This window comes from Neodiprion pinetum, chromosome 5, assembly GCF_021155775.2.
Source record: "Neodiprion pinetum isolate iyNeoPine1 chromosome 5, iyNeoPine1.2, whole genome shotgun sequence".
Taxonomy (NCBI): domain Eukaryota; kingdom Metazoa; phylum Arthropoda; class Insecta; order Hymenoptera; family Diprionidae; genus Neodiprion; species Neodiprion pinetum.
The window spans coordinates 26,898,050-27,013,498 of NC_060236.1; the positions used below are offsets into that span (position 1 = coordinate 26,898,050).

The window sequence follows — 115,449 nt, forward strand, 5'->3', positions numbered from 1 at the left end:
ACACAGAGGTTCTGTTTTTGTACTTATTATACAATCGTAGACTATTTCTTCGCCCGATTAGATTCATAGAAAATTGTTTGACGATCAGAAATCGAGACACCCGTACATCTTGCCCCGAAAACTTATCAAAAGACGAACGATTTCTTTACACTCGTGTAATCGGATCGTTGAAATCCGAACGAAACGGGATCGATCGAAGGTGCGGCAGAACTTAAAGTGCGTCATCAGCATCTGGTGTTTATTTGCAATAATTTCGGAGATTTCGGTGCGCGGAGGAGAAGCTCGGATGGGAGAGGACCGAAGAGTTTCCCGGAGGGACGAAATGGTTGGAAGTTCTCGGGGTGATATGGCGCGTGTCGGGATGGGCGAAGGGGCCTCATTTGAATCCGAATGGAGACGATTTTGGGTGAAGAGGCTGTCATCGGCGCGGGAGAGGCGCACTACGGAGAAATGGCCCTCTCGTTCGGCACCCGGAGGGGTCATAGTCACTCAGACAACCGACATCGCTTCACTTTTCCCGCCCAAGTGTGATGCGCCCAATATGTCAACGGCAGAAATTTCTATTCGGCGCCCCATTCCTCGTTTCCTTTACCTCACTCTCTCTCCTCTTCTGTTGTCCTTCATATTTCCTTCTCCCCGGTATACCTCTCACTTCCCCTAGTTTCCACCGCCAGAATCACGACGTCATGGAGACAATGACTGAAAAGTACTTCAAAAACGTTAAAACCCTTCGCGCAGTGAACGCGAATGATGACACTGTTCCGATACCAGAAGTCCTGAACACAAGGTTCACCATCTGTCCAACGCAATTTATGGATTGAAGTAATGAACAATATTTACCGAGTGTTCAGACCAGAAATCATCTGATGGTATGGACTCACTATACACGTTGCGACTGTATGCAAACTCTCCGTGTAGTTGCACTCAATCTTCAAAGAAACTTGGACATGGTGTAGCTTTCCAATGAATGTCAATATGATCATGAACTATTAACGTGACGATTCGTGTCTCTCAAAATTCTTCGCATAGTAAAGGTGAATGATGACACTGTTCCAATACCAGAAGTCCTGAACACAAAGTTCACCATCAGTCCAACGCAATTTATGGATTGAAGTAATGAACAATATTTACCGAGTGTTCAAACCAGAAATCATCCGATGGTACGATGTCACTGTACATGTTGTGACTGTACGCAACCTCTCTTTGTAGTTTCACTCAATGTTGAAAGAAACTCTGAGTACGGTGTAGCTTTCCAATTGATGTTAATACGATCCTGAACTGCTAACGTGACTATAACATGATCGTGAAAAGAACTTTCGTTAAATCAAATGGTCTTATACGATTTGTCCCGTAGCTCTGAGCCATCCCTCTATTCTCTGTTTGGAATTGACGCGGTGTTGATACCTATACGTCATTGCGAATTCGGTAGGGTTGAGTTACATCGCGGAGAGCCTCGGGCGGATCGTCAGTGTTTATTCGCGAACGCTGTAGAGTACACCTGAGGAATGCCCAGCAGCATAGCTTCCGGTAGCTTTCTCCTTAAGCAGTATTATCCGAGGATTTTGTGCAGAAGATTGCGAAGGAGGATCAGTTCACCGACTTTGGCACGCTCCATTAAAGTAATGAATACAGGAGCCGGTGTATGACGCCTGGAGCTACTGTGACGCTTCGGGTAAACTGTGTAAGGAGCGAACTGGCGCAAAGACGCGCCAGGAAATTCATCCCCCGCATCTTAGCGTCCTGTGTGAGAGAGAGAGAGAGAGAGGAAGAGACAGAGAAAGCTGTTTGACTTGAAACAAACCGCCCATCCTTGGATCCGCGCTAATACTGACTCCCTGTCTTCTTCCCGCTTTCTAACCTTGTCGCCGAAATCCCGATGGGTTTTATTATTCATCTCCTATAAGTCACGCCTGTTGATCTTCGCTCAAGTAAGAACCCTCAAGTACTCTCAACTCTTCTTTTCGCGGGTATAGCTTCTTGTTATTTCTCTTTTGCGTCTTCAAGGGGATCGGTATTAATTATGACCTAACTTTCTCTAAGGATGGGAAGAATTCAGGCTCAGATATTTTTTCACGTGCAAGAGAAAATCATCTTTTTTAATTATGGTTTAGGATCGGTTGGAATGATTCTGCATCATGCCCCGTTATCAGTTTGTTACCAAAATTCTTAAACTTTTATCTTAACTCTTCGTGAAACAAACGTCCGTAGCATTAACAGAGACTAATGTGAACATCGTAAAAAATGATCCATCGGTCCTTCGGTTATTCCTCTTCTCGGTCACTGTTGAAAAATTTCCTGAACCGATGAGTAATTGAGGGTACGGATCAGACCTAGACGTATTAATTACACACTTCCCACGCACGGTTCTCAGTCGCTGTATGGCAGATATTAATCGATACACGCCGCATTCACATCCATGCATATGTTTTTCATCCATCTTTGATTGTCAGTGCGGGTAATTGTCAAGAGAGTAGAAAAATGAATAGTAGCCGAGAGGTACGAGGGGGAGTCATCAGCGTGACACTTTGACGCGATCAAAGTTCTACTCTACATCTACTGGGTATAGCATGTATGTACACGCACATGTAGTTATGTGTGCCAGCAGATGTCGCACAGTCGCGTGCCTCCACGAGGGCTATCGTTAGTAATTATGTGCTCGACGAGTATAATGGCCTGCTAATAATTGTCCCTCCTCTTCTCCCAAAGAACTTATTGACTTTTCATTTTAAACGCACTACCGCATGTCATTCACGGGTGCATATACCGGCGCATTGTGTCGCGGGGATCGCGCTTTTGATTCGATTGGAAAAAATAAAATTAAAAAATAAAAAAAAAAAAAAAGAAAAAGAAAAAAAACGAAAAAAGAAACGAACCATTATGTACACATCGCAGTGTGTTTCGTATAATTCGCACAATATCTACACAAACCGCATATATAAACCCTCGACTTCTGAGGCCTGTATGTAGGTATTCACCAGCGTTTTGTTGTTGTCAATTGCCAATTAACTTTCATTAAATGCATTTCGTACTGCAGCTATATGTGTATATATGCAACTACGGTGCTCCCGTTAACAGCGTCACTGCACCGTGCCGTCCGGCAATGACCGCTCGTGATAATTTCGAACAACGCTTTTTTAATTTTCATTCATAGTTTTTAAATACACCGCAGTGGGTGGATACGCACCTGGAGATATTAGCCTGTCAACTACCAACAATGGTAGACGTGAAAAATACTCCAATTCATAATCATTGACGAAGGAAAGGAGAGAGAGAGAGAGAGAGAGAGAAAACAAAAAGATTGCAAATTTGACAGTGTAATTACGCGAAATTACAGACATCTGTTTTATAAATCGTTCAAAGATAAAGGACGAAGAGGAAGAAAACAAAGACAGAGGGGGAAAACGTCCGGAGTTGCGAATAAAATGAAGCAGGAGACTGATTTGCGACTGAATCGAGTTTGCGTAAAATTTTTTAACGGAGTTGCTGACGGAGAATTATATAGCGGCGAATTAACGATCGACTGTGTCTGACATGTTTGCTCTGGTGCTTCGAGCCCCTCGAGTCCGCCCATCGGCGGGTCGCTCCCATTCTTTTAGGCACCGTTCCATAGGGTGATAGAAAATTCAACTCCTTCTTTGAGGCCTGCACCAGTCCCTGCTATACAGCGTGTAGCAGCAAACACTCGAGGTATGAAGCCAATTACATCTCCGTCGGATATAAAAGATGAACAAGATAAAAATTGAGGAAGAAAAGATTCGAGTTTTGATTAAACATCCCAGCGCTAATTGACAAACCTCTCTCTCTCTCTCTCTTTAGCTCGCGATTCGGACTTTCCGGAACAAAAGACACGGTTTGGTTCCGATGTTGCGGATGTTACAGACGAGATACTACCTGAGTAAATATAAGTATACGCCGCGCAGACAGGGGTTGCAGAGGGTAAACAGCCCCGGGTTAATGCGAGGCCGGGCGTAATTGATTACAACATCAAACTGACTTGTAGTTATGGATCCATGCGCAAAGTGCCACCCGAGGCGGCTGCCTTATACCCGCATACCTCATCCAACAGGAGGATAGATATTGATTATGGACACCGCGTATAATGTATTACTCGGTATAATACTGCCACTGCATGCATGGATGTGTCGGCTTCGTGTATGTACGGTAGTCAAAGCTTTGCCAGCGGCAATCGTGGTTTTGAGTTTTCGCCAATCGCAGTGAGTCGTCAATTCGAAACGACGGTATCGGAAGACAAGGACCGTAATTGCATCGAGGTGTTGAATCACTCCGCGAGTCTTGTGAAACCATTGTAGCATAACCGAAGCGTGCGAGACTTGTTCCGGATTTGTACTCCTAACTTCCATTCGATACTTACCAATTGCAAAGGTGACCAGTGTGTGCCTGAACACTGTAGTAAATCATTTCAGCAACGGACAAGTCTGGAGGAGATAGTCGTACATGCGAATCGCCTCGTGTGAATTTATCGTCGAGTAGACCGGGTCCAATTTTGATCGTATATATGAGGAAGTTTTATACACTGCAAGGCAGTGGAGATGCAAGTGCTCGACTCCTCGAACGGCATGGCATTGTAGAATCGGAAAATCGTGGAATAGAATGCCAGCGGGCATTGTGCGGCGCAACCTGACCGTGCGATATTGCTAGTTGTCGGGGCTGTTCGTATTGCACCCTCAAATTTCTCCCCAATCCTGCCTCACTTCGCAGCAGTTAAAGCATTCACGGAGGAACGTTGGCTGTTCGGTTTGACAGTGAGTTTTCGAAAAACGATGGTATCATCGAGTCCTGCGAATCATCGACCTTCCCCAACTTCGTCTTTGGCGCTACCTTCTTTTCCTACCAGGAATTCCTCTGTCCGTAGTATATTTTTTTTACTTGGTACGCACATCATACCGCGGGTCGTTCCAGTAGTCGAACCGGGCACAGAATTGTCGATAAATTTTCGAGAGCCACTGGTTTTCGATAGCTTAATGCAGGGGAACGGAATTGAGTGGGTGCAATAGCGAGTGCAGCCTGGAAATGTGAGTAGGTAGGATAGCCGGGAAAAGAATGAGCGTAATAGTGAGATGGTAGAAGTGAAAAATGCGAATAAGTAACCATCCTGAGCTACGAAGTAGGAGGTAGGTACGCGGAGTTTTCTTTACTCGTGAAAATAAAATTAAAACGAATTTAACAAAAGGATCCACGGATCAGAGATTCATTCGAAGAATACTTGGCAAGCGAAACTGGAAAGTTCCGTTGCTATGCTGTAGGGAACGTCGAGGGAATAAGAGTTTTCCATTCCAGTCACAAGATGAGACATAACGTCGGGTAATAAAAGTCGTCGTTGCAGGTTTTTCTTGCTCCCTTAATTTTCGGACGCTGAGTGTGATCCAGTTCCGCATCGATAATGTCACCTATACTTATCGCGATGTAACGAAGGTTCGCGATATATGCAGGTGCAGATCTGGAATGGCGCATCATGCAGTCGCAACGGTAGAAACCAATCAACCGATTTATATCGATCCGGTCAGCGTCCATCCGGTAATCCGTCGATTATAACGCATCGCTTCAGACCACGGCCCCTTCCATCACGCACAAGACGGACCCAGAGCCAGACGCGTTGCCCGATTCGCCTCGTATGTACTTACGCGCCTATGTATAACCTTATGTGTACATGGATCCAATGATGGACGCACAGGGTGTCGTCGAATACCACCGATTTCGGATTATTGATTGCCAATGAACGATGTCGTTGTCATAGACGCTGGAAATAGTATCCAGACGCAATATCGTTCAAGGAATTGTCAACATGAGGGTTCAGCAAATTTCGAATGGTCCGAGTTTACGGAGCAAGGTAAAAATTTTCGACTACTCGTTCAAATCAAGGTAATAGAACACTTCGTACAAATTTTTGGTAATCAACTTGAACTGTTCGGAGTTTGAACATTTGAAAGTGTCATCATTTGGGTCAGATTAGTCTATTTGTAACCAGTTTCAAGTACTCGCCAATTGGTTCAGTCCAAGTTTTGAATACATGAAAATGTGAATCTTTGGAGTTCGGTCCGCTTGAAATCACTTTCAACTATTCGGTGATCAAACCAGTCCAATGTTCCATAATTTGAAAGTGTGACTCTGTGAAATCTTGTTTACTTCAAACTACTCTAAAATATTCGAACATTGAATCACTCGGAACTTTTACCAATGGAAAGTGTGATTCTTCAAAGTTTTATTCTACCTGAAATGACTTCCCACCATTCGATAATTGAATCAGTCCAAGTTTCCACGACTTAGCAATGGTACTTGATTGGACTCCGGGCATGTGAATATTAGCCCGATAAAACGGCAACACCCGTACCACAAACCGTGAATTCGTACATCATCAATTAAAACTCCCGACCCATGTAGCACCGGTCACCGTAACTGACCCCGGAACGCGACGAGCCCTAAAGAGAATTCGATACCGACGCACTGTTTTTAGACATCGTCCGTAAATCCGTGCTTCTTGTAAGCCTTCTCGTCGGCCGGGAGCTATCACACGCAATTAACAATACACCCTGTACATGCACACGTATCTGGTACATACAGTGGCGGGCTGGTTCAGGTCGCAAGGCGACATATGTGTGGCTACACGATGCCTCGACGTGTGTGCACGTATTTACGTCGTTCGGCTGGTGTGGGATGGGTTGGGTGTAACTTGGCCCAGTAATTGCCGCAGCCAGTGGAGCTCCAGATGCTCCCCAATCAGCGAGTATCCGTCCTCTGCGGCCGTGCACCTCGGTGTTCAGACCCGCGTCCGTCCGGAGAGTTCTGTCCGATCGGTGCTGCTGCCTGCATCACGGATGACAGCCCCGTTTAATTGGCACTGAACACAATGGATTATGGGCAGAGATTCGTCGTGAAACTTTGACCACCGAAACCCGTCCGCAGGACCAAATATTTTCCGCCTCCTGATCCCGACCCCTCGATTATCCGTGACGCCGCGTCCGAGGTCTCGATTATTTTTTTTACCGACTTCCGGAAATCCGGAATTGGTTTCAATTTTTTTTTTTTTTTTGTTCGTATTTTGCTCTTTGCGTTTTCTTCATCGGACTTACTGCGCTAACTTACCGTTTTCATGGATTTTGGTACAGGTATCCTCTTGCTAAAATTTTAACATCGTTCACTCCGCGTGCGGAATTCTTGCCTCTCAACGCAACTGCCACGCGATCCCGACTTAATTGTACTTAATCTTCGTCCATCCATCATTCTCGCAATTGTTTCCACGCATCGCTGCATTGCGCTAATGAATACTGACAGAGTTTTCTGAGTTATTTCATCCTTCGATTCAGCTGGTCAGATCAGTTTCAACGCGATCTCTGAATCTGATTCGTATAAGAGCTGGTACAAACATCAATTGCTGAAATGCACGGTAACTCAAAGCCGAATTCCCAATTGGGAATGGAGTGCTTTTGAGATTTGTCGTCGTGAAAAAAATTCCTCACTTTCATTGCGGAAATACGTTTCGGAAACTTTCGGACATCTGTGCGCATGTCCGTGTTATGTTCGAACGTAATTGTTGCCTGACGAGTCAAGGATGAAATTTGATCGAAACATACATTTTTTGGCGAACATGTGCGATGACATTTCTTGGGTTCACTTAACATTTGAATTCCTGATGCTTCTTTATCCGCGGGATCTAATTTCAGCTTGTACCTTAATATCCTGTAACCAATTACTTGACTGATTTATCTTCCTAAACCTTTAAGCACGTTTGATTTTAAGATTGACGTTCTTTTCACCACTGATATTCATTTTCCGGCCAAATGGATAAATTCATAAATTTGATAACTATTTATATTCCATGATGCAGTTGGCCAATTTTTAAGTATCGCTTATTTTTGTTCGAACGCGTCGGGGAATCCGAAGGAAATCGAAGATACCCACTGATTTTTTTTTTCTTCCCATTATTCCGTTTCATTTATTTTCTAACTCCTGACTTACGCGGCAAGTTTTCGCTTCCTTTTTGTCTTATTTCCTCTCCGCGTCGTTTTACCGTGATAATTTCGATTCTTTGATTTTCTTTATAGTCTCGCTGCATTTCTTGTTTCTAAATTTTATTTTATCTTCTTTATCCCTTTCGTTCAATCTTCTTGTACTCTTCATCCACGAGAAACGATTTTTTTTTTCACTCCCCCCCCCCCCCCCCTTCCTTCTCGGTCTCTCTCACTCTTCAGCCTCCGCTATGTTTTGCCTTTTTTTTTTTTTTTTTATCGCGTTGCTTTCAACGGAGGCTACACTCGGGTTTTGCTTATTTTATTATTACGGAACGGGTTTGTCAGCCTCATAGGCCTGCTACGGCAATCCTATATCCTACAAAGAGAGAAAATAAACCAAAAAGAAAAAAAAAAAAAAACATATACGTATTGCATACAAGGTATGCGTGTATACGTACGTGCAATGGAGCCGAGCGAATGGTACGACGAGGGGAGAGGTGCAGGAAGAGAGGTAAAAAGAAAAAAGGAAAGAGAAGAAGAAGAGGAAAAAAAAAAAGAAAAAAAAAAAATCGAGAGACGAGAGAGAGAATACGAGAGGGAAACTTCGGAAGAAAGATATCCTGTCGGCTACTGTTCCAGGCACAAGCCGTGGCACACGCTCCGTAAGCCTCTCTTACTTCACCATACCTGCGTTATACTCGATATTTCTTACGAGACGATATCATCCTGGCATAATATTATAACGTCATGCGTACGTACGTTGGTATTTAATTTTAACTCTTCTCCCTTATTTATTTATTTGTTTTTCGTTTTTTTTTGGTTTTATTTTTTAACGTTTCAACCATATTCGTGGTAAATCTGTGAATTATTTCAAGAGCGTCAAGTATAAAAATTGACGAGTAGAATGAAAGAATATCGCGAGTACCTGCGACCAAGAATTTCAACAAACGGAGAAGGATCGTTTTTTTTTTTTTTCACTGCATAGTTATTTATAGCATAATTTTTTTTTTTTTCTTTCTTTTCTCAAACAACACTTGCAGCATTTTTTAATTCTCGTTTTCTGTTGTTCACTTAATATTGTGGTACTTATTCTATGTTATAGTATACGATAGGATTCGGCAACGGGATTTTTTCAACTCTCTTTTTCTGCCTCTTAAGCAAGCTGCAAATGGATAAAAAAATTTAAGATTTAACAGACGGTTCAAAGAAGAGAAAAAGAAACAATTATTATTTACAGAGGAAAAATAAACGACAGCGAAGGTCGCGGATTTTGGATAAATAATCGTTCGATCAGTGATAAATTGGCCTACCTTGAACGTCTTGGAATGTTTAAAATTATCAACTGACGAGCTTGGCGACAGAAATTAATTACTAGGATTGTCGGTTTATAAAGAATTAGTAAGTCAGTCGAGTGAGTTATGATTCATGAAAACTGGACGAACGATATCACTCTAGTTTGGTATCGTTTATTAAATTCCCTCGTGCCTGGTGTTGAAAAAATTGTTAGTAAAAAATAGATCAATATGATTTAAAAACACGAAACTGTTTTTCATATGCTCTACAAGATATTGCAATTGGTTCATGATAAACGTAATTAATTCGTCGATCGATTCAGCTACAAAATTTGCTTAAAACTCACGATTTATACTCGTATTTTTCTCTTACGAAAAATTTCACTGTCATCCTCAATAAAAATTCGATAAATTTAAAAAACATCACTCATTCGAATCACTTCTCTCCTTTCTTCAACTCCGTATCGTGCAAATTATTCTGCAGCATGACGCGACGTATATATATATACATAAATATACATGTAAATACAAAGATCTTCATCCGCCCAGATGCTGCACGTATACATATATCTACATAATAACACACGCGCACGTACTGTGCATGTAAAAGATTAAAAAGTACGTCGCGGTAAGGTCAGTGCCGCGAAAATGATAAATATAGGTTAGCATATACCGGTAAAATCTCTTGAAACTTGAAAATCAACCGCGCATGCGCCAGTTTTATCGGCCGTTCGCGCAGGCTGGTCATCCGGAGTTTTGAGCCGTCAAACTCTGTTTCCGGCAGCGATGTAGTTGATACGAATATTCCAGGTTAGAATCTCAGATAGTCGAGGTATTGACTCGGAAAGGTTTGGAAAGCATTCGTTATCGGGTCGGAAAGTCGATTCTTCAAATAACGGTCGTGATTCAACGCTCATGCTCTTTGAAAATTCAAACGTAGACATTTTGCGTAGGTTGGCCCGCCTGCATCGCAGAAAAGAATATCGCTGCGCGAAGATATCGCCGACCAATGAGATTAAACTATTTGGCGCACGCGCGGTTGATTTTCAATTTTCAAGAGATTCCCCCGTTATATATTACATGATACACGTATATGGTGCGTGCATCCGTAACTATATTATGTACGTATACGGTTAGTGAACCGTGCAGTGTGACGTGCAGGAGGTTGCGGTTCGACTCTCCTCTGTAGTTACACCACGTGACCTCGCGATAAAATTGCTTCTGCTTCTGCTTCGGCTTCGGCTTCTGGTGATGTTGTTTCTTGCTTCTACTCTCTTTGTCCTCCTCGTCCTCGTCGTTGTCGTAATACACGACGCGTACCCGCAAGAGGATGCCTCGGGGGCAGGGGGGGGGGGGGGGGGGGGTCGAGTGAGGATGAGCAGGGAGGAAAAGGGGGCTTACTACGCCTCGTAGTAGTAGTACTACGCCTCGCACTGTAGCACCTACGCTATCGCCTTTCACCGCGCTGCTGCATCCACTCTACTGCGGTATAAATGCAGCACATGCTCTCCTTTCCCTCTCTCTCTCTCTCTTTCTTTCTCTCTCAATCCCTCGGCCTGCACATAGGTATGCAGCTACGTTATACCGCGAACCGATGCGATCCAGAGTATTGTTACATACGCGGTATAAAGAGGGGATCGAGATTCGTCGAGGTAATAATTATATATATATTTTTTTTTAATATAGTAAGTATATCGTACCAACGTATCGTTTGTTTGTTTATTAGATTCTGAATCGGTACGTTAACCAAATGTACGGGGTTTATTTTTTTGTTGCTTATCGAATTTTTTCAAACCAAGAAATAACAACGAATTTAAAAAATATATGCTCATTGGCAAAAGCAGTCGTCGGTTTAATCGAAATATAATATTCAATGTCTGGGATCGTAATATTTTCTATAATGTATGTAATATGTAATTGTCGAAATCAACAAAACGTAAAATGAAATGAAATTCAGTGCTCGTGATACGATTGCAAGTCAATTTATTTATTGGAAAGTCGATTTAATACTCCGAGAACCTTTAGATATTATACAGGGTGAATTCCTAACTTCTGCATGGTCCGTCGTTGAAATGTAAGTTTGTGGTAAATGTCACATTATAAAATATACAATACTTAATCTAAGAAAAATATTCTATGAAAAACTAAGAGGAGATCTAAAAATTGGCTTATTAGGCGCATATTTTCGAAATCAAAGTATAATAAATGTATCGATGTATTCGTAATCGGCTGTGAATGTTGCATTGCATTCTACTGAAGAAACGACAATTATGATTACGGGACGAGAAAGAAAAAAAAAAAAAAAAAACGACGCGCTACTTTTATCTAGTTATAATTTTGTAAATGACCGGTAATATTTTTTTTTTGTGACCGTCAATTTACTGAATAAAAAAACTATTGTAAAAAAAAATTTGTTATTTTATTTTTTTACCGCGACCACGGACCATGCAGTCCTTAGGAATTCACCTTGTGATTATTGAATATGAAAACCGTTTGTAAACAAAGCGTGCAAGTTGAATTTTTTTTATGCGAAAGTCCAGTTATGCGAGAAAGGTAATTCGCACCAGTCACGCAACGGTTCGCTAATAATTTCCGTAAAAAAGAGAACGATATGATAAGTGAAAAAAAAGAAGAAAATTAACAGTAAAGAAATTCCTCCGATTCCCGAGAGCGAGGATCCAGTTTCATTGTACCCGAAATTAATTTTGTGCTTATCGTTTTTTTCGTCAAGATTACAGATCGGAGGAAGAAAAATGAGCCGACATCGGTCTTGGAAGTATGGAAACAAACGCAAGAGGTAATTTTCATAAATCGCATTTATATATTACGCGTGTAATAATCGTAAAAGAAAAACAGAAATACATTGGAAATTGTGAGGTTGTATCAAGCATGCATAACCATCAATCAATCAGACCGCAGTTCCGTCGGTAAAGAAAACACCCGATACGTATACGATTTGTAACCAGCTCGTTCGTGCGAACAGACTTAGAATAATGATAAAAATATAATTGCACGCTTTGAAATCTCATACGTGATAATGTAACGGTATTACATGCATAGGTATACCTATTATACCCGCGGCACGCGGTGCGACTGAAGGTAAAAATGATAAAATGAATAAAATAATCAAGAAAACGAGGAAGAAGAAGAAGAAAAAAAAAAAAAAAGAAAAAAAAAAATAATCCGGAGAGAAACTGAATAATACATAATAATATAATATGTTACGTTAAAATAAAAGAATCAACTGCATTTTTACACGCTACGCAAAATCCCGTAACGGCTACGCTCCGCAGGAGCTATACGGACCGACTCTGTGTATCATCTGCTGCGGTGTATGCTGTATGTATATATATATATATATATATATACACACATAATGTATATGCCATGTATTGCCTATGTGATACGTAAGTAGGTATATATAATTTACTCAATGTCGTAACACCGAGCGAGGCGAGGCGTTGCAGCACGCAGCCTCTCTTTTCTCCTTCTCTCAGGTTTTTCTTCATCATCATCGCATCATCTTCTTCTTCTTCTTCTTCTTCTTCTTCTTCGTTACTTTTTCTTTCCTTATAGACTTATTTTCACTCTTATTCTTGTTTCTCTTTTACTTTCGGTTCGAGATTGGTTTCTTTTTATATTCTTTAACAGTGATATAATCTCCGTCTTCCTCCTTCTCTCTCTCTCTTTCTCTTTCTCGTTTTTACTCTCGGTTTCTCAGATTGTATACGTATATATTTATGCAACATACATGTGCTGCAGCATTTACAGAACAGCGATGCAGTTCCTTTTTTTTTTAGGGTTTAGACGAGGGTGTTAATTTATGTACATATAAAAAAAAAAAAAAGACACACGCTCGCACAAAACTACGTTTTGATACAACGTAATGATTTCGAAAAAAATCGTTACGCGTCAATATTTTTTTTACACATCAATCGAAGTGATCGCAAAACTTTCGTGAATTTTGAGGCATTATTTCGATTTGATTATAAAATTATCCGAATTTATTATACTGAATTTTAAATTGTATAAAAAAAGTTGTTTCAAATTAATGTCCGGGGTTAAGTTTTCACTCTGTACGATCCAGATAAAAAGGTATGTTTAATTAATCAACTGCCTTAGGGCAGTTGCGTGGATGCGTTATAAATCGGAGAAATCTTAACTTTTCTCAACGTATCATCGAACAGAGAAAAGACGGTGGAACAAAATTGGATAAAGATAAAATGATAAATATGGCGTGAATTAAATAACGAATAACAACAAATCGGAGTGCCATAAGTTTGTTATCGCAGCGTGCCGGATGCATTCTTGGAGTTCCATAAAACCCCGCACGTGTAGAAATTGTTTACAATACGAGCGCACAAACACACACACACACACACACACACACACACACATACACACACATATATACATATATATCTATATATATATATATATATATATATATAATGAATAAGGAATAAAGTGGCACCGAAGGAGAGAGAGAAAGGAAGGAGGAGAACAAATGCGGAGATGATAATGGTAATAGTAATGACAACTGTAGTATAAGGAGAAGTGACAAGCCTCCAGTATCAAAGATGCACACACACTCGATAATAACCGTACAATGTAAAAGGAAAATTAGCGATGTGTCAGTGGCGTCCAACGCTCGATTTCTTCCTTTATCGTATCGTCGACTCTTCGCGCTTTTTATCCTTCCTTTTTCACACCGAGTAATTTTTTTCTTATCAACTCTGGCTCGGTTGCAACGCAATTGCGCGCGTATTATGATGCCGCGATGACGCGGGATTTGTATATATTTTACTCAATGATTGTGTCAAGCGGACTGCGTGTTATCGTTTTTTTTTTTTTTTTTTATTTTTTTTTTATTGTTCGTATCGCTGCGTGTAAAATGACTTTGAAGATTTTTTCGTAATCTCCGAAATCATACTGACATTAGTAATATTAATAACAAAATGAAATTCTGTGTCAGTAATCGTTAGTAGTCGTGAGAAATTATTTGGGATTACAGAAATTGGCGGTAAAGGAGTGTAACGAATTCTTTTTTTCGTGGTATTTGATAGAAATACACTAAAAATTCATATCTGCAATGAAATTAGTCGAAAAAAAATGAATAACAGTGTGAGGCCGTTTTTTTCTTTTCTCATTGATAAACCCCGTGAATCAGAGGCGGTCTTTTCGTCTTAGCATTCCGTGAAATTTTAGCTACGAAATTTTTCGCCATATTGTAAGAAAATTAATTTTCCTGCAGATTGATACACCTAAAAAGTAGAATAATTATTACTTTGTTGCTTTTCTCTAATTCGTCGTCGGTTAAAATCTCGATTCTTCAAAAAGACATCAATTTTATGCGCGACAAGTTCAAGCTCGTATTTATAATGTTTATTCTAACGTCGTTTTGCCGAGTAATTAAAGAATTAGAAAAATAAGCAGGCGCAAAGACGACGATTTCGTTGTAAAAGAAAAATGGGTGAAAAGCCAGGAAAGCCTGGTATCAATTTATATATGTGTTAAAGGGTCAGTGCGACGTGGCGAAGGGCCTTTCTGTTTTATACATCGCGGGTATAATAATGCTGGTATTGTTGAGCTTATCAAGCGGAGCTAATTGGAGGCAAACAGCTGTGTGAGCTTCGCTGTCACTTTGTCCCCATCTTCTTCATTTCGCCTTCCTCTTCCTTCTATCTATCCATCTATCCATCCATCTCTGCCCCTTTTCCTCTCCTCACTTCGCATTGATAATGTAATAGCTGCGCTCATCCATCCATCCATCCAACCATTCGTCCAGACGACAAAAGGTCTGATGGATTAATAAATTTGTCTCAAATCGTGTGGCTAAACTAAATACAAATCAACTCCGACCGCGATATGAATATATTATACGAGTATGACATAATCAGTCATTGAAATTCTTGGTATTCTGACAATGAAAATTATTTCATCGCAGAACATTGACCGTTGCGTGATACTTCTAATCTCTTTTTACATCATTCGCATTTCCTCATTCTGGAATTTTTTTATTTTTTATTTTTCATTTGTTTTTTTTTTTTTTTTCCTATTCCCCTAAGAAGCTTATTTTCCTTTAAACATTTTTATCCCGATGTACGAGATATTCATTTGAACTGGTCACCGAGTTATTCATACGCTTATTATCAGAACGTTTATTTGCTCGTTCTTTATTATTGTCAGATGATTTGTTGTTACCTAATGAAAAAAAGGCTTTGAATAAGATTATTCAACAATGCGTCTATCACTTATCGCCCGGATTTAAATTTTTATCAAAATAAGTAAATAAAACAAAAAGACGTAACCAAGAGACGTTATAAATCCCTAACGCAGTTTATTTTCTCGTTATAATCGAATCGATTCGCTCCTTTTGTTTTGTTTTTTTTTTTTTTTAGTTCCATAGACAAGACGGATAATTAGTCAGTGCATAAAACTTTCGCAACTCCAATATTAATAAATTGTCGTACGATTATGCTGATAAGTAGAAGTGAATAAAAAAAAAACAAAAAAAACAAACCCAAATGCAGAGTCGTTAGTTAATCAGGGGACTCGGTTTCGCAGCCTGATTTCTGTTTCGCCGAAGTGAAACTAGATGGCGGCACGAGTTCCGCTGCCGAGAATAGAGCGGAGAAAAGAGAGACTGGGTGAATTTGCGTGGAGAATTATATATATAATATATATATATAAAGAAAAAAAAAAAAGAAAAACGAGACAAAAGGAGGGGGGAAAGAGAAGACGAAAGAGAAAGAAAATAGGCTCGTATTAACAGAGGTAAAAAATGAAAAAAAATCAAATAAAAAAAAAAAAAAAAAAAAAAATCGAATAAAAATATCATCTCGCGATAGCGATTATAAACTCTGGGTCGTTAACAGTGGGACGATAACGGTAGACGGTTATGACAGTAATTATAAACAGGGCAACGCTAAACGCGTAATGTTCAGCCATACTATATCTTCGCCAATGCGATGTCGTCTGCTCGTCCGAGCTTCACAATTAATTACTCAATTAGTATATTTGCATTTTGCGCTCTGTCTCCATCTCCCTCTTCCTCTCTCTCTCTCTCTCTCTATGGATATATGTGTATATATGTATGTGTGTGTGTGTTTGTAGACGTTTTATCATCGCGGTTATACACTCTTGAGGAATAGGCCGTCGCATGGTTAATAAATTGTGATTAAAATTATCCCGCAACGATGTTCTAACACCGCGATTATTTTCCCTGAAGGCGCGTGGCGTCGTGTAAATATAGCATGTTGCACTAATGTTGCACGTTATACGTACGTATTAATACAGCTGATGTATCAGCAATACGCATAAGTGTTTATCAGTGAAAACGTTATATCCTCAAGTCAAACAAACTCAACAGAATCTTCGACTATCGCATATTTATGTCGTGATTAAACTCATTTCACGAGTTTCGTTCCGTACTGAGAGAAATTTTTATTTCCGGTTACCGCTCAGTCCTTGACCATTTTCATTTTTTACCACGATCGAAAAAATATTGTTCTAGGTAGAAAATGAAAATTAGTTTTCTAGCTGTTGCCGGAAAGTTTGGTATCCGTTACTGTTCTTTCTCGTTACGATCGCTGTTGCTATATTTTCTTGCAACTGTTGCGAAAATTTAATGCTTGTGCAACAATAAATTGACGTTAAAGCCTTGTTTAACTAACAAAGTAGAGTAAACCTCACAAACTGATTTTGCGTCGCAATTACCAAAAAAAGTACCTCGTTTTTCGTAATTCCAACGATATTCAAACAGTTTTTTTAACGATGCCTGTTTTCCTGAATTTTGCCAGTTACTGTAACAAATGAAATTTTTCTCAGTGCGTCGAACGATTTCTAAGATTATGAACTCGTGTGGTGGTGCATCAAATTTGCGGTTATAGGGACCAAAAAAACCTTGGGATATCCACTTTTATGATAATTGAACTGTTTAGATTGTTTTCATCCGCCATATTGAATTAACCTAGAATATCCAACTTGAGAAAGGTCAAACTGGGTTTTCAATGCGAACTTCATTCCGTGTTCTCATATAGTTAACAAATGATCAGACAAACCTGAAAGTCTTACAAGATTTCGAGGAAGAAAAAAAGATTAATGCTTCAATTCGATATTTATATCCTCTTTAATGTCATTTCCAATTCCATTACATAACAAATAAAATCACTCATAGTTTACTTAAAATTGAAAATCAAATCCAGTGAAATTTTCTATACACATTTCCTCCAGTAGAGTCAAAATTGCTTCGTACGATTGAGTTGGAATTGTGCCGGTATGAAAAAAAGTTGAAAGTGTAATCGAGTCAATGTGAAAGTGACGTCAAGTCACTTTATATATATATATATATATATATATATATATATATATGGATTATTCTTCTTTTTTTCTTCATTCCAATCGGACAGTCAATGGTGCAGTAATCGCGATTTCCATTGCAGTCATTGAACGAAGGTGGTCGATGGGGGGGGGGGGGGGGGGGGGCTGGAGGAGTTACTCGCATCATTGAATCAATCCAGCGTTCCTTTTCTCCTTGGACTGCTACGATTGTAAGTTCAGCAGTTAATCTACGTACGTATACGCAATTACGATACGTTACCTACCATTTGTGAAGAATGATTAATTATAGCCGCAGCGTAGTTTTGTCAGACGACGATAAGAGACGACGCATGCATGGCTACATGGCTAGTTATCAGTTATTTTTATTAAGCAAGTCCGCACGTGTAACTCGTGTAATGCAGGCTTGAACAGGCATTGCTTCCATGGCTCTCCTACAGCGTATGTAAACCACGCAGCACACACTCCCGCTCCTTGAACTCTCTTTCCCTCCTCTCCTCATTAGCTCTCCCCGTATAAACCGACTCAACTCAACCCGTTGAACGTGACAATGGTATGTATGGAGCTTGTAAAACGCGTTTGTAGCTCCTCCTGCAATCTCTGCGCAACTAGGTCACGTGATATAGAACAGCCCCCGTATCCTCGAGATTCTCTAAGTTCCTGCTATTGTTGTTATTGTTGCACCACTTTTGGTAACCTAGATACGCAAACTTTTGTTCCATTGTAACGAACTGTATTAAGCGCGACTGTCTTGTACGAAATTTTACAAACGGATCAAATCAGTCGCACTGAGAAAAATTTCATTCGTCAAACAGGTATCGTTAAAAAAAACTGTTTGAATATTGTTGGAATTACGAAAAACGAGGTACGCGTAACCATTTTGCGCTATCGTCGATCCTTTTTTCTTAGAAAATAGTTAAGGAATGAGCGGTAACCGGAACTAAAAATTTCTCTCAGTGCGTGAAGAATTGTTTAAAAGTCGATCGTAAGCAGGAATTGTGCTAAGAAAAAAAACTGTGCGTCAAGAAACTTTTGTCAAAATGACATCATGCTTATCTTTTATTCAACCGGTCGTCTTGCGTTGAATCTAGTGTTGAAATTTTCGTCTTAGACTTGGTGTCGGTGGTTTAAAAAACATTCGAAAAGCGACTTCCACGAAAGTCGTGCTAAAGTGAAAAAATTGTACACCGTCAATCGCGGGTCGATAATGGTTGACAGGTTCGCGTTAAACACGAATCGTGAAAAAATAGTGGAACAGTGATGAAAGAGAAAAGTTCTTGCCGAATAAAAAGTTTCTCTTCATTTTCATGACCTTCCTGTACTTGGAATGTGGAATCGAAGGTCGGGTCAGAAACCCTTGGAACGCGTACCAACGTATCGTCGGTTAATAATGCAACTGGAAAGTGGCCATGTGTAGGGGGAAAAATAAAACTATGTAAAAAACGATAGAGAGGAGGTAAAAAATTGGTTCTCACCGCGTGAAAGGTTATCCATACAGTACAGCGATATTTTCCATAAAAGGGATCTCGATTTTTAACAAACTAACGGCAAGTTACGAGCCACTGCAAAACTTCTTTTAGAGAAATTTTTAGTTCCGGTTACAGCTCAGTCCTTGACTATTTTCATTTTTGTCCAACACTTTACGTTACAATCTTTAGTATATTTTTTTGAGCAGAGGCTTCTGTTCTGTAAACTTGTCTCATCGTCAGTGTAGGATAGGCGCGTACAGAGAGTCGGTGTCCGTCCCGCCCCAAAGTCAACCCCGGTAATATAATGTGGCTAATGTCAAGCCTGGGCAGTTGCGAGGACTTTTACCGTGGCACAGCGGTCGCATGCGATATAAGCTGGTGCATTTATTTATAACCACACAGTTGCGTAGCTGCGGCGCCTGTGCGGTATGACCATAATCAGGAAACCCACGGCACTCGGAATACTTCAACGCGGTGTAATTTTAGTCCACAAAGGAGGTGTACACCTACAATGTGCACGGATTCTGAAGAGAAAACAAACGGCCGTGGTTCGCGGACCTTCGGCAGTGGCTTCGATAATGGCTGGGTTAATACTGCCGGCACGTGACCAGACAAAAGTTAATCATCGGTTACCGCCATCCCCCGAGGACCCTCAAACCCTGTCGCGCAACATCCACCCCATGCGTATTTCACCGTTTCAGGTCAAAATTAATGTAATTATATAATATACCCCGCGTACACACTTTTCACATAAATGGGTCCTGCATGCAGTGCTCGGGTACAGGATGTTTTTACATTCGCTAGCAATTATCGTGCCGTGGTGCTGAACAAGCTGATCTGTGGGTACTTATTTCGACGGGTAGGTACGATATTGCACAGGCACACGAAAAGAGATCCGATTCCGGTCTCGGTGTTGCTCCAACACTCTCTGGTTTTCAGCTATACATGGAGTATTCCACTCTACGTGTGTATCGAAAAATCTTGCGATGTTCGAGGTCGACGAAGGAATGTTTCATTCAGGAATACTCCCAATTTTGACACCGGATTAGGATTTAGCATGTCCAAGAACTTAGAGGCACGGTGATCCGTCTACCGGATAAGCCACTTTTCGTGTGGCTGTGTCAATATTCCGGTACTGTAGCCATGTGTCTGTATCCGTGATCGAATCACGCACCATTCGCAACCCCGACGATCGTAACGCTTCGTCAACAGTGTCCGACAGTACCTACGTTTGTGAAATTATCGTTTCCTCGGTATCGATTATCGATGCTTCTACCGTTTGGTATAGAAACATAAACAAAGTCGACCGTTTCCTGAAGACGAGAAGGTCGCCTCACCCCATCAGTTCGAAATTCAGTCTTGATCAGTCTTGATTTCGAGGCGGTGGTGAACGGACGCCGATAATTTCTAACCCGCGATTTCGAATGAATATAATGGAATCTTGATCGACGGTTGCATTGGTGATGCAGTGTCTCAAGTGTCTGATACAGTGTGCTGTGTATAAGTGTCGATGTTCCGTTGCTCGAGCGTCTTGCAACGTGTTGGTTCTCTCTCGCCTACTACTCTGTTGTTGCCGGTCACTGTTTACCAATAATCATCCGGAGACAATTGGCGATGGGATTTGGAGGGGAGCCTTGATCGTCAGGGCAGGATACTTCAAGGTAACGAGTTCACGCTGATATTAGGTACGTGTGCAACTGGCGATTGGATTACTAACTGTGCAAATCGTGGCAACGAATGCAGTCGAATATACATACCGTATGATCGAACGTTACTGCTGGTAGAATGACAACGTCGAATAAAGTGGAACGATAAGGAGACGGTATCGAAATCGGTGCATTCAAAGCTCTGCGTTGACCTTCCAGTTTTGAATGACGTTAAATCATAGCGATTCAACCTGTCAGTGATTTTGCGAAAAGTTCACACGCTTTTGACTTCTCGTTTCTCTGTTCTCGGAGAAAAAGATAGTTATTGTAATTACCCTGAGAATGAAAAATCGAGTTTTCACTAGATCTCGACGTTTCAAGGCCTAGAGAATCACCTCCGACAACTTTAGGATGGACGCTGTATGTGTGTGATCAATTTTTTTGTCCGACGATATCTCGGTAACGAGTCATCGGATTTCAATGGTTTTGGTCTCAATCGACGCGAATTATCCAAACTTAGAACTGGTTACGTTTTGACTATTTAAATAACAAAATTCCAAAAGAAAAATGACGATATCTTGAGAATGGATGAACAGATTCGAATGAAAATTGGTACCGTATGGTTTACGTAGTAGCTGTTCACGAATCTGAGGTCAGATTTGCAAAATCCAAAACGGTGAATCCAGTATGGTGAAAAGAAGATTCCAAAAATATTCCGAATTTGGTAGAAATTAGTAGGTTGAGGTTTTTTGTATCACCGACAAGGAATCCAAATCAAATTTAAAAAATTGTTATATTTACATGTAATATGGTATCCGAGAGCTGTTGAATCGTGAATCACGATTCTAAATTTTCAGTTCGAAATCCGAATTGGATATTAATATTTGTTTGTTCCGTGAACTTGGAACCTGCGGTGTAAAAACGTGAAGTCCGAGGGCTGGTTGATCCTTGTTTTCGATTGAATACGAAAAAAAAGAAAATAAACAAATAAATAAATAAATAAAATCGGAATTGAACTGTTGATCGCAGCTGGTTACGGGATGATATTTTTTTTTCTCCCTCTGTCTCGGCACCAGGCGATTCAATTAGGCGTTTATAATTCACGGTTAAATAATTAGACCTGAAATTGACTGCGGGATGATAAAGGGTTTACCCTCGGCGCGGATACTGCACGATGCACGCATGCACGCACGCAGCCTTCAACGCACGCACGGACAACCCTCGATGGCTTCGCCTGCCGTAGTTTGTGTGCGTCTCTCTACTCGTTGCGTGCAATTTCGTATATGCGCTTACCTACCGCCTGCCCGCCGCGCACACGGGTTGCACTTCATCAGCTAAGTGCAATCCGGTGAGGAGAGGTGAGGAGAGGAGAGGAGAGGAGAGGAGAGGAGAGGAGAGGAGTTGGCTCTACGCGTATCCGCCTATCCCTCCGCCCATCCCGCGTGACCTGGACCGACTATGCATTCACCCTTACCGATAGACCTACCCCCTTCTTTCTCGCCGCGTTAAAATGGCACGTTTGCTCGCCAAATTGACGGGTAACTTGAGGAAAACAAACGAAACGGGGGGAAAAAAAAAAAGAAAAAACGGGAACAGAACCGCACACCCACTACGCAATAAAACAACACGAGAAAAATTTCACAGCGTGCATATTTGTTTTACGATTTAAAAATTGCCACTATTTTATACAGGTATCGAGATAAAATTTTCGCAGTAACGATTAACTTACTGTCAATTTAAAAGTTGGATATTTTCAGGGTAAATGTTCTTTCCATTCGATCGTTGTATCGTATAATTGAATCGTAGATCTGGGTCATCGGTATGCACCTTTTTTTTTTTTCTAGGCGATTATTCACTTTTTTTTTTTAACAGAATTATGTAAACCGTTAAGTAAAATATTCATGAAATAGGTGATTCGATTTTCTAACACTGCAGAAACAATTCTTTCACCAAGTTTTCGCAGTGAAGAAAAGGTGAATCGGAATAATAATTTGAATGGTAAAAATTTCTAATCTGTTAACAAGTGTCTTCGTTTTTTATTTGAAAAAAAAATTTTCTCCCGACACACTTTTAACATCTTCACTTTTGATCCTGATTGCAAGCCCGCCGCCTTGCGATCACTGCGGCAATTAGGGGAACCTTTATAAGGATACAGAATTGCGAATAGTTTTACGGGTGTTTGCAGGCTGGATTGTCGAGGCGATTCCCATGCAGGGAATTCTACGATGGCGTGTCCGAAGGGGTGAACTTGCGCAGAGGGTATATTATATAGATGCGTGCGCGAAGGGTTAATTTAATACTGGTAGATTGCCCCCGGGTAGCAGGTAGACGGACATGCATGCATGTTCCCATAACCTTTTTATCCTCGTTACGCTGGTTGGAAGGGAAAAAAAGTCGCGGCTACTAATTAGACAGGTAAATTTATTTTTTGTTTGGTTGAAAAAAAAATTTTTTTTAAATTTCCCCTCAAATCGCACAAGTTAATAAACGTTTTTAACGATTATACAAATTTTGTAACAAATATATTTCATTGTGGTGAACGAATGACGATTTATAATTTGTTTGATGTTTCACGTTGCTTGACTAACAAAATTTAATAACAAAAACAAAAAAAGAAAAATAGTGGAGTGTTGGAGACTGAAAAATAAAATCTGTATACATAGATATTTTGAATTCTCGCGGATGGTTCACCTTTGGATTGTCGAGTTATGTTTTTATCGCGCGATTTCTTGACTAGCTGAAATTATTACTATTTTTTTTTTTTTTTTCTAATCGGAGAACAAAAATGATTGCAAAGTGATACAATGTTTCTCAATTTGAGATTTTGGAGTCGGAAACATCGGGATCGCTACTAAAGATTGATATTCCATGTGTCGGAAGAAACGTCGTGTAACAAACACGTTAATAATTGTTTAAGAAGCGCAAATGGCCAAGAGTGTAATCCTGCATCTCAGAAACGATAAACCGAATTCAGTAACAACAGCATAAGTACATAACCGGTGCAGGAAGGGCATAAGCTCGTTAAGGTTTATTAAAAGATCATCAGATCCACTTGTCGTTGGAGCCATTTGTTATATTGACCATGGCGCAGTTAATCATCGTGATTTCTCGCGGGCCAGGTATTACGGCTCATACGTTAAATAATTCAAGAATCGCCGCGCGCCAAAATTCATCGGGCCAAAGCTCTATCGCGTGCGTAAAATAACTTCAATTTGACGTATCAAACCCCCGAACCCTCGCTCTCCGAGCGACACTCGGTTGCTCCAGGCATGTCAAACGATCCTCTACTCGAGGGTGAAAATGCAGGAGCGTGATGCGAACAAGCAAAAAGAACGAAATAAATTAAGGGCCGAAGAATTCCTCGCTAAGTTCTACTAGCCTCGATCCGCGTCGCTTGGATTGTAAAATTACCTGATACCTGGCACACTTGTAATAAGATTTGGACACGGAATATCTGGATTAAGGGTAGCAGGAAATCGGATTGATGTGGAAAATAGAAGAAAAATAGAACCTTCAAATTTGGACAAAACAAAAAAAAAATAAGAAAAAAGAAAAACGACAACTAGCATTTAGCATTTTGTTCTAGGAATCAGTGCAAGTGTTTCAAATTTCGTTTCAGCTTCTTTTACCCTAAAATAAGACTCAAAATAAAAAATTAGGTAGATAAATCGAGAAGAAAGATTGCTCGTTTTATATTTTGGCCAGGAGACAGTGGCCGCTGTTCAGGGAAAAGCGTGTGAAATTTATCGCGTTATGGAAAAAGAAAGATTGAAAATTCTTTCATGCGGAAGAAAAATTTTAAGTACAGTTTTTCTCCGTGTGATCAGTTTCGTGACTATTAAATAGATCGACGGAGTGTTTTCGAATGGCACGGATGGATTCAGAGCTTTATTTGTGTGATAGTAAATTTGGCATTGTTAGTAAGAGTTTTAGTTGGCGAAAAATTAGAAATTGGTCAAGAAAATTCTGTGAAAAGTCAGGGAATTTGTTCGACTATTTTGAGTGGGCAATTTGTAGGCTTTGTTTTCATTTTTTGACAATAAGTGAAAAATGGGCAATTGATTTTGTTAAAAATTGTCTGGAAATTGAAGGGTAATAAAAAAGACTGATTATTTGTTCAATTAAACACAGGTTAAAAATATTTTCATCAGGAAATGACAAGTCGTTGAAAATATTCTTGATAACAAACATGTACTGAAATTTAAATTATTCAAACTCTGAAATAAAACAACTGGCTATTTGTTTAATTAATCACAGGGTACTAAAATTTTCATTCTGAAATGACAAACCTTTGAAAATATTCTTTACAACAAACGCGTACCGAAGTTTAAATTATTCAAACTGGAATTTAAGCACCGTATTAATTATTTATTCCTGAACATGTTTAAAAGCCAATAGTCTTCTACAACGTATACGACACGGTGAAAACGGAGGTCATAATTTGAGTGCATCACCCCGTGCTAAGCGTAGTGAGCCCCTTTCGACACCCGGCAAACTTCACATTCGTACTAATCTGTTCGCTGCTCGTAAACCGTTTAATTTCGTTCAACGATAAACCGCCTGGCACAGACCACTCGAGCTCTGTCTTTATTAGGCACCCACCGTATAACGCGTTGTTTCGTTCCGTGCATACATCAGGCCTCGATACACGTTATTCACACGATGAAGAAATATTGAACGTACCGAGAGATACGTACGTAAATTCATAACTTACACCGGGCGTGGGGGAAAAGCACGGTTTTTAATGGGGGCATAAAACCGGCTCGATTTGCGCAATGAAAATTTGTTTATTTTTCACGCGACGTTATTACTCTTCGAATTTTTCTCTTCTTCACCAATTCGGTCTTTACATTTGAAACAAGCGGCTTTAGACTGGCCGTAGACTGGTTCCAATTTTATAGAGTAAAAAAAGAATATCTGATTCGAATTTCGAACTACATATTCGTACTTTTGATTAACTATTTTAAAGCTCTCGGATAACGTATTACATGAAAATATGACGATTTTTTTTTTTATTTTACACTGTCACAAATTTTGACCTTTGATTCGTTATCGGCGACCCAAAGAACTTCAGACTTCCAATTTTAATCAAAATCGGAATGTTTTTAGATTTTTTTTCCACCATATTGGATCGTCATTTTGGATTCCGTAATCTGACTTCAGATTTGTGATCAGCCATCCAACAAACCGACGATTGCTAATTTTCATAAAAATCTAAATGATTTTAATTTTTTTTTTTAGCTCATTGAATACGCCAAATTTAAATTTTGCAAATCTGACGTCAGATTCGTGATCAGTGACCCCAAAAACCAAACGGTACCAATTTTCGTTCGAGTCTGCTCATCCATTCTCGAGATATCGTCATTTTTATTTTGGAATTTTGTTATTCAAATAATTGAAAAAGAGGTCGACCGACCAAAGTCAAAATCTAATCAGTTCTAAGTTTGGAAAATCCGCGTCGATTGAGACCAAAATCATTGAAATCCGATGACTCTAGACCTTGAAACGTCGAGTTCTAGTGAAAACTCAAGTTCTCATTCTCAGAGTAATTACAATAACTTTCTTTTTCTCTGAAAACAGAGAAACGAAAAGTCAAAAGGAGAAGAATAATTATTCACTCTGCCGTCCAACGCAGAGAGACAATGAATTGATAATTAGGTCCTATTTAGGTGACGTCGTATCGCTGTAGTTTTAAACCTGCAATATTTTCTACAATTATTGTGCAATCAAAATGCGACTAAATTATTTTTGGTCACTCTGTTTAACAATTATCTGCTTCTATCAAAATATCATGCGCAACCCTCTATTTTTCCCCTCGAAGAGTGATTTGTGAATGAAGTAGGCACACCGAGAGAAATTTTTAGTTCCGGTTACCGCTCAGTCCTATTTTCATTTTTTACCACAATGGAAAAATATTGTTCCAGGTAGAAAATGAAAATTAGTTTTCTAGCCGTTACAGGAAAGTCTAGTATCCGTTACTAATCTTTCTCGTTACGATCGGTGTTGCTATATTTTCTTGCAACCGTTGCGATAAATTGACGTTAAAGCCTTGTTTAACTAAAAAAAAGTAGAGTAAACCTCAGAAACCGATTTTGCGTTGCAATTATCAAAAAAGGATCGACGATAGCGCAAAATGTTTACGCGTACCTCGTTTTTCATAATTCCAACAATATTGAAACATTATTTTTTAACGATACCTGTTTCACTCAATTTTTCTAGTTACTATAATAAATGAAATTTTTCTCATCGTAGGTATTGTTACACATATATAACATCGAAAGCGGAATTAAGCGGTGAAATATCCGCAGGTCCGGGGACAATCTAGCTCGGGCGAGGTTTCACGTCACTGATATTTACGCGCTGGTATGCATGCGTATACATACATACATACACAAACACACACACACACACACATATATATATATTCCCAGTTTTAATGGTGATCCCCAGCAGCAATAACTCTGAGCTTAACCATTGCATTCCGTGATCGTCGCGCCCGCCCGAGGGATGTCTGATCACCAATCATCGGTTATGTCTCTTGTATAATTAACCGATGTTCTTCATCCCATTCTCGAGTCAAAATTCACCCCTTCTCCGAACCAAATTGTTGCGTGATCTCGAATAAAGGCCGTGCGTTAGTCGAGCTGAAATTGTACGAAAATGCGATGCCGCTTTTTACTTCTCGCTAGTTGCTTTGGATGATCGGAAAAATAGGTGACTCGAATTTATTCAAGAATTAGGAAAATGAGCTGTATTAGAATTAGCGTGAAATTTTAAAAATTTTTTTTTCAAATTTTCAAATTCCAATTTTTTTTAAACCTTTGAGTCGTGGTGGTAATTATTCTTTTCAGCATATTTTTTTTGCGGTTTTTTTTTTTGCTATTTCTGATAGAATACCAATAAGTCTTCAATAGTCGAGGGTAATTATTGCGATGTAATGTAAGTTGTTATTGTTAGAAAAAAATTAATTGGAAGGAATCATTCATTCCGAGAAAGTTACCCCTTTACGCATAAATTACAAGTGTTTCGGGTCGTTCATTACGAATCTGAAATCTAATCTTGAAAATTCAAGACAGCGGATCCAATATGGTAGGCGAAAATTTCAAATTCGATAAAAAAAATCGCTGTTTAGCGGTTTTCGGGGTCGCTGATTGGATTTGCAATACCGAATTTTCAAAATCTGATTTCATATTCGTAACCAACCACCCCCAAAACCACTGCACCGCTTTTTCACCGGATTAAATTAAACTTGAAATTTTCGCCTGCCATTTTGTGTATCAGGCGTCTTGAATTTTTTGAAATCATATTTCAGATTCGTGATCAGCTACCCCAAAAACCGTAAAACACCATCTTGTTACAAAAGTTGATTCAGCCCAATAACGCGTGACTTAAAGGGTCAAACGAGATTGCACATAAAAATTTTCCACATCTCTGTTAAATGCTTGTAAAGAAATAGTTTTTTTTTACCCCGAGCGAACGAAGGAGATCAGAGGAATCGATGCGACGAATCGTAAATTGAAACGAATTCGCGCATTCTAATTACTGTAAATATCTTAACTTACTTATCGTCGATTGATCCCGGTTGATCTCTCCTCTACATTTCATATTCACAACGTGCTTTACGCCGGTATAACGACTATTGTTACCGAGTGTATTACCTCGCCCTGACCTCCGTCAACGATGGTGGTTATACGTCCCTCCTTGAGCGTGGTTATATACCGAGGGTGTGTTGGCGGGAAGAAGGAGAGACGGCAGGGAGGAAGAGGAGGCACTCTCGCAAATTACAGCACGTTTCAATTATAAACTGACAAATATCCATTGCGGACGGCAATCATTATTCTCAACGTTATTTCGGTGTTATAACCTACCGTGGTATGCAAAACGATACAAGGGTTACGGTTTACTTTTCACAGATTTTCGAAAATCATTGATGACAAATTTTATTTGCATTTTCGTTTCTACGACCAATTAATGATGAGGTTAACACGCGGGGGTAACAACTCTCTGAACTTATGCGTCGGTAGGCTTGCGAATTAATGAAAAATTCACCTGAATTAATGGGAACCAAATGAACTGATGAAAAATAACGAAATCGTCTCAATTACAAAAAAATCACTGAAATAATGAGAATTAACTGAGAATCGACTGTATTATTGGAAATTAACTGAAATAATGAGAAACAACTTATTGTTAGAAATATCTGAATTATGGAGCATTAAGTCGAGTTGATTTGAATTAGTTTACGGAGAAAAAGATATCTGTTTATTGAATTTTACAGAAAATTATTTTATATCAACAGAAAATACAAAGGAATGAATTGCACTTTTTATAAGAATAGAAAAAATTGAAATTCATGAATTGAAACGAATCAAGTTGAACTGCATGAGTTAATTAGAACTAATTCAATTCAAAAAATTATCGTGTCGCTCAAATATCGAGTTATTTCCCTATCGGGTTAAGCTTCGTTAATTAGAATTCGATCACGTATCTCCTCTCAAAATTATGTCTGTTCCTCGATATTGTTTCTTATTTTATTTTGAAAAACTATCAAACCTAGCAATACGCTCTCAGGAACTTTTTTGTAGAGCTCACCGAGACCTTGAAATTTCTTGAACATAACTTTTGCTCTATTTGCAAGAGTTTAATCAGCATAAGCGTGTGTCATTCCCTTCGGACTTGATTTACAATTATCGTTATATCTCCGAAAATATCGATCCGATTGTAACGAAATGTCGCCTAAAATTTGCTCCGACGTTCCGACTAACCGCAGATTAAAATTATGTTCAAAATCGGTTGGGTAGTTCTCGAATACAACATGAACACCTACAAACACACACACACAGACACACACATATACATATCTTAACGCGGAAGTGTAACCCCGTGCTGCAGAGGTCACAAAAGAATTACTGCGCAGCAAAAGAGAACGAGCATAGAAAGAGGGAGAAAAACAGAGAGATTCGAAAAGTTTTATGAGCTTTAATCAGACTCGCGATGCAGCATACAAACGTGTGTATGTATGTGTGTGTATAGCTGTGCGCATGTACAGCATATAGGTACAGAGTCGTTGTGAGGCGGAGTTCATTTGCGCTAATGAAATCACTGTTATCTTCTACAAAGCTATATATTTTGCCCACGCTATGCATTTATATATACACATACACGTGTATTTGCGTTCGTGTTATATCTGCCGGAGGAGCAGTCTCCTCGAGGATGGGCCATTTCTATGCACAGAACATACCTACCGTGCTCTACGGCGTTATTCGTAAACCATGCATGTATGTACGTATATACCTATGCATTTGCAGAGTCCACCTCCAGCAGCGGTTCCCAAATCGGTTTACTTCGATTATTTTTGCCGAGTGATTTTACGGTACGAAAGTGAAATAAAGGAGAGGAAAAATAAATGAACAATAAAGGATATATTCGATATGAGTCGATTGGTCGATATGAGGGGAAAAAATAGTCGTAAATACGTTCGTCGTTGTTTTTCTTGTGCGTGAAAATGTATGATAATCAAACAACTCGTCGGATTATGGATAAGTTTGGCTCTGGTACCTGATGAAAAAAAAAATTGTTTTCGGCAAGGTCTGCTTTTGTAGAAACCAGAATGATGTTTCGGTATTTAAGAAAAATTACCAATTTTCTCTCAACACTTATTGCAAGTAACAATTGAATAAACTTCATTTTAACATTTGAATTTTTGAATAAAGGTGATTCAAATGCGAAACTGAAATTTTTTTTATTGTCATTTACAACAAATGTTTACGAAAGTAAGTAATTTTTCGTAAAATTCGAAATATCCTTCTGGTTTCTAAAAAAGCAAAATTTGACAGCTAGACACTAATAGACTCAAAATTCGTATTGACCGGTGATTATTGATCAACGTAAAAAAGACAAAGGCAAACTTTGTAGGTGATAGATGAAGATTTGGGTTACTATTTTACGTATAGAATCAAAATTTATTTATTTAAATACAAATTCGAAGAGAATTTTTTATTTTTTTTTTCCTGACCTGTGTAATTAGTGCTTGTGAATTATAATCTATGAATTGATTTATTTCAATCTTGACAAAACAAACGTTAGTAATAAAAACAACAACAACAATAACAATAATAATAAAAGAATCTATAGTCTAGTTAGGTTCTAAAATTGAATTGCATCTTTTCATCGATTGATGTGACGCACGTTTTTTCTTTACTTTGTTTGTCATGTAACGCGTCAAAAATTCAATCACTTGCACTTTATTCAGTTTTTTTTTTTTTTTTTTTTTGCAGACACAGGGAAATGAATTTCACCATATTGCGTAAAGATATCGGCCTTATCGTAGGTTGATGACCGCTGATGCGCGATATTGCAGATTCATACGTTACACACACGAACCGCGTGTGGGGACAGAGAGACACAAACGCGCATGGTAGAGATTATACCGCATTGACTTGTATCCCGGGATCTGATTGCGGCGCTGCGCATAAGTTCACTTCCATCATATAGCTATAGCTATAAGGACTTAATAGCCGATGATAAAGCTTTGGCTTTAACGAGATTCACCGCTGGTGTCCCGAATGTAACGTATAGCTACCTATATTTTTACCAGAATTCGTTTGACGGTCGGACATTTTTTTTTTTTTTTTTTTTTTTTCTTCGAATCCTTGTTACCTTAATTTTTTTCTCAATTAAGCGAAAATAAAAAACATTGGACCACAAAAAACAGCGACTTTTGACCAATTCATTTATTTATTACCAGCTTGAAAGCTAACACATATAAAAATACATACAACGTTTACATTTATGTAAATTCACTGGTTAATTAGAAACATTGACAACAACGTAGTTTGTTTGTAAACTTTTGAACGATTATCCATGAATTTATTTTCGTAGATGTAATGACTGTACGATAAATTCCTCAAGGATTGCTTAATTTCACAGTCATTTCTCTCAGCATCTGATTGCACATAGCCGCGTAGGGATTAAGCTCGACAAGTTGAGTTTTAGCAAATTTCGAACCGCCTTTTGCAGCCTCCGAAAAATCCCTCCTGGCTTCGTCCAATTTGCCATTTTTTCTTAACAAAATTCCTCTCTGGCAAAGCGCGCGATTTCCGGCTTTTCCTCGACCGTTGCTCAATTTCAGAGCCAAGTTTAAGTCCTTCATTGCGTCTGCGTAAGACGGATACCAAAATAAGCAAAAAACAAAGTATATTTAGTAGTTGTTAGTCCTACGGTAACAAATGTAAATGCTGACCTTCATCCAGTCCCGCTAATCTGAGACACTGAGCTCTGTCGTTCAGAAGTGTTACTGAGTTTGGAGATTTTTTCAAAGCCACCGCGAAAAGTCTCCGTGCTTCATCGTGGTTTTCTTTTTCCGTTTCGCTAATCGCTTGCCTGTGTATCTCTGCAATTTCCGGTGTCAAAACATCCTCCTCCGAATTTTGAGCTGAAACGTTATTTTGGAATCATTAGATACTTGCTTGAGATTGTGAAATGTCAAGTTTTGCTTGATGCAATCGATCTGAGAAACATTGCGCATGCCTGCTTATCGATATTTATTTTCAACTCACTCTCTTCGTCAATATTTGTTTCCTCAGAAAATACCGCCTCGCCCAGCGGTGTCAGAGGGTTGAAGATGCTGTTGAGGACAGCCTTGTCGTGTTCGCTGAGCTGGTGCATTATTCGTACTGATTGCTGATTCGTGCTGAACGGCGGTGAATCGAGTATCAAGTAATCTTGGGAAATAGTCGAGAACAGGTTTCTCTTCCACTTGTTTACCTTCTCTCAATCAAACCGGGTATGCAAATTTTTTGGTAATATAGGTATAGGTAACCTCGACCAGCGTTCGTAACGCACGAAGTAAGTTCACAGCACACCTCTGAAGAGATCTGATCGTGGGATTAGTTTCACGTTTAAATATCTTTGTCCTCGGTCTAATCGACAATCTTCAAACCCATACTGCCAAAAACAGTGGTGTTAAAACTCTCCAAAATCAACCGGTGTGAACTACTACAGACAAAGTTTTATGGTCAATTCAGATTCCAACATCAGACATTAAATTGTGGTCCACGTAGAAGTCCACACTGACATCTTTGTCATGGTGGACGGATGTGGAACCACAATTCTGAAAAACGTCTGATCCTGAAAAATATTCATCTCTTCATCTTTTGCACTGTATTTGAAACAGGATTGAAAGTGTTTCAGCCCCACCTGCATCGGAAGCACTGGCCAAAATCAACCAGAGTGAACTACCACAGACCAAGTTTTATGGTCAATTCAGATTCGAACATCAGACATTAAATTATGGTCCACACTGAGATCTTTGTCACGCACGGTGCATGGACGTGGAACCACAATTCTGAAAAGCGTCTGGATCCTGAGAAATGTACATCTCTTCGTCTTTGCACTGTATTTGAAATTGTATCGAAAGTGTTTCAGCCTCAATAGCATCGTCAGCAGCATTGCACTGGTCGATGCGGATGGTGGGCATGCCTTATTACCATGCCGTCGGGAATATGAGCTGCAGCTGAGGACCGACGTTCGCCTCGAGGTGGATCAACGTGGCAGTGCAACTCCCGGGCAGAGCAATGCCTTTGGCTTTGATGTCACACGCGTGATGGGGCCGCAGGATAGGTGCCTATATCGTTGTTAATAGGTTAAGCCTTCCCGCACCCGATGCAGGGCATATCGGCTCGCGTATCAAGGCGTACGTCGATCTGTCCGGCATTCTGGAGCTCGGAGGATCCGTCCCGCGAAGCCTCTGTAGGCACCCCGTAATCTATTTCCATCCCTCTCCCTCTCTCTTCGTCTGTCGAATGCACCGCTCCTCTGTCCCATAGCCACATAATATATTCTCGAAATGCAATTACCAGTCGGGATTATGTGCTCGTCGTTCACCTGACAGGTGTCCGTTCGTCCTTTGCTCGACTCTGCAGGTTCTAAGCGTGGGTAATTAAACCGCAACGTTATAGACGCGGACCGCCTGCCTGCGTTGCTCTGCTGATAAACGACCGGCTTATGGTAGTCGGAAACTTTCTTATTTACATGCTTTGTTTTGTTGTATTATATTTTCCTCAGGCTGACGTGGTGAACAGGAACAGATTCGACATCGAGGCCATCTACAGGGATCGGTGAATCATTGCCGAATCACTGGTAGCTGCGTCTACAGTCAAGCAAACCCATGAAGACTTCGCGGAGGATCCTTCTTCCCACACTACGGAGTCTCTAATTTTTTGCACCTCACCGAATCAAGTCGTTGAAAATTTCAACATGCTGATTTCATTGCTCCTACTTTTTTCAGCTCTAAAGGCGAGGATACTTCACTTTCAAGCCTACTCTCGGTGTAATCAGAGAACTAATTCTGTACAACCAACACCACCGTAAGAACTGGACTTATCGTTTTTCAACATTATCAATTCACTGCCGACGCAATTCTGCATTGATGCAACGAAAAAACTGAATTTCCATGAAACATGCTGGTGGTAATTGACTAGACACCTTGAAGTCAAATTCCTTTGCCTAATTTATCGGACATTTATATCCATAACATGACGCGTAGAGACAATCATGTCGTAAGTTCTCCAAATGCAGTTTGTTACACTTCATTGATGTAAATTTTACCGCAATACCTGATAATGAACATTGAACTTGTTTAGTCCTAATTACGCTTTGCTTATTGTGCACCGCACCTTAGACCGTGAGACTGCCTGGGAAAAAGATGGGTTGCGGGTGATTCCTCGAGGGTGAAGTTAAAAAAGAGACGTTCCGACCCGTTCCGTTCGACGGTTTCAACATTTCGATTCGATCGCACCTTGTGTACCTACTAAGTATACCGCAAATAAAAACTCTTTCAGTCAAGTTACCCTAGTGCGGCAGGAATCGAGCGGTTACTGGATGCGGCAAAAAACAATCGGTTCTTCCTCACGATTGGGGGAAAATTACCTAAACATTCGTAAGATCAAAAAGTTCGGAAAGATCGTGACTCGAAGATGCGGTGAGATTTATAGTTTTACTAAAAAGACAAAACTCCATGTGTAATCAAACGGTCCGTAATGTCTCTTACGGGGACCTTGAATGCTGCTTTCTTATCATTAATCCTCGGATTCATTTCTCGCCGTGATTTTCGCAGCCCGCCAATCTGTCTTCCAACGGAACAGTATCGAGGTGGCTTCGATTTTGATGGAATATCGACAAACGCAGCAGATTCCAGTCGCGTATACGGAGAGATATGGGATAGGAGGTGCCTCCGTGATTTGTGGACGTCAATACCGCGGCAGGGTTACGCCTGACGTATCTCACCGATCATAATTACCTCCTGTTCCCAGATATTTCGCCCGGCTTCGGTCCCCGATAACGCCTCGAGAAATCCGTCCTCCCTGCAACGGCTAACCACTGATTTACAACCTCAGCTTACGCCTTGCTGCCTAATAACCAGCGGCATCTATCGTGCGACGCATGCATGCAATGCCATCAATGGGGCAACGCTTGGTTCCGGAAAGTTCAATTTCGAATTAGGGTACCAATTGCAACTACGAAGGACACCGACAAGTTCACACGTTGGATGAAAAATATTGTTACAATTAACCTTAGCCTTTGTATAAGGTCAAGATAAGCCATTGAAAATATCGCGAGGTGACCATACAAATGGTCAAAACTACCATATTTCGGGTAAGTCAAACCATCGATCAAGGTTGAGATCGTCTGTAGAACCATGCATTGACTGCGTTTTTCTTTCTTCAATATCGGTACCTATAACTCGTAATCGCGAAACGCACTTAGTTGGAGCTTCATGTCAACTGGAAGTAGACTGAAAAGAGGAAAAATGATATCGCGGAGGTTCGTTGAACCTGTTCGACGTCTCCCTGCAGCGGTTGGCGGAATCGCAGGTATATTTCCCACAGAGCATAATGCACCTAACGTGAATGTGAGGCGAGGTACGCTTGTGTTTGAAAGTCGGTATAGTTCTGTCGGTCTGTCGCGCATCTCGTGCAATCCATAAAAAACGCTAAAGTATGAGTCACCACGCTGTCCGGTGGCAGCGTCGGTGCAGTGTATACCTGGTCAAGAGGGCGTAGTTGCAGTGGATCATCGTCATGGTACCTGCACGCAGGTGCCTCGGCGGCAGCTCTGACTCTTGGTAGTAAAAAGTCATACCTGATTGAAATCGAGACGTAGAAAAAGCGTAATCGAAGATTGCCGAAGGAAATAAAGATCGAGTCAAGCCATCACCGTCATCATTTACACACTCTTTGATCCGAAACTATTTTTTCACAACACGTACCCTGAACCCTAGATGCTCTCTTCATTGGTCATTCGAACTCCTCTCAGAAATAAAACGTGTCGTTTTCACGTATTCAGTCTCATACCTCTCCTACAGCCGCGCAGCTGTTTTACATAAACGTCCTGCTCGATCCTAGATCAACTCGGATGGAAATGGGCAACGTGGATGCGGGGCTATTAGGTTAAATACGGTTATAATACAGGCAGGGGTTAAAGGGGTATAAACACTAAACAGCCAGTAAATCAGGACTCGGCTTTGGGCCTCAGGCCAAGGGTCAGTTGGGGGACCATTGGGTGTGGCTCATGGATCGGCTTGCACGCGTTCTCCAACGTTCTACTGCACTGCTTGGCGTAACGATGATGCACTGCCACCGCCATGATAGTCGCTGACCTGGAAACTATCCTTACGTTCGGAAGTGACCCTGATTCCCCGACTACTGGCAACAAAGGTTGAATTTCGTTTCTCGTGTTTTTTCTTCTTCCGCAGAGAACCTCTGGAAGAGACGCGCGATTTCCTCATTATTCTTCATTTAGACCGCGAAACCCTCCTGCCGGTGGGATATTTTTCACCCGCTTTATAGGTGGCTTGGTAGTACGTAGCACAGTGGAATTATAAGTTTGAGTTCATTGATTAAGCGGCGTTAGACCTTCTGGATAGTCGGTCGGCCGAGGGTCGGTGGAGCGATCGCGCCGCATTAATCCGCCATTAATTTAATCCCGTTGTGTCCAGCCGAGTGAAAAGTGAGCGAGTGTTGACTTTTAAACAAGATTTGAACGTTTTATAAATGACCGTTGCGTCCTGCACCGAGTATCCTCATCGGACGGAGAGGAGGTCCTCTCATGCATCGCCCCGCGCTTAATACAGGGACATGTATGCATACGGTTTCGCAGCGGCGATTAATGCCATCGTTGCAAGGGTTAAAATCTGGTCGATTTATCAAATCAAGGGTGGAAAAACAAGATAAAAGTCAAACTCGTGGAAAAGTCTCTTCGTTCGCGCCCCTGTACGATCAAAAGCTGACACGGGGTTTCAGCTTTAAGCGCGTGAGAAATGACCGAGAGTCTGCCACCTTTTGCCGGATGGATGAAATTGCTGTTGACCGTTGTTACAGCGTCGTACTCGGTTCGAGGACCCGAGCATCAGAAGCCCTCAAATGTCACCGTGTTAAAAATGACAGGCGTGACTTATCTCTCTATCTTGTGCTCGCTCAAAATATCAACTCCTGGTAGAGGCGTGTCTACAATAACCTCGTCAAGCTTCTTGTAAGAGTCCGCAAAAATAGCGAATGGGAATAATGGACTAGCGCTCATGCCACCGGATAGACCAGATCCTCACTCACCATTTCTTTACACGTACCTACTCCGTCATATCCTTGTCTCCAATGTTGTACCATTCTCGAGCAGTCTATCAATTCGACGCGCCAACAGTCAATTCACATTTTCATGCTGCAAAGTTTCAGTGATCGGATGGGATTAACGTACAACGTTTATAAATGCAGACCCACAAGCAAAGTGAATCTCCTTGAAAGGAAACTTTTGCGAATGTTGTTTGAACCTTGTCAAGGAACAGCCTCACAACGAGGTTTTCCAGTCCTCCGTACACCCCGTCAATTCGTATCTCGTAGATCGGTCCCATGAGTGTATTCATAATGAGTTGGGCGACAGCGGGGTCTACAAGAACATATTCGCAAACATGCAAAATTCAAAGGACTCTCAGCTCGTTCGCGTAGTCGCGTTGCTGCCTGCGTTATATCTGATTTTACGACATAATTGAGCCTTCCTCGACGAAGCCCTTTCAACTCCGCTTTTACACGTCTATCGCATACGTGTATGCAAATACAGATTGAGCATGATAAATTGCTGTTGTTAAGACACCCGGCATTTCGCACGAGTCAGTCACTCAGTCAGTCAGTCAGTCAGTCAGTCAGTCAGTCAGTCATTGAGCGAGCCGACCTCGCGGTGTAAACCTGTTCGGTCTTACCCGTCGTACAAAATGGTACTTTAAACGTAATATCTCCAACGGTTTCGCGCCTCCGGTTCCTCCGCTCATGCATACGAGTCGATCCATTTCTCCCAGACGACTCGGCGGCGTTTCTCGCAGGCAGAAGAGCGTCGCTAAAGTTTTTTCATTTTTTTCTTTACATTTTTATTTTCTTTTCGCTTGACCGTCGGTGCGCACTGCGTAGTTTTCTCTCTTTGGTGCCTGGCATTCGATCGTAAAAAGAAAAAAGTCTCCTCGCTGACTTTGGCTGGCTGCAGTAGCTACCCCGAAGAATATAACAAGGGACCAGTTGAAAAGCCGCGATGCAAATGAGCGTCGAGAGTTGACGATGAGGCGCGACCCCCCACGAATTTGGTAATGAGACGATTTAGTTACGAAATCGGCAGTAAAACTATCCGGCAAAGAATGGGACGTCGACCGAATTACTTCGCCCGGGTTTCTCGCATTCCAAGGGATGGAACGTCGTCGGGACGAGTGAGAACTTTCAAGGACCGTTTCTTCGTCGGCGCGTCTCACAACCCGTCAAACCTTACGTGCAGCCCTTGCGTTATACATTTACATACGGGGAGAATGGCAGGGACTGGATCTGTTAAATGACGCAGAGGGCCTCTTCTACCGCTGCCTCCCAAAACTGACTCGACAATAAGGAGAAGAGGCGTGATGTTGTGAATAGGTTGACAAAGGGCCAGATATATTACGTAACACGATCCAACAAACAGAAGCACACGGTGCCGTTGTAAAAAGACGGTAAATTTATAAGAGAGAGGTTGACGAATGAACCATAGAAACTGAAGAGGGAATGGGAAACTTTGTTCCGAACCGAAGGGACGATCGGTACTCACTTTTTAACTCCAGTCTATACACTTCAAAGTTCTATGAAATCCACAACAATATCTTTACAATGTTTCACGGAATCCATTTAATTTCATACATTTTTTCCAATCGTCAAGTTTCATGAATTCTTACGAAATTCCTAAGAATCGTTAAAAGCCTGTTAAGGTAAGTGTACCAGTTATTGACACGCTTAGACCCAATTGTTGACCCTTTTATTTTTCAAAATTATAAATTGACGCCACAGATTCTGAATTTTTCAATGGCTAAAACCAATTGCTAGAGTGTTGAACACTTCAAATTTATTTTTTGCTAATTTTGGAAGTAAGGATCAAACAGCTACAACTAGAAACGGTCAATAATTAGAACAGGGTAAAAAATTGGTACACTTTTCTAAATCATTCCACATTTCATGAGATTCCGTACGAAGCGATCTGTGACCTGACAAAGTATCATAAATTTTTTTTTAATCTCCAATGCAATCCACCAACTTATACCAAGTTTTACGTAAAGTCTCGTGAGATACTTCGAAGTGTCCGAAGATCGGAATTCTTCAAGTCTCAAAGTCTAGTCCGCGAGATTATATCAACGATATAAAAATTTCGAAGCTGAACAGTGTTCGCAAAACCAGGTCGAAGTAACGTTTTGCAAAGTACGTGGTCCTCCGTTTCTAAATCTACACTTTCAAGAGTTATTTTCGATACACTTGAAACCCTACGATCATAAAAGCTCGGGCTTCGAGAACGTTTTCAGGCCTGCACTCTACGCAAGCGTTGAGGGTTGATTAATCGTCACGTTGGTGGTTGCGAATCGATGCGAAGAATCCGCGTCGCAGGTACATTGAAGGAGTGAGGAGGGGTACGCGCATTATACGGGTAAAAAGAAAGGAATCAAGGGAAGAGTGCGGAAGTTGCATGGGGCGGATTGTGCAAGCTGCAGCGGTAACGCGAGGAGGGAAAGGACGTTGACCTGACCTGGTGAAACACATACGGATCTGTCCTTACGCGCCTGTGAACGTCATTCAAGAATGGAAGGGGGGACGAAGAAAGAGAAGGAAATACAGATAGAGAGAGAGCGAGAGAGGGATGCAATCCTGCGGATGCAGGGACGTTTTTGCACGCTGTGATGCTGCGGGGCTGCACCCACCGCGTTCGCGATTCGCGCGTTCATTGTGCCCCGTATTTACCCACCTTCTACCTACCTACACCTACACCTACGCCTACGCATATACTTATAGGTACAAACCACGGCCAGAGGAGAGCAAAGAACCGACACGCACTGCACGTTCAGGGATGAAGGGGGCGAGGCAATAGCGGAGGGATAAAGTCACTGCGCTTCGAGGGGCGGAGGGATGTGGGGAGGATATAGGGAGATCGAGGAGCTGCTGCAGGCTTCGCGATGCGGAAGACTTAATCCTGCCCTCCAACATCCTCGTGCGTAACTCGTGTTCGGTTCGTGGTAGGCATCAAAAGTGCTCCAGCCATTCTCGCTCACTGCTCAACGGCATAATCTTCTTGGTTCTTCCCGCGCTCACTTTGATGCATACCGATATTTTGTTTCGTATTGGAAATGTGTCGCTTTCTTCAACTGGGATTATTGTTTTTTTTTTTTTTCTTTTTTTTTTTTTCAATGTTTAGGGTTCCGTACCTCAAATGGAAAAAACGGAACCCTTACAGAGGATCGCTTGGTTGTTTGTTCGTCCGTTTGTCGAGATCCTTTTCTCGGGAACGGGTCGAGGTATCAAGTTGAAATTAATGTCGAATACTAAGGTTTACGGTCCCTTCGAGGTGTAAAAAATTGAAGCTTTTAAGTCAACGCGATCAAAAGATACGGACATTTATGTCACGTATTTTTATACTGACAAACTCAGAAATCAAAACCTATAAAGTACTTCCCGTTGATCTAGAACCACGAAATTTGGAGAGAAGCAAGATTTCACGGCGCAAGTAAAGGAAAAAGTTTGAAAATCGTTAATTTGTAGTTACAACACTTAAAAAAAGTTATTAAATTTGTACGGAACCTTCAGAGCGCGACTCCTATTCGCATTTGTTCGTTTTTTTTTTTTTTTTGTTTCCACTCAATGTAATCAAAAATTGTTTATTAACAATAAACTGGGGCCTATAAGGGGTGACTTTTTTCTCAAGACACAGATTGTGAAAAATGATATTTATACGTAAACGCTTTCGCGCGTTCGAAGAATCGCAGATTCGAACTTAGAGTCTACGTCCGACAAAACTGCCAATCAATTGCAAATAAATTCTCGTTTACTCTTAGATATTTCTTCAACTTTTGTCTATTATTATTATTATTATTATTATTATCATTATTGTTTGGTTTTTAAATTCTGTATCCCGCTGACTCGTCGCCGGAGTTTCACTGCAGCAGCGTCGCGACACTGCGCCTGTTGGTGACACAATGAAGGATGTTTTCTCTATTTTACTTCGTTTCACTTTTTCATTTTGGAAAAAAGAAGGAAGAAACCTGCCATTGTTCAACGACGTATGGTGCAGTATTATCAAGGAATATTCAATAATAAGAATAACTAACGTCAGGTGAAGAAAAAACCTTTGCATTATTCTGCACGCGACGCGTGATCGCGTCAAGTATTTTAGATCTTCTTCATTTTTAAAAACTTCGGGTGGTGGCAAGTTTTTAATCGGAAACAATTTTAAATGCCGGGTTATAAAATTGAAATGGTAATCAATACAACGCGTTTCTCATCGTCAGATGAATTTATTCGCGGTTCTGAATAGCAATAAAAAAAATTTTCTTACAATTGTCAAATTATTGAGAAAAACATGTCAACGTCAGCAACGAAAAGTCCGCTTCAAAAGTTTTCAAGGGTATTTACTAAACTGTTGAAATTGTCACGCACAAACTCATTATTCTGAAAAAAATGTCGTAGAATTTTGATTGCTCGAATTCCAAGACGAGGAATAAAAGTTTTGGTCCTTGGGAATGTTGTTGAGTCAAAAAATATGCAGTTTGAACAAAACTTTGAACGAGTTTTCGCTAGAAATTAGTGTAAAACAATGAGAAGACCCGGCATAAAATCGTGGCACGGTTTCCGGAGTCAGTCTGAGGTTTTTTTTTTTTTTGACTTTACTACAATAATTTTTGAGGTTATCCGAGCATCTGGAGGGTGAGTTTCCTTCCGTGAACGTAACTCGGCGGTACAGACAAACATAACGTAACTAGTATACGCGCATCAGGGGCTTGCGGGATCACAACAAGTAACTAAAAAGACATAAAACTTGGTCTCCGGCTCGTAAAACTGTATAACTTTGTTAAGTTCAGGGGTGTTGAATTCAAGGACTGTGTGTACAATAAGGCAACCCTTTAACCGCGAGTTATTATGCGAATTTTACCGACTTTCGCAGTACGGTTGCATTAACTATCGAGTTAAACACGTTCAAAATTCCCGCCTCGCAATGAATGCCGGGAAATTAACCTGACTAGATGCCTCCCCGAAAGGACCACCTGCCATTCACCTCCTCGCCACCGTCATGGCAATAATCGTGAACGTGAAATTTCATGCCTGCTCGATGCAATCCATTATAGATATTGCTCGTAAAGGGACGGCCCTGTCTCATATCTACATAATGCGCTCATCCCGTTGCACACGTGTAATACCCATCAGCCATGTAGCAATTCGCCATTGTTTTGTTTCAAGCTTTCTGCAACCCCCCCCCCCCCCCCCCCCCTCCTTCCCCAACCCTTCTTTTAATCACCTGCCATTTTTCCTCGGTTATATTTGCACGCGGTTTTTCAACCAAACTGCATTTATCGTTATGGAATAGACGTACTAGAAGGAAAAAATGTATAGGCTGTGTAGATAGGAATGTTGGAAACGTTTTAGATCGAGGACGGAGAAGAAAATACAAAATGCGATAATCGATGACGTCGGAGAAAGAAGTTGACGAATTTTATTGTAATTAGTAACAGAATGTTGGGCAATTTTGCGAAACTCATGAAAACGGTGGAATTGGAAATTTGTAATAACAAATAATCTTGCCCATCTTATACGAATACAGTTTTAATTTAGTCTAGAAGAGTTTATTTTAATTAAATCAATCTATAATTTGATTCAAAGAAACATGATTTCCAGCTATCCGAAGAACTGCCAAGTGTTATAAATTCTATTCAACCTTCGATCGACGAGGTAAAAAAATTATTTTCAGACTCAAGTAATTAATATTTTTCGGATATAATTCAAGTCATTTATTAAATCCAGTCGCAATTGCATCGAATTTAAAACTGTCTTGAATCCTATTTTTGACTTGACAAAATTATTACAACTCGTTCGAGTGAATCGAGTGAACGGAATATAACCTCCTCCTATGCATTGTTGTTTCACTTATTTATTTGTTTCTTATCAAGTGCAGGGAGAGCGAATCGTGACGATGGTAACAATAGCGCGTGTCATAATATGAAAATTATCGGTAAGGCAGGTTAATTTTATTTTTTTTTATGGGTTTTCTCTCCTCCCAAGCAAGTGGCACGAAGGTTTGGAATAGCAGACGCGTTTCAAGCGTTACACCCACACATGTACACGTATAAATATACATATATACGTGCATGCATTGCTGCACTACGATGCAGGTAACGCTGCTGCAGCGAGAATAGCCGGAGCAATAGCATCCATGAACAAACATGGGCTCGTGATAATACAAGTACTAAACACTGCAGGTATCGCCCCGGTATTATTGCTTGCCCTCTCGTTGCTGCTGCTGTTGGTGTTGGTGTTGGGAAATTTTACTCCATGTATTCACCTATTCGTGTAACCTTTGCCCGATGATGCCCGTTTACATTTTAGAATTCTTTTTATACCCTTCCTTGCTTATGCTTTTTATTGTTCTTTTGTAGTTTGTTTGTCTGACAGTGTCTGTTAGTCGACGGCAAACTTGCTCCGTTGCAGGTTGTTGCTAAAAACGTTTGCAAAAAACCGAATATTCTATTATAGTATTCGTAGTTTTGCTTACGTTCACTTTTTTTGCAGTTCTTCACTTTGCGTTAGTGGTTTTTCATGGGTATAGTTTGTATTTGAATTTAGGGAACTGAAATTTCTATATTGTAGACTATTGATGTCGGTCTTTGGGTTTCTGGGATCATAGTTAGAAGCATGTCAAAAGACCCAACAATAAATTGTACCGTATTAAGTACCCTATAAAAAAAAAATTACTGTCGTATCAAAAATACTTGTTGTAACTTTGATCAATGTAATACGATTGCTCGAAAAAAGATGCAAGGTTTTAAGTGGGTTACAGAAAAAAAAACTAAACTTTTTGTACATTGAATAACTCCAGACGTAAACGGTACAATATCGTATATGAATTACACAGGTCTGCATAAAAATATATTTTTTTCAGCTACGCGGGATGTTTTTTGGTAATTGTTGTGTTTTCGAGTATGCTGAATCCAACAATGACTTCCATTTCCCTTCGTCGCGCACGGTATTCTTGCAAGATACAAGGTGCTTTCATAAAAAAACTATAACAACTATGAAAAAATCACCATTTTATTTCAATAAACAATATTTCTTATAAAATTAAACAAACGATTTCTTTATGAAATGTATTCAACATTCCGTGTTCCATTCATTTCGCGGGTGGAAATCTTTTCTTCTTTTTTATACACCTCCGAAAACGCTTTCGCTTTCCATTTTCTCTTTCCCTGTTTGTATTTAGTCTTGAGTCTCGCTCTAACACATATTAAATGGAAGTAAGAAATCACTACTGCATAAGATTCTTAGAATAAAGAATAGGATACCAGATTTCATATTAAACGAGAGTTCCACTCCAAACGAAACCAAAAACACGCGTTGAAGAAAAAACCTGACGCGATAGAAGTTATTGAATATTTTTTCCGCTTTCAGTGAGTGACAATTCGTAAGAAACGGTATAAGTAAAAAATCTGTGCAATTTTTTGTTTCCAGCTCTGTGTTTTATTTTCGACAACCCTCAAACGCAAAACACCGTCGCCGATAACTGTCTAAGGTTCCGAAGTTCCAGCCATCAGTTCGGAGCAACAATGGTACAAAAATAAAATTTGAAAAAACAAAAAAAAAAAAAGAAAAAAGAAAAAATGGTGGATAAGTCGCGAAATTCGATCGGTGTTAAATTTGGCAGTATATTTTTTTAGCGAACAGAGATGAAGCGTTACGGAGAGACGGGCTATGTTTGGTCGGCAAACAAAGCCGTCCGTATAACCGTCGATGCGAAACGAGTTGAAAATTTTGTGAAAACCCGTCGAACCGTGGAGGGCAGCGAAATAGGGGGGAAAGGTTTTAAGTGAATTTCGTAGCCAATACCGGCGGCGTAATGCGCGTGCAGTGGGCGTGGGTGGACGTGTCGACGGGGTTTTCACGGGTGCAGGATGCAGGATGCAGGACGCAGCATCCAGGATGCGGGGGGGGGGGGGGGGGGAGGAGTCCTGACAACTCGGCAGGAGCGCGGCACTGCAATATATCCGGGATGTTTTGGCGTTATAACGCTGTTAACACCCACGATTGCTTTCAATCCTCCCGGTTCATCATTCCCTCCCATCGGCATCGTTATACGCCAACGAATATCGCCACATGTGCGAAATTATCGGGACGAAATTACGAACGGCTAGTGAAAAGTTCACTCGTTTATCCCGAACTGAAATTTGCAGAAAACACGCCGCGAAATCGATACCGAATCATCCGATCCCGAAACTTTGCGCATCTCGTTATCCTTCTCAAGGACCAACTCGTTTTCGGCATCCTGATATTCGTAAGTCACGGGTCGTTTGAACCCGGAAAAAACCCGAAATTTCAAAACAAAAGTGTTCCCTGTGGTCGAAATATTGATGATATTATTTCTTCAAATCGGATAACGGTTTAATCTAATTTGAAGTAAATTCTTTACCCGGCAGAAAGTTGACAAGTTTCTCAATGAAAAATTGATCCGCGGTAGTGAGAAACGTCAGAAAACTGGCATCGAGCAGTAGAAAATTATAAATAAAAAAAGAAAAAAAAAACTCGTCGTCTTATTAGAAGCGCTAGATTAATTTCCCATCCAAAAACTTATTAAACTATTTCATTTTTAAAATTTGACGCGTGAAATAGAATAGCTCGTAATCCGATATCAAAAGAAAATTTGCCTCAATACTTAGACCTCAGCGAATACTTTTGCACAAACCAGAAGTGCCAGAACTTTCGGGTTAGCCCGCGTTTAAACGAACCGTGAATCACGAGTTGTTTCATTCTTCCTTGTTATTCGGAAATGTGAATTTTCTTAACTGAGTGCGGAAAATTCAATTTTGCGTCCTCACACGAGTCCGCAAAATATCACATTCCCGCACTGGTACGGAAATGAAATCTAAACATCCAGTTACGTTACAAGAAAAGATATTTCGATTCTTTTTAAAAATTCAATTTTGCTGTTTTAAGCAATTTTGTTGTTTACAGAACATCGGAAATGTGTGAAAATTTATTTTCAAACGAAATAAAAATTTTAAGCCCACCGCAATTTTGAATATTTTCGCGATATTGGTTTAAAGTAATTTTATGTCAAAGAGATATCGTTTTTTGACTTTTAAATCAAACTTGTCTGCAGCTGACTTTAAATAAATACGGTTAAAAAAACGTTTTCTTAATTGAAATCATTTCGGCATCATTTGATAAGACAAATTATTGTTTAGACCAGTCCCGTTCAACATTCTCCAGCTTCCTGAGAAATTTTCCAGGAGAAGAGGAGCGCCGCAAAATTGTTTCAGGCGAATCTTTATGGTGACAAGGATCTCTAGGCGAGTATCCAAAGGTTGTAGAGTTGCGGTTTCGGGCTTTCGAGTCAGAGAATTGAACGGTGACAGTTTATGGGCGGTCTGCACGCTCATTCGCGTATGATGCAATCACTGGGATGATCTCTGAATCAAATCGAGGTTTGTACGCGGAGCTTCGTACACCCTTATACGACCTGCACGTGAACCTTTACCTACACACTGCAGGACATACGGATGTATATAGACGTGAGCAATTTCACAGGGCATGAAACGCTGACTTCATTATTCGGTTGTTAATTCGCCGCGTCGTTTCAAACGAACCGCACACCCGTACATGTCTACGTATGCATACATGCACATGTACATTCGGCGATGCGTTGATTTTGACAGATCAAGATACAGATATCCTCGTGCCAGATCGATCGGCGTTGCACGATTAATTTTTTTTTCGTCCGTCAATTTATTTCAATAAAAGCAAAATTAGAAAAGTTTCTGATCACGTCATTTAACCGGTTCACTTCAAAATGAAAATATTATCCCAAATTGCCTTTACTTGAATAAAGAAACGTTTTTCAGCAGATTTTGAGATGTTTTCCACGTGTTTCAGAAATTTTATCAGAATATTTTTTTTCGTAATTTGCGTTTTTCTAGAAATGTGAGAATAATGCGACGAAATAAATGACGGCAATAGATTTGTCAGGAGATTTGATCGAAGATTAATATTGTACACTATAGTGTACAAAAAAGCGAATGGGTTGACCGGTTTAAAAGGAAACTCTGTATCATACGATTAATTAGAGGAACAACAACAAAAAAAAAATAAATAATTCCACATAAATTTCCTGTCAAAATTGTTATTCACTCTTAGAGTGGCTGAAACTTTTGAATATTCAATCGGTACTTGTTTCATTAAAAATTGATGTATTAAATCGTAAGTAAAGAGGATCAAATTTCCTTCGTCCCAACTTAGGAAGAAGAAAAAAAAACCAGTCTATGACTGAATAGTACAACGCGAAGGTTTATTTATCCCTGTTTAATCTATGTCCGAGTAATCAGTAGAAGTACAACGAAACGTTGTCCCAGCTTCTGAACATCCTGACGACCACAGGGACGCGTGTATGTCCCTTGTTTGATTTTCCGTCCTGTGTCTTCTTCCTCTTGGTGGTGCATATTTTTCCCCCTGTTTCTTTCTTTCTTTCTTTCTCTCTTTTTTTTTTCCCCTTCTACCAAAGAGGGAGACATAATTATGCGCCGGTTTTCCTGTAGGCATAATAACGCGTATATCTATACGTCAAGGATATGACGACGTAGTTTTTTTAATTACTGCACGCCGCACCGCCGTGTGTGATGTATAACATGAATGCTCTCTCTTTCCCTCTACTTTTTTCTCCTCCTCTCGAATTTTCCTCCCACCGCATTTTTTTTCAAACCGTACGCATTGATATTTCGTTTATTCTTTACATGCATAATATTTCTCCGTCTCTTTATCATCCATTTTTTTTTTTTTTTTTTTTTTTTCCATAAATTCTTCTCTGTTGCTCCCCTTTTCCAGGCTTCGCTATCATCTCCCTTCACCTCTTCCTCGTCGTTCCGTTCCTTATTACGCACTCCAAATTCTTTATTCTCTGTACTTTGCCTCTGCAATGCTGTTGCAATGACGTCTATAGGAACGCGAGTCGGTATAGGGCAAATCGCTTTTGCGTCCGGTTTGCCTGGTAATGGAGTACGGTTTATAGAACACTTTCATATTTCCCCTCTTTTCATGCTCTATATTCGATTCAGAATATCACACTTTTCTAGTCCATATGAACAAATCTGTCGAGAAAATTTAAAAGCATTTGTGTACCCCGATTAAAACAAAGAAAATATTGAAGGGGTAAATGAATACACTGTTTAATACCGGATCGAAAATACAAAAATCGCTCTATAGTGGAACCGGTATACAAATTTTCTAACTTGAAGATAGATGTTTTGACAATTTTTTGGGAATTCTTAGACCGTTCAAACAATGTTTCAGTTGACCAAATAAAAAAAAAATTTGTTGCGATTTTGCTTCTTCTGGTTATATATTAATTCTTTCTTGTACAACTTGTATATTTATAAATGATATATTATCAGCTTCCGAGAAGGCCTCCCTCAAAGGGCCGAGTACGTCGGGTAATTGTAAGTTTTTCATTTCGAGACCTAATACACCGAGAACGTACATTAACACGTACCGGATAAGGGCGAAAAAAATCATTGATAAGGTATAATTTTGACTCCTTGGTTGTCGGATAGTGAAAAAATGACGGGGGTTCGTCTTTAAGGGAGGACGTTGCACCCGCGTCAAGGGGCTTGATACCACTGGCATAGATGCGCGGATTTCGATGTGTGCAATCCGTCGCCCCCCCGTCGCAATTCCACCTGGCGCCCCTTCGACAAGCGAGCAACGTGCAAGACGCCTTCCCCATATGCCCGTCGTATGGCCGATGTGCATGGGCATGCCGAGCAGCCCGCGTATAAATATCCCATGGCAGGCGCGGTCGCACCGCAGCACCCAGGGTGCAACAATAGGCTCTTAGCGGTCACCATAGCAACCCCATCATCGATGCCTTGGTAACAGCTCGACGGGATCTTGAAGGAGATCATCTACGGGATAGGCTGCTCGATGACGCTGACCTTTTGGTATCCTGGTATTTGGTAAAGAGACACCTTGAAAAATGGGGAACTGCTGCTGTTAATTAATGGGGGGAGGTACCTACCATAGAACGACAAAGCTTGGTCGAATTTCATGTTTTTATTTTTATTTTTATTAATTTTTTTTTTTTTGGGGGGGGTAAACAATGTATACATATATTCATGGTCATAGGTACTTTTTATTATATTATTATTCTAGGTTTCGAAACAATTTTTGTTGGTTGAAAGTAGCGAAAAGAAAGATGAATATTTTAGATTTTACATAACCTGCGGTGATAATATATATCGCAGCACTTTTTTTCGAGTTGAATCGACAGCAATTGTGGCAAGATACACAAATCCGGTAATAAGAGTTAGAATATTCTTAGGGAGATTGACGTTGATTTGACTACAAAAAAAGTGCTGTCCATATATATTCACCACAACAGATGTAAAACCTAAGTGTTACAGTTTTTTTTCGTGTATATACATGTGGTCACTTGATGAACCAACAATATTGGAAAAATATTAATAATTATTTGGCTAAAGGGGAGGCCGTAGAATAAAAGAGTTGATTTTTTTGGAAAAAAAAATTTCAAACTCTTGACTTAGCCAAAATCATGCTTATTTTGATAATTTTTAGTCAAACTTTAGGTTCATCAGTTGGACGCAAGTATCATAAAATTTTGTGTGCCAAGCTTGATCCGTCAAATGGTATTTGAATAATCCCTGTACACAGACTTACAACTCATTGGAAAAAAAAGTTTCGAGATAATCGCGTCTGAAGTTTCAACAAGGGAAAACCGTATGATTTACAGAAAAAACTGATCGTTTTTTTTGCGTCCTTTATCACATTTTACCGTTAATTTGTCCGTTTTTCAATCATATTTTTCGCTTCAAAATCAGACAATTTGTGGGGACCTGATCGGTGAGCAAAATGTGTCAAAAAAAAATTATAATCGAACGACAAACGCCAGAGTTTGAACATTTCATTAACGTTCTAATTATAAAACCTTTTATCGAATTGACGATACCTCAGCTTATGTTATTCAAATTTGGTCATATTCATTTTTATCAAACAGCAGGTATGTTGAAGATTTTTGAAACGATTTTTTTGTTCTGCATTCTTAACTTTCGATTCGAACCCAAAGTCAAGTTCCGGGTATGATTTTAATAACGGAAAACTGACCGTTCTCCACATTTCGATGGTTTTTACGGTGTGTAAAGGGTTGCAGGGTAACAAAATCGGTTAGATATTTGACCGTAACCTGACTTGGGCCGAAGTACAAACGATTAATCTTCCTATTCACCCCGTGAATACTGCTGCACGCTTGATAAAACACGTCAAGTATATCATAACATTCTTTTTCTATCGACTAATCGAGTATCTGTCTACATACACGTGTACGTATGCGTTAGAAATAATCGTGAAACATATGGTGGGACCGACTAGCTATCGGTACAGAATTGATTGTATGTATAAATATGTATGTGTAGGTTGAAAGAAGCGGTACGTAGGTTCAGGGTTGGAAACGGTTGTAGAGCAAAAACAGTCCCCATAACGAATCGCGATTTGGACACCATTGTAAAGCATTTATCACTTTGTGTTTGACCGCAAATACTCAAGATAGACCTTATATTCATTTTTGTAATATCCTCCACCTGTTCAGGAAACACAGTTTGATCTGAAATTCTCGGTATAATTCTGACCTACGGTAATTTTTTCCTTTCTCGATTTCCGGACTGCACCCGTTGCTTTCATCCGGTTGCGACGAACTCACAGTCAGTGCGATTGCCGCTTCTGGCTTGAAGAAGGAGAAGAGAGAAATAGAGTCGATTGAGAGCTGCTTGAGTAATATTTTTGGTCAAGGAGAAGCAAAATTCCGAATTATTTTATATGAAGAAACAACAAAGTTTCGAATGGTCCGAAACATGACGGCTCAAAGCTTCGAAATGCAAACTTCCGAAAAGTAAAGTTACGATAGAATGAAATTCTGAAAATTGAAGTATACTCAGACAGCGTAGTTTACTCAACGAGTGGGTGTAAAAAATCAGAATGACCAAGATTCCGAAAATAAAAATATCGGAAATCCAAAACAAAGAAAGATAAAAGTGGCGAAATTCACTCGAGTCAATTTCAAACGAGGATCTGTTAAAAAAACAGCAAACATTACAAAAGTTTTCCGCAATACCGGGGCCGCGATAAAAATTTGAAATATTTCTTTCCATTGTACAGTTCTAAACAATTAAACAGCGATTTGTCAAGGTGACGGTGAAATTCTCTGTACGAGAAAAAAATGTTTAATCATAATTTAGCTCTACTGCATAAAACCATGGTGTGAGAGACGCGGATGAAATTGCAGGCTTGCACTTGGCGACACGGAATTCAAGAATCAGAGCAAACCTCGAGGGAGTCGGTGAAATTAAAGGACATTGGAATGGGAGTGAAAAGGCATGTTGCGATAAAGATCCAAACGCGCGGTTCAATTCCCAGCGACAATTTTGCTCGTCGCAGATAATTACTGACCGTGGCGTTTTTGAATTTTCAAAATTACTTGCGGCGGCGAATTATTTATGCGGGCTCGTTCGCTAAACAATAGGGAGAAAGGTGTAAACGCGTGCTGCAGGATATTTCTTGATATGCATCGCGGTTCGCGATGCACTGGGCATTGATTAATGACACGCCTGTTGCAGTTTGGTCACAATGCAATTTCGACCCGCTATGTCCACCCGTGTGTGTGTGTGTGAGAGTGAGAGAGAGAGTGTGAGTGTGTGTGTGTGTGTACGTGGTGGGCCATTCAGCTTCGGTGTTTGTACGAAGTGACAAAGCCCTGACAAGTGTGACACGGTGACATGCAACGCCCGTCCACCGACGACAACCAATTAATCACTGTGTATACACTGCATACCCTCTCCCTGCACGCTGCACGATGTTTTACCGTATAAGGTGCACGTACGTATGTATCCAATGCAGCAGCCAAACACAATGCGAGATGCGTACGCGGATATCGGTATTAATATTCCCCAGTCCTCGCCGATTTGCACTAATATTAAGGGGGTGCCCTGGTCGATTTCGACGTTGATGTATATATACCTCCAACTGTTCAAGTCCACGTATATCAAACGCAAAAAGGGCTCAACAGCCCCATTCTATACACAATTCTGAACAAAAACGATCCGATACTTTTTCATTTGACGAAGAAATAAGGAAATGGCACGGATTCTACGAAATCATGCCATTTCTTTATTTCAGCGTCAAATGAAAATGCATTGGAGTATTTTTGTTCAGAATTGTGTATGAAATGAGGCTGTTGAGCCTTTTTTACGTGGACTCTGATATTTAGAGATATATATGTCAGCATCGAAATCGACCATGGCACCCCATCAATCGTCGGATCTCGGTTTGCACTTATTTATTTTTATGCGACCGAAACAATCATCAGGTGCGACGGAAACTTCAACCAGTCTCGTTTATCATGTTGCAGTTTTGTGTTGTACACGCACAGCGAAATGGACTTATGAATAGTTGATTCAGTCGCGAATCGGATCGTGTCTGATGAGTATGAGGAAGAAAAACGTGTGATCTGGAAATGAGATAAATTCGTTTCTCTTTCGCGAAGAACTACATGGTATATGATATCTCCGTTCTTTATATCCTCTGCGGATAAACTATTGATACCGATTGTTCCCAAGGGTAAAACAGAGAGAATTCCCAAGGGTAAAACAGAGAGCATAAGCTGGGAGGGAATACATCCGGCTTTTTGGTGCAGAGATCACGAGCTTGACTTCACCCTCTTATCAGCTCGTTACTTGTGGCTGCGATTCAGGGTTCGCAATTCGTCCCAAATTCATGACCATCAATATAATATCTGAGAGCGTTGTTCAGATGTCGATATTTTAAGTTATTAAAAACTCGTCGTTTTAACGCGCGCATCACAACATGGCGTTAGGCAGAGAGAGCGTACTTCTCTTTGTATACCTGTAAGGTTAGCCAACTTGTATCTAAGGAATTAACTAGGAACTAAACCTATAGTTAGACGTAAAGATACTAAACTAGAAAAAGAAAAAAAAACTCTCGTCTTTTTCTTCTTCTTCTTCCTGTTTTTGCCCACAGTCCCGCTTGATATATCCTGCGTTGTGCAGAAATGGAATGGGACCGACAAGAAAGGTAAGGAAAGGAAAGGAAAGGAAAGGAAAGAGAAGAGCAGGAAAACATCAGCTTCCACTCAATGATTACCAAAGTATATTTGCATAGGACGCGAGAGCCGCGATAACCTCCCTGCCGTACATATATTGTATTGTATACACACACGCACACGCTCATACACACACACACACGCATACACATACATATACCCAATTTACATTTTATTTTAATCGCGGTAATCGATCCGGCAGTTTCGTCTCTGCACCGCACGGATATGCGGCCCTCGTTCTCCACCTCCACCTTCCCTCCCCCGGCTCTCCTCACCTACCTATCTATGTATGTACCTCGGAATTAAACCTCCAGCGAGAGAGACTACTTTATTTTTATTCAAACTCCTCGCGGGCCTCGATTACGCATTAGCGGATGGGGAAACTACGCTCAACTTTTAACGATTCCGATATTCTAACTGCCAATCGACGACGCCGTTACCTATTCTGCAGAGGGGGATGGAATTCTCACGATCTGTAGACTGCGGGGTGAGTTTAATTTATCAATCTGATTCCATTTACGGGCTCTCCGCTTGTTGTGTCTCATACGGATATCGGACGAATTCATTCCACGCAATTAGAATTTGTTGAGCGTGGCCGATTGAATATGGAAAGTACATTGCGATTTTTCGCGATGCGTTGATTATTCAATCAACTGGTTTCATCAATTCAGACGAATTGTTTTTACGTCTAATCATATTTTCATCTACAAATCGATTGATTTTTTTTCCTTGAAATAATTTAATTTCCTGTCCAAACGTATCTTAGTTCATTTAAATCGGTTGATTTTCTTGTTTATCCAAACAACTTATTCTTAAACTTGTTCTCGTTTTAGTGATAATAAGTTGATAAATCAGTCGATCTTGTTCACTGAAACAATTTATCCTCTTGTTCGATACCGATTTCATTGATAAATCGACTCGGAATTAAACCTCCAGCGAGAGAGTAGATCTGTCACTCGATTTAATCATCTTCTCATCAAAGTAAGCAACAGCATATACAAAAATCGGTTATAATCGGTGATTATCGATTTTTTCATAACACTTTTCGATACAAATAACTAATCGAATCGAATTCTCGCCTCAAATAATGAACACGTTTCGATAAGTAAATCGGTAAATGGATTGAAAAAATAAATCATGTGTGAAATAACGATTTATTCAGATTTGAGATTATTTTCGTTACCGATCAAATAGATCTGTCACTTGATTTAACCATCTTCTCATCAAAGTAATCAACTACAGATACAAAAATCGGTTACAAATCGATTACAGAAGTTTTCTATAAACTACATTCGATGAGAGTTAAAAGTGCGGGGACTGTGAAGATGGACGCTAATCCATAGGTGTGCCAATTACGCAACAACGGTTGTCGAATTAGTTTTAGCCTGTATCTTTCTGCCGTCTATAGCGAGAGATAATTGAGGCACTTTAAGGGCGGCGCCATCAATATTCCAATAATTCACAGGCTTGGGCGACTGCAAGGGGTTGCGTACTCCGTTCCCTCGGGTGTTAGTCCGGTCCTCCAGTTCTCCGGCAATACATCACACTGTCCACAGTACCGTAACTCACCCTGAACGTGGAACGGTCCATACACCAACCGATCCTGGTCAATAAACACACGCACACGCATCTGGATTCGAGTGTTAGTGAGGCAGATATACGACCGGGATCACCGAACGTAGCGTCTAATCTACCCCTAATTTTCCACGAAATGGGGAAAAACCTGCGATTCCGCTTTATTATCCCGTAATATCAATTTCATAACTCGGCTATGTTCGCCTTTCTTCATTATTATATCCGTGATGCTGCGAAATCAGGGGGAAAAAAATGATCGAAAACTTACCCATTTCAGATTTTACTCCAGCGATTTTATTTTCATCCTAGTTTTCGCATTGTTTATACTTGAGGTTATGTTGGTGAATGGGCGAGAATTTTGGAAAAAATTCTTACCGAGGTTTCCGATTCGTTGATTTGTTACCGAGCATACAAATTAGATTTACCGTCAAGTTAGCCAGAACTAAGTTTTACAATTTTTAGTTTTTCAAACCCTATTACCTATAAATTCGTTGCACCAACGGTTGATATTGTTAGAATTTCTTTAATTGGCGTCTTTTTATGATGGGCAGGTTTTGTATGAGGTTAATTGAAACGTTTCAAGTTTATGTAAAATCCTTATTGGTCATATAAAATACGATAATACGGTTTTTTGATTTAAACTTTTGGTGTGAAGGAATGAAATCCTCTCGAAAATAAGAGATTTCTACAAATGACGTATTCGTGCAAACCTTCTTTTTAATTTTCATCACCTTTAGTGATATGAGAAAAGTACTGGTTTCAGTCGAAAATCACGTTTTCTAATTTCAACGAATCTTTACGTTTTCTAACCTCTAGAATCCGAAGAACAGGTTTTTAGAAAAATGTCACGCTGATGAAAAAAATTGAAACTTGCAGGATTTTACAATCGAGTGATGGGCATGAAAAATTGCCATGTCCCGTTTAATTTCAACTTCCATTCCTACCGGAAATAAATCGATTTTCAATCTTTTACCAACAAACGTATACTTTTCCCTTCTCATTACTTCTTCTAAATAAACGATTATATTTTTCCCAGTTTATACATTTATTTAAAAAAACAAAACAAAATAGGGTTGTGTCTAATTTTTCTTTCACAACTGTTTCATCTGACTTTCCAACTCCCATCAATTTCAGACTTCTTTACTCGAACGTTTCCCAGATCACCCGCGGAAGTTTTATCGGACAGACCGACAAGACTCTTGTCCCTTTTCATATGGTGATTAAAAGTATCTTCTCGAAATAACTGTGTTTCCGGCTTGTATATTTTTACGCTCTAAATACAATATCAGATAAATTGTCTTCATACCTTGGAAAATTTGAATTTCTACACGTATACATATATATAATAAAGAAAAAAAACAGAAAAATTGTTACACGTGTTCAGATTTGTATCAAGTGCGTCTACATCGAATCCTCTCACTCTTCGTCTGTTGAAAAAAATAGTGAATGAGGGAAGAAAGCAATAAAAAAAGAAAAAAGAAAAAAAGAAAAAATAGAAAGAGGGAAATAAATAGAGGGAAACAACGGCGTACGGATTTCAATTAAATTGAACGCCTCGATTTTCCCCGACGCCGGGGGGGCGTCGATGCAGAAGCCCGAAGCAATGCCAAGCTCTGCACTAGGTTGGTGCACCCGTCGTCGCTTCGTTGCCTCGAGTAGCAGCCGGACAATCGGGCGCAGCGGGAGTCCGGAACCCTTTCGGTCTGCCCGAGGCCGGGGTTATCGCTATCAATCTAGATCGTATAGTTCCTGGTCGTGTAAGGTATCGAAGTGAAATGATATAACCGCCACTGAAGTGTGGCGCGCTGAGCACGGAGTTGGATGTAACGAACGCGCATGCACGCAGGGAGCAAAAGCGTCACGCCGGCTAATGACCACGTTATAAACTAATGTAAGTAATCCAGAACGCGTATCGAGCCGCGAAGATTTCATTTCAGGATAAAACCCGCATTTCTAGCATCTGGCGTCGCGACGCCCCGCGGCCGCTTCTCATCATAACAGTTAGGACAGCCACTTGCGCCTAGTCAACGGCCACCGTTTGGTCAGAGGTCGCCTCTGGCTCTCTAATCACGTGAAAGGGTGTATCGTAATTAGTACACTCTGGTTCAAAAAATAATAATCGAAAAACTGGGCGATAATAATGTGATAAGAATTAACCCTTCAACGCTGAGGGGGGTTAAAAGTTTTTTGGCAGACGTGATTCTTTATTGAAAAACGAAGAAAATGAGACCCTGTAGGATCCTCGACGATATGATGTACCTGAGAGATGGAATTTACAAGATTGGAGCGTTTTTTTCACCCTCCGTTGCCGGAAGAGGTGAAAAAAAGAAATAAATAACGTCACTGTTCTAGGGTTAAGAAGCATGATACCGATTTGTTTGAAGAATTTCAAACTCTGAATTCAATTGAAGAGGAGCATTAAAAACGGCTTTAGGTGCCATTTTTTCAAACAAAATTCAAACGATGAAGAAAAAACAGTTTTCAACCGTTTTCTTTTTTTTTGGAAATATCTAGTTCCAGATACTTACAGCCTTTTTTAAATCTCTTCTTCAATTAAGTGACAAAAGTTCGGTTATTGGTAAATTTTATTATTCGAGAACCAGGTCATTGTCAGGTTTATTTAATACCAGCATCGGGTGATTGCGATCCGATTTAGATAAGTCAGGGTTAATTTCGATCGTATGTGGATTTTCTACGAAACACCCGCGAACAATATAATTTTAATAAACTCAACAAGGTCTTGAAAAAAATACGTTCATCAATTAAAACTCTACATTCGAAAAGATTTTTTTTCTGTACAAATAATTTTTCGATTAACTGATAATCCGTACAGAAGAATAATTTGTTCCAGAATGAAATGATTAGTATGTATTCATTAATTATAAGTGAAATAAAACGAACAGCGCAGTGTTTATTTGGGAATAGAAAAATGGTACAATCCGTGTTTCATTGCTCTGAAATGATTGATTTTTTATTCGAAATTTTCTGGCTCTGAATTGGGTGAAATCGTTTGGGTTAAATTTATCTTGATTGGCATCTCAGCTTCCGAGTCATGTTATTATATTTTTTGTTCAGCCTGTACGCCCGATAGGTCCTTAAATACTTTTAATGCATTTTGGTTATACCCAGCATTCGTGACGCGCCACGTATCCCCCCGGGTCAAACTGATCTCGAACGATTAATGTCGCATTATAACCCTTAAGCAGTAAAATGATGGCTCACGTGAAACTTGGGGCGTTTCGCTGTGATGCTGTTGCGTGCTCTACAGGGTTTCATTGCTGCTTTATATAACTACGGAGCAAGAAAATGAAAATAAAAATCTACGGTGATAACGATAACAGCGCTATATAGTAGAGGCAGTAAAATACCAAACGAAAACTTTAATAGAGAAATTTTTATTATTGCAACGAATTTATGTCGACCGATTTTTTTCCAGTTGTTCACTCAATATCGACATTTTTGATCGTAATCAATATTAATTGGTGATACGTTGTCGAATCGAGTGTTTTTTCAATGCCGACATGATTAAAAAAAAAAAACAGAAAAACAAAGCTTTCCACTGAATGTGTAGAAAATAATCTTGAAAATCAATTATTCACTATTGTTCAAGGAAATGGAACAAATGTGATGGATTTTTAATAATTCTGAACCAATTTGAAACGAGGCATCGATATCTAAACTTTTTTTAAGATTAAAATATTTCTTATTTTTCTATTTTCAAAGAGATCCACAAAGCTTTCGTCATAAATTTTCGTCCAACCAACCTCATTAATATTCTTTGATTAAAAGATCGAAAATATATGAATAGCACCGAAAAAAAAATTGATGAAAAAGTGATCGAATCGTGCGGGTTAATTGACACGAGAAATTTGTTTCCTCTGTTCGAAGACCGCAGGTGGGTATTTTTACGATTGCAATTAAGTACCTGTAGTATAACCCGAGTAGCATTTAGGCGTATGTGAACGCGTTTACTTGCATGCGTGTATACGTAGCTGGTGGATTTTGTCGCGGCGTAAAATTGATTACCGAATACCGTTGGTGGGACGGGACGACGTGTACGTAAAGGGAGAAAGAGGGAGGGCGAGAAATTCCCCTGAAAACACCTAAATTATCGAACCGCGGGCAGCGGCACTGACCTATCCCGCAATTCCCTCGGTCGATTGCATCGCTCTCGTTCGGCCACGCCGGTGCCCCACTGCTGTAAATTGATACTCGTAATCACGCCTAATTGCTCTGCCTTTTCGTAAGGGAATTGGAAGAAAAAAAAAAAAAAAAAAAAAACAGGCACAAAGCAAAGAAGAGAAGCTCGGGCAGTGATTTTAATTATTCTTGTTCAATTTTTATTTACCTTTTATTGGACAAGTGCAAAATGAGGAATTAGAAATTTTATTGTGATTTGTACAGATTGAAATGCAGAATAATTATTATTTGCAATTATATTTCAGAGAAATTGCTTGAATTTTTAATAGTTCAAATCATTAATAGTATCGTTTGCGTGTATCGTTAAAATTTCACTCTAATTTACGTATTTAAAATATAGTAGCAATCGCGGGTCGTTTTTTTAGGGTATTTAAAAAATCTCTGATGATCAGTCTAAAGACAATAAATTCAAATTAAAATGTTGACTATTGTGCGTCAATATTATCAGATTCACTACGCAGGACATGAAATTAAAGTCGTCTTTTAATATCATTCAAGTGAAAGTGAAGTTATTCTTTTTTCTTTGGTCAAATTCACTGTAGTTGTGCAATGTTTTCGCACTGTTTCGCAATTTCTAGAAGTAATGAAAATGGCATATGAATCAGGTGAATAATAAATGATTTGCTGATGTGCGCTTGAAAAAAAAATACAAAAATATTCATAAATAAAAAAAAAAAAAATAAAAAAAATGAAGAAAAAATATATAAAAAAGCCACACCAATTCGTTCGAATGAATTAAAAGCCGTTCAAATAATTGATATTGACGTCATTTCAATGGTTGTGAGATCAGGTTTGCCTCGAACTCCTCATTATAAACAAAATGTGATAAATAAATTTATAAACAAATATGGATTCTCGTATTACACAGAAAAATTTTACACGCTCAATTAAAGGTCAATTCAATATTTATTTCCTGCCCAATAATTAATGTCCACCATTTACAATATGTATATATATGTACATGCATATGTATAAAGCGTAGTGCAGCGTAGTGCAGTGAGCACAATACTCAAAGGTACTTCATACTACATACACATGTAATAATGCACAAAGAGGCGCATTAGTCACACACCATTTTGCCACCAGGCGTGACGACGTTAGGTGCTCTCACCCTCTCTCTTACTCTCTCCCTGCTTCTGTCTCTTTCTCTCCTCGGCTTTTTTCTGATCGTTAATTCAACGATCCCCTCACCCTTTCGTCCTGTCTGCCCGCAATACCGGCTTCCCACCCCATTATGTCATCCCCGTTCGTCTTCTTTCCTCGCCTCGTGTGACTGCCCCTATTTTCCCGCGTATTTTAAAATACAACATGGCCGACGCTTGTGACGCGCGGTCACGTGGCTCTATACGGGCCCCTTTCCGTTCCCCGACACCCCCCCCCCCCCCCCGCTTTCCGTAACGCACTCCGTGTCCCTGCATTGTTCAAGGCTTTTGTATGATAAGAACAATAATAACGGGCGTCACTACGAAGATGATAATTATTACGACGATAACAATGACACGGATAATTTTTTAATAACAACGCACTACGTGGTTTCAGTGGTAATTATAAAAAGAAAAATGTACCACGCAAACATGTAAGATCACTGCACTTGTTGAAGTTGTGTTTGAATCATTTTTACACATTACTACTGGAACGATCTGATTTACTTGAATTTGGAACATTTCTTGTCTCGGGAAAATCTACTAACTTGAACTTTTAGAGTTACGGAGGTAAAAGTAAACAAAAAAAATTGAGACAAAATTTGAGAAAACTCGTAAAAAAATTCACACGTTTTTCGGAACGATTAAAGTAATTGTCAAATATTCAGTAAGCATAGAAATTGATCTGAACGTCTGGGAGAAAATCGTGCATTGCCTATTCAAATAATAATTATAATAAACACGTGTAAAACGTTAAAATTTAAAGTTCACCGTGAAAATATTTAACCGAAAAAAAATATCGCAGACAATATCAGGATTGAAAAATGGTGATTAATTGTGTTCCGAATAGGAAATCATTCTCAAAGATTTTACTTATTGCTCGTTGTCCGAGTAAGATTCTTTTAAACTGTAATATCGGATAAAATTTTTTATATAAATGAAAGGCCAATTATGTCAGGAATAACTGTTAATATTTTCACGGATTCCATGTTCCGGTTTCCTCTTCCGTTCGGATCAGATAATTAGCAGACGCTTCGCGGGGTCGCGTCTATTATACAAATATATCTATGTAATTCGTTGCCAGTGGTGTTAAGAACGCATATAATGTAACAATTATCGCGCCTACAGCAGGAACAACAACAATAGCAACGGTGATATACAGAGTGATTATAAATCTAAACGAATAGACCGAATAGTCCGCCATCTGTTAGAATGCAACGCGCATACGCTAAAAATCGCGAGGAGTTGTTTGCCAGGGTGACCAACCGTCGTGAACATAATCTAAAAAATTTCGCCACTTGCGCTTAACGCCGCACGGCGTTATGACGGTTGGTCACCCTGACAAACAACTGTTCGCCAATTTTTGCACATGCGCATTACGTTGCAGCAGACGACGGGCCGTTCGGCCGTTAGATACAGTCACTCTGTATAGTAATAATGATAACAACAACGGCAATAATGACGGGAACGGTAATGGCGTCGCATGTTCTGGATGCCCGGGGCGTCTCGGTGACGTCGGGTGACATCAAAGTGACGCTATGTACCGCAGCCTCCGCAACTACATGCGCCAAGGCAGAACTAATGAGATTCACGTTACCAAGGCTCGATGTATACCTACCGATGATGCCGCTGCTGCGCCGCTTCTCCTTGAGGGAAGAAAAGCCGCGGAGATGAATCCAGGGTTAATTTTTATGCCGTCTCCCCCTCTTTTTTTTTTTCGCCTCAATTGCAGATATCTTCCCGTCTCGAGGACCTTTCTTTCTCTCATTTCCCTCACCTTCGTTTCTCTTCCCCTTCAATTTATCATCAAAGTCAAAGCAACCTGTATTTTAAATCTTGCGTTTATCGACACTGCAGGGTTACGATCTTTATATTATACGAATGTTTGAATATTTATTTCTTTTTTTTTACCACATTTTCAAATATTGCACGACTCTTGGATTATTCCTTTTACATTGCAAGCATCCCGAAAACAAAACGAAATGATAATAATGAAAATGTAGTTGCACAAATTTTTTATTTTTTTATTTTTTTTTTTTTTTCACCATGCTTCCTGAGCATTATCACAATTTTAGAACATTTTTCTTCTTCTTTTTTTTCTTTTTTTTTTTTTTTTGTCAACGACCGAATTTCAAAACACGAAAATTACACGACGACGCAAATTTTAATCGTTTAAAAAAAGGAGGTTTTAAACTTTTGACGGACATTGTGTTGAAATATTCACCGCTCGTTCCATACACCTAATGTTGTTATGCACATCTGTATACAATGTACATATGTCATATCTGTCCTTATGCGCGCATTAAATGCCTATTACAATTCGCAATTGTGTAAAGTTGAAAAAAAACTTGCGGGGCGGACGCAAGCGCGCGCATTATTCAAAAGAGCTCTGGGGGTTACGTCGCATCGATAGCTTCGCATTTCCGGTTTCCGGTGTACGAACCCTGCGCAACAAACTCCCGTCCCATAGAATATCACTGTGCGTGTGTATAAGGCTGTGTATATGTGCATGTACGATAGTGTGTCGTATATAGTTTCGTTACCCGAGCTATTATAAAAATCACCCTTCAAGTGCAACGGCATATTTATTGCCAACATCCGTTCAATTAGGGGCTGCTGATACTTCGCGAAGAGCCAACTTTACTCGGCACGTAGGTATAGGTATAATATATTATATACACCGACGCTTTTCCTTTCCGAAGGGGGTTTTACAGTGTACATATACATCTATAACACAGCTGGGAAAAAAAAACTAAGAGACAAGTTTCAAAAAAAAAAAATCGCTACGCGATGTATTATAATTAGTTGTAATATTTAGCAATTGAATTATTCGTGGTTATTTGAGGCAATTGTAGAATTACGATACAAATACTTGTGTATCGGTAAAAGTGACGAAATAATTTTTAGAATTGAAAAAGCGATAAGAGAATTCCTTCGTGTAAAATCCTCTGGCTTGTTGCAATTTGTTTAATTATCGTTAACGCGATATCTTGCATCGTTTGTCAGTTATTACATATACGTAATTATGCGTATGCATATCGGTTCTTCTATAATTGCATCTTCCGACGTTATGTTTTATATTCACAATTACAAACAGACGTTAAATTTATTATCTCACTCATTGATATTCCGTTATTTTAATTCGTAATTTATCTTGCCAGCGAGAGATAAAATTTCATAGTTAAATTATGCGTCTAATTATAGATAATAGTGTGGTCAAAAAGAAGAAAAATGTACACTTAGAAATAGAGCAACGTTTAATCGTTCCAAGAATCGAGCATGCTTGTTTATTCAATTGCAATAATGCGTCTTATCTATTCAAGCATTCGAGGTTGAGTTAGGTTATCGTAATATATTCTATATCACATTTTTTTTTTTTTTTGTTTCATTACTTATTCACCTTCTTCTAACGTATACTCAATCACGTATCGATACAAATACCAAAGTGAGCATGCGCGACGTTTTTATTTAATTTTATTCGGTTTTGTAAAAGTAATTTGCCTACGATGAGCCTTCTCTCGCTGTATCAATTCTTGTACAAACAGTTCAGACAATCGAATATCGAGGTCCCATGGTGTAATGGTTAGCACTCTGGACTTTGAATCCAGCGATCCGAGTTCAAATCTCGGTGGGACCTTAGGAATATTTTTTTTTCTTCTATTTCTCACGCTTCTTATTCTTTTAACCCAACATTATTTTCTATTGTTAATTTTATCGTAAGAAAGAGGATCTGTGTATTGTTAAGAACAAAAAAACAGCATGAAACTAAGTAAATTTCTGATCTGTATAACCATACGCATGCCTTGCGCATATACTTATAGGTGGTATACGATACGAGTGAAACAGGTTTTACGAATAACTTATTTTTCATTCAATATAATAATAACAATAATATAAATTGAAATTAGTATCGCGTCTGCAAGCGTTCGTGATCGAAAAACCAGAGAGAGAGAGAGAAAAGAAAGAAAGAAAGAACATATTTTTATTGTACTAGGACATATGCATCCGCGGGTACAAAGTGAGAGAGTACGTTTTGAGATATCAGACTTACATACTACTTATAATTAATTTTAGCTTCAGAGAGAGAGAGAGAGAGAGAGACAGTGAGCGAGCAGGCAGGTTGTATATATAGGTATATAAATAAAATAGCTATAGAGAGAGAGAGAGAGAGAGAGAGAGAGAGAGAGAGAGAGAGAGAGGAAAGGGATGAGGTATATATTATAAAATTTTGCGCACCTGTAGTCTCGAGTTCGTAATAAAATCGAGAGAGAAAGAGAGAGAGAGAGATAGGAAGAGTTTATTGAAGATTTTTCTCTATAAAATTCAAGTCGACGTTATCGTAAACAGTTTTGAAAGATTATTACCGCTCTCAAGTTAGTTCATCAAGATGTGACAACAGCCCCATCAAAATCTCGCTTCGATCGTAAAATACTTTCCCAATTTAAATTTAAACGGCATCATCCCTCCCGCCTCTCGCAGTTAAGGAATAGCACCGGCAGCACCGGTATATAATAAGAGAAGAGCTTCTACGCTGCGGTTAACGAGCAGAACTTCGCGTAACCGAGATGACGAGGAGAGGCTGCTGGCGGATGTTAAGAGCACCGAAGGTAGCCGAGTCGAAGAGGAAGAAGATTTGGGTTAAAAAAAAAATAGATAAAAAAAAAAAAAACAAGGAAAAAACCAACGATGGATTAAACGAATCGCGATTGGCAAAACGATTCGCGACCCGCACCGACTAACAGTAATTATTTTCATCCGAATTATACTTCATACCTACATGCTCGAGTTGTGGGTTTTATATCGGTTTTATTGTAGATCCGGTGGCGTTAAAATTGAAGCGAAATCGTTTAGAGCCCGGGAATATGGGGCGAGCTCATCGTTTTCCTCGGGATGGAAAGGGGAAAGGGGACGGAGGGCATAACTAATTTAGAACCCTTAGTTATGGAGCCCCGGCGGATGTCTTATCCCCGAGGATAATACGTTATACTGTCAGGTCTAAGATCGCTTTCTACAAATTCAGGGACATTAAAGACGGAGACTTGATTGGATAACAAACATTTTATTGAGTTTAATTTTCGAAGTGAAACGCCCGCGGTGCAATACCGTTCATATATACGTACATATACGTGGGGGGTAAAAGGCGCTTCCTCTCGAGAACGTTAAACTTTAACAGCTTCTTAGCAATAAATAATATTATGCACACGAACATCCACCGTCGCCGCACCCCGCAAGAACGAAGAAAAATCCCCATTCCATCCCTAGCCTCGTGCAGGCAATTAAATAAAATGTGATACGTTCGAGTTATGACGCGAATCTTTATTGTTTATGACACAGAGGCTCGAGAGAAAGCCCCGCGGTTCTGAACTCCCTTGTATGCAAAGGCGTAAAAAAAAAGTCACCCTGTCGTCTCAAGCACCGCGCGTTCTTCGAGTTCAATTCAATTGATTGCCCCCGAGAAGAGAACGAAATCACCCTGCAATCGTGGTTCCGTAAAATTGCTCAGTTTGTCCAGGCGTTTCGTGTTTCGTGCCCTGGACGGCCAATGGGAGCGAAGGATGCGCGTGGCCGGATGCGCGGATCGGCCGATCGTCGAGAGCTCTGTTAGTTTTGCGTTCGAAAACCGTTCAAGTTTCGAATCTCTCGATCATTTTTCCCGAAGAAGGGGTACCGAAATGGTTTTAAACCGATCTCGCGTCTCCTCGAATATATTTCCAATAAATCCGTACAGCATCTTGGGCCAATTTCCTCGCCCCCGGTTACCTCGAGTCATAAAAGTCTGATATTTAAGATTTACGTCCGTCACGGCAATTATAATGTCTTTTATTACAAGCCCCCCCCCCTCATCTTAGACCTCTTCCTCCTGCTTTTCCTTCTTCCCCGTTCCACAGCCGCGCGGAATAAGTTTCATCGTAAAAATGTTATTAGGCCACGCTTTCCAGTTTCCATCGACGAATGGGGGGCCGCCGTTTAAACAAGACGCGAAATTTTTATGCCCGAAACTCCTCCGGGCGTAAAAACGATCGCGTCTCGTCCCCCTCATCGGCGTTCGTAAAATCCACGTAACACGCACATGCCTAAAAGCGTGCTGGTATGCCGGATATATCGGTCTGGAATAACCGGAGACGCGTTTCTTCTTTGCAACTCGGAATTGCTGACCCCTTGAATTATTCAAGGTAGGTCGGATCACGCTCTCTTATTCTCTCGTTAACGGATCCGCATCGCGCGGTAATTCGCCGTTTGAAAATGGCGCCACATTTTCCCGCTCGTTTGTCGCACGGCGACCGTCGTTTATTCTGCTCGCGCGCATTCGCGCTTCCTGGATTATTCACCGATGGCCAGTAATTAGGTGTGCGGGACATTGCATGTACATGGATCAATTTCTCCGAGCAGTTAAGCCCCCCCTATTCCCGGTTCACGGCGAGTCGCTATCACGAAAACACTAAAACACTACCCCATCTCGATGATTTTACGACCCGCGGCCACGCTTTCCCGCTCTTTTTCATTCGGGCGAAAACGCGATTTCGGTATTATTTGTTTGTTTCTCTTCAACTCCCCGGCAAATTCACCAAGTTGGCAATTTCATCACCGTAACAAAATAGATTTCATCATACGCGGATATTCCCGCCGTTATCCGAGTTGAAAAGATAGGCGGCATCGAGGAAGATAAAAATGGGTCGAACCTTTGATCGGTGAAACGGTGATCTTATTAATTTTGCAACTCCATCCTACAGCCTTCGATAGCTCAGTTGGTAGAGCGGTGGACTGTAGTTGGCGAGATAACGAAAGAGAGACATCCATAGGTCGCTGGTTCAAATCCGGCTCGAAGGAGTAAATTTTTTTTTTTTGTAACCCCGTCTCAGTACATTTTTTTGTTCCTTACTTTCTTGAATTCGATGTCCTCGGACAAATCAACGGTTCGTAAGGAATGAAAATCCGAATTGACTGTACACTCCTAGTATTCTGTACAAAGCGAAAGTTTCGTGATCGTTTGCTGTGTTTTTGTTTAATTTTTTTTTTTTTTATCATCACCGATATATTTTCTTCCTAAACGTATTTTTTATTTTCCTTTGAACTCTAATCTCAATTCTTATCGCAACATACGATAGGTGTATAATACGTTCCTAAACAGATACGAAGGGTGCGTAGGGTGTCGGTTGAGATTCGTCGTGCGGCTTCAGCGAGAAGGAAAAACCACTCAAATTAATTTCAATTTGAAGAGAAGGTGGTAGGAGGGGAGGGGGGGGGGGGGACGCTGCATATTGTCCGCAGAGAGTGGATATATCCAAGTTGACATGTAATCAGTGGATCCCCTGTTTCGTTCGGATAGGGGGAGGAGGATCCGCAGCGCGACGAATATTCGGCAACACCCTAGTTTCTGTATTTCTATCTTCTCTCTTATATATATTTCGTTTCTATATATGTATTATACGGACAATGGCCCCTCTTATGGTTGGTTAACCTTTGACTGACACCCAACCCTCCTTCCAATATCCACTAGACTCTTCCGCTACGCCCAACACCCTCGAGTCCATCCTTGTCTGCACGTACAATCCGCACACTAGTTCGGTCAAGTTGCACATTTTTTCACCCTGCAATCCTGTTCCGATCCCCTCGACAAATCTCTGAATCTTTCCTATAATTGCTCGCAGATGATGTTTAAGAACGCATCGTTATTGCTGTTGTTATTATTGTTGGCACGTAGGGCATAAAGATCGCGGTGAGAAAGTCGAACGGATGATAAAGGACGAGTTCAGTTACGTTGAGCTGAAGTTATTGAAACGTTGAAATAATTACTCACCTGCAAAGCGAATAGCGTTTTCGATTATTACTTAACCCTTTCAGTCGCACATTTTTTAACTCCATATTTTGGCATGAATTTTGTAACCCGAAGGTTTTTGGGATCGCTGATCAAGAATCTGAGGTCAGGATTTGATTATTTCTAAATCCAAGATGGCGGATCCAATACGGCGAATGTAAAATCGAAAATACTATAAAAGTTCGATGATTCTGGCCGAAAATTGTTAGTCAATGATTCTTGGGTTTATACGAAGTATAAAGATTATTTGAAGCTGTAAATAAACTGTGACAATAAGGCTGGGAGATGGAAATTTTAAATTCCATGAAAATGTTAAATCCGGACACGCAGTGACTGGGAAGAAAGTTTGCAGATAAAGAGAAATCGGATGCTTTTACTTGTAGCTAGGCACTTGTATCATTACCAACTCGACAACTACGGGGATTATTTTTTCTCTTGGACTATTTATTTTATTATATCCGATTTGGCCGAACCTGAGCCGGCAACATATGATGCTCGAGGTCCTAATGCCGTTGGGGTTTCACACATCCTTAATTTTGATCCAACAGGGTGACGACGTCGCGTTTGCAAAGTGCAACGGGCAGTGGCAGTTCGCTATTGTTGAATCGTTTTAGATTAAATCAGGGATGATTCAGATGGATTATATTCACGGTTGAACGGCACTCAGTGACGCCTCCCTAAGTTTGCGTCCCCATGACTGCGGCGTGAATCGATTGGCGGCATAACAAAAAAAAAAAAAAGAAAGAAAGAAAGGGAGAAGAAAAAAAAACAACAAAAACGTGACACGAACTTGTCATAATCCTGCAGATTTCGGGCGGAGAACCGATCAAAGGAATCACGGGGTTCGGTTGGTGGAATGCGACAGGTGTTCCTTTCTCTCTTCCAATTGTCAGTTATCAGGTTCGACTTGTTCTCGAGCCAAATACTGGTACCCACACTTGTTTACACGGTTAAACAGGTGACTCCGGTTATACGCGAGGCGAGAGAGTTGACTCACCTTTCAGTATCTACTCGTTTTACTGCCCTCCAGTTTCTAGGTTTCTTACTACTTTCCAACTACTCAAATCTCGAACGCGAATTGGTACTTTTCGCCTCAATCTACGCTTTGTGAAAGCCAATTCAATCCTCGAATCATCGCTCCCAGAATCTAATTGGAAGTTGCATCTAAGGGTTGAAGGTTTAATGTTCCTGTCTTTCGGGTGTTTCGTTGGAAAGAAAATTCTTTCTTCTTTGTTTTCGTTCATACCCGAAAAACCTGTTATAGTCAAATTCGTCACAGAGATCTCGTGATCGTTTTTCTTGTAAAATCGATAATTTAGTCACCAATACATATACATGTAGAGACGTTTAAGGATGAATTTTTACGTAAAATTGAGTTTCAAGAGGTAGTTTGTAAATTGTTGAAGCTGCAGACTCTGCTGTGAAAACATTTTTCTACAGAATTAAATTACCTACAAATCTGTCGTTCAAATTTTGTTTGTAAAGTCAGTAATTCAGCGACTAAAGAAGTTTAAAAGTAAATTCTTACACAAACTTGACTTTCGAGCCGAGCTGACTCAGGGTTTTTGAACTATTTAAGCTACAAATTTTACTCGAGGAAACTTTCCTCAAGAATTTGATTCTCTACAAATTGCTTACAGGAACAAGATCCCATCATTGGAGGCAGCTGAGTGACAACAATTTAAAACATAATAGAAGGAAAAATTTGAATTCCGATGGCGAACTTAATTCAAAAATAAATTTCACAGACCCTTCGGCTATAAATTAGGTTTTTTTTTTTTTTATTATATATATATATATACACAACTATGGCGGTATGTACTCAATGAAATTTTTACCAGTACAGTTTGCTTATGTTGACGTCTGATCGAAGAAAAAGTGTATGAAACATTGAATCGGGGATTGAAACAATGATTTGCACGTTCAATGTTACCGACAACTTTTCCCAATTCGCCAACAGATGAAAGGTTGGTTTTTTTTTTCGAAAAGCGAGAGGGTGCCGTCTTGGTGTTTGTGACGGGGGCGGGCGGGGGTGGAGGGGTTCATCGTTCGGAACAGGCGTAATCGATTCGGCAGGAAGCCGAGCGGAAATCGCTCTGTGACGTTCAGACGTTACCGGAGCGAGAAATTACTCATCGTTTCGATTGAGGTTAATTAATTAGATAATCAAGAGAACCCCGCCCATCTCACATTCAGAAGTCTCTACTTTCTTCCCTGTTTCGACGTCAGACATCCCTCTGATCCTCCGGGGACCAGGTACACACTTCGCAGAGTCACCTAAGGACACGCTCCGGGCTCATCTTTGGTTCACCCTTATCGGATGAGAAGGATCGAGGAGGGGAAGGGGGAGAAAAATGAACGAGGCAGTAAAAGTGATCGCTAATTATTGGAAGTAACTAATTCCTGGACGCGGGTGGTCGGATTTCAATATTTAGTTTCTGCACAATTTTTCTCCACTGTGTTGAAATCCGAAGAAAGAAAAAAAAAAAAAAAAAAATGACGGCGTTGTTTCTCTCCTTTCAATATTCAAGAGGAAAGGGTATTTATCGTACGTATATTTCAAGGGATGGAGATCGTTGATACAAATTTTTTGGGCAAACGTGACTCATGATAAATGCAGGTGGTGAAAAACAAAGGTATTACATTTCGTTCAGGGGGTAATTTTTTTACAACTCGATATGCGTACGTAAACCCATACCTGTCTGCACGCGCGGCATGTTAATCGCGGTGAAAATAATATATAAGCGATGATACGGCTATGCAGTTTAATGGCGATGAGGAAGAACTTGTTGATGCATGCACGCTGATTTGAAAGCGATACGAATATTTCCTTAGACCTATTTCACGTGGCGTTTTACAAAACATCGGAAATAATACCGAATCACCGTGTTTTTCACAATTTTACAACGCCAAATGTCTACCCCCCCCCCCCCCCCCCCCCTTACCGCCACATTCAGCTGCCCGCTTTGCCTCGAGTTTATGATTGTCTAGTTGATGCATACAGTCGGTCGTTTTCCTCGAGTGAAATTGAATAGATTGATGCCAGAGATATATTGAAACAACAGAATAGTAGAGAGAACAAGATAATCAAGAGGGGGAGTATAGAACGAAGAAAAAGAGAAACGTATGAAAATCGCAATGTATGATCAGAAATGTCGCAATTCTAAAGCTCGGAATTTATTCATGTACAGAGTGTCATTTTTCGGACAATGTGAAAATTAATGAGAAATGAAATTCTTTGAAGTTTTCAACGAACTGATAAATATTTTGGGAAATAGGTTAGTTGAAGGATTAGTTTTTTTTTTTTTTAAAGAGCTTTTCGATTCGCTACTTACGTTAGAACCCCAGAAAATTTCAGAGGTTTAAAACGATCCGTTTGTTTTCAGTGCGTCGTTGAAACAAATTTTTAATCTAATTAACGTACCTGGGTGTTAAAAAATTGAAACAGAGATAGGGAATAAATATCCGATTCACGATGTCGATACGACTCGTAGATTAAAATATGCAAACTCGGATCAACTATACTTTAGAAATTTGACAGACGGTCGATTATCTCGAAAACTCCATTATCCAATGTTCAAATCTTGGCTGTGTCACTTTTACGCAGCGTACCTATTTTCACTCTCTCTATGTCCACGATCACCGAAACATTTCGTTTTGCTGCTTTGTTTAAAACTTTATACCCCGTATACGCAACGTTACAAGTTCGAAAGCGATTTGATCTTTATGGTTTTATAATCGTCGAGGCACTTTCGACGGGTTGATAGTATCGTAGAAGCGTTTATTGTCGGCTGCGTAAATATGTACATACGTACTTGTTATACCTACCTGTAACTGCGATGCATGTCAAACTGTCGCTGCCGCCGGTGCAGCATAGATCCAATTACTGCAATCATACAAAATTGCACGATGAAAATTACAAGCGTACGCACAGTGCGCGCGGCGAGTCAATTATGATATCAGCGATGCAGAATTACCGCCTCCTTCGTCAAATATTCAAACCAGCCAACATCAATTTCACAATAATCGGTGATACGCACCCTGCACCCAACAACCTCGCAGCTATCCGTCCTACGCTAAGAATTTTCCGCCGTATTTGCCTTTCGCCCGATGTAAAAATCGTCGTGATCGCAGCAACGAAGCGTTCCTAAAAACGCAAATTCTTAGCCCCCGCGGTTTTTGAATTAGAGCGAATCGAAGGAAGCCAATCGCGTCGCGCCGTCGCGTCACGTGATCGTTGTTGATTGGCCGGCGCGGTGCGCGACCGTTAAAGATTCGAACGGCTCTCATTTGAAAACCGCTTAACCGTCGAGCCTCGCGTTTCGACGAATCGTCACGGTTTCTCGCTAGGAATTTTCTCGCCAATCGTCGAATGGTTTCCTCCTCGTCGTTGAGTCGATGCGGGCATTCGAATACAATTATTCCGGGCTCCGGGATAGCGACGGAATCTTGGAGTGTTTGAAAGCAGAGTTTCTAGTGTTTTGACAGTTGATCCAAATCGGGCGTCCCACCCTCGGCTTCCGCCGTGTTTAGGCCGCTCGGTATTTAGTCAGTCAACCCTGCCCCGAGGCTCGATGGGAGCCAGCAAGTGTCGCCGAGATAGAACCTTTCATGTGCTAATCTATATTGATTCAATCAAACGCCTGTTCAACGACTGCGGCCGAGTCGGGTTTCCCTCTCTGTCCTCGCCTACCTCTGATCCTTGTCGTCCCGTGTTTTCCCTCTTCTGCATTCAGGAGTACAATATTATAATACATCGTACGCGTAACGATCACAGGCCGGGAGCTTCGCGGCTACGATCGCGGATCGGTACATTAGGCCCCGAAATTTGTCGGCTTGCGCAAACAGAACTATGTATAAATATACGTATATTTACACCGAATTCATTCGAGACGGTGTAAATATTTACCGGTATATATTTACGTACGCGTATGTAATATGTTTACAATTCGTGGGGACAAATTGCTGTGCAACTATAGTTATTTTTTATTACACACCTGTATTTTTATCGGGATTAAACAAACTCGGGGTCGTTCAAACGCTAGTTATCTGTAAAACCTGGACTAAATTGATTTGTACACATATAATTTTGAATAAACTAACGGATATCGCGTGAAATTGTGCAATGAAATCTTTGTCCTTTGCATCAATGGGTACAAAATGTAATTGACTTTCTTTCAGTCTTATGTAATAAAGTTGAACTCGTCGTTGTATATTATAAATCAGTTAAATCGAGTAATCACACTTTTATCGTAACAACGCTTTTCGAGTGTAATTACATCGGCGATCTATAACGATTTTCAACAGTTTGTCATTCCTTCCGACCGTCAAATTTTCGCTGCGACCTTCGCGTCTGTTTGCGTTGCGTGAAAACACGTAATGCGACAGGCGTAAATTATATCGCGATTTATTGTCGTCGCGTGGATTGGTTTTTTTTAAATAATTATTTTACTTTTATCCCTTCCCTTTCTTTATCTTCTGTTATAGAGAAAAATTATATCGATGGACGAATAAACAATTCTCAGCATCCCGAAAGTATGTTTTACAGAAGACAAGGATATTACTATCGGCTTATCAAACATTTACCCTTTATCAAGCACTTCGATATCTACGATCCTCAGGTAATCGCGACGATGATTCAACCAACGAGCATGTCTATTTTCATAACTGTTGGTCAAATTCATGTAAAATACTCTCCGCTTTATCATCGAATATAACCTAAAACATCGTAACACGCCTAATTCGTAAATCAGTCATCGTTATCATTATCGACTATCAACTTTTCATTGATATTAATATCCGGCAGTCGTTTATCCGCGAAGATGTTCTGGATAACCTTGTCGTCTGCATGCTCGCCTACTGCCTTTTCTATTTCGGTTTATGGTACGCCGACCAGGTACGAACGAGGGACCAATTAATCTCTAACAAATACAGAGAATATTGCTACTGATAAACCAATAATCACGGTTCACCGTTTTTATTTTAAATTTCCCATCCAGGTCATCAATCAAATCGAGAAAGTAAACGAGAAAATGGTCGCGGTTGTACGTGACAATAAAACCGTATGTACAATTTGTTGCAAATTACTTTCCTGCAGATTATTATTGTTACTGTTATTTAATCCCATTGCCAAAAAGTAGAGGGACAAATGTTCGAATGACCTGTACAGACATTCATTACGGGGAATGATTTTTAAGTGTTTTTTTAGTCGCTCGATTTTTTCGGAACAAAATCCATGCCGATGAGAATGAAAGAAAAAATCGTTCTTGGTAGTTAGATAAGTAATAATTCATGTTTGACTGTCGTAGAAATATAAAATGTGGTTACAAAAATTCTAAGTATTCGGAATATAGTGAGAAATTAATTAAATTTGACGATATCAATATTATTTGGGTTTTTAACCCGAATTTCATATTTTCAATTCAAATCGCAGACGTTAATCAATTCGCTTGTACAGTGAACGTGCATAATCTATTTATAAAAGGTAAGAGCCACGAAGAGAAGATAAATTGGAAGAAATAGAGAGATTAAATAATAATAACGATGATTATGATAGAGAGAAATGAGAAAACGAGAATGGCTCGAATTTGTTTGCGCGTATATAATTTCGTTTTCCCTTTTTTCACTAACAGTCACGATTTATATTCTCAACTTGTACACAATTATCGTAACGATTGACGATTCTAGAAATTGGAGGACTTGAGCACCCTGAAAAAGAAGCGATTAGAGTACGAGGATGTGGTTGTCAAAACGGTGGGTAAAATTTTTTGACAAAGTCGGATAAAAATTAAATGCGCGAGTTGAAAGGGAGAATGAGAAATTTGAAAAACTACAGATCTATCTCTTGCTTTACTTCCTATTTCAGAAAGGTGTGCAACGTCAGATCGAAACATATCTAGAAAACGAAGTGAGCGTCTAATATGAGGGGAGGCAAAAAATTTCGAAAAAAAAATTAAAAACCTAAACGACGATAATTCTCTTTTCCTCAGCTGGAAATATTGACCGCGGAACTGACGGCGACGGAGCGGAAAATAGGCGATTTGGAAAAAGTGTTTGGAAAAGTAACGTCGCTTAATATCTTCGTGGGAATTTTTCAAACTTGCAAATTACACGTAACAGGTTATTTTCAGTGCAAATCTGTGGGGAGCGCTTTTAACACGGGAATACCCGCTTCCGGTCCGGAAGGCGAAATGGCGATCGAGGACGGCCAGACGTCATCGGAGGAAAAACCGGAAGACGTTAAGGTTCGCCGTTACAATTATTCCTTAGATCAAAAGAAAATAATTAAAAAAAAAATTTCATCCTTTTGCGTACCAAATTTATCTCGTCATCTTTACTAACTTCGCGACATCCCTGATATTTTCAGGTATTGGAACCGTCGTTCCCGCCCCCCTTGCCGCCCGAACCTCCGCCCCGGAAGTACGGAATCTTCGTCGCCAGGCCACCCGGACATCGCGTCATTCCCGGATATGGACCGCCACCCCCTCCACCGCCCCCGAAAATCGGATTCAAGCTGCCCGGCATCTGCTGAGCTTTCGGAATTCGGTCAGTTACCTTATTTACCTTTCTCTTTTTCTCATATCGTTTTCCCCCCTTTCCAACGAATAGAAACAAAATTCCTGCGACGATTTTGTATTTTTTTTTTTTTTTATCGTTTAGCGATTAAGATGCTCCTCTTTTCTCTCACCCCCAGAGTATAGATAAAAGTCAGTTTTATGCAAACACTGTTGAGAAAATATTGTTCACTGATTTCAGCCGCCGGATCGGATCATTCGGACAGAAAAATCGTTGAGCGGAATATTTGGCAGACGAGGAGATTTGGCAAAAGTGAGGAAAAATCGCGAAATTTAGGAACGAAATGGCCGGTAGACGATCGCAGTGCAGATATTTTGAGAAACTTATCACCGCTTACAAAGACGCTTTTAAGGCTTGCGCCTATTCTGCTTTCCGAGGAATAAAATACGTCAAGTTGATTAGGTTTTTATTTAATATGTATAAATAAATCTATGAGAATAATTAATTCGTCGGTTTACTATATTTACACGATTTTATTAAAAAGGTAGTAACAAATCGACTGTATTTTAATTCTTTTATATGTATATGTATATATTAACGTGGAAGTAATAATTGCACTGAAAAGGGAAAGTCAAGACTTTCAGGTTCGGTTTACATTGAGATGCAGAGTTTAACAAATCTGCTCGTGTTGACCCTGTGAATATGCAGCCGGTAAATACGGCTCGCTGGCAGGTAAACTTACGCAAGTCTGTAAAACAATAACAATATTCTTACGTCAGACAATCGATCATTCCACGTCGGTCATGCTTTGTCCCACCTGACAAACGACTTGGCAAAATTCCGTGGCGATATTGGCGGTGCTATTTTACTCTAAGAGTATGACGGATTCGCGAAGTTGTATCAAGTTTTAAAATTGTCAAGCGGATCGGCAAGCGGAAGTTGAAAAAGTACCGGAAGCGCCTTGTTCCGAAATATTTGTTTTCCAAAAATTCAAATTACGATAGAGCAAAGTTCCGAAAAGTAGAGTTCGGACAGAGGTAAAGATCTAGTAAGATTTTCTAAATAAAAAGCAAATTTGGTTCAAGGGTAGGAGACGGAAGTAAGTAATCGAATGGTCTTGCGATTTGTGATTGGTGGGAATGTTAGAAATTTTTTACGATTGGTCAAGAGTCAATAGGAATGGAATGGCATGAAAGGTCGTAAAAGGATCAAGTCAATTCTTAATAGTTAAACAATAAGCGACCTTTTCACGGCCACTCTGTCCGGATTAATTACCGTACATATCTGTGGATCAACCAAATGTTGTAAAACGGGAATTGCCTTCGTTTGTTATCGGGAAAGGTATTTATTGCTTAATTACAGAGTTCCGGCGAAGCATATTGTTTTGCCTACAGTGCGGTACGAATTGACCTGGCTAAAGTCATAAACCAGGTTCGGCGGGTCCGTACTTAGAATTTTACAAATGGTCTAGTTGTAAACGCTAACGATAGTTTTACAGTTAAAATAACATGTGACGAATCTGCCTATTTTAACATAAATGTATACGTCACAACAATTGAATTGAAAATCCTTGATCATTCGGAATTTCGATGTTTCAGATTTTTTAATTTTCTCATTTTCGCACTCTCGGAACTTTGACTTGTCGGAGAACTTTTCCCATTCGAAACTTTGATGTTTCGTCAAAGATTAATTTCTCTACGGTTAAGTTTCGTCAGCGCAAAGTTAGGAATTTCGCGCTTTCGGAAGTTTTCAAATTCGAAATGTCAACAACCAAACTTGGTCGATAAATTGGTTCCGTGAGAGGCAAAAAAAAAAAAACGGACACTTTGGAAAAATTCGAAAAACTAAAAACTGGAGCGATATAAAACGTATTTTCGAGTTCTCGACATACTTTTTTTTTTTCATTCGGCGCAACTGACGACGAGCGTGATCATCAACAGTTCGACGAAATCTTTCGTAGGCTTGTGCTGGCTGGAGGAAGAAAAAGCGCCGACTGTTCGGTTCAACAAACTCCTTCTCGACCATAATGCTAGGTATTATTCCTTTCTTCGCGTTACACCACACTCTTGACTTTCACCCGAAATGAATTCCGACTTGGAACGACACATGTAACCGCTTTTGAATTCGTTATTTAACGGAGTCATTTCCCCTGGGATTGACCTACCTTTGTTTTACTTTCATTCAAAAACTGAAACGTGTATCACATTTACTAACGATATCGAAATACTTGTACAAATTGCATTTTCTTTTTTTTTATTTATTTATTTATTTTTTTTTTTTCTTACTAACGGACATTGAAGATTTTTTTCTTCTTTATTCTTTGGTCGGGATTAAAAATTTCACACTATTTAAAATTTCCTCTAAAATCTTTTCCACGCAATTCTAATTCGTCTTTATGAAATTTTCATCAATGATTAGCTCTTGAAACTCTATAAGCTCAATGTGACTCGAAGATTTTTCTAAATAATTATCGAGTGTTTCGACCAGGTTTTCGGTTTAGATTTAAGAAGACTGAAAATTGCTTGTGCTTATCAATGCCAATATAGCAGAAATACTTGATGAAGCTTGATAATGATGCGGCGGCTGAAAGAAATTTACAATTTTAACAAACAGAAGAAAACAATTTGGTTGATTTTTGAAAAAGCAGAACCTCCAAAAAAAAAAAAAAATTGCACCAAGCTTCGTCGCTAATTATTATCGTCTTTATACATTTCATTACTAATACGGACGATTTTATCGACAGAAATCTTATTTCTCCCGCAAGTCCTCAACAGCAGCAAAAACCGGCTATCGATCGACTCGGCTTACTCGCTTATCGGTTTTTCCATGAACCCATTCGTCATTCGAGTGTCAGAAAACCATTGCAACGTGTCCTCGAGCGGTTATTTTACCGATCAGACCGATGCTAATGTATCAGTGACGTTTTCCTTGAGAAGATCGTGTGGGTGTTCGGCTTGCTCAGGGTCGTCCGAGTCGAGTTTCCTTATTTTTTTTCATAGAAATGAGGCCAAGACCGCTACGCGATGCTGGAGGTCAGTAAACGAAGACTCGATCGTAACTCGGATCAGAAAATCGGTTGACAACTTTTGACTGTAGAACGATTTTCGCCCCTATTCGAGGCAAAAGTCAAGATCTTTTTTCCACCCTTCTTCTTTACTCGCAGATTCGGCCGATCGCGTGCCGATTTATTGCGATAATAAAAAACGGCGACACCCGAGTTTGCTCAAAGTCGGTGTAAAATAGCTCCAAACAGCGTAACGCGGGAACTTTCACTGTCTTCTGATCGTGACCGGCCGGCTGCTCGGCTAGCGAGTTGCTCGGTTCGCGAAGAAGGCGAGAGAAGGCTGTGAACCGTCGTCTTTCCGCCTATTCATTTCGTATCCAGTCATACTCTGGCACCGAGTCTCGCCGGTTGAGCACTTGGTTCGTTCCCAGCCGCTGTTAACGGACAAACTCATTGACACGTTGGCGAAGAAAAAATCGTTTTGGTTTTTCTTTTTTTTATTATTATTCTTTTCCTACCGTTGAATCATTCGACGAGAGACAAGTGATCGAAAATCAGCGAACTGTCGAGTCGGTTCGTCAACGACGAGGTTTCCGATCGGTTTTTAAAAATCCTCAAAAAGTTCGAACATCTGCGGTTAAAAAGTCACGACATTTCAGAATTCGTAAACACCGATTTTCGAAATCGGCCGTAAAATATCGGGACGATCTTGCAACTGAGATGGTTATTTCTTAATACGAAATATATTAATAATCCAGAGAGTAACGACGATAAAAATAAATTGAATTACCTTCTTTTTTTTAAATAATCATTTTACTCATTCGGATAAATCCAACGTCGATGGACATATTGCACAATTTTTAACAGATCAACTGACCGACAGTCGAAGGTGTGTAAACAGCTGAGATAACAATCAAAAGATCGGATCTTGGAAACTTTCTGCTACCAGTCTTATAAAAAAAAAAAAAAATAGACGCCAAATAAAATGAAAACCTACCAAAGTGTAAATAAAATAGAAAGTTAAAGACAATAAATTTTTCCAAATTTTGCCATTGGAGAATAATTATCATCACTGCCGGCTACGATACCAGCTTCATTAATTTCGACGCTATTGAAGAGTGAACGATAATTCTGTTCTAATTCGCTAGATAAGTGAACAGAGTTAACGGCAATAATAAATACGTATAAATAAAGTGACAGAAACTTGATTAAATAAAAAATAATAAAATCAAAAACACAAAACATGGATACGGGAACCGTTCGTCTGGTGATTTTCTTGGGGATGTTCCTCGTGTTCGCCGGTGATTACACGGCTCTGATGTCGTCGATATTCGGCATCAACGCCGACAAAAACGGCACAACGTCTCTCACCAAACGGCCGCAAAGCTCGCCAAAGGATTCGCCACGTGGTCAGTCTCTGCCGGAGGAGAAAATTTTTATGGAGGAAAACGGTGAGTCCTCCCTCCCTCCCACATAAAAAAAAAAAAAAAAAAAACAAAAAAAAGAAGACAACTCTGAACGAGATTCTATTTGTTTGGTTAAATCCTTGGAACGGACGATGATTACTTTTGAAATTAGAATGAGATGGAGAGAATTCTAGAACATCAGTACGATTCGTGATTTCCTTAATTCTATGCGCATACGATTTAGAGTCTCTGTCTGTAAGATACAAGAAGCGAATCACGTTATACGTATAATACATCAGACGGAAGCTTCATTGAAATTCCCACGGCGTAATCGCTGTATACAGCATGTATCATGCAAGATTCAATACATTTATACCTATCATGTAACCGTGCAGCCACTTGCCGCCGATTGTAGACGTAAATTTAAACCATTCGATCGTCGTTCGAGACTTCCACGAATCAATATAACGTACTTTACACATGGACGTATAGATTTTTATTAATTTATCCAAACTGTAAACGCTCTGTCTGTAAAACGGTAGCTGAATATTATACGCGAAACGAGAAAAAAAATTTTAAAATTGTCGTTTGTACGACCGCGTATGCGATTCTAATATGGCGAATGAAACCGTTTTCTGATGCAAATGTAACCGTTTTTTTTTTTTTTTTTTTATTTATTTTTTATCTCGCAATACTGGCTGTTATAATTACAATCGCTTTGCTTGTCGTACAAAGTTATACTTGTTTCAGCCGCAAAAATCTTTCTCTTTTCATATTTTGTAAAACCGACGTATTTTTTCTCGGTATGTAGAGAAATTTTTTCTTTTCTCATTATTATCCTTCGACTTAATTTCACGGAAATTGTTAGATTTTCCTTTCCGTAATCCATGCTGTTCGTTTAATTTTTTTTTTTCTTTTATCACTCGACAATATTTCCCCCACGCAAATCGATCGAAAATCGGTTCATTTTGCTTTTTGTCGAAGTTTGTTTCCCTGTGGTTTTATTTTCTTATTCACCTTACGAATTTCGATTTTGTTTCCTCGATCGCTCGGCGGATCGGTCAGTTTTTAATTATTTCACCTAACCTTCTCATAAACGATTCCAAGTTTTTGACCGTGGAATTCTACTTATCGTTTCGGGGAGCTCGGTTAATCTTGTATTAATTCGATCCCGCGATTCCGCCTTGGATCCAGAACGATATGCAAAATTCGAAGGACCGTAACATTCTCGATTTAGAGGTCATCGGTGAACGTCCTGCTAGAACTGGGACCAGGTAAAATCACAAGGAAATCATCAACATCCAATTATGACGCACGTTTCGCGCTAAAACTTACCGATCAAAAAACCGGCATTCGTTTCGCCAAATCTTTAAGCTTAGATTTTCGCGTACATACGGATTGAAAAAAAAACCTCGTTTTTTTTATTTTTCCCCTCAAGTCGGCGATCCGATTTCTCTGACCGACTCGCATAAATCATGAAATTTTTGGCAATTCTCATTCATCGTATTCCGGTTTTGACCTCCTCATAACCCCTTCAATTCGAGGTAGGTACCTAATCGGTATCGTTAAAAAATGTATGTCATAGAATCATAAACTTGACTGGCGTAAATGTCATTCTACGCGTGCGTGTAACGAGTTAATCGTCACAAACGCGAACGCGGAGTAATCGAATGCAGATCGAAGAGAACCCGACGCGATTATTACACGGACGATGGTGAATAAGAAATTGCACAATCAAGTACTCCATGGTGTATTATACATTTAATTGGCAAAAAATTTCATTCCTTTTACTTTTATTTCGATGCTCGAATCCCGGTGGGAATGGAGCGTTGCATGATCCGGATGCGAATACACAACGACGTTTAATAATAATCCTCTACCTACCAGCTGCCTAAGTTGGCTCGATTGAACCCGCGCTTTTTGATTATCGTGAACAAAAACTAGACTGCTGCAAGGCTACCGTTTCCAATGACGTAACACACGCGGTTTGTTTGAATAATGGAAGAGCAGCGCGAGCCTCTGTGTATGTACATTGAAACGAAATCCTCGTTGTCTGAAAAAGCGGAGGTGGAAAAAAAAAAAAAATAATAAAAAAATAAAAAAATAAAAAAAACAGACACAAAGGTAGATAAAGCGAGACGGAAACATGTTACTTGAAGAATTCTAGAATGTTTACCGCACACTTGAATCGCGTACGTAACGAATCCTAATACATCAATGATTGTTGTTATTCTTGCATCGTCGATCGACTCGCCAGTCTGATCATGTTTTCGATAATCAGCCGTGAATCTTGGACGTGAAAAAAAAAAAAAAAAATTAAAATCACACCGCCACCCTTGAACCAGTTACATACCCGTAAACGTTGTTATAAAATTACGCAAAAGCGAAATGCAGTTCGTATGCGTGGCAAGAATTCAAAATCTTTCAATGATGAAATTCATCGGAGTCCGATGCAGTTATGATTATCTTATTTTTTGAAATCATTGTGAACCACCGCTGAGGTTTAATTATACACGTAGCAGCAACGTCTCGGTAAACAGAATAAATTCTGAGTTACATGGCAGCTTGATTTTTTAATTTTCTTTCATTATTCGTACTTTTGTTCTTTTCCATGTCTTACTTCGTTTTTGACATTGTTTTTTTCTTTTTTTCTCTCCTTCTCTCATCACAGGAATCTCGGCGAAAGCGAAGCTCATGTCAACGATAAAAAGCTCCTGCCTGCCGAAATTGATTTGCGAACTTACAGCGTCGACGAATCAGGATCAGCTCAGCGAGATGGAAAGATCACTCCTTAATCTGATAAGGTGAGGATTAAGACAAGGGTACAAAATAAATAAGGTTTCCTGTTTGCTTCTTTTTTTTTTTTTTTTCCCCTTCCGCACAATGTTTTATCTGTCCATCATTTGCTTTTACAATTATATCCTCGTTCTATCTTTTTGTTGTTATTGTTGTTGTTTTTGTTCTATGTTTTTTGTTTTTTTTTTTTTTTTCCTTCCTTTTTTCTATCAATTTGCAAGAAATTATCAAAGAGATTATCTTCCTTGATATTAATTGAAATTTGACACGAAAGGATATATTCGTAACTTGTATTAGTCGCGGTTATGAAATTCAATGTCTATTCATTCGTATCTCACGTTCACGTTCCCAAACTGCCTCGAGCTGTTTTCAACGTTTCAATTGACGGAAGTGGCGATTCTACATGCGAGTATAAAAATCGATCAACAAAACTCGAACGGACAAGTCCAACCTCCGTGAAACCACAAGATGAATCGATGCCGCATTTTACCGATTGACGATCCTCGAGGCCAAATGTATTATAGAGATTTAGTTACCATGCATATACAAATTATGGCCGCCTATCCATCTCGCATACATGACCCAGAGAGATCGAGGGTTCTTGAAATTTAAAAAAGGACACGCTCTCTCATATTGGTCAAGGCACTTCCGGGCTAGAATTACACCTAAAAAGAGACGATTCGCGATGTGCGAGTGGATCGAGTCGAAGGGTAACTTCCTAACTTCTTTCTTTCTTTTTATTTTTTCTTTTTCTTTTCACGGTCCAATAAATCTGGACCTAACACTTGCGGCCAAATATAGTTTCCAGTTATTCTCATCTCAGCTAGCTTCTTGCAACTCGTTATTTCTGCCTATATACAAATCCGGGAAGTACTTTCACGCAACTTTCATTTTTGCCTTGCGGTAGAAATTAGAATTCTATGTTGGTATACCTTGCAACTATACTCGATCGTCTCGTGTGTCAATTTCGATGTTAATCTTAAAACAGGACGTCGTTAAAAACGAGTGAATTTTAGTACCCACTTGTAACCCGATAAGAGAAAATGGCCGTAAAAATGTATTCTGTTGACAGTTCGGATCTTGATTTGCAATTGAATTTTGTGATCTTGGATTATCTTGATTATATTTACTGTAAACTAATATAACACATCGAGAGAAATTTTTTGTTCCAGTTACAGCTAAGTCTTTAATTATTTTCATTTTTTACCACAATCGAAAGATATAGTTCTGGGTAAAAAATGAAAATTAGTTTTCCAGCCGTTACCGGAAAGTCTGGTATCCGTTACTTTTCATTCTCATTACGATCACTGTTACTAGATTTTCTTGCAACTGTTGCGAAAATTTATTGCTCGCGCAACGATAAATTGACGTTAAAGCCTTGTTTAACTAAAAAAGTAGAGTAAAACTCACAAACTGATTTTACGTTGCAATTACCAAAAAGGATCGACAATGGCGCAAAGCGATTACGCGAACCTCGTTTTTCGTAATTCCAATAATATTCAAACAGTTTTTTTCTAACGATACCTGTTTTACTGAATTCTTCTAACTACCATAACAAATGAAATTTTTCTCAGTGTATAATTTTTTAACTATTATTGCATCGTGTATCACAAGGTAACACGTCATTTTCTTTGTTTGTCCTTTTACTAGCCACGCGCAAACCTTCGCGTATGTAATATAATCAATTTCGCGTTATGCGTGTGAAATGAATATTTATACACCGTAGTCAGCCTTTCGATTTCAAGCGTTGTTACCTAACTAAAGCCTGCCACTTTCTCTCGCGACTTAAACGAGCATATAGTACACAGAACCCGCTCTCCTCCCTCTCTCTCTCTCTCTCTCTCTCTCTCTCTCTCTCTCTCTCCTCTCTCTCTCTCTCTCTCTCTCTCTCTCTCTCTCTCTCTCTCTCTCTCTCTCTCTCTCTCTCTCTCTCTCTCTCTCTCTCTCTCTCTCTCTCTCTCTCTCTCTCTCTCTCTCTCTCTCTTCCTCTCTTGATTCTCGAGAGTAAGAAAGAGAGAGGGTCATTCAATGGCTGGCGATAACTTGTGGGTTGCATCGCCTTTCACAACGATCCCGTAACACGTCTGTTTGTTCGTACGAAAATCGATTGGTATGCGAAGAAGAGTGACTCGACGCTGCGGGCAGGTACCTTATATACTCGCGATTCAAGCAAGGTTCAAGAAAAAGTCCAAGTAGGTACTTGTGGTGTCATTGCGTCAGAGTTCACGATTGCGACGATTGCTCGTAGCGTTGATTGGCGAAACGCGTGACGTCATTCGTATACCGGTTGGACTCGCGGATTTCGATTTTGGCCGTTTCAATAACGGAACGAATTGACAATTTGTCGAAAATTTAACAAAAGGAATCGACTGCGCTAAATATGAAGATGAAAATTGATAACTGCGAATTTTATTGCGAACGTGCCTCGATGAATCGAAGATGGAATTTAACGCTCTCAAGGATTTGCCGGAGAGCTTTTGCCGCGATGATGAATGTGAGGAAGGGCAATCTCCGGATAAAGACTTTCCGCAAACAGATATACGTACACGATCCGGCACTCGGTTCGAATGCATCGACCTCCGCGAATCTTGCAGCGGCTGCTGCAACGGCACCAAAATGGCGCGACGGTATCTGGTATCCGTGGGTGACAAGCGAATTGGGAAAAAGGAAGAAGAGCTTTTGGATCGCCAATTTCCCGTCTGTCTCCCGGCTTATTCCCGCCCACCGATTCAGGAATCGCACTATAAACACCGGATATCTTTCCTGCAGAGCTGAGATCTCGCTGCTGATATGGAGGACCGTTCCTATTTGCGCCACTTTTAAATCCGCCAACTTTACACGGGATCGGATAAACACAACTCGGCTTTTATACCGCGCCGCCTTTTGCTTCCGCATACGAGTTTTACGTCTTTACGTACCTGCCGTATTATTATCACGTCGTCGGTTAACCCTATCAGTCGCAGTGGGATGCTCGCCGTCCCATATAAAAAATTTCCATGTCCTGGCCTTGTCACAGTTTATTTAAAACTTGAAATGATCTTTGTTACTTCGTATTACACCGTAAACCCCTGAGTAACAAAATTCAGGCCAAAATATTGGGTTGAAAAATGTGTGACCGAAAGGGTTAAACGCTTTTTTTCGAAAACTGTTCCAGCTGGTTGCAAAGATGAAACCGCAAATGTTAGCCGAATCGCGTCATGCGTATAATTTTTCAAGTCTTATCGGACAATCGGCGTTGCTGTCTCCAATTCAATTTCATTACCGGTATAAAAAAAAATTCGTCACACCTCTGATTGTCCGGATTTTGAAAAATCGGTCCAGTTTTATTTACCGTGAATTTCTAAGGTCGATGTGTCCGAACTGATTACCCGCGGTTTCCTCAAGAGCATTATACACTCATACCATCGTGCAGTTGTACTTTCACCGAAAATTACCACTTTCTAGCGATACAAGTTGAGGGCATCAATTCTTGCACCGTTACTCCATGTTAAACCAAAGTCTGCACGGTGCCTGCACATATTTTCGGCATATTTATAATGTTGCACCTCTCTCTTGATCTTATAATCTTGACTTTTATTGAGGGAAAGCCGTGAATATTATAGAAACTATAGTGTTACCGGTAGCTGCATTCTCTCGGCAGTTATATCTGCGCATGTAACATATATCCAGTATATAAACTACCGACTCGAGACAAGTTATAACTGGCTTTCGAGTTGTTTCCCTCCCTCGAAGTTACTGATTATAGAAAGTGAACGCGTCGCCTTCTTACCTTGTGCTTGTTCCCCTCGCGTGACTTGTTGGCAAGTTTTTACTTCACTTCGTTATACGAGATCAAGACATATCGGCCACTCCCCGTTCCGGATCGCCTGTCGTCGCGTTTTGTACGCGACTGTGTAGAAAAAAAAAAAAAAATTAAAAAATTAAAAAAATCCCCCATTTTTTATCGGAATGTCAAAACAATTATTACCTTTGACCGTAACGTTCGAATCGAATATCGAAAACGCAGCCTGCACGCGAAGCCGTACGCTTTATCACACGGAGATAGAGATAAAGGATCGTAGAAACCGTTGAAACCCGATCCGTTGACCCGATTTTATTTTACTCTAGGTGCAAAAGCCCCATGTACAGAGCAATAAAACCGCACCTTATCTTACATCTCGGAGAACTGGAGTTTGTCTCGATTTTCCGTGGCACGGAGTGGCGGTGGGGGGGGGGGGGGGGGGGGGGGAGGCAATCGCTGAATTGTAGAGCGGTATTTCATTTCGCGCTACCTATGCAAAATTACTACATACTCCGCGTCGTCGTCGAGAATTGCGAGAGGGGAGAGATTTATGGGGCAAAAAGAGTTCGCAACTTGGATGGCGGGGAACCCGGGGGTTGTCTGTTATATCCGGTTGTCTTAAACCCCGGACTTGAGCGGCGGCGAAAACTGGGTGGGAAGTAACAATTATTCATCGGATAACGTTTATTGTTCTACGCTTGCGGCAAGGCGACGTTTTTTTTTTTTTGTTTTTCAATAATTCGACCCTTAGCCACAAAATCCAACTTAGTACCTTATCGTTAATTGTTGTTTGATTATCTTTTTTTTTTTCTTTTTCTTTTACAGAGACACCAGTCTCAGCACAACAGCCGAGGTCGCATCGAGGTATCATTTTGCCGCTCACATGGGCCAGCTGATTTCCGGTCTCGAGGGTCAAGGCTGCCATAATTTTTACCCGACCTGCCCATTTCCCGGTTCGACTGTTCTCAGCTTGATGAAGAAGGTCCGGATGCGCTGATCGGCGAATGAGGAACATCGCGGACGGTGGAACTCTCCGTAACTTCCTGAGTTGGGGTTGAAGTCGGCGGAGAGTTTCCTGGATTCGCAACGCTGCGTCGCATTCAAACGAGTAATTAGCCCGCGGTTAAAAGTTGGACACAGTCCGATGTATATTACGAAAATTTTTCCTGTGAAATCGTCTTGGTTTTATTTTTTCTAAAATGTAGATTGCGATGCGTGCAAAGACTGAGGATACCTAAATTGTTTTCTGTAGGGATACGAAGTCTAAATCATAATATAATGGAAGAGAGATTGTTGTAATAATACTCAATTACATTGTCATGAATTGTTATAGACGACATATACACTTTGTCTTTCGTACGGCGGAAGTGAAGTTTTTTTTTTTTTTTTGTGCTTTTGTTTTGTGTACGCTAATTAGTAATTGCGCCGTGTGGTTGTTATATATATATATATATATATATATATACCTATCTCATACGACGAGTGATATATTGTAGATATGTTTAAGATAGCGAAGCTAGTCTGACTTGACGAGAATAAAATGAACAATCTGAATCGTTGATTTGTATTTGTACAGTGCATTATCATTTTCTTTAGTTTCATTTCAGAATTTCTAGCCGTTTAATATAAGTATATATACGCATACTAACCATTTTTTATATTCACCATTTATTTAAATACATCCGTTTTACATGTGTAATTATAATTATTCCTCACTGTAATATCTAGTTACATATAAATTGATTTATCACACATATTCGTCATGTCTATGTACGTGTATATTCCATACGATTAACTCGCATGTATAAAATAATTGTAATCTGTGTATAAATAAAATTCAATCAAGTGAAACTAATCAAGTTGATCGGCGATAGAAATTGCCGTGGGATTTTTTTTTTTTTTAACAATAATGTGCACGTCTTAACAATCTTCTGTTTCGGGTCATAGACGAGAAGCAAATATGGCGCCTTCTTCCAATCGTCACATTGCAATTTTTTCATACCTTCCTCGTTGAATAATGTCAGATTTTTGAAAAACCTGATCCTTCGCAAGTTTCCCTTCGACGGCACTACAGAAATTGTCAAAATCCTGTTAAAACCTGTCCGAATGAAAGATTCCATTCACGATTATCAGTATTTTTGCGGTTAGAGTGCAAAAACGTGACCTGCAACCGAATGAAAACAGTGTAACGAAACACTTGAAGTTTGAAAGTTAGCTGCTACAAGTGTGCCAAGTAAAAAAAAAAAGAAAAGAAAAACAAATAAGTAAACTTGCAAAATGGTTCGTCACTGATGTTTTTCGAGCGGGTCTTTCCAAGGTGAAAAATGACGTGCCTTGTGGCACGTATACGCGAAAGTTGATGATGAGCGCGACGTGACGACACGACTTAGTCCGATGGTACCAACGATCGAAGCATGCTGAGGCTGAACGCCGATGGCATGTGTTCCCTACGGTGATTTTCATCTACGTCATACGTTACATAGAGTAGATTTCAACCCGGCGTGTTGCAACGTGTTGCCAGACTACCTGACCAAGGTTTGCGCGGGGGGATCCGAGTTCACTTTCTCTCAGCTTATGAGCGGCACCGAGTCGAAACCCCGCCACTTGAACAGCCCGTCCATAGGCATCGCGGGACATTCAACGGCTAGTTTTTAACACAAGAAGACACAGGGGAACCGCGCTCCGCGAACGGGAAACAGCTATTTCGCCAAGAACCGAACCTCGTGACGTGAGTACATACCCGCCATCGCATTGGTAGAATCTAAACGAGAACATCGTTGCGTGTGTAGAAAAAACAATCCTCGCGGAATACGAAGCACAGTAGTGTACGGCATTCGCGGTGAAGATAGATGTAAGGTCACCCCGAATACACTAGTGAAAAATATAGATCAACGCTCTCCTCGTTAAGAGCGATAATTAATGGCGATAATTGTCAAAAATATTAGGCTGGCTTAACAACTTAGCTCTGATTTTTATCAGCAATCATCCTGCACCCTTGAGCTATGGAACTCCGGAGGACACTCGTGATTCTAGGACTCTGCCTCCTGGCGATGAAGTCTACAACGGCAGCGCCGAGCCCCCAAGAACCAGCGTTTGAAATTCCCGTTCAGCTGGTAGGGTTCCCGGTCATCATAGCCGCGGTCAGACTGACGAACTTCGTAAAGAAGCTTGCCTACTCTCTGAATCCAGGTGAGACTTGGTCCTGATAACTCTTTTACCGCTTGTTCAATCCTTCTTTGTCACGATACGATAACCATTTCTAACTCAATTCAATTGCATCAGAGACCTACGTCAGTCGCGCAAGGCGATCGGCCATTCGGGCCGTTGACGAGGAGCTGCTGGACGTCGGTGAGGTCGAGAAAAGACTGGTCGAGGAGCTGGGAAGTGACGTTTGCGTTTACGAAAGAGTCTGCTCAAGGTACGCGACCAAGACTCTCCAGAGGCGAAGCAGAGACCGAGTTATGGACTGGGACTACGTCTTCAGGTGATTAGCAACCTGTCTACGTTTAATTTTCACTTAGTAAAAGTGAGAGCGAAGAGCCTCTTTTTCTCTCTCTCTCTCTTCCCCAATGTGTTTCGCAACAAAATTCCTACGATGCACATATTCTGAGAGTTTACGACGATGATCGGCATGTGAAACCTCGTCACTTTCAAAGTTCCCGTCCGTTGCGTTCGGTCATCGACAGTTTGTGCCGAGTGGACTTGGCAAACCCGTTTGACATTCCGTCAACGTTCTGCGTCAACGATCAATGTGTGTGGCATGAACGGTGCAGGCGCCGGTCGTTTTTTGTTTTTTTTTTACTTATCGTATCTCTAGCCAGTGCGGGAATCAATTATCTACAGACCGTAAAGTCTTTGTCCAGTTATTGAAATGGCCAGGAGTGTCGCGCAATTGCTTCGTCCTTATAACCGATACTCTTTAATGCCTTGACCCGATGGACACTCGTCACTCTCTTCATGCCCATTAGACTCGTGTTTATTTTGACATTATCACGGCTTAGGTGGTATTACACGTAATCGTATGGTACTCTGGACACGCATAACTGTTACGGTCTAGAAACGCACGACGGACTGTCAAAGCCGGGTGTGGACGGTGATGTGTGGTCCTTGTGGTCGCTGTGGGCCCAGAATTAGTCGAAGTTTAATGGACTCAGTCACCGTTCAAGTGTCTCGTCCGGCAGTCAAACGGCTCTGCTCTGAAAGCATAGAGTTCAATCCTGGTCATCACGGGTGCATTTCCTCAAACCATGATCATTTAATCTGGAATCCGGCGTCAGAATGCTCGGTCCGGACGATGGACCGATTCGAAGGACCTGGACCCCTAAGTCGACCATCGAGTGACCGAAGTATCTTACCGCAATTACTTAGAAGTAATAATCGAGATGTTTTAGTGACCTGAGTATGGACAGCCTTTAGAGTAGCGTTCGTTTTGACGGCGAATGGTCGATTATAAAGTGTAACTAGTGAGCGCGTGGATCCCATCAAGAGTCGTAACAGGGGAAAAGACGCACGATGGAGCGTTAAAAGCTGGTGCCATCAATGAGCGGCTCTTCGGACGACGAAGAGCTGAGAGTTAGTCGGATTTTAATAGTTTCGGCTACTGTCCGAGTATCCTTTCTTAGTCCCTTATCCACCCAGCGCGTGCATGGCACCAGGTTTCAGCCCGAGCGTCTCGCCGCGGAGATAAGACCCTTCGGTCTTAATAGCCGTGGCTCGTGCGCACTAATGCACCGGCTGGTATTCCACGTTCGCGTCTCTTCTTCGTCGTTGACCTCTCGCTCCGCGCTGCCCTTCCTTTCGACAGATGTATTCGAATCCGTCACTCTATCTCGCGCCGGGAAACTCCTCTCCAGGAGATAGCGAGCGCGTGCCACTGCGGTCCAAGCCTATGGTGTCCAGTGGTCCTGGAAATGTCCTTAAATTTCGCTTGCGTCCTGGAAATGTTCTGTTCTTAATGTCCTTGAATAGCCTGGGAACGTCCTCGAATTTGTTACGGAGTTTTTACCGGACACCGTGTAACCTCAAACTGCGCTCCAGTCACCTGCTTATCAGACAGCTAAAGTGATCCGTCGGCGCACACTGCCGTGAGCTTGACCGTTCCTTTCTCTCTGTTCCTAGCTACTCGACTGTCTTGACGAAAAATTCTTTTGGCGCCAAATAAGACCAGTCAGATAAATATTGGTCTAGACGGATTTAAAGGCCGGGGCGACGGAGATGTAATCTTTGGAACGTGACATGCTCATGCCTGCCTCTCTAATCGCTCGTCTGCGCTCTTTTTCTATTTCCCTTTCTACGCCTCCCTATAACAAAGTATTAATGTCTGATAAGACGTCCGCTGGTATTCCTTCTCACCCCAACATCTTTCTGCGGGATATTCAAATCCGTATTATACGAGTCACAAGAAATTATCTAAAGTCCCCGTTGTTCGTCGGAGAATGTCGACGTTTGAAGGCCTCGTCAACCAAACTACGCCTGCTGGAATGCGATAAAAAATTACACGACGAGCCTCGTTTTTCTGATTTGGAACAATCGTTTGATCTGTTCGTGGGTAAAAAACGGCCTTTTCTTTTTATTTTTTACAGTCAGTACAAAGTGTCGCCGGATCCGATGAAGGAAAATTACCTCCTAAGTGTGTTTTTGGGCGACATAGTCGGTAGTCCGCGACTCTGTCATCAGTTGGCGAAACGAGGACGAGCCTGCGACGAGAGCACGCTGCAGTCAGAATGAGCGGACGAAGAATGAAGATGTTCATTGAAACGTTTCAATTGTACATAACCATATGATATTCATTCATCACTTTTTCTACATTATTGTTATTGTTATTATAGCAATGAAGTTGTGAATAGAGCGTTACGCAGTTTTGTACAGAATATATTGTTATACTGTCATGTATTATTATCGAGCCGATGAAGCTTTAGTCGTCGCTTTCGAATGATTGTGTAATAAAATTTGTTTGAGTTATCGAATGTTATTCCTCTTCGCTCCAAACTCATTAGTCATTTCAAACGATTCTTGCGACTGACTTTCTCTAATTATTTTTTCTCAACCCGTTCAGCATTTTGTTTCTCGCAACAATTTAATTGTAACACTCTACCCTCAACTTTCTCTCATTTCCGTCATGGTATACACTTATCGACAGAAAAAAACAAAATGCAATCTAGAGTCTTTTGACCGAGTGCAGCGGGGTGATCGATTTGAAATTTCGATAGGTTCTTACGGGTTCTGCATTCGCGATGTGGAATTAATATTCGGCGATACTTGATGATTGGCCATCCACAGTTTCAGCCGTGGCATCGCGTCGGAGTCGCATATTGCGGAGAGTCGATGAGAAAATCAATTTCGCAACATACATAAGTGGTTAATGAGCACACATGTTCTAGCGGGAATACCGTTGCTTTTGCATACGGATATTTGTTGTGTTGTTGCGACCGTAGGCTGCGTCTGACCAAATGTAGGTCCGCTGGAGAGAGTTGAGTGACGCAGCCTCACACAAGCAATGCATGTACGTGGATGTGTCAACCTACGCAAATCTGCGAAAAGTCTTACAAACAGCTTGTTGTCCGAAAGGTACACTTCGGCAGAGTTCTTCGTGCCGATTGCTTCGCTGACACGTTCGATACGAATCCGTAATAAATTTTGGATTCTGAACTGCGCTGATCCTATTGTGTTTTGAATATATCTTGACTGAAAAAGCCAGATTAAGATATAGTTAAACTGGACAGTGCAGAAACTCGTCAAGATCAAGATTAATCGATACTCATAGTGTGACAATTAACGGTGATAGTGTGAAGTGTCTGAAAATCCAAAGAAAGAGTCAATGATACATTGCGTCTAGGATATCGATCAATCGTGGAAAGACTTCTACTGAAGAATATACTCGTGCTCAAGAATGACGTCGACTCTTTTTTGGATTGGGATTGCATCCTTTGTCATACCTTGCGTCCAGCGAACAGCTCTAGCAGTGTCAGTGAAAAAGCAGCACGAATCATCCGGACAAGAACCGTCGGGGTTGAACTCCTGCAATATTAACTGGGAGGTGAAGACCAACAGCGTTTCAGATCTGCTCAAGTAAGTATTTGAAAAAGTAATTGTAAAAGATCAAGACGGATTTGTTGAATGGATTGCGACGATATTGATGACGATTATCTTTTGATCCCAAGATGCATAGAGAACCTAGCCGAGGATTCAAAGTCCGCATCATTCGCATTTCCCAAGGATCAAGAAACCCAGGGACGTCAGCGTCCTGGGTCCTATGGATTCGCTAACGGAGGACTTGGCGGTGCTCTTTACCGACCCGGCAGACCGGTAAGCAGCTGACGAACCACTTCTTTCGACTTATCATGCATGTATCGATACCCAAAAACCTGACAGAGAAAAAAATGACTCGCGATTCTCGCAGAAAGATCCTCCGCAATATCCGTTCGGATCTGGGCCCTACGGTTCTGAGGGATATGCGGAGGCCTCTGATCTGGGCCTGGCCGATGCCCTGACGTCCATAAGCCAGTACGACGACCTGAAGTGCGTGCCGCGTCTCCTGTGCGAAATCGCTGGGGGGTCAAAGCCTGGAGGTGGCAACTACAAGGCGTCAAGTCTCGGCAGTTTTGGCATGAACACAGTACTCGGGTAGGTAGAGAGCGCAATGCCTTAGGCTAATTGCGAATTAACATTAGGTGGGCCGGGCTCGACAGTCGAAGAGTGAAAGTGAATTCGCAGATTCCTCGCGATATTTCCCCCTCTTTAATCATATTGATTTGGATTTTTCTTTCTATGAGTCGGCGCACACGTGAGTCACTACTAAGGATAATGAAAACTTATTTACTTTATCGCTTACCACGCAGACTCCTGACAGGCTATAATTTCGAGGAGGCATCGCCGCTCCTGGGCTTCGCAAAGGCGGCGCTTCTCGGTTATTCGAACAAGGGCGACCCCTCCGTTTGCTATGAGGAGTACGTCAGATGTCCGAAAAATCCTCGAGCGCTTGTCCACTACCTGAACAATCACAACGGGGGGTTTTTCAGGTTCTTCAAAAACACTCGACACTCCAACGGTGCGTATTTGCGATTGGAAAACCTTCGTCCATTTCGATCTGGGACTAATATCAGTCTCCCTGTTTCAGTAGCTCAGAGTTCAAACGGGATTGGGTACGCTAGGACGCGGCCGGCACTTCCTCCAGGACTCTCTGGACCAGAATCTGACCGCACTGGTACCGGCAAGCTGAAATTCGACAACCTGGATCCGCTGCTGCGACAGGACGAAACGGAGCGCATCCTCCATCCTTTCCACGAATATTCCAAGGTTGTTTTTCCCGAGGATGAAAAGTCCGGCACTAGAGTGTCAAAGTCATTGCAGTCGAACCCGTCGTCAGCATTCTTTCCGTCCACTTCGAAGGATCAATCATTCTTCTTTCCACTCCGAGTGCGTTGCGTAGCATCATGTTACAGAGGAAAGGAGTAAAAACAGGCATTTATCGACTAACTTCTCGTTATTTCTCATCAACAGGACGACGATGAGAGCTTAGAGGACAACAACATCGTGGCCTTTGAGAGTGACGAGGATTTACAGGGTCTGCGGAATTACAATTCGTATTCGAAATACGAAAACCGATTACCCTCTGACCAAGTAAAAGGCCCCCAATCTATCGTCATCTTCCCCAATGATCGCGATGAACGCAGGGTGAGGTTCGTTGGTTCCGAATTTTCCAACAACCCATCGTCGTATGACAGACGCGCCGAAATATCCGAGAGGAGTTATTCCAGTGACGACCGGACCTCGACTTCAGCGACTCAAGCACCGCTACAGGAAGCAAAGAAAAACCAAGAACTTTCCTCGAACAATCATCAGTCCCATTCGGTTTGATGGCAAGACTATTTTTCTTTGCAGTGACTTAAATTCGACAGCATTTCGCCTGCCTAAAAGTGGCGATAAGCACTTCGTTTGGTCTATTGATGTTCAGTTATTGTTAGCATCGATGAAATTATGTCGGAAAAACGGACTATTAAGATTGAAGAGATATGAAAACTTAAAACTTGGTATACCAATTCCAGAGAATAAATTATTATTTGTAAAAATGCACAATCCGAACGAGTGAAATACCGAACTAAGTTGTTTCCCAAAGGCCTGACACGTACAAGTTCACAGGCTATTCATACTGTCGTCAGATTGTTTGCAAGTCGGCAAAGTTCGTCGTCTGGAGGACAGCGTTCAAACAAGTTGCTGGGCGCTGCAGGCCGCGATGATTAGATACCTATCACCGTGAGGTGAAAGGCTACCATGTAATTATTTTATCCGTTGTGGCGTGTAATTCTCTCTTCTAGTATCACCGGGACGGCCGGGGGATGGGGTGGAAATTTTCGACGGGGTGAACCGTGAGCCGTTTGCCGAAGGGCGTGTGGCCTGGACAGGGCCAAGGGGTGTGCTGCTGACAGGAGGAGACAATTGGCCTTCCAATACACGCCATCCTCCTCGACCGCGAGTCACTTTGTACCAATAATTCTCAAGGCCCTTGCACCGTGCAGTCCGCGTCTCGGTCATGCGGAAGAAGCGAGTTTGTTTTTCCAACTTTCCCTTACCGCTTATTCTCTTTCCGGGATGAATTCGTCTGAGACGCGATAAGTTCTTCTTCTTCTTCTTTCCCGCACTGGATGTATGAATATAATCTTATTCCATTAGGGTGGTTTTGTCGGCATTATTTTCCCCAAGCGGTGAACCGCCGTCAAAAGAGGATCCTGCATATCGTATTACCGTCATAATTCCCTGTTATTAGGATCCGCTGCCGGTTTCATGTCGGCTTACCACACCCCAAGTGAACCGCCAAATCCCTTTGAATTGAAACGGGTGCGAGAAGACGCAGCCGAGCTCACTGCTCCGCGACAAAGCAGCTCTGAGGCAAAACTAAAAAACTCATTACGCAAAATCGGGGCGAATATACCAGAGCTGAAAAGGGCCATTTAACGATCACTCGCTACACCCCAAGGTGTACACGTGGAATTACGGACCGAGTATGTCCGTCGCTGACGTTCGGCTAACCAGTCGACGTCTTTTCACGACGTTTCCTTTTCTTCCTGTCCTGTTCCCGATTTCCAACGGATCCCGGTCCAACCTCGGAAGCTCGACGAGGAAATAACGGGCTTAGCGGGCGTCAGTCATCACCGGGTGAAAACTAATCTACTAGCCATTTCAAATCGCCTATAAATATCGCGTTCGGTATCGCCCAATGCCCGATGGGACGTCAGTCATCCGCGTTGATTGCAGCATTGAAGTCACGTGCCGCGGATCAGCTATGAAGCGGGCGTCCTGGTCGCGTGTCCATATTTTTGTACCGTTGCCGGCGGGGATTTTTTTCTTTCTTCTTCTTCTTTCCTTTTTCATTCTCATTATTGTTGTTATTATTGTATACTCGATGGCGTGTCACGCCACCCTTCTCTGCGACCCCATGATGCGAAATGAATTTAGAGCCAGACCAAACATGCGCGTATAATGCGGGATGTTGGTTATTAAAATGCAAAGATCTCCGGCGCATTGAATCGGCCAGATAAGCGATATCTCGGGCTAAAATTTGAAACTTAAAAGTGGTAAGCGAAAGGGCAAATATTTGCACACCCGTAAGTGCGGAACGGGAGTTTTGGATACTTGCGGCATAAGTACGATCCGTTGCTCATCGGCGATGATTCCCTTTTCTTTCACTGTCCGTTCTTCAATCCCGCAGATTATCACGGGAGACAAGACAGTGCGGATTATGTCTAAGGACTCCGGATCTCCATCCTCGGATTTTCTGATAAAAATCTGTCTTTCAACAAGTCCGGCCCTTCGGGGTCTTCCAAGAGGTTGCCAATTTATATGTTGATTCACCAGTGTCCGTGGTCACCGCCGAGGGGACATATCACGAGATCTTCACGCAGCTTTGCAGCCCCTCGAAAATGTTCGCCAGTAAATATTGAATAACAGCCCGCATCATTGAAGAGGAGGAAAAATTTTTGCCTCGATACTTAGATTTTCCTATTTCTCTTATGTAAGCCGCAATCGCCACTCGATAAGCATCCGCATTTCACTGCATTTTGTTACTCGTTTTTCCAACCACGGGCGTGAATCATTTCCAGACATTGACCGAGATGTGATTATATGGTGTCAGTGGCGCAGCTATGGTGCAGCCACTGCCTACCTCTTCCGCGTTCCTCCCCTCGGCACTTTCGGCTACCGTGGGGTATTATTAAGCCGACAATACGTAGGGTTACACATTGCGGCTAGCCTAGCCGTGCAGGGGTTGAAATTCGACTCCCATGAGCCACGGGCGTCACAAATGCATTACGGCGTCGACGGGTCTGACATCCAAATACCTGACAATTACAGCGAGCGTGCTCACTGCTGATTTGTACAACTGGTTTTATTCTACCCATGAAAAATTGAGAAGTTACGAATTGATCGAGAGGAAACACAACTTAATTGGCGAGTGAACACGATTAGCAACTCAATCACTGTTGAGGATAACTTACGTTCGAGATGATGGTGACACGAATATCCATGCAGTCCTTTGTCAGTGTAACTGAAAACAAGAGTGGGAATCTTCTCGATACCGTGAGATAATTGCGGCGTTGATGTGTATATTACCTTGTACAAATAATCTCAGGGGTCAATTTTATTTCGAAGTAGTTGACCATCGGTGAAACGGGTTTATTTCGACGTATCTGACGTGGTAATTATGGTTTGAGATGAAACAGATCAGAACATTTGGTGTAAAAAAATTCTTTTTTTTTTTTGTATAATGAACCTACGACCGTGAGTTTGCGATTTTGAGGGGTGTTTTCTTTGCCTCTGCAGAGGGATAATTAATATCACTTGAACCAGAACAGTGTTTGGCACCGCATTAATTCACCGGTTGAATAATTTCACTCATAATTCAACCCTTTCGCTCGTAACTCATATCACCGAGGCAAGTAGTCGTTGCTCCACGCCAAGTGACTTGCGGTATGCTAATAGGTCACCGATGCAAATTCAGGGCGTGGACCACGGCGAGAATAAACTATGCGTACTCATCGAGCGTATCTCTAATCGGAAGAAACGAGCTGATGAGATCGAGAACTTCTACGTACAAAACTATTGAAAGGTTGCGGTCTTTAACGTATAGACAGGATAGTAGATTACGGGAATCGAGAACAGCTGAAATTAAGAGATACAATTGGAATGAATTTGTGATGGGTGAGATGGGAAGAAATCCCGATGAACTTTATTGTATTTTACACTGAATAGAGTTGACAAATGTGTATTCACGAAATCTTATCATCTCTTTACTTTCTTAGTAAACACTTCGGTACCCTCGATACATCCATGGGACTATGTAAATGTCCGCTATGTTAACATCATAATTATGACCGGAACAACTGCCACAAGTACAAGATAAACCATTGGACACAAGAATGAAAAACATTTCGACGGGTTTGCAAGAAGATGGGAAAAGGAATCATGAACTCATAGCCAGAAAGTTTCAGTTCCAGTTTATTCAATATGCCTTAGTTATAGTACAAGTGTGCAGGTGTCAGTGTATACTACTTCACCAAGTTGTCGTATACAGTACACCTATCTATGATATGTTACAGTAATACATTATACTGATATTGATATATTATAAAAATTATGATTAGAATATTAGACTAATTAATATAATTGAATCAGGCAGAATACAAATAATGTTGAACAAGATAAGACCTGTTGAAGTTTGTAAGCGCAATTAAAGTTTCGAAATAAATCCAGGTGCAATGCTCCTCTGCAACACGTTGACTGTAAAATGTTGTATTCTGATTATTTTATGTGACCTGAAATTAAATTCATAATACCTACATGAGTTTATCCGCATTTACTTCGTACATTCTCGGGCGCTGGTCCTATGATGCTCCAAATACGTTTCTTGCAATCCTTGGGATCAAATAAGTGAACGAAAGGTGGTTTGAATGGATTCTGACACTGAACGTTTTCGTTCGGAGAAATGAGAGTTGATCCTTTCCTTTACAGATTCTCGACTAATGATCGAACAGTCTTTTTCAAAACTTCTTTGCATTCCTGAGGCTCCACTTCGTCTGAAAACGAGTCCTGCAAAACGATTCTGTAACAGAGAATTTTTTTGCATTTTTGGGAAAAATTATAGCGATTTTGAAAAGTGCTGGAATGGATTCTTTCTGGCACTATTCCGACGTAATTTTGCGAGAAAAAACGATTGGGCGCAGTTCCAATACGCTGCGATCAACGAATCAGAAGTTGGAGCCAAAAAACGAGAACCTGTATTTTCGGCATTTTTCAGCAGGTGCGGTTTCCTTCCTAGGTTCTCTCCTGTTGATCCCAAGCTCATTTCGCTGCGTTTTCTGGGTTCCTGGAGGTCCAATTAGTCAGGAAGGGGTCATAAAAATCGAATCTGAGACCAAAAATTTTTGGTCAAAAAATGAAAAAAAAAGTAAGGCTAACCCCTTTGCATTTTTGGCGAAAATTTTGACGATTTTGAAAAGTGCTGGAATGAAATCTTTCCGGCATTATTCCGACGTAATTTTGCGAAAAAAATCGATTGGGCGCAGTTCCAATACGCTGCGATCAACGAATCAAAAGTGAGAGCCAAAAAACGAGACCCTGTATTTTCGGCATTTTTCAGCAGGTGCGGTTTCCTTCCTAGGTTCTCTCCTGTTGATCCTACGCTCATTTCGCTGCGTTTTCTGGGTTCCTGGAGGTCCAATCAGTCAGGAGAGGGTCATGAAAATTGAATCCGAGACCTGAAATTTTTCGGTCAAAAAAAAAGTAAGGCTAACCCCTTTGTATTTTTGGCGAAAATTTTGACGATTTTGAAAAGTGCTGGAATAAAATTTTTCCGGCACTATTCCGACGTAATTTTGCGAGAAAAATCGATTGGGCGCAGTTCCAATACGCTGCGATCAACGAATCAAAAGTTAGAGCCAAAAAACGAGACCCTGTATTTTCGGCATTTTTCAGCAGGTGCGGTTTCCTTCCTAGGTTCTCTCCTGTTGATCCTACGCTCATTTCGCTGCGTTTTCTGGGTTCCTGGAGGTCCAATCAGTCAGGAAAGGGTCATAAAAATCGAATCTGAGACCCAAAATTTTTCGGCAAAAAAAAAAGTAAGGCTAACCCCTTTCCATTTTTGGCGAAAATTTTGACGATTTTGAAAAGTGCTGGAATAAAATCTTTCCGGCACTATTCCGACGTAATTTTGCGAGAAAAATCGATTGGGCGCAGTTCCAATACGCGGCGATCAACGAATCAAAAGTTAGAGCCAAACAACGAGATCCTGTATTTTCGGCATTTTTCAGCAGGTGCGGTTTCCTTCCTAGGTTCTCTCCTGTTGATCCTACGCTCATTTCGCTGCGTTTTCTGGGTTCCTGGAGGTCCAATTAGTCAGGAGAGGGTCATGAAAATTGAATCCGAGACCTGAAATTTTTCGGTCAAAAAAAAAGTAAGGCTAACCCCTTTGTATTTTTGGCGAAAATTTTGACGATTTTGAAAAGTGCTGGAATAAAATTTTTCCGGCACTATTCCGACGTAATTTTGCGAGAAAAATCGATTGGGCGCAGTTCCAATACGCTGCGATCAACGAATCAAAAGTTAGAGCCAAAAAACGAGACCCTGTATTTTCGGCATTTTTCAGCAGGTGCGGTTTCCTTCCTAGGTTCTCTCCTGTTGATCCTACGCTCATTTCGCTGCGTTTTCTGGGTTCCTGGAGGTCCAATCAGTCAGGAAAGGGTCATAAAAATCGAATCTGAGACCCAAAATTTTTCGGCAAAAAAAAAAGTAAGGCTAACCCCTTTCCATTTTTGGCGAAAATTTTGACGATTTTGAAAAGTGCTGGAATAAAATCTTTCCGGCACTATTCCGACGTAATTTTGCGAGAAAAATCGATTGGGCGCAGTTCCAATACGCTGCGATCAACGAATCAAAAGTTAGAGCCAAAAAACGAGACCCTGTATTTTCGGCATTTTTCAGCAGGTGCGGTTTCCTTCCTAGGTTCTCTCCTGTTGATCCTACGCTCATTTCGCTGCGTTTTCTGGGTTCCTGGAGGTCCAATTAGTCAGGAAAGGGTCATAAAAATCGAATCTGAGACCAAAAATTTTTGGTCGAAAAATGAAAAAAAAGTAAGGCTAACCCCTCTGTATTTTTGGCGAAAATTTTGACGATTTTGAAAAGTGCTGGAATAAAATCTTTTCGGCACTATTCCGACGTAATTTTGCGAGAAAAATCGATTGGGCGCAGTTCCAATACGCTGCAATCAACGAATCAAAAGTTGGAGCCAAAAAACGAGACCCTGTATTTTCGGCATTTTTCAGCAGGTGCGGTTTCCTTCCTAGGTTCTCTCCTGTTGATCCTACGCTCATTTCGCTGCGTTTTCTGGGTTCCTGGAGGTCCAATCAGTCAGGAAAGGGTCATAAAAATCGAATCTGAGACCCAAAATTTTTCGGCAAAAAAAAAAGTAAGGCTAACCCCTTTCCATTTTTGGCGAAAATTTTGACGATTTTGAAAAGTGCTGGAATAAAATCTTTCCGGCACTATTCCGACGTAATTTTGCGAGAAAAATCGATTGGGCGCAGTTCCAATACGCGGCGATCAACGAATCAAAAGTTAGAGCCAAACAACGAGATCCTGTATTTTCGGCATTTTTCAGCAGGTGCGGTTTCCTTCCTAGGTTCTCTCCTGTTGATCCTACGCTCATTTCGCTGCGTTTTCTGGGTTCCTGGAGGTCCAATTAGTCAGGAAAGGGTCATAAAAATCGAATCTGAGACCTAAAATTTTTCGGCAAAAAAAAAAGTAAGGCTAACCCCTTTCCATTTTTGGCGAAAATTTTGACGAATTTGAAAAGTGCTGGAATAAAATCTTTCCGGCACTATTCCGACGTAATTTTGCGAGAAAAATCGATTGGGCGCAGTTCCAATACGCTGCGATCAACGAATCAAAAGTTAGAGCCAAAAAACGAGACCCTGTATTTTCGGCATTTTTCAGCAGGTGCGGTTTCCTTCCTAGGTTCTCTCCTGTTGATCCTACGCTCATTTCGCTGCGTTTTCTGGGTTCCTGGAGGTCCAATCAGTCAGGAGAGGGTCATGAAAATTGAATCCGAGACCTGAAATTTTTCGGTCAAAAAAAAAGTAAGGCTAACCCCTTTGTATTTTTGGCGAAAATTTTGACGATTTTGAAAAGTGCTGGAATAAAATTTTTCCGGCACTATTCCGACGTAATTTTGCGAGAAAAATCGATTGGGCGCAGTTCCAATACGCTGCGATCAACGAATCAAAAGTTAGAGCCAAAAAACGAGACCCTGTATTTTCGGCATTTTTCAGCAGGTGCGGTTTCCTTCCTAGGTTCTCTCCTGTTGATCCTACGCTCATTTCGCTGCGTTTTCTGGGTTCCTGGAGGTCCAATCAGTCAGGAAAGGGTCATAAAAATCGAATCTGAGACCCAAAATTTTTCGGCAAAAAAAAAAGTAAGGCTAACCCCTTTCCATTTTTGGCGAAAATTTTGACGATTTTGAAAAGTGCTGGAATAAAATCTTTCCGGCACTATTCCGACGTAATTTTGCGAGAAAAATCGATTGGGCGCAGTTCCAATACGCGGCGATCAACGAATCAAAAGTTAGAGCCAAACAACGAGATCCTGTATTTTCGGCATTTTTCAGCAGGTGCGGTTTCCTTCCTAGGTTCTCTCCTGTTGATCCTACGCTCATTTCGCTGCGTTTTCTGGGTTCCTGGAGGTCCAATTAGTCAGGAAAGGGTCATAAAAATCGAATCTGAGACCAAAAATTTTTGGTCGAAAAATGAAAAAAAAGTAAGGCTAACCCCTCTGTATTTTTGGCGAAAATTTTGACGATTTTGAAAAGTGCTGGAATAAAATCTTTTCGGCACTATTCCGACGTAATTTTGCGAGAAAAATCGATTGGGCGCAGTTCCAATACGCTGCAATCAACGAATCAAAAGTTGGAGCCAAAAAACGAGACCCTGTATTTTCGGCATTTTTCAGCAGGTGCGGTTTCCTTCCTAGGTTCTCTCCTGTTGATCCTACGCTCATTTCGCTGCGTTTTCTGGGTTCCTGGAGGTCCAATCAGTCAGGAAAGGGTCATAAAAATCGAATCTGAGACCCAAAATTTTTCGGCAAAAAAAAAAGTAAGGCTAACCCCTTTCCATTTTTGGCGAAAATTTTGACGATTTTGAAAAGTGCTGGAATAAAATCTTTCCGGCACTATTCCGACGTAATTTTGCGAGAAAAATCGATTGGGCGCAGTTCCAATACGCGGCGATCAACGAATCAAAAGTTAGAGCCAAACAACGAGATCCTGTATTTTCGGCATTTTTCAGCAGGTGCGGTTTCCTTCCTAGGTTCTCTCCTGTTGATCCTACGCTCATTTCGCTGCGTTTTCTGGGTTCCTGGAGGTCCAATTAGTCAGGAAAGGGTCATAAAAATCGAATCTGAGACCCAAAATTTTTCGGCAAAAAAAAAAGTAAGGCTAACCCCTTTCCATTTTTGGCGAAAATTTTGACGATTTTGAAAAGTGCTGGAATAAAATCTTTCCGGCACTATTCCGACGTAATTTTGCGAGAAAAATCGATTGGGCGCAGTTCCAATACGCTGCGATCAACGAATCAAAAGTTGGAGCCAAAAAACGAGACCCTGTATTTTCGGCATTTTTCAGCAGGTGCGGTTTCCTTCCTAGGTTCTCTCCTGTTGATCCTACGCTCATTTCGCTGCGTTTTCTGGGTTCCTGGAGGTCCAATTAGTCAGGAAAGGGTCATGAAAATCGAATCTGAGACCCAAAATTTTTCGGCAAAAAAAAAAGTAAGGCTAACCCCTTTCCATTTTTAGCGAAAATTTTGACGATTTTGAAAAGTGCTGGAATAAAATCTTTCCGGCACTATTCCGACGTAATTTTGCGAGAAAAATCGATTGGGCGCAGTTCCAATACGCTGCGATCAACGAATCAAAAGTTAGAGCCAAAAAACGAGACCCTGTATTTTCGTCATTTTTCAGCAGGTGCGGTTTCCTTCCTAGGTTCTCTCCTGTTGATCCTACGCTCATTTCGCTGCGTTTTCTGGGTTCTTGGAGGTCCAATTAGTCAGGAAAGGGTCATAAAAATCGAATCTGAGACCAAAAATTTTTGGTCGAAAAATGAAAAAAAAGTAAGGCTAACCCCTTTGTATTTTTGGCGAAAATTTTGACGATTTTGAAAAGTGCTGGAATAAAATCTTTCCGGCACTATTCCGACGTAATTTTGCGAGAAAAATCGATTGGGCGCAGTTCCAATACGCTGCGATCAACGAATCAAAAGTTAGAGCCAAAAAACGAGACCCTGTATTTTCGGCATTTTTCAGCAGGTGCGGTTTCCTTCCTAGGTTCTCTCCTGTTGATCCTACGCTCATTTCGCTGCGTTTTCTGGGTTCTTGGAGGTCCAATTAGTCAGGAAAGGGTCATAAAAATCGAATCTGAGACCCAAAATTTTTCGGCAAAAAAAAAAGTAAGGCTAACCCCTTTGCATTTTTTGCGAAAATTTTGACGATTTTGAAAAGTGCGGGAATAAGTTCTTCCATGTACTAATCCGACGTAATTTTGTGAGAGAAATCGATTCGAAACTTGCAGCCGAAAAACGTATATTGACCGCGTGACCAGGGAGGTGGGGGAGAAAAACGACATAGTTACATAGTTTCAGTCCCAGTTTATTCAATGTGCCTCAGTTCCAATACAAGTGTTCAGGCGTCAGTGTATCCTACTTCATCATGTCTTAGAATAGTATAATTATAATATGTCATATCAATACATCATTCCGATAACGATGTATTACGCAAATGATCGTGGTCATATTCTACTAAACAATAATTCTAATATAATATATCCAATAGTATCGGAGTTCCAAACAAAAAATCTGCGCACGTCTCACAGTAGCCGCTAATGATGTTGTATCTCACCGCGATAACGAGTAGAATTAAAAAAAATTCCAAATTCATAAAAACATTTATATATATCTCCATTATACATACTAGTTTTATAGCGAAGTGTGTATGCGCTAAAATTCGAGAGCACTTGTTTGACAGGGTGACTCATCTTCATGAGCGTAACCTTAAAAATCTAGAAATTTGTCGCTGGCAGTTGTGCTTAGCACCGATAGCTGTCAGAATGTCAGAGATTACACAGCCGTCATTTGAATATATAACGGTTGGTTACCCTGTCACACAAGTGCTTTTGAATTTCAGCGGATGCGCATTACATTGTAGCAGACATCACTCTGTATATGTAACCGTCTTAAATCGATTCGAAGTACCTGCCTGAAGATACTCCGCAGGAATATCAATTAGCGTCAAATTCAAATCAATTAACTCTCATCGGCATTATATGAAATCCAACATCTGTATTGCGACATTCACAGGCGACCTTGTTCCGGCTGGATTGATTCAGCGGCTCAGCCGTAATCAGCTCCTCGATAAGCGTTCCTTGTCTAAATCCTGGCGAGGTTGGGAGCTTATCGTGCGAGATAAACTGCAGTGGTTGAAACACGTGGTGTTCGAGGAGAAGCGGGCATCCATCCGCACTCGGAGCCGTAAAGTGCGGGGCTTACCTGTTGCTTCCCGTCTTACGCGTATGATTCTCGGCAGTTCCGCTACGCGCACGTAACTCTGTTACACCTTCGAACGAGTCCCGACTCAACCCTGTTCAGGGTTACGGCTGCAGGTGCGTGCGCAAGGTGAGCGCCTATCGGTGGCCCAGACCGCGTGTCGCCGTCTCGCTGCTGCCGCGGAGCCTTATCACCTATTTTAACTTCTTATCATCGCCGAAGCGAGCCGCCAGGTTCCATTCATGACTCATCGCGACTCGCGATGCATCGATCAAATGCGGCTCCATTCTGCAGAGAACAGTACCACGGGGCGAATGTTCTATAGAATATTTTTCTACAGAAAGAAATTCGAGATTCACATCAGAAATAATTCCTGCAATAACTGTTCTACGGGAGAATTGTTTTACAGAACAGTTTATTAAAGAAAGAAATTCGAGATCCGCAACATAAATAATTCCTGCCTGAATTATTCTCCAGGAGAATTGTTCTTCAGAATATGTCTAGAGAATATTTTTTTTTAAGAACATTTTTCTACAAAACATTTTTCCACATAAAGTTTTCGAAGCAATATTTTTCTACAGATTGTGTTTGACACAACACACATTCAGAGCAATCATCGAATCATCAAAATCGTACATTTAATCGCCAATTTCATATTTTGATTTAATTTAATTTACTTTAATCTCATGTAAATTAAATTATTTATGTTAAATTTATGTGTGTATTGAATGTCTGTTTGATGTGTGAAACCAGAAAACTGTCCCGTACTGAACTGTTCTGCAGAACAATTCTCCTGTAGAATGATTCATAGAGGATTATTTCTGATGCGAATTTCGAATTCTTTTCTGTAGAAAAATATTCCATAGAAGAATAGTTTTTCTACAGAAACAAATCTGTACAACATTTACCTTGTAGAATTGATTTCTGTAGAATCGATCCTCCTCCCACCGATCGAGTAGATAATTCCGAAGAGTCAAGTAGCCTCGTTTATGCGCTAAACTAATCCTTCAGATTGTTTATTCCACTTATAATTTGCAATCCCCGCTCTGCGCTGCTGATTCCCTGACCTGACTCAATCTTGTCAACATCAGACGATAACAATGATTACATGAATGGTATTTTGCATCTTTTCCTGGTTTTGCACTTCCGTCTACTTCGCCACATAATTCCGGTATGGTTCTTTCTCTTTTCTTATTTTTTTCTCCGTTGCGTTGTTGATTTATATGTAGTATCTCGCTTCGTACGCCGCATTTTCCAGCCATGTTGTGAAAATATTTCTATTCTTACAACCGTCATGTTATCCATTCGTCAAACGCTCGAGAGTTGCGATTTGAGTCGAGTTATCTGTACCAAATTGAAAAAACTTTTGGACAAAAATACTCGTTACATTTAGTTAATACGAGTGACTCAGCTACGCTTCGCTTGGTCGAAAATAAATTTAATCACTCCCTTCCCCCGAATCACATTTGTCGAGTTAAAACAAATAATCGGGCAAAATCCGTTTAATTTTATTAAAATGAATCAAAGTCGAATTGGATTGAATGAATTGTACCTGAAATGTGGAATCCGGTCCAATTATACAATATTTTCACGTTTTTAATACACGTGTTTCACCTTTGCGTTGAAGAAACGATTGGTAAGGTCAGCTCTCGTATAATTACGTTATCTCTTTCATACACTCTTTGTCGAGCGTGAGTTTATCTCAACGCGATAATGCGTATCTAACGAGTATTACGCGTCGCGTCGTACAGTCTAGTCGGTGCAACTAGCACACATAGATCGAGTCGTACGTTGCACAGTATTTGCGGTCGTTTGAAAAACACGCACCTAAACATATGGATGCGCCCGATACGCGTGCGTGTTATCTTCGAAATTGTTATCGAGCTCGTTGTTGGAATTAGTAACTCGACTGACCACACGCTTAACGACCATCCTACACATGTACGGTGATACTATAAACAACTTTTTTTTCTGCCCTTTTTGTCCCGTTTTACACAGTTTAAATACAGCTTTGACGCTCGCAGCCACTGCGCCGTGCGGCGGTGTGTGCAATCGAGACAATATCTTGTTTCAATGAATTCGTGATGCATGGCGCTACACGGGCAAAGCCGAAGAGTCGACGGCTCGTCGGTTCTCCGGTACGTGTGAAGGGGTGTGAAAAAAATTCCCTGATAATTCCAGAGACCGGACAGAATTTCACCGCGACCGACGCGACATCGCATCCTCGAGAGGCGGTTAACCCCTCGGTTAAAGTAATTGAACATTATACCGCCTGGAGAATTATCAATCGCGTAAATATGTACCCACACAGGCATCGGGGGCGCAGGGTGAAAATTATTGGGTGAATAACGAGCCCCGGTTGAGTTGATCCCGATGCATGCACGTGCGGCGAGTTACATTTTTCGTGCCCTTTCTTTTTTTCCGGCTATTCGGCGTACCTGCAGAAACGCGGTCAATAATTCACGGCTGGATTGTTTCGCGCGTACATCCCTCTTTCATTAAATATCGCATGAGTATTACGAGAGGTGCAACGGACGAGCAATATTTCACGATCGGGAGCCTCCAATAATGCCCACCAAGACCGACTTGGCTGCAGCTCCTGGTTCGCGACACGCGTCCTTTGTGGTCTGACTCATTGTTCTTTTCCGCGAAATCTAATCAGGACTTTATCAGCGTTACAGTCCGGATTCTCCCGCTGGAAAACCTCTTTCGATCTTCTACTACAATGAGCCGAATCAAGGGTCATTGATCGTCACGCCTTCGAGGAAACCGGTTCAATTCATTAAAACTCGCGTGCCTTTTTCATCCCCGGGTTAAAAACCGTCCGGGATCGCGAATATCGGCTTTTTTTCTTGCCCTCGCTTGGATCACTTTCAGGGATATTTGTATTTCGATGCTTTTTCGACAAGCCGCAGACTAGTTCGCCAAATGTTATCTACAACGCGATTAATGTTTCATCACTATATTCCTCCAAGTGCTCGTGTGTATCTAGCATTCCGGCCTCGGTTCACGGCTCAATTATTCAGTGGGTATAAGGCCGAGTGGTTCAAGTGTATAGAGAACAGTTTGAGAAGCCGCAAACTCTTGAATAGCCTACACCGACCGCAGTTCTCGCCATTGTCCCTACAGAGCTTTCAACGAAATTAACTCAAGTATTATACAGAGCGATTAATTAATCGGTGAGATTTGGTTAAAATTCGCTTCCACTTTCTTCTTACCATTCCACCACCTGACGAATAGTCGAGTAAGGATCAGGCGCACAGTGGAAAGAAAATCAAGTCAGAGTTCCAACGTTATTCTACGTAACAATTGTTCGAATTTGCGTTTTCGACAAGAGAATCTTTCAGTGAAATTCAACTAAACCCCAACTTGGCGATCGGTACCTCAAGTCCGATTTTTTTGTCGCAGTTTGGTTTCAGACAGATTATCCGCCGGACTGTACGACCGATGCATTCCCAATCAAGATTCAACTCATTGTTCCAATCAGGTCTTATTCGATTATACTAATTGCGGAGGGTAATTGATTCAGGCTGCATCTCCGACTTAATTATCAGAATTACTCTCTTCGTTCTTCTTCCGACACGAGAGAGTCCGATGATCGATGGTCTTCCGTTGGCCGTAAGCGTGCCCCGCAGAAGCCAGTTGTCGATGGGGGAGCCCGACCGCCTCGGGAACCAGGAAGCCCGTATCTAGCATGGTTTAATAGTTAACGATCGATGAATTCAGGTGTCTGCGGAAGAGGAGCAGCGCGCATGCAGCCAATTCCATCGTGGCTATACCCTCACAGAGGCAAAGGCACAGGTATACAGGCTTCTTGCACAAGTGTCGAATGCTAGTCACGGGTGATTCAGAGCTTCGTACCGCGATGTGTCACGAGCTTATAGACCAGGTGGCAAACTAGCCGCGCGAAGTAAATATAATAATAAAAGAAATAGAGACAAGAGAGAAGGAGAACAACTACGATGAAACACACAAAATGCATAGAGAAAATAAAACGAGTGCCGGTTTAGTTGCACGCGGAACTTGTAACTCCCTTGTACTTTTCCTTACCGGGTTAAATCCGCTTCGAAATTGATCGGTTAGTCAGTCATCGGCATTCCTACTTGACTGCCTGACAATGCCTTCGGTGGTTTTTTTTTTTTTTTTTTCTTCGCATTTCAGAAAAATCGAAGGAGTAGCAAACCTTGAGATGCTTCATCTCTGCGCAATTTTGCTCATCGTGTGAACCAGAAGCGACGAAGCGACGGTTTGTCAGTTTGCTAGGAACGTTTCACCTTATTTGGAAAAATGAAGATAGCAGGACGAATTCACAATATTTAGCGACATGTATCAAGAAAACTCGTTTTCGTATATCGTTCACATATATATGTATATATATATATCAGAAACTGATAGTAGTTGGACTGAATCTAAATCTTAGCAAACATTGATAACCGTACCTTTTTTTCGAGCAAGAAGCAAAACTTTGAAAACACTTCCAAATTCCGTGATCAGATCGGGAATATCGTTATCAATGAATTAGTTCACGTGATTAAGGTTCTTCTTTTCGGAAGAGTCAGAGGCATTATTGTAGTCAAATTCTGCTGGTCAATCACCTGTGTAAAACGAGTTTCGTGCATACACAGAGACCTTAATTGGAGTAAAAAAAAAATGTCAAAAAAGTAACCAGTTTCCAGAATAAATCCTGTCGGGTTATCCGTGTCTTTTTTCGAGAATTCAGGGATCAGAGCGAAAACAACGAAACGACGACTACGTATTGCAGGTAGGTAAAATACATCGAGCCGAATATTTCCGTTCTTCTTTTTTCTTTTATCTTGGTTAAAATCGTAGCATCGAAAATCCGTATCGCGTAGGTATGCAAATATAAGCGTAATCTGGTGTCAGCGGTGGGACCAATAACGTCAATCAACCACAGGGCTGCATTGCAGCGTCAGGTTGCATCGCGTTGCATCGCGTGCGGGTGCAGCAGTTTGTACCGCGGTTCGCGCCGGCTCAAAATCAACAGAGGGATGCGAGAGTTGCGGAGGAAGAGGAGGAGGAGGAGGAGGACAGACGAGAGGAGAGTAGAAGCGAGTGCAGGGCAGGGGGGGGGGGGGGTGTCGAAGGGAGGTTCCAGAACGGGAAACGTATGCAGTATGTAAATGTTGTCATATCGTTGCGATCTGCATATGGATGTACACCGGATAGCCGGGCGGGCAGGTTAGGTTGCACAATGCTATGAAAAGCGAAGCTCTGACACGCCGCCCCCGCTGTGACATGTGCAGACCGTGCTGTTCGGACCGCGTTTCGTCCGAAAAACCACATAGCGGTGGTTAGGGTTATTGGAAAATAATACACAGCACGGAAATTCGCATTTAAATCGAGCACCCTGCGTCGCCGCAAATCAGGCCGTCGGCACTTCCAAGTTCCCCTAGTCCATCCCCCCCCCCCCCCCCCCTCCCCCTGCCTCCACACCCCTCTGACTTTCAGAAGTCTCTATTCACGATCGGGTTCCCCACAGAGTCCGTAGGACGACGGATGCACGGCTCAATCGGTAATTTGCGACGGGTGTCTTGCGGTCCGGAGACTCGATCGCACCGAGGATGAAGTGTAGGTAGAGACGGCGGAGGAGGAGGAGTAGATTGGTTTGCGGTCACATCTCTAGTAATGAGATGCCCAGATGCTGCTGTTGCCGCTGTTGCGTCTCGGGAAACCCATTAGCCCCCCCCCCCCCCTCCCCCCTCCCCCCATCGACCATCTCATCGTCTAAACACTCGCGACTGCCTAGACGATCGGTGCACCTGTATACAGAGTCTGCATGTACGGCACCTTGATGTATGCACGGGTAAACAGGTATACGTTTGCGTCAACATTTCGCTCCACATGGTGCATGTGCTGCAGCTACACCAGATTGCACGGTGATCGAACAGGAGCCACGGGATCGTTGACGTTGTCGTTCGAATATGAATTTTGAATTAATTGAATTTTTATTCTCTGCATCTTGACTCCGCGTGTTTTTTTTTTTACCGCTCCGAGTACCGTTGATACAACAAAGCGTTTGGCAAAAAATTAATATGGCCGCCGCGGCCGCAATTGCGCTCCACTTCGCGACTTTAGACAGAATTTTCTACTTACCGTGATTTAGATTCCGTGATTTTCGAACGCTCCAAGGTTTCCTTCCGTATGCACGATTGATAAACGTCGATACTTTCGATTATTAGCAACAACTAGCTTGAATAGTTATATTGTAATGTTAGTCTTCTGCCCCTTGTATGCCGCTTTTTTTTTTTTTTTACAACGCGCCAAGTATTTCATAAAATTACAGGAATTAAATTCATATCGAAACCGTACCAAGAATTCATACTCTACGGTTGAGGCATTTGAATGAATCACTTGTGCAGAAACAAGTAAAAGAAGAATGTACAGGACACGCTCGTGGTGAGAGGAGAAACCAAATTATTGTTGTAAGCATATGAGATTAAGTTGGTAAAAAAAAAAAGAAAAAAAAAAACAAGAAAAAAAATCACGGAAATGATATAATATGATTCGTACGAAATAAATTAACTTGTGTATACTGTATATTAATATTTATATATAAATATACATATATATATATACAGACATATTTATATATATATGTATATACGATCCGTCATGTTCACATTTATTTAATTATATAAAAATGAAGTACAATGTAATAATAATAGTAATAATTGATACGAGACGACAAAAATTGGCGATTTGTCGTCGATAATGCAATTGAAATCACAAATAATACAAATGATAAACGATTATAATACTAATAATAATGGTAATAATAATAATAATAATGATAATAATAATAATAATAACACCACGTTTGTATACGTATACCTACATATGTATAAGACTGAAAAATATCATCACATTTGACGATAGTGCAATAATGATAGAAATCACAACAATAATCATATGAATCATGAAAGACTTTCGGGCAGCGAAGAGATGCGTTTACCTACGTACGAAATATTTAACTGCAGCAGCACCAACAGCAGTTACTTTACATTATTCATATACATGTATACATACGTATATATTCTCATATATCACGCCGCGACTGACGGATTTTGACATTGGGCAAAATACCTATGTTAAGGAGAAACGGTAAAACTTTAAAATAATTATTCGAAGAGATTTACAAACTAGGTTATAACGACTGCTGCAAGTTCTCAGTTCGTTGTCAGCACTTTATGTTGGCAAATAAGTGACGCATCATTTATACGTTACTCGTACATATGTATAATTACAGAAATATAGTCTTGGAAAATAAAAACTTCAATCGCAAATTTGCGGTAATAATTAAATATAATAATCGTAATAGTAATAATAACAAACGAATTGGAACCATCGGGTGGAACAGCACGGACTTGGATAACGTATAGTTATGCTATTTACGTACTAATATATGCATAATTGTGAATGATAATCTATAAAAGTGATAAAAAAGTAGAAAAAATGGGCATACAAAGAATAGAAGATCAAAATATATACAGTCGCCTCTATATCCCTTGCCACGGTTGGGACCGTAGAGGAGTCATTTTGGTGGAAACGATGCCCCCCCTCCCCGGTCACAACCGGTGCTCGATTCGATTCAATTTCGTCTTATATTTACGTTGCCGCGCGCGTTAAAAAGTTTCTGCATAATGCAAAGCATGATAGTTCGCAAGAACAATGTTTTTGAAAAAATGGTGTCCAGCTTAATCGAAGTAATTGTATTGAATCTTCGTAGTAAAAAATTAAAATCTTCCAATTAAGTCATTATTAACTATTTTTCTGTTAAAAAGACATTATGCGATTTTAAAATCCTGTCTTGAACTTTATTAAAGATGTATACAACGAGTTTTTCAGCTGTAAAGCGGCTAAAACACCGATGGCAACGCAAATCGAGAGAAAAATAATTCTCGAGCGTTGAACGGACCAAAGGTAAAAAGAAGCAAGGTAAGTAGAGGCGACTGTATGTAAAAAATGGAACGAAATTATAATACAATTACGCGGTATGGTAATGATAATATTAGTCATTAAATTAATAACGAAATATTAAGATAAAATAATTGATGTAGCAATAAAACGTGAGCCGTAAATAATATATATATATATGTATGTATTATATATGTATAAAATTATAAGAAGTGACTTAAAAATATAACACAGCATCGTATGAATTTTATAATATTTCAGTCCCGGCCCGAAAGCCTAGAACCTAATACACTTTTTATCATATTAAGAGTTTGAAAAATCAAAGAAATAATGATATTACAAAATGAGAATTGGATCCAATTACAATTTATTCGATTAATGGATTTTTCATTCGTTTAATTCAAAACAGTTGAAAGTATCTCGGAAATTTGCCAGACCGCTTAGTGACAAAAGTCTGAGAGACTTCAAATTTGAGAGTTTACCGAGGGGTTTTATTGGATCGAATTCCTGGCGTAGAAAAACATTTCTCTGTTACCAAAATGACGATAATAAATACAAGATAAAAATAAAATCAAAACATCATAAGGTAATTGTAAGAATGATAATAATAATTATAATTAAAGTACCATTTCAATTGTATATCCTGCTGGCGAAAACGTATTTTCATTACTATTATATATTATATTATATTATATTATATTACGTTATACTATCATGTACGTTACGTTATATTACTATTATTATGTATATCACGTGAGCGTCACTTATTACAGTTTTCTTCTTTGCGTATAGTAACATATCATACATGGTAATAAAATATAGACGGAGTAAAGAAAAAAAAAATAATAATAATAATAATTAAACAAATATCGATCGGCCAGTCAAAAAAAGAATTTTATTGTTAGTATTACAGAACAGCATCTCTAGCAATGTGCATCGGCTCTCGCAAAAAATCGTTCCCCTTTAATTATTTGGTCACTTCTTTGGATTGGTCAGCTGGACGAAAAATATTATAATACAATATACAGTTTATAGAATAAATACATCTCAATATAAACTTTTCTCTCTCTCTCTCTCTCTCTCACTCTCTCTCTACTTTCCCCCTTTTCTCTTCAAATTTTCTGTTTATATTTACTTGATATTATCGTGTCTTTTTATTTTTTGTATTTCTTTTCTTTTCTTTCTTTACATCCCAGTTTTCGACAACTTTTGGAGAAAAAAAGTAAAAGAAAAAAAAAAAAAAAATTGCATATAAAACGGCTCAAAGAGTCCAGACTCTATCACAAGACAAATGC

General features: G+C 40.6%; 5 protein-coding genes and 2 non-coding genes across 9 annotated transcripts; 6 read left to right on the forward strand and 1 right to left on the reverse strand.

Moving 5' to 3' along the window:
• Positions 1–31,432: 31,432 nt before the first annotated feature.
• LOC124219290 (tetratricopeptide repeat protein 36) lies at positions 31,433–32,430 on the reverse strand. Its single transcript, XM_046626637.1, has 3 exons — positions 32,273–32,430; positions 31,957–32,148; positions 31,433–31,871 (listed from the first exon to the last, which is right to left on the reverse strand). The coding sequence occupies exons 1-3, from the start codon at positions 32,379–32,381 to the stop codon at positions 31,621–31,623; spliced, it is 552 nt and encodes a 183-aa protein (XP_046482593.1). The 5' UTR covers positions 32,382–32,430; the 3' UTR covers positions 31,433–31,620.
• A 1,513-nt stretch (positions 32,431–33,943) lies between these two features.
• LOC124219289 (uncharacterized) lies at positions 33,944–76,031 on the forward strand. Its single transcript, XM_046626636.2, has 10 exons — positions 33,944–34,081; positions 73,632–73,765; positions 73,951–74,040; positions 74,144–74,206; positions 74,832–74,897; positions 75,010–75,051; positions 75,134–75,205; positions 75,275–75,388; positions 75,511–75,689; positions 75,900–76,031. Exons 2-9 carry the CDS (start codon positions 73,682–73,684, stop codon positions 75,673–75,675), a joined length of 696 nt encoding a protein of 231 aa, XP_046482592.1. The 5' UTR covers positions 33,944–34,081; positions 73,632–73,681; the 3' UTR covers positions 75,676–75,689; positions 75,900–76,031.
• TRNAQ-UUG (transfer RNA glutamine (anticodon UUG)) lies at positions 63,894–63,965 on the forward strand. The gene has a single exon. It is a non-coding gene; the product is annotated as a tRNA-Gln (tRNA).
• Positions 67,060–67,156, forward strand: TRNAY-GUA (transfer RNA tyrosine (anticodon GUA)). Its single transcript has 2 exons — positions 67,060–67,096; positions 67,121–67,156. It is a non-coding gene; the product is annotated as a tRNA-Tyr (tRNA).
• Positions 76,032–78,995: 2,964 nt separating the features above from the next.
• On the forward strand, positions 78,996–88,485 carry geko. Its single transcript, XM_046626638.2, has 3 exons — positions 78,996–80,114; positions 82,741–82,873; positions 87,472–88,485. The coding sequence occupies exons 1-3, from the start codon at positions 79,907–79,909 to the stop codon at positions 87,641–87,643; spliced, it is 513 nt and encodes a 170-aa protein (XP_046482594.1). The 5' UTR covers positions 78,996–79,906; the 3' UTR covers positions 87,644–88,485.
• Positions 88,486–89,230: 745 nt separating this feature from the next.
• Positions 89,231–92,607, forward strand: LOC124218675 (uncharacterized). Of its 2 annotated transcripts, none has more exons than XM_046625333.1 (4): positions 89,231–89,374; positions 89,626–89,835; positions 89,929–90,130; positions 92,229–92,607. In XM_046625333.1, exons 2-4 carry the CDS (start codon positions 89,649–89,651, stop codon positions 92,371–92,373), a joined length of 534 nt encoding a protein of 177 aa, XP_046481289.1. In that variant the 5' UTR covers positions 89,231–89,374; positions 89,626–89,648; the 3' UTR covers positions 92,374–92,607. The 2 variants fall into 2 exon arrangements, with proteins under 2 accessions (XP_046481289.1, XP_046481290.1); XM_046625334.2 differs by having other exon boundaries at positions 89,360–89,497.
• A 594-nt stretch (positions 92,608–93,201) lies between these two features.
• On the forward strand, positions 93,202–95,721 carry LOC124219472 (uncharacterized). Of its 2 annotated transcripts, none has more exons than XM_046627060.2 (6): positions 93,202–93,714; positions 93,807–93,951; positions 94,046–94,269; positions 94,485–94,693; positions 94,763–95,061; positions 95,146–95,721. In XM_046627060.2, the coding sequence occupies exons 1-6, from the start codon at positions 93,536–93,538 to the stop codon at positions 95,500–95,502; spliced, it is 1,413 nt and encodes a 470-aa protein (XP_046483016.1). In that variant the 5' UTR covers positions 93,202–93,535; the 3' UTR covers positions 95,503–95,721. The 2 variants fall into 2 exon arrangements, with proteins under 2 accessions (XP_046483016.1, XP_046483017.1); XM_046627061.2 differs by having other exon boundaries at positions 94,766–95,061.
• The last annotated feature ends 19,728 nt before the right edge of the window (positions 95,722–115,449 follow it).

What these genes read in the sequence shown, in the direction of transcription:
- LOC124219290 (XM_046626637.1), bottom strand. Translation starts at nt 32,381, where the DNA reads ATGCACCAGCTCAGCGAACACGACAAGGCTGTCCTCAACAGCATCTTC. An exon ending in AACAAATATTGACGAAGAGA is followed by an intron (nt 32,149 to 32,272) that starts GTGAGTTGAAAA and finishes ATAACGTTTCAG; the next exon opens with CTCAAAATTCGGAGGAGGAT. An exon ending in ATTAGCGGGACTGGATGAAG is followed by an intron (nt 31,872 to 31,956) that starts GTCAGCATTTAC and finishes CGTCTTACGCAG; the next exon opens with ACGCAATGAAGGACTTAAAC.
- LOC124219289 (XM_046626636.2), top strand. Translation starts at nt 73,682, where the DNA reads ATGTTTTACAGAAGACAAGGATATTACTATCGGCTTATCAAACATTTA. An exon ending in AGGATGTGGTTGTCAAAACG is followed by an intron (nt 74,898 to 75,009) that starts GTGGGTAAAATT and finishes TTCCTATTTCAG; the next exon opens with AAAGGTGTGCAACGTCAGAT. An exon ending in AAACATATCTAGAAAACGAA is followed by an intron (nt 75,052 to 75,133) that starts GTGAGCGTCTAA and finishes TCTTTTCCTCAG; the next exon opens with CTGGAAATATTGACCGCGGA.
- geko (XM_046626638.2), top strand. Translation starts at nt 79,907, where the DNA reads ATGGATACGGGAACCGTTCGTCTGGTGATTTTCTTGGGGATGTTCCTC. An exon ending in AATTTTTATGGAGGAAAACG is followed by an intron (nt 80,115 to 82,740) that starts GTGAGTCCTCCC and finishes CTCTCATCACAG; the next exon opens with GAATCTCGGCGAAAGCGAAG. An exon ending in TCACTCCTTAATCTGATAAG is followed by an intron (nt 82,874 to 87,471) that starts GTGAGGATTAAG and finishes TTTCTTTTACAG; the next exon opens with AGACACCAGTCTCAGCACAA.
- LOC124219472 (XM_046627060.2), top strand. Translation starts at nt 93,536, where the DNA reads ATGACGTCGACTCTTTTTTGGATTGGGATTGCATCCTTTGTCATACCT. An exon ending in AGCGTTTCAGATCTGCTCAA is followed by an intron (nt 93,715 to 93,806) that starts GTAAGTATTTGA and finishes TTTGATCCCAAG; the next exon opens with ATGCATAGAGAACCTAGCCG. An exon ending in CATTCTTCTTTCCACTCCGA is followed by an intron (nt 95,062 to 95,145) that starts GTGCGTTGCGTA and finishes TCTCATCAACAG; the next exon opens with GACGACGATGAGAGCTTAGA.
- LOC124218675 (XM_046625333.1), top strand. Translation starts at nt 89,649, where the DNA reads ATGGAACTCCGGAGGACACTCGTGATTCTAGGACTCTGCCTCCTGGCG. An exon ending in TGCCTACTCTCTGAATCCAG is followed by an intron (nt 89,836 to 89,928) that starts GTGAGACTTGGT and finishes CAATTGCATCAG; the next exon opens with AGACCTACGTCAGTCGCGCA. An exon ending in GACTGGGACTACGTCTTCAG is followed by an intron (nt 90,131 to 92,228) that starts GTGATTAGCAAC and finishes TATTTTTTACAG; the next exon opens with TCAGTACAAAGTGTCGCCGG.